Source organism: Blennius ocellaris (assembly GCF_963422515.1).
Source record: "Blennius ocellaris genome assembly, chromosome: 7".
Classification (NCBI taxonomy): Eukaryota; Metazoa; Chordata; class Actinopteri; order Blenniiformes; family Blenniidae; genus Blennius; species Blennius ocellaris.
This window is the reverse complement of record NC_137656.1, coordinates 27,712,735-27,856,913: the sequence shown is the minus strand read 5'-3', so window position 1 is coordinate 27,856,913 and position 144,179 is coordinate 27,712,735. Positions and strand designations below refer to the sequence as shown.

General features: G+C 45.4%; 1 protein-coding gene across 4 annotated transcripts; it reads left to right on the top strand.

The window, feature by feature from the left end:
* Positions 1 to 31,532: 31,532 nt before the first annotated feature.
* On the top strand, positions 31,533 to 136,403 carry ddr2l (discoidin domain receptor family, member 2, like). Of its 4 annotated transcripts, none has more exons than XM_080499062.1 (20): positions 31,533 to 31,728; positions 87,209 to 87,307; positions 87,387 to 87,489; positions 89,790 to 89,865; positions 94,043 to 94,195; positions 97,989 to 98,136; positions 100,624 to 100,705; positions 100,825 to 101,014; positions 105,068 to 105,314; positions 106,505 to 106,594; positions 108,821 to 108,963; positions 115,103 to 115,214; positions 116,266 to 116,382; positions 119,172 to 119,246; positions 126,021 to 126,265; positions 126,357 to 126,484; positions 127,621 to 127,818; positions 127,942 to 128,176; positions 129,179 to 129,328; positions 133,056 to 136,403. In XM_080499062.1, the coding sequence occupies exons 2-20, from the start codon at positions 87,247 to 87,249 to the stop codon at positions 133,188 to 133,190; spliced, it is 2,688 nt and encodes an 895-aa protein (XP_080355188.1). In that variant the 5' UTR covers positions 31,533 to 31,728; positions 87,209 to 87,246; the 3' UTR covers positions 133,191 to 136,403. The 4 variants fall into 4 exon arrangements, with proteins under 4 accessions (XP_080355188.1, XP_080355187.1, XP_080355186.1 ...); XM_080499061.1 differs by having other exon boundaries at positions 100,624 to 100,729; positions 108,824 to 108,963; XM_080499060.1 differs by having other exon boundaries at positions 100,624 to 100,729.
* The last annotated feature ends 7,776 nt before the right edge of the window (positions 136,404 to 144,179 follow it).

Genomic DNA, 144,179 nt, shown 5'->3' with positions numbered 1-144,179 from the left:
GGCTGGTGTCAAATTCCGATGAGTTCAGAAGCTGGCTACTCAGTGACTGTGAGTTTTCAGGCCAATGAAAAGGAAGGGAGTCTCAAAAGAGGCAGAATCCACCTCATGAGGAAGCAGGAAATGATCAAGAAGGATTAAGCTTTGAAAACCTTTGAAAACCTGAAGAAGTTCACAGAACTCAAAACCTGCTGTGATTACCCAACAATAGCGAAGTGATGTTGTTTTAAGTTGATATAAATTCAATTATGTAAATATTATTTTTAAACATTTCACAACATCACTTACTTATTCTTGTGTGATCAAATCTGTTACACCGAAAGTTTGGAGTTCTGTGAGCTTGTTGGGGTTTGCAGTGTAAAAATGAAAAGCAACGAGGGTGACTCAGCACGGCTTCTGAATGAGTGCCAAACGACACGCTGAATAAAATGCATTCATGAAGAAAACCAGATTCTTAATCTGAAAAAGTGGCCAAAATCAAGAAAAAGGGGAGACCGATCAAATAAACCTGGCAGAATAAGGTTGTTGGGTCATACCAGATTGATCAGTTTGTCCTCTCAAGCAAAAACAAAGTGGAGGAATAAAAGTGATTGTCTGGCTCTGCTGCTTGGAACTGGAAAAACCTGCCCAGTTTCAACCTCACATTACTTCACAATCCTGTCCCAACATGATCGTGATGAGTGTCGCCTGCAAGCACAGAACTTCGTTTTTTTTTTCTATTATTGAAAATGTTTTCTCGATACAAATACCTGAGGCAATCCTTGACAAGTCCTACCTTCCACCCTGCATACCACAATTATCACAGCTTTGCACGAATGTTTCTCTTTTCTAATCACTAATCTGAAACACCTCCTGAACTATTTTAGCTTCTCGTTGTTCTATAGAATAGAATATGGGAAATGGAGTCACTTCTGTAGCACCTTTTCTCATCACATTCACCCATTCACACACACATTCACACAGGCGGTGGCCGTGTAAGGCGCTGTCACTCCAATGGGAGCATGTTGGAGTTTCGTGTCTTGCCCAAGGACTCTTGGGCATGAAGGCAGGCAGAGATGGGAAACAAACCTGCAATCTTTCCAATTAGGAGACGACCACTCTACCAACCGAGCTATACCGCCGGAATACATTTCAATAGAACAATTCAATACAATACAATACAATACAATACAATACAATACAAAAGAAATACTTTATTAATCGCTGCGGGAACTTTAGACTGTTTTAAATCTCGTCTTAAAACCCACTTTTATTCTCAGGCCCTGTGTCTTGTACTTATTGTTTTATTTATTGTTCTCATTTATTTTATTGCTTTTTAAGCATCTTTATTCTTCTATTTATTCTTTTGAATTGTTTTATTCTTATTTGTAGTTTCTTAATGTGTGTAGTTTTTCATCTGTTTTTATTTTTATTTTATGGTTTTATACTTATTTAGTGTTGGACTGTTTAGTTTTATGTGCAGTATGTGAAGCACTTTGTAAACGCTTCGTTTTTAAAATGTGCTATATAAATAACGTGGATTGGATTGGATTGGGAAATTCTACTTTTTTGGTTGGAGGGGGGTTTGGGGGTTGTTTGTTTAGAATAGAAATATCATAATACTGATGAATAATGAATTGTAATCAAGTCATGGTTCTCTCCATTTGAGCTCACAAAGATATTGGCCCAATACACCACAAAGTATTCATACTGGATAATTAAGAATATTAGCATGTTAATGTTTGGAGTTGAATCAAGGATTTAACGATGAGTGTGGTGATTTAGAGAAGCCAAAGAACAGACACCTACGATTCAACTTGTACATCAGGAGGATGTAATCAAACGCTCTCTATATAACTCCAACTAGTTCAGCAAGTTAGCTCTGAATGCTTTTTAACAACAGTAACTTTACTAAGTGTTTGCCCATCTCTCCTCTTGAACACAGTGCTTGTATTCATGGCTGAAAGTGTCTGTGTACGTTGGAAGATGGTCTGCCAACAGTGACACTGGCCAGTCCCAGAGAAGTCAACATCTCCAGGCTTTACCTCCATAAACGGTGTGGAATATGGTGGAGCTTCCCCAAGCACAAAAGTATCATCCTACTGTCACTATTACCATTAGGGGAGGCAGAGACTGCTTTAAGATTCAAGCACCAGTACAGTAGTAATAATTATGACGACGACGACGACGACGACGGCGATGGCAACGACGACGTCGACGGCGATGGCAACGACGATGGCAACGGCAACAGCAACGACGATAGCAACATAAAAGGGTTGGAGACTCCAGGCTGCAGGTTTCTCTTCCAGATCTAGCATTGGGTAAAGAGTACACCATTGGATAAAGAGTACATCATTGGGTAAAGAGTACACTATTGGATAAAGAGTACATCATTGGGTAAAGAGTACACTATTGGATAAAGAGTACATCATTGGGTAAAGAGTATATCATTGGGTAAGGAGTACACCACTGGGTAAAGAGTACACTATTGGGTAAAGAGTACATCATTGGGTAAAGAGTACACTATTGGGTAAAGAGTACATCATTGGGTAAAGAGTATATCATTGGGTAAGGAGTACACCACTGGGTAAAGAGTACACCATTGACTGGTGTTCAGTCCATCACGGGGTAAAGCACCATACCAACTAACTCCATACATTCACTGGACAACTAAGTGCATTGTTTGGGACTATTGGGGGCACATTTGTCTGCTGTTTATGTTTCAAGAGCCTCATTTCCACCGCACAAAAGTGCAGGGACGGAACAGAGCGTTACGGAGCGGTACGGCAAAGCGTAACCGGAGCCAAATCCGGCACCCGTTTCCACTGCAGAAAGGAGCTTAAAAAGTAGGCGGGGCTTAAGAGCTCCCCAGATATGTGACGTTATAACAGTCGTCTCAGCCTGGTGGCAGATCTGGATCTTATGAATCCTCTGTTGTTGTTTACATCCTCCACTTTCCACTTGTTGTTTAGTTAACTCTTATTTTTTATGCCACAATGTCACATCCCCCCAAAAATTCTAAATCTCCTGGTGCCCAGCGACCTCTGATGTCCACGCCAGTGATATCCACAGGGGCTACACAATTGAAACTACCAGCTGAATCTAGTACAAAGCATCTTTTCTTTAAGATTCATATATTTTGTACATGGTCCCCGAGAAATAAGGAAATAGACAAAACTATTTAGACAATATACAATATGAGACAAAAATTAATATATGGTGGACATGTGCTAAGTGCATATTTATGGACATCCAGCATTTAGCTTGCGCTTTTGAACACATTCATAAACCTAAAGTAGATAATACTGCTTCCAGCATTGTGTATTTATCTCAGATACAAACTGGTTATATTGTGAAAGATTCACTTTCTAATAGTTTACCACCATTAATAATCGTCCCCATACCCGGAATGATGCCCAGAAGTGAAGAAAGTCTGTCCTCTCGCTCCGTGGCTTATTTCAGGTTTTAAAAAGTGTGTTGCTCCAACGATTGAATCAGAAATCAAACCCTATTGATTTTATTCCTTACCAAAACTGGGGTGCCGCCATATGGCATCACTTTGTGTTGTAACTTGTGGTGGGTGGGGCTACTGTAGTGTTGTGTCGTTGCGCATGAACGGGGTTGAAAATCTGTCTCTGAATCAAGAGTTTTAAAATTTGCTCATGTGGACTGATGCTCCGTGGCTGCAGCTATCTGTGTGTGTCATTACTTGCTCCGTGCAGAAGAAGTGGACCAGCGTCGTACTACGATAAGAGAGAATCCAGGGTCGTAGTACGATAAGAGAGAACCAGCGTCGTACTACGATAAGAGAGAATCCAGGGTCGTAGTACGATAAGAGAGAACCAGCGTCGTAGTACGATAAGAGAGAATCCAGGGTCGTAGTACGATAAGAGAGAACCAGCATCGTACTACGATAAGAGAGAATCCAGGGTCGTAGTACGATAAGAGAGAACCAGCGTCGTAGTACGATAAGAGAGAATCCAGGGTTGTAGTACGGGCCCCTGGTCGTCTTTCAATCCTGTCACAGATGTGTAGGTATGGCTGCCAAAGATTCTATCACCTGATCAAAGCAAACTTATATTTATAGTCATTCTGTGTGGAACCATGTGAAAGAACTTCCCCCAGGGATTAATGAAGTGATTCTGATTCTGATATGTATGAAACTGTGTTGACAGTTCTGTTTTCACTTTGGGGTTTCTACTTTAACCAAAACTGCACCTGCTATAACTTTCTCTGTCAAAACACTGGCTGTTTAATGATTTTGAAGTTTTCGTTTCAGTTGAAGAAATATTTCCCAACTGTTGAACAGTTGACTTGTAGGAAGTATTGACTCAATGAATAACAAAGAGTACTCTGGAAATGACACGGAAATCATTCCTAGGAATTCTTTAAAGTTTCAGTACTGACGCATGGCTTTGAAGTGAGTGTGTGTTTGAAATTCCAAGAACATACCTGCGTGTCCTTTGTTCCACCATGACCTGCAGTTGGAGGAATTGGAAGCATGTTAAACATTTTTCCACTGCAGGACGAGGACATCATGCATGTTGAGTTGTAAACATACAGGTTTTGGACTGTGGAGTTCGACTGAGGTCCCAATGACAGTGGTGCTTGGATTCACTGAAAACAGAACGTCTGCCCTACACGGATCCAAACAACAAATAAAGACAATTTAAAGGAGCTTGAATGTTTACACCTTACACCTTACTGTTCTCTGTGTGCATGTGTGCAGCAATCACTGTCAATCAAAACATTACTTTTTTTTTTTTTATTAAAAGAGAGACATTTTTAAGTACATTACAGTCTTTCCAATTTCCTTTTACAGAGAGAATAGAAAAGCCCAACATATCCACATGAGCAAGCAGGTGTGTTTGCGACTGTGGAAATAAAAACTCCTCCAACAGGAGAAACTTTGTAGAAACCAGAGTCAGAGGTGGAGGAATTCTGCGAACCGGTTGGGGTGAAAGGATAGAGGAGAGGAGAGGAGAGGAGAGGAGAGGAGAGGAGAGGAGAGGAGAGACAGAGAAAGACTTGGTGGAGAAAAAAAAAAGTAAAAAATACATACAATACCATTGTTAGTGCTACATACAGTTTTTTTCTTTCTTTTTAATAATACAGCAACCACAGTGATCTAAATATTTCCCAACTGCCATGAGATTAAGACCAGCCTGAGCAACAACAGAGCAAAAACCTAAATAATGACAACAATTATAACAAAAGCAAAAATAAAAGGACATAAAACAAAAATAAATAAATAAATAAATAAAACAAACAAACAAACACAACAACAACAAAAGCAAACAACAACTTGATTTTGACAATTAACAGAACAATCTCGTCAATGAGGAGTGGAAGTGTGTGTGTGTGCGTGTGTGTGTGTGTGTGTGTGTGTGTGTGTGTGTGTGTGTGTGTGTGTGTGTGTGTGTGTGTTTGTGGTTTGTCCTCTGGATGTGAATGGAACTGTTGTGGGGGGGCCGCAGCACCCCCCCGGGGCCCAAGGCCACCAGGGCCGGACGTCGCCACTCCGGCACCCAGCGACCCACCGGATCCAGGGAGGCCCCGACAAACCCCCCCGGAGAGCCACGCCCCAACAAACCCCCCCGGAGAGCCACGCCCCAACCCGGAAGGCACCAGACGCAGAGAGGACCCCCCCCCCAGGCCAGAGGAGCCCACAGGAGAAGGATAAAGAGTGCAGAGAGGACCCCCCCCCAGGCCAGAGGGGCCCACAAGAGAAGGATAAAGGGCGCAGAGCCCCGGGCCCCGACCCGAGCCGCCAAGCCGGGACCGGCCAGTGCAGCGCCCCCAGGCCACGCGGGCAGGGAGCCCCCCCGGCCCCGACAGCGGAGCCTGCCGCACCCCCGGGGGCCATCCCCCCACCACCCCCCCAACCCCGAGTGGTCAGAGAAGGCCCCAGCCGCCGAGCCCCAGACCAGCCCCCCCCCCCCCCAGACCAGGAAGAGCGAAGGCCCAGCCAGGCCCGGCCGGAGGACAGCCACCCCCCCCCCCCCCCCCCCCCACCCCATCACCTAATCCCAGCCCCCCCACACACTCACACCCAAGCATACGCATACACACACACAGACATACATACACACCCACACAGACACACACACCAAGCATACACATACACACCCACACAGATACACACACCAAGCATACACATACACACACAGACATACATATCTACATATATACAGACATACGTACATACATTTATTTGGTTGGGAGGGGGGTGCCCCCCACTCCCCAGGCCGCCAGCCAGGCCCCCACCAGGCCACTACGGGATCTCGTCCTCCACCAGTCCAACTGTGAATAGGGAGGGAGAACCACTACCAAGCCCCCCCGGAGGTGCCACGCCTGAGCTAGCGTGCCCCCCCGCACTCCAGCCGCACCTGCCCCGGAACACGGCGGGACCACAGCGGGAGGTGCTGGGGGGAGCCCCCACCCCCCCTCCACCCTGTGGGGTGTTGGGTGCATGTGGATGTGTGTATTTGTGTTTTGAAGAGGTGGTGCAATGTGTGTGTCTAGGGTGTGGTTTAAAATTGAGGGGTAGCGGGGGGGGGGGGGGGGGGGGGGGGGGCGGGCGTTCTACCGCTGCCCAGCGGCAGAACCCCGAAAGCCAGCTGATCCCCTCAAGACCCTGCGTGACTAAGTGTAGTTAAAACTGTGGGCGGCGCAAAGTCAGGGGAGGGGCAGACCACAGTTAAGTGGCCTGGACCCCCCACCCTAGGCCCCGTCCACTGGCCCCTATTGTTGAATGAGTTATGGTATGGTAAGGTAGGAGGGGCTGAGAGGGAGAAGGTCCCCCCGTTGCTAGGACTTAGCCCAGCTGGACCCCCCGCGCCATCCCACCCCACCCCCAAGTGGCCGGCCTGGAACACGCGGACCAACACCCACCCCAACAAGGCACCACAAGAGGACCCGGGCAGGAAGCCCCCCCACCCCACCCGACGGCCGAAGAGCAGAGTCTAAGACCCACATGGCCCAGCACGAGCCCGGCTGGAGGCCAGCGGCTAGGGAGCGTAGACCCCCCCCCCCCCCCCCCCCCCCCCCCCACACCCTCACATACTCACATACACATACACACACCCATACTTATATATATATTACACACCCCCACACGCACATACACCTACGCTCACATTCACCGTCCCCCCACACACACACAAACACACGTAGACACTTACACACACCTACCCATACAGACCAATCCACACTCGTACCCCCCCCCCCCCCCCCCCCCCACACACACACACACACACACACACACATCCCCGGCCCCTGTCCCATAACCCCCCCGGGGGTCATCAATCAAAACATTACTGAGTAAACACACAAAAAAAAAAGATGGACCCCGGGAGTCGTGACGTAATATCGGTAGATGCCTGATCCTGTGCTGGAGAGTGAACCAGCGTCGCCGCCATATTGGATGGGGCATCTCGCTTCCAGGAAGCACCAGCGTCAACCGGAGTCAACGCAGAACCAGCAACTTTGTCCGTGTTTTGTTTTCAAAGACTTGAAGGAAGCTGAAGAGAGCCGAAGAGCCTCTGCCTGAAAATGAACCTCGATCTGATGATGTGAGTATTAATTGTCATGCAAACAGAGTCAACGCAAAAAGCACACTTCATGTTCACATGTGATGTGACTCACGGCTTTGCTCCTCGTTGTTTAGTCTCAAAGTGGATTAAACTGAAAGTACAATCAATTGTGCATTTAAATTTGACACTGTGTGTACTAAGGTGATACGTACATCAAAACATTTCCCAGTGTCTGCGTTTGCTCCGTGGCGACTGGTCCATCAGGGTTTTATAAAACTGGATAATAAACGATATCCATGGAAAATGCTTTGGGTCATTTATCATAAACACCAGTAAAAAGATCAATTTGGTCACTTGCACCAATACTGATGAACTGATACTGATACCAGCAGTGTTGCCATGGTTCCCTTTAAAAAGTAATTCCTGATTACTAGTTACTTCTTTAAAAAGTAACTTAATTACTCCACTGATTTCTTGTTTTTAAAAGTAACCAAGTTGGATTACAAGTAACTTTTTAGTACTTTCAGCTGCTCCCCCCAATCTCAACAAAAAAATGACAACTGGTTTTGCTAAAAACTCTGAGCTGATCGCTGCCTGGCCTCCTGCTGGTACATATTTAACCTTTGACCTTCATTCTTTCTATTATTTATATCTGACTCGTGGTTTTATTATCAGGTATTTATTTACCCAGAGATGTAGTTGTAGTCTGTTGTTGCACTATTTATTTATTTATTTGCACTGCCTGCTGTATACGACCTAACAGGTCAGATGACTGCATGCACTGTCTGTGTCCGTTGGGAGGAGAATGGAGGAGCGGTCGGTTCTATTTAATAATAAAGTGGATTTGCAGACAAGGAACTCCTTCTGCAGGACACTACAACTACGCACAGTGACTGGGAGATGTAACTTTAATCTGATTACTGGTTTGGAAATAGTAATGAGCTAGATTACTGGTTACTGAGAAAAGTGGTCATATGAGAATAAAGCCTGACTAATTTAACACGTTACTGGCATCACTGTGTTGGGATTTCACAAGACCACAGAAAGTTTGTTCATTTCTAAGGAAAGACAGTTTTCATATGACATGATACAGTCATGACATATGAATTCTGACCCAGGAATGTGATTGACCATCACACCCAGTGGGGGGACCTTTTACCACAGCATCCTCCCCCGCTTTCTGCTCAAAAGACACTTCCCCCCATGTACTCAGCCAGTCACTGATTGGTTGAAGCTCTCAGGATTTGACACCTTCAAAATCACAAACTTTCAACAAAAAGCCTGCAAAAGCAGTCTTGCTCCGCGTCTTCTCCTGTGAACACCCAGGAATAGCTGCTTCCCAGCAGCTCAGCTCACTCAGCGTTAGCATACAGCTAACACCAAAGGCCTTCAACCAGGGGCCTTCACTCCTCAACTCCTCTGATGACCTGACCACGAGGGTCAGACCTTCCCCAGACCAAGAGACCAGCACCCAGAGTCTGATCTCCCATCAACCAGGAAAACCAACCAGTTCCTCCAGGACGGACCAGGGAAACGACGCCTCACAGAACTTCTTTGTGTTTTCCTCAACCAGCAGGAAAACCATCACAGACCTGAGTGACCAGCTCCTCAGTCTGGACAAAAGGAACAACCAGGAGCTGTAAGAAGGACTCCTGAAACATCAACTCCACCTTCTTCTCTTCAGCCTGCAGAACCAGCAACCACAGTTAGCAGGAGGTGCTAACTACAGGAGAAGACACCAGCTTCCCTCCAGCAGGACAACAACTGAACTCCTTCAAGGAAGTGGGAACAACTGGGCTTTACCTGAGATTAGTTAAACCTGATGCTATGATAGAACTGTTTAACTTTACATATTAAGCATATGTATGGCCCGCAGACCATACATATGCATCTCCAACAACTGATCCAGAGACACTAAAGGAATCAGGTGTCACGTGTCTGCACACAGAACACTCCTATGCATGTTCGACAGCGCCACCCACAGTGTCTGTGCTGACCACGGATCCAGAGACACTAAAGGAATCGGGTGTCGCGTGTTTGCACGCCGAACACTCCTATGCATGTCCAACACTGCACACAGCATCTGTGCTGACCACTGACTTGCTCAAACAAGCATCTATAGAATCGTATCTGTCACTCTCAGCTACAACCAAGGACTATCTCAAATCGTTTTGCTCCACAACTAAGGAAAAATTCAGTAATTTCACACAGAAAGCAAAAACTGTGAAACAACAAAAAAAGTTGCGCATAAAATGTCCTTACTGCCCCATTAACATTTACAAAAAGAATATGAAGTGGCATATTCAGAGAAAACATGGGGGACCGAAAGACATCACAGCAGCACACCACCCCAAAAGCATACTGATTGATAAAGAACATGGTTTGTATGCTCTAAAAAATAACTTTTGCATGTCTTCAGTCTCCCTGTCCATGTGCAAAGGAAAACACTGGGCCTGCAACAAGTAACCAAATGTGAAGTGGAGGACTGTCGGCAGTATCACTTGCTTGCTTTACAAAGTGGCCGTTCTGACAGTACGTGCGACCACACACATTCCATTGATTACTGCTCCAATACTGCAACTGAGGAACCACTTCAACCCGAGGTCCTTGATGAAATGCCGAAAAACAGGCTTTTTAGTGAGCCCAAGGCAGCATTGTGCCATAGTTTGAAATTCAACCTCCGAGCAGAGAGCGCCAGGGATTTTACAGACCTCCTGCTGTCATGGAAGCATTTACCAAATGTCTGCGTGTGCGACTTTGCACGAGGCTTGGTGGCTCATGCTAACCTGTGAGTTCCGGACAACCCTCCATTTCAGCCTTTTGAGGGAAGGCTGGCTGAGTCGACAAAGGACAATATTGAGGCTGGGGCCAAAGGCTCCTTCAAAGTTTCTCTCCCTTGGCTACTTAAGAAACTTGAACACGCAGAGCCAAATGGCCACCCCATGACCGGATCCAGCCAACACTATGTCCTTTATGACAAGTTTCATCAGGGAAACACAAAGGACCCTCAAGATGTTCTGCGAAGGATCGAACTTGTTCCGGAGCTGGATCCGATGCTAAACAGCCAGGCTGCAGAGCAGCTTTTTGCATTTTTCAGGAACAACAATTATTTTCTGAACAACATGGGGCCATCTGCACATATTTTCCTAATGCGCAACATGATAGAGCACAGGAACAACTATCAAAATAAAGTACTGCTTAGTCGCCACTTCAAGGGGTGCATCGGTTGGACAATGTTGCTCGGTCAGGCTTGGGCCACGCCTTCATAGGTAAAACAAAGTATTGTTAAATTTAACAGCAACATTGATTATCCTCTTACTACTACTACTGCATACTATGATCAAAATGTATGCATATATATTGTGTCCCACTATACTAAAGGTGACAGGAACTGGACTGACGACAGTTGCAGTGACCGGAGCTTTTCTGACTGCAGTGCCAGCAACTCCGCACATTCATCTCCACCCCAGCACACACAGACCGATTTGGACTTCCCTGTATGTCTATATCTTAGTCTGGACTAAGCTATATAAAATGAAGTAAAGGTTGTTTTATTTCAGTTTCCTTTCTCCTTATCTTTAGAAGCCACATCTAAACAAGAGCGACCGAAATGCTCGAGTGAAGGAATCGGCTGTGGGTTTCACTGTGCGAGCAGCACAAACCTGGATTCTGTGGAAGCTCAACGCTCTTCCTGGTCGTTTTCCTTGCATGCTGGTCAAGAACAAGTGGTGAAATTTTGTTCTAATTTTAGTTTTTTACACGTGTGTGAGGAGGGTCATGAATGTAAACCTTTTAATGGGTTTTAATCATTGTTATTTTAGTTTATTTTCCCAGCTCAAGTATGTTTTGGACACAAACCAACCAGGCAATGAGTTGATTGTGAAGACATCAAAAACTCGCCTGACACGATCCAACTTCCTGACCCTGGGCCTTTTGCAAGATATGGAGGCCACTGTGAGTTTATTAAACAACATGTTTAAATTATGACAGCATGCTGTTGTTTTCCAACTATTCACAACTCTGTTTGTTTTTTTTAGATTGGAAATGCTTGCATGGAGTTAATAGAGAAGATTGCTCTTTCTAGGGTACTGTGTCCAGTTATTGAGTTAATTGTAAATCTGTATGCATTTTAAGAGATAACACTTTATTCATCCCACATGGAGAAATAGTGTAATAGCGTTTTCTTGTTACTCTCTGTTGTGATGCATTTTCTCTGCATATATATATATATAAATATATATCGACAGCAGCTCGACCCTAATATATATATAAAATAATAATAATAATAATTATTATTATTATTATTTTTTTTTTTTTCTTATGAGGGCTCAGGGCAAGAATATCTACATAGTGGATTTGTATATCCCTCCCACCTGGCTACCACCCTGTAATAATGATCCCATGTCAACTCTACCCGTAAGTATACTTGGTGCATTTTCAATGTTATACTTCACATTCACACATTAATCTGAAATATGTCACTGTTGTCCTTTGACAGAATGACACTCATCAGAAAGACACCATTTTTATCCCTCTGTCGATACCTGGTCATTTCCAGCCGTGTGTAAGTCACTGTTTCCATGTTTGGGTATGAGTGCCATGTTTGCTATGTTGTTTGTTCTAACTAAAGTAAATATTTTGTCGGGCAAAAGGCAAAATGTAATTTCTGTTGTGTTTGTTCATTTTTGCTTTCTCAAATATTCACTTTTCCATTAAAGCTCAACTTGCGTTTTGGGGCACTTTCTCCTCAAATGCACTGTGAATCACTGTATCATTATGCTGATGTTCCTTGGCTATAGGTCATCAGGCCAGCTCAGAAAGAGCTCTTCTTTCCGGACTCTCTTTACTCCCAAAGCGAGACAGAGTTTACAGGCCAGCAGTACAAACTGCTCTTGAGGTCACCCATCCACAATGAAAAGAGAGCATTCAGATGACCTTTGCATGTGATTTGGTCAAGTTCTGATGACCTTTGCATGTGATTTGGTCACATTCTGGCGACATTTGTATGTGATTTGGTCACATTCTGGTGACATTTGCATTGATTGATTGATTGATTGATTGATTGATTGATTGATTGATTGATTGTTACTTTATTGTCATTGTACAGGTACAGGTACAGGTACAACGAAATTGCATTCACATAGAAAGTTTTGGGGAAAGAAGGACACATGAGGTGAGGAGAGGAGGGAAAAAGGCAGATTAAAGACTGTGTTCTGAGGAGCACAGTCTGTAATTGGGAAAAAAACCCACCTCGGGCACGTTTAGCATCAACACAGACAGGTTACAACATTTCTCGAGACAGCATTTGGGATACATGAAGGGAAGTTCTGCAGCCCGCCACTAGGAGAAGGTTTTTTCAGGCGCGACGCCTTCACCAGGCACGCAGCCGCCCTCTCCAGTGGCCTCTGCTGGTGGTTTGGGGGTAGGGGCACAGCGAAAGCGGTGAATGTCCTGGCTTCCAGAGGCAAGAATGTCCGGGGAGGGAGGGTGGGAGGAGGGGTAGTAAGGGGTGAGGGGGTGGGGGCAGAGCCTTGATTCACACGCGCATCCAGGAGATATGAAGACAAAACACAGCTTTGGCAGCTGTGTGTCTGGGAGCCAAATCTTGATTATCTTTGTTTTCGTTCAGGCGCGTCAGCTTTATCTGTCGACCTTGAGTGTCTCTGGTCTCACACTGCTGCTCCAATTGTGGCAGAATAATGATGATTAGCTTCCCTCCGAGCTCGAATATCCTCCAAGATCGATCCAATTTCACGTAAACGTTCAAGAATCGTGGCTTGCACGCGCTTGAGTTCGTTTAACATCTGAGTCTGAGAGTTCAAAGCTCGGCCCAGTCCTTCATTGACGATAGGCAGCACTCCCAATGCAGCGGCCCGCGTCTTCTCAACTTTTCGATAGATCAGAAAGCTGCCAGCTCCAATCAGCAGCATACCTGCTATCATGAATCCCAATATGTAGAGGTCCTCCACATCCTCGATGGAAAGGATGGCCAAACACAGGGACCTCCAGGAACCCCAGGAACCTCCAGGAACCCCAGGAATCCAGCATGTATCCGGCTGCAAACGTCCCATCAGGACATGCGCGCTCTCCTTTGCCCGGTCGTCGTGTCGTAAAAATTTGGTCGATCGCATTGAGAGACCAGCTGATCAATTCCATGGTTCCGGTTAGGTTCGGATGCGGGTCTGAAGAGATTCTCTTGATAGATCAGACACAACTAGCACAACACATGTTGTTTGATTGTGTTCAGGTGACGTTTGCATGTTGTTTGATTGTGTTCAGGTGACGTTTGCATGTTGTTTGGTCGCGTTCAGGTGACGTTTGCATGTGTGTGGCGCACATTCCTGCGACATTTTTATGGACTGTTGGATTATTGACTCATTTGTGTTTTTATGTTGTCATCACAATCTACAGGAATATTGCTGCAAAGATCGTGTCAGGCACCTGGACTGTGAAAATGGGCAAGGATTTGAAGGTACTCGTATTTAACTTGGAAAGTTAAATACGCAATTATTGTATGTGGAAAAGGAATGGTTTTCATTTTTGCTTTTCTCTATTCAGGATTACCCGAGGCAAACCTTTGGACGGGACTGTGGTGTGTTCATGCTGATGGTAGGTCACAAGTTTGTTGTTTCACAAAATGTTTCTTTAAATGAATGCAAAAGTATTGAATTTCCTTGTTTTTGTTACAGTCCACTTTATGCATCTCCTTGGATACACCGTTTGACTATACAGCTGTAAGTATATTTCTCCACGTAATTTGCATATTAAAGCTTGCATTTTGTGTTGTACACTAAGGTTGATTGCTACTTATGATTTCAGTATGACATGCCAATTTTATGGAAGTGGTGGCGCCTGCTGCTCCTAGAGAACTGGGCATTAAACAGGTATGCTTCTACATGCATGCTTTGAGGGGTCTTGCCCTATCAGAATCCAATTGAATGATTAAAAACAGTTTCTGAAAATTTTCAAGGGGCTTTAGGTTCTCACACTCTTTTTTTTACTCTTTATTGAATAAGTCAGTTTAGGACACCATGCAATTTTGGACTTTACTCAGGTGTCTGTCACTGTAAAATAGGATATTAAAATGAAAACCTTGGAAATGAGTAAATAAATGTACTTTGCAATGTCTTTATTTTGTTTTTTCATGTAACATCTTTTCAGTTATGGGAATGTTGGGATCTCACAGGACCACAGAAAGTTGGTTCATTTCTGGGGAAAGACAATTTTCATATGTCATGATACACAGTCATGACATATGAATTGTGACCCAGGAATGTGATTGTCTTTCACACCCAGTGGGGTGGGGGGGCTTCTGCAGGACCTTCCTCCCCCCCTTTCTGCCCACAAGACTCTTCCCCCATGCACTCAGCCAGTCACTGATTGGTTGAAGCTCTCAGGTTTTGACACCTCCGAATCCATACGTGGAACAAAAGGCAGCCTCCCCACTCTCTTGCAACGAAGACTCCGAGGAGGTGAGTTGCTGAAGGTAGCTCACCCAGCGTTAGCATACAGCTAACACCAGGGGCCTGCAACCAGGGGCCTTCACTCCTCAACTCCTCTGCTGACCCGACCACGAGGGTCAGACCTTCCCAGGACCGGAGACCAGCACCCAGAGTCTGATCTCCAAGGAAAACCAACCGGTTTCTCCAGGACGGACCAGGGAAACGACATCTCACAATACTTCTTTGTGTTTCCTCAACCAGCAGGAGAACCATCACAGACCTGAGCGACCAGCTCCTCAGTCTGGACAAAAGGAACAACCAGGAGCTGCAAAGAAGGACTCCTGAAACATCAACTTCATCTTCTTCTCCTCAGCCTGCAGAACCAGCAACCACAGTTAGCAGGAGGTGCTAACTACAGGAGAAGACACCAGCTTCCCTCCAGCAGGACAACAACTGAACTCCTTCAAGGAAGTGGTAACAACTGGGCTTTACCTGAGATTAGTTAAACCTGATGCTATGATAGAACTGTTTAACTTTTATGAAGATGTGTTGATTCTGTTACAGTGATTGAGTTCTATAGATAATGATATTAGGAGCAGTTATCAACCTGTAAACCAACGTTAGCTCTGCCACAGACACAGGGTCTGCATGCTAATCTTTGCTTTACTAACTAGTTAACTCACAATCCTACACATATCACATCAAAGACAACATCACACAGTAACTGAACACCATCTGACGACTCCTGACGTTTTACAAAACAAGTCTCATTCACATCAACTCATTCTAGAAATGGTCCGTTAGCAGAGACACACAGGAAGCAGACGCTAAAGACTAGCTTCCATGTTCCATTGTTCTCCAGCACATGGTGGAGACCCAGGACAGACTTCCTGCTCTCTGATAACCTCCATTTGAATGTAGCTTCTTGTGATCCGCCATCTTGTTTTGTAGTTCCATCACACGTCTCACACACACACACTCCCTCCACCTCTCTCTCCCCACACACACACACACACACACACACACACACACACACACACACACACACACACACACACACACACACACACACACACACACACACACATCAAGCTGTATATAGGTAGTTAAAATCTGTGTTTTATTTGTTTTCATTGTAAATAAATATAATGTTTGGAATCATACTTGCTGTGTTATTAATGAGCACAAAGGAGAATGAAATGTCGACTCTTCTGTGTCAAGAACTCCAAAAGCCTTCAATCTTTACTGTTAATTCTGGTAATTGTAATTAATTTAACTATTAATTCAAATCCCTGATGAACTCTTTAATATATCTTTTGAGACTGATGTAACTGAATTGAATCATTTCCTGTTAAGACAGGTGGAGCTCTGAGGTTCTGATACAGATCAGATTCAATTTCAATAACATAATTAATAACTATCTTCAATAATTATTAATCATTATCGATAGCCAACCACAACATAACTGGTGATCCTTATGACGTAAGAAATCCTTACAACTGGATACCAGTATCGGGTATTGGTTCCGATACTGCACTGTACTCAACAACATCACATACTTGTACCTGTAAAAACTTCTCAATACAACCTGGCTAGTATTACATGAAGTCATCTGTCAGCAACCTCAGCAGCAGGTAGACAAGAGGGCATGAACTATGTTGGCAGTTTGGAGACTATTAATGACAATAACAAAAGTAAGACGGACTGTAAATTATGTTCTGTCCAAATATCAAGAGGAGGAGAAAGGTAGTTCATACAACACCAGCAAGTGAAACAGTGACATGTGGCCCAACAGTATTAGCCGGAGGTCGCTCGGTCGTTGAACTGCTCAGCACGAAATACCAAGCCATGCTACTTGCTAAAGAGTTTGTGGGCAAAGACACCAGCGAGGCTACGTGCTAAACATGCTACGCATCGTCCTATGTGTACTCTGGATGCAGCTCGTATACTGGAGCCTTCAAGGCAGTTGGATGTGTGTGTAGTGTCAACATCCTCTGAAAAAGTGGTATCTGTGCATCCCTAGTAACGTGTAATGATTAGTATGTGCTCATTCAGAAATTCTACCACCAAAATAGGTTTACAGTAGAACCTGTAAACCGCTAAAACGATTTAACTGCTAAACAGTGACGTGGACCTCACTGCTAACTTTGACGGCGATGTTAGCTAACGGGATGATTAGCAATGGTTTATACAACGCACATTTAAAGGTCAGATAGGTAACGGCGGGTTGAGGATTTCACCGGTGGTCAGGGCTTAACCAGTGGTTAAAATATCCCAGTTTTGAACAACCGGGCCCTGGTACCACCAAGCAAGGAGTTTATATAGGATTTATACAAGTTTTTGTTTTGACATTTCATTGTATTTTGCACAAGATATCTATATACACATCATATATATATATGTACATATATTGTATAAATCTTTGTATTGATTAAGTTATGTGCTTTTAAATAATCATAACATATTTGGTGGTTGGTTGGTTCAATATCAACTTGTCCTACAATTTGTCCTCGTAACCCGTCCCTCCGAAGAGAGGACACCTGTCTTCAGGGCACACTTTCCCATGGATTTTCCCTTCATCAGAGGTTTTACTGTACGAATAAAATGTCAATATCATTATGTCAAGCACAAACAATGCTACAACTCATTCACAATTAGGATGTCTTTAAAAAAAACTGATTAATGATTATTATTGGTTCCATCATCATATGAGACGGAGAAAATCCAAGAGGACAAAAATAGAAAGGATGAAGAGTCCAGATTTCTTTCTAAATGGTCTCATCCTTCCAGTCACCTTATTGAGTCAAGGGTTTTTCCACTCTGACCGTAACCTCATATTGTTTTCGCGTCACTAACCCTTTTTTTCCTGCACGCTTCAGAGCCTGAAGCAAAATAAACTCTCTGTGGCCACTGCTACTCAAACATTCCACTCATTGTGATGCAGAACTGTTTTTTTCTCCACTTTTACTGCAAAACATGACCACAACAAATACAGTTTTCTTTTCAAAGTAATTAAATTTGAGCTGATTCACTTGTGTAATGTAGGCTACATGTTTCTATTATTGAATGTGTTTCTTTTCAAAAAATCCATGGACACCTTCACACCACATGCGCTTGTTGGGCTGCCCATGTGATGTGGGTCATTGTGTAGGATTTCCGATCAAAGACTTTTGACAGGCTGTGCTTGCTCATTATTGGCTGGCGGCCGTATGAACTGGCCTACGTGCAGGTCGGGGCAGCGTCCAGCAGCTGAGGGAGGAGTCAGGAGAGATGAATGGCCACAGAACCAGGATCTAACCAATGAAAGACCCTTCACACTTTACCGAGACTAAAGGCCTCAAATGATTCCTCCAGTCATTTGAAATCAATTGACACAAAAATTATTTGGAACATGAACAACAACAACAAAAAGAAATAAATAGACAGACAGACAGACAGACAGACAGACAGACAGACAGACAGACAGATAAATAAAGATAACAGAGCAGAGCAGAGAAAATAAGGAGATAAATAAATAATGACCCAACATTGGGGTGTGTTTAAAGGAGGATGGAATTGTTGTTACTATTTGTATTTACTATTCAGGTTCGGTGTATTACTTTCCCATTTACAGAATTTGCATTAGCACTGTGCATAATTAGTTCATGTTTATTTCTAACAGTCAATTTAGGGATCCAGGTGTTGACATGTCTTGAGAAAGGAAGGACTTGGAGAAAGGAAGGTTGGTGTCATGAAGAGTGGCAGAAGAGGTCTGTGTTCTCGAAGAAGAGGTCAGGGTTTGGAGGGTTTGTGTCTGGGGGGTTGTGCCCTCACCCTAAACCTTTGGGAGTCTTTATATAATGAGCTTGTTTTTTAGTTTTTTTTTTGTATTTCTTGTGCTCCTGTTGTTTTTGCTCAATCCACTTTTCAAAGTTTGACTCATCACAGCATGGCTGACATGACTGGTGGGGCGACCGGTGGTGGGCGAACAGTGAGGATCATTTCGTTAAACACAGGTGGCTATGAAGAGAACAAAGATCTTCTCACATATTAAGAGTCTCAATGCAGATGTAACGTTTATTCAAGAAATGCATTTACATCAATCGGATAAGAAACAATTGAATAGACCATGGATTGGGGCAGGTTCTCCATTGTAATTTAATATACTATACTAATCATGAAAAATGTTCATTTGACACTGGATAAGGTTCTTGCTGATTTAAATGGTCGATATGTAGATGTCAGTGGTGTTCTTTACTAAAAAACAGTGGTCTCGGTCTTGGTTTACGCTCTCAACTGGGATGATCATGGCTTCATGATCATGTTGCTCTCCTCTATCTCAAACTTAGGCTCACATTCCCTGACATTTGGAGGAGACATGAACTTTGTCCTGGACCCTGCACTTGAAAGATGAAGTCCAAGAGTGATCACACCATCAAGGTCTTCTCAGGTCCTTGATGGATCAATATGATTATGTAGAGCCATGGAGACTCCTAAGCCCACTTAGAAGGACATACTCCTTTTTCTCGCATGTGCACTGCTCATTCTATCACACCCTATCTCACTTCTCTCTGTATATGTTAAGATCCTTGATAAGGCTTTTGCCCGTCGATTGAAATCTGTCGTAGGGACGCCTTACAATCCAAGGGCAAGTGTCCTCTGGAGACAAGTTGTCCTCTCTTCAGAGGGTCATGAGGACAAATTGTAGGACCAGTTGATATTGAAAAAACCAAACATCAAATATGTTATGATTACTTAAAAGTACATAACTGAATCAATACAAAGATGAATACAATATAAACACTGTACATATATACACATGTATATAAGATGTCATGACTGGCTCAAGGAAGTGACAGGTAGGCAGGGTGCAATGACGGTGGTTTTATTTACAATATATGCAGTGTTTAAGGAAAACAAAAGGCTTTGGTGGTGTGGAGCCATAACGCAGCGAGGCAATCAGCTCTCAGTGGTTCTCTGGCCTTCATCAACTCCACACAGCTGAATCCACTTGGCCTTTAATCAGCCAGCCTGAGAGAGGCAGGGGGCGGAGCCAAACCATGGGCTGACCTGCACACAAGAGAAGAGCGTGGAGCAACTGGAGGGACACACAAACCCCACCTTCCCAGCCAGGCACATGGGCTTGGAGAGCCAGGGCCGTGACAAAGATGTATACATTATAAATACATATACATGTATATAAGATGTATACAAGATAATGATTAAATAAGATTTCATGTACTTCAGGAACCACATACAGTCCAGTTTCATCCTGAGTGGACCAGACTGGTAAAATATTGCTATAATAACCTTTAAATTTACACTTAGAAGTTTTTCTTTGTTGTGGTCACAGTGTATGGAATGAAATTGTCTATATTTTTACAGGCTCAAACAGTTAGTACTGAAAGTGATTACAATTTCAATGTAAAATCGATTTTAATGAAACATTCTGCAGCAAAATACAATGAAATGTCACAAACAAAACTCAACTAGTATAAATCCTCTATAAGCTCCTTGGTGGGACCAGATTGGAGCCTCTTGGGGGGTTTTGGCCCACGGGCCTTATGTTCTCTGCTGTTAAGGAAACATCAAACTTTCCTGCACCAGAGTACGTGAAGTCAAAATCATCTTCCACACTGTGCGCGAGTCGTCGACCCTCTGCGGGGATTTTCAGGATTGTTACGTTATGTTATAGAACGTTATGGATTACATAATGGCACATTAAGGAAGTGAACCAGAGTGTTGTATGGATGCAATCATGTTTCACCCGCGGCCTGAATATTTCAATAATCCGGTCCAGTTCAAGTATTTCGGTTGTTTCAGTGTCGCTCAGCTTGAAACTTGCCAGGAAAATGTGCCCGTTGTCCTTGTCAGGCAGGTTGTCCTCATTGAGGCGTTTTAACATTTAAAAATGTGTCGGTGCTCAGTGACGTGTTGCCCAGTACAGGGTGTCGCTCTTACCGGGTCCCCTCCTCACAGGTTCTATTGTAATGTACTCCCTATGCATCTGTACATACAAACACCTAGCGCTCAGAATTTTTCCCTATTTTCTGTGGTACACGTCAAGGCTTCCCTTTATCACCCTTTTTTGTTTGCAATGACCATCGAACCATATAGCACTAAAGACGAGTAGAGGGTTTAAGGGAATCCAGAGGTGGGGCACAGAACACAAAATCTCCTTGTCTGCAGATGATTTGCTGCTATATATGTGTGATCCCAGGTCTAGTATTGAACATGTTCTCTTGCTTTTGGACTCCTTTGGTTGTCTCTCTGGTTCTAGATTAAACATCCAGAAAAGTGAGTGCTTCCCTGTGAACCAGCTGGCTTGTGACTTACCAACATCCTCAATTTGTTTCAAATTTTCTAGTGCATGATTTAATATGTGGACATCAATATTACCAAATCTATGAAGTCACTATGGGAGCAAAATCTTATGGCACTGACATCATCTGTAAAATCTTACCTACAAAGATGGAACAATCTACCATTTTCACTAGCTGGAAGAGTGCAAACTGTCCAAATGAATATTCTGCTGAGATGCCTGTATATTTTTCAGAGTTTCCCACTCTTCCTTCCCAGATCTGTTTTTAATAACATTGACAGTATAACATCATCATATATTTGAGCTGGGAAACATGCGAGAATTGGTCAATCCCTGGTTCAGAGAAACAGATCATGTGCTGGGCTTGGCCTACCTAGCCTTCTGTCTGACGACTGGGCCACCAACGCGCACAAAATGATGCTCTGATGCACCGTAGCTCAGGGCAAATGGTACCAAAGTGAAACAGATTCATGTTCCTCCTCCTCACTGCAAGCTCTGGCATGTAGCCTTCTATTGTTGCCTCTGTCCCATTTTTCATCAAATTTTTCACTTCTACTTTAAAAATGTGGGCCCAGACTGGATGCCACTGTGGGTGGAACTCTTCTATTTGCAATAAGCACCTATTTTTACCTGCTTGAATCAACCCCAAATTAAAGTTCTGAAAGAAAAAGGGCTTCAGCACCTACGAAACCTATTTTTGGATAACCAGTCTGCTAGCTTTGATCACCTGTGCCAAATCCAGATGCTGACCAGGCCTAACTTTCTTAGATCCTTTCAACTATGTGATTTTGTCAGAAGTCACTTCATCCAGTGGTGGAAACTAGGGCTGCAACGATTCGTCGACGTTGTCGACAAAAATCGATAATAGAAATTGTCGACAATGAATTCCATTGTCGACAATCGTCGTTAGACGGGTTTTTCCAACAGAGTGAGGCATCTCACTTCATTACAATCTCTGCCGAGTCGCACATGCGCAATAGCGTCTCTGACGCGCGGTAACGTACACAGAAATAATGGCGGCGTCCAACACAGCAGCTGCGCGCACGAGAACTTCAAAAGTTTGGGAGCATTTTAGCTTGGATACGGCGAACAAAAAGATTACTTGCAAGGTTTGCAAAGCAGACCTTGCGTATCATGGCAGCACCTCGGTGATGTATGAACATTTAAAGAGAAAGCACGTCGGGCAGTTGAACTTTTTCAGCTGTGTATCTACAAATGTCAGTTGTTAAAACCGTTAGATTTCAGACTGTTGAGAATTGTAAAGTTCTTTTACAACTGAATGCACTTCACAAAATACACTTTATATTTTTTTAGTTTTATGTTTTACTGCTACTAATGTGCCCTTGGTTTACAGGAAAGAAATGTTTACTTGATTTTAATTTATTTTGTTATAAAACACATTTACCTGTCCTTGGACAGAGGTTTATTTATTTTTGGATTTATGGCCTATCAGCAGCAAAGTTGAATAAAAGATGCATTTTGAATAAAAGATGCATTTTTCATTGAAGTACCCACCGTTCTTGTGTTTATTATCATTTGCCACATAATTAAAGCAACCTCATGCTAAATTTAAGAAAAAATTTATAATTATCCGATTAGTCGACTAATCGTTTCAATAGTCGGTGACTAGTCGACTATTAAAATAGTCGTTAGTTGCAGCCCTAGTGGAAACCTACTGCTGGAGGCAAGTGTCCTGCCTCCGGGCCATATTTCGGAGGCCTCTCCATCTGGATCAGATTGTGGTTTACACAACATTTCTATGAGCCATGGCGCTACATCCACCGTTGTGGAGGTCAGAAAGACAAGACACATACAGGAGTCCATTCTATCTTTCATTTATTTCCAAATAGTTTCACCAAACAATGCATCACCTGAGCCGTGGTATAGAATAAAGTCACATGTTATAATGTAATTCTGCCCTTCTACCCCAGCACTTCCTACTTGGGAGGCTGCCCCCCACCAGCATCTGACCTTGCCACAGCCCCGTCACTAGTCTGGGCCTACTCTGTGACCCACACCACCTCCTTCGCTCAAGGCAAGGGTCTTCCGGCAAACCGCCTTAGGGGACTGGCCACTGGACTGCTGTCTCCATTTTGCATTCTGCGTTCAGCAGACACTTTTTGGCCTCAAAAGTGGAAGTGAGCACCCTGTGTATGTATCATGCGCTTAGTAATTACTGAAATATATAAACTCTTAAGGCATTTTAGTAATCAAATTACTCAAATTACTTGGTTGAGCCAACTTGGTTCTCCCCAGTACCGGAGCCAGAGCCGACCGCTTTCTTCCAGGTGTGAACTGGAGAGCCGACTGAAGGCCGGCACACACTATGGGATGATCTGGCCAATTTTAGTCCTGATCTCCCCCCGAGCATCGGGAGCACAGGCAGACTGTTGGATGTCTGCAAAAAAAGTTTTGTCAGATTTTTTTCAGTAGCGTGCAGTGGTGTTTCAGTCAAGGCCAGCAGTAACAAACTACAACATGAAACCAAAGAAAGCATTCACAGCTGAGGAAGGAGATATCTATGGTCAAACTGCAGCAGAAAGCCATTCTAGATTTGGTGGCGGAGTTAAAGGCTCTGCAGAACCAGAATGCCGAGAAGGACCGGCGTCTTGGAGCAATACACCAGGATCATTGACGTGATTGTGCCCAGTCACACACTCCGGCTGTGATTCAGCAGAGCCCAGCAGAGCCCAGCAACCAAGAGATCACCTCCACACAACAGCGGCAATCCAAGGGGATTGATGTGGATTGGAATAACATCGAGGCATGTCATCCTCTTTCGTACCCTGGCCATCAATTGTGACCTTTGTGAAAAGAAAATACAAGATTGCACTGTTAAAACAGGGAAGGTGAAGGGTTCAAACATCTATGAATCAACATCCAACTGTCTTTTGACTGTGATCAGATTTAGACAGTCAAGGAATGTCTGAACTTGCACACCCCACTTTCTGTTTCCAGCGGGTGGCACTATGGCTGATGGCCGTAATTGTTGTATGGCTGTGACAAGGGTCAGACTCTGAAGCAGTGTGTCAAGTTTGAAGTCAATCTGATCACGTTCAATCTATTTACATTGCACTTGTATGATACGTTGCATTATAGCCCAGCCTTCATCACATTCATGCAGCTTTAATACCGCATTGTCTTTCTTGCACTCCTCAGGAGAAACCATTCTCCTGCTGTCAAAAAAGTATTATAGGCCTATATGTCATAACCATAATCACTGAGCATACTTTGTCTTATGCATGGTGTGTTTAATGTAGCTTCAATGAGCTGGTTCCTCTAAAGTTTCATGAGAAAAATCTTTCTATGCTTGTGGTTCAAGTGATAGTTTGGGAAGAGGTTACGAACTCCTAAAACCTCGCTGCTTTGCTGGGAGCAGGAGGGGTTCACACAGAGCTGCCAGATCCTCCAGAGAGGCGTTGCTTTTCTCTGTTAATCCTCACCTCGGCAGACTAAAGACGCGATTTCCCGGGTGTGTGTAACTTTCCCCTGCTGGTCGATGTCAGTCTGCCCCATGTGAGCCCTCTGTGTTCATGCGTCACTTCATGTTCCCGTCACAGCTTCTCTTCCTGTAATTGTTGAGCTCAACCACAAGCCGGAAAATTGATGAGGTCTCTGAGTTTGAGGAAATTGGACTGCCTTAAAAATGTAATTCATTCCTAAAATTAAAAAAAATTATGTCGGTCCTATAATCAACACACTATTCAGACAATGATGACAGTTTGAAAGAAAGGTACTGTTCTGAACCAATTCCAGATACGTGTTGAGACAGAAAATACTTAATAAGAATAAAGGTTACTTAATCTGTCTTCTAATTTTAATATATTCAATTTTATTTTGAACAGAAACAAAAATCTATCAAACAACAAAATGTTAACGAAAAACACATATTCGTATAGGCTTCTCACAAGTGAGAAATTGCGGTGTTGGCAGCAGCAGCAACATAGCGGATAGTCACACAGAACAAGTCCAATAATTTCAGGGGAGCAGCATAAACAAGGTAAAAAAAAAAAAAGATCTCCATCTTCGGGAACCCACCATCTTTAGTTTGTCCCACCTTGTTCTGGAGGTGGTTTGACTGGCACCAGTCCACAAAGTCCTGCCTGAGTTCTCTGTAGTCGGTCAAAGTGAGGCTGGCAATCACAGAGTAGTCAGAGAACCTGCAGATGACAGGTGGGCGATGGCCACTTCAGGTACAGGGGTGCTTGGTGAAAACAAACCCATGTGGGCTGTTTGCTTGGGGCTGTTGCTGTGCACAGTGAGAGAGCAGACAAAGACTAAACATGCCAAAGTTGTGCGTGGCCTTCAGCTGTTCCAACCACAATATGAACAACAGCAACAACATTTCTTTCCATGTGTTCCCAAGGACCAGGGTTGGGTAGTAACAGTTTACTTTTAACGGTGTTACGTAACTAGGATACAACATTTTTTTCTTTACTGTAATCCGTTACAGTACCTAAACATTTTTTAAATCTCTTTACAGGTATACTCGATAAAAACTAGGATCACTGAGCAGGGTTACAATACAAAAACAGATGGAATAAACGAGAAATATAGAAACACGCACACACCCACATCCAACCAGACGCACATACACGTGCCCACCCACACACACATACACACACACCCAACTGCCTGTAACAGAATATAAAAACTGATATGAGAATGATTTAAGAATGGAGGGAAAACACCACCATAGGGGGTCGTCCACACTGAGAGGAGCCACAGCCTACAGCTATGGGGGCCCCGCCGGTCAGGAGCCCCCACCACGGTCAGTGAACCACAGTGCAGAGCTCCACTTCCAAGGCCAGAACCATCCCCAGGACGACGCCCCCCACAGGAAGACCAGACTCAACTCCCAATGAAGAGCGCCCCCGTGAGGAGACACTGGAGTAAAAATAAATAGGAGCTAATAAAATGGATCAATGAATGAAAATAAAAGATAAGAAAAATAAAAAGTGAAAATAATAAACCAATAAAAATAAGTAAATAAGAGCTTATGAAATGAATTCATAGATGAGATAAAGGATTAAGCTAAAACATTAACTACAATTAGAAAAAAGTGAAATAGTCAACTAATTAAATGCTGAAATAAAAAAGTGCCTTTGGGCCTGCTTTTACAAACACCAACAGTCTCTGCGGCCCTTTGGCCCTTCGGCAGGCTGGTCCACAAACGTGGGCCATAGTGACAGAACCTGGCCCCACCATAGGTCCTGTTCCTCACACTAGGAACTGTGTTGGGATTTATGGTTGGTTATTAGCATTAAAATTACTGTCAGTAATAGATTACTGCAAGTAATAAATCACTGGAAGTAATTTATGAAAAATGTAAATGATTAATGGGAGTAAACGGTCATTCACTCATTAACAACTCCTAGAGTAATTGAGCAATTACTTAAAAATAATTTATTAATGGAAAATTATTCATTTGAATGAATTTGTTATTTATCAAATAATAATGAAATTGGGGCACCACCTACTAAACTGGAAATAGCTCAAAATAAAATATCAGTCTTGTTTGTAAAACGGGTTATTTAAGTTTGTTATATATACACAGAAATATTAACACATTTAAATAAACCATCCAAGATGGCAGGTCTGGTGTCATTTACAAGGAACCAAAATGGCGGCTCAGTTTCCCTCGGGTTACTGAGACGACCGCAGCTGCTCTCTGAGGTCATGGGTTAGTGAAGTGAGAGAAAAGCGGCTAGAGGAGCAAAAGCTCTGACGAGGTTTCGGTCCAAAACTCGGTTCTCCACAAAGGTATCGAAGTTATCTTCGGGACGCTAAACCAAACCTCTGGTGTCTGAGGGGGAAGCCGGGGCTTCGGACGGGAGTGTGCACGAATGTCGCGTTCACGCGTGTACGCAAATAGATGCAGCTTCATCAGAAAACGGGCGGTGGGGTTGCTGTGTGTATGGCCTCAGTAACTTGTCCGCGTTGTCGGACCGGACTTAAGTGTTCTGAAGCCCAGAGGCTTTGCTTCTCAGCTGCAGAAGTAAGCCTCAGGTTGGCATTCTTGGTGAGCTGCGCGGTGAGAGAGTGAAGAAGTTGGGTTGCAGTTTGAAGCATCTGGACCGATGCGGTCCGTTGAAGAGGAAAAAAAGAAAAGGAAAGAAAAACTCCATGGACTTTCTGCTCATCCAGCGAGGTTAGAAAGGTCCAGTCGGGTTTGCCTGCACTACCGCGCGGCTCTCTGCGTCCCCCATACACAGCTCTGCGTCTGGCCTGAGGCAAAACTGTCTTGAAGAGAGTTTGTTCTTTTGCGTTGTGGCTTTTTTAACCTGTGCGTCATGTTCCTACACACTGCTGTGCTCGGGATGGCCTGAGCCAGTCGGAGTGGGGGTCGCTTCAGAGCTTCCAGGGCGGGTGCTCTGGTTGGTGTTGGAGGCCTTGGAGCCCCCTGGTGCTGGGGAGCAGTGCTGCAGCTTGAGGACCAGCTTCTGATCATTTCAGCCAGTGGCTCCATTGCTAAAACGAAAAGTAGAGGAGACTTTACTGATCATAACTGGATCTAACGTCACTCCATTTATACAAACGGAGGCTTCTGGAGTAGAGTATAAGAAGTTCACCCAATCCCAAAAAACTTAAATTCCTTTAAAGTTTGAAATAAACAAGGCCATTCAACGTTATCAAAAGCTTTCTCAGCATCTAACGTTACAATCAAAGCATTAGTTTTTTTTTTTATTCGATAAACTGTAATATATTTAGGAGTCTTCTGATATTTGAATATGAGTTTCTATTAGCCACAAATCCTGTTTGATCATGATTCACAACTTTTGGTACAATATTTTTTATTCGGGTTGCAAACACTTCTGCTAAAGTTTTACCATCTGTATTTTGAATTCTTGTGGGCCTATAAGAGGCAGGATTATCTCGGTCCTTATTTTCCTTTAATATTACTTTAATTAAAGCCTGTTGAGTAGAAGTGGGTAGTTTTTTTTGACAGAGAATGCATGTTTATACATATTTGTTAGCAGCAGTGCAAAAATGTGAGATGATGTACCTGCAACACAAAATGTAGCATTTGAAAAAAATGTGTTTTCAGCAAACCGCACCACGATCCTGCCCTATCCTGTCCATTCCTACATGACCCCAGGTTCCTCCAGGTCAATCTTCTAGTGGACTCACTGCAGCTTTTTATTCATCATCACACTAAAATCACACCAAATTGAAATATTGCTGTCAAGGCAGGTTTTTAAAAATGCCATAAAAAAAAAATCTAATTGTGTTCAGTAAACTGCACCACATTCTTGTTCTGCATGCCCCCACCAGGTTCCTCTGTGAAAAAAAGCTGCAGTGAATCCATTTAACAATTGACACAATTATACACTTAAATTACAACCAATATACATAATGCTGTACAGACTGATAAAAAAAAGAAAAAAGAAAACCCCCCACAGGGACAATACAAGTGTGTCGTGACGTCTAGTCATCTCTCACTTTCTCTGTCTTATTCTTTCCTTTAATTTTTTTTGGGTGGAATTATTAAAAATGGGCTAATATTTAAATAAATATGCAATTACTTACAACATATACTTACATTTTTTTTTATTTTTTTATCTCACACTAATATAAGTGTGCATAATGTGGATCCACATTCTGCGCAAGGTGCCTTTATTTTACACTGAGCACCGGCTGTACAAAATGTCTGTACACCACTGAATATTGTGTTTTTGTCCATATTTGTATGAGAGACTGATGGCAGGTCGCCAAGGGGAGGACCAACACTTTTTTTCTTCCACTTAAAGCACTGGATACAATCACCAAGTAAGACATTACATAAAAGGTGACATTTAAATGTAAAAGTGAAATGATAAATCCTTGTAAAATTCACATTATCTGAGGCAGTAAATAAATGTACCTGTCCTCATTCATAATTAGCTGGGATTGGCTCCAGCAACCCTGAACAGGATTTAGCAGTATCGAAAATGGATGGCATGTCTAAAGTCAAGCTAGCCTGTATTTACCCAGATACCACCCCTACATGTGAAAAATGCAAAAACAGTGATGCTACACTTATTCACATGTACTGGCTGTGCCTCCACCTCCAGGAATTCTGGGAAGATGTTTGGTTTAATGTCTTATGAAAACACTGGGATCTGGACCCTCGGATGGCATTGCCTGGCATCACTGATAGAGACGGCCCCCACCTTATAATGGCACAACATTGCATGGTCACACTTACCTTTTGAATAATTGTAGGTCTTATATTTAATGTATATTTTGCCCATTTTGGCATTATTTCCACAATTTGGAGAGTTATGGAAACTGTAAGTTCATTTATAGTGTTCGAGCTCCCACTAGTGGATTTTGTTGGTACTCATGTCATCAATCGTACACCTGTATGTAACCACAGTCTGCCTACTTGTTTATTAATATACATTTTATTGTGTTTCCCTTCCAGATAACCACACCCACACACATACACACCAACACATTCACCGATTTCTACGCACCTTTGTTTTACCATCTCCTGTAAACCATCCCCATCTCCATGTACCTGCCCTCCTCAATAAATCCTCTCAACTACAACATTAGAGCAACCTATTCCTTCTGACCGAGGATGACTCAGTTGATGAGCAATCCAAAATCAGCATTGGATGCATACGGTCTCTTACAGTTGGAAACTGTTAATGAAAGGATTTTGAAAGAAAAGAAAAAGAAAATAGATGGATGTTGAATCTGGTCTTAACTGCAAATCACTGAACAGTTAATCGACTGAATATTAGGTTGTACTTTTAAAGTGACAGAAAGAAGGACCAGAACAGCAAGTATTAGCCATGCAAGCATTTAGATTTGTTGATATTACATGTCAATTCAGGATAAAAATTATTCTATTCACCTCTATAAGTTTGTCTTTTTAATTGTATGTATGTATGTATGTATGTATGTATGTATGTATGTATGTATGTATGTATGTATGTATGTATGTATGTATGTATGTATGTATGTATGTATGTATGTATCAGTGGCGGCTACTGGTCTTTCAAGGAGGGGAAGCTCATTTTCGGCCTACATCAGGAAATGCATCAGTTTATTTATATGTAAAAATGTATTTATTTAAAAAAATAAACGGTAAAACAAAACTAAAAGTATGTGCACAATTATTTTTAGATTATCTCTCTCTCACACACACACACACACACACACACACACACACACACACACACACACACACACACACACACACACACACACACACACACACACACACACACACACACACACACACACACACACACACACACACACACACACTTCTTTATTTATATATATAAGAGTCTCCAAACACAAACAGCTACAGTTTCCACAAACACCAAAAATAGACATTGATTACCTGGAGGCTTTATCACCTCCACCTTGCCCTAGCTCCACCTACTGGGCAAATATAAACTCTAAACACAAATGGCCAGTCAACAGGATGGCACATACAAACAGAAGTAAACAATAAAACCAGATGAAACATACAATGGCTCCTCCAAGTAACACAATTTTCTAGGTTAAACCAGCCTCAGCAGCTCTATTGCGACAGTAACATGACTTTCAAGCAGGAGCATAAATTAGCAAGTAAGCAATAAAACAAAATGAAAACAAAACAACAATAACAACAAAAGCAAACAAAACAAAACAAAGACATGATTTTGATCATTTAAAGAATAATAGCAGAAAACAAGAAAAATAACCCCGACCAGGAAGAGCGAAGGTCCAGCTGGGTCCGGCTGGAGGAGCTCAGCCCCCCTGCCTTAATGACCAGTTGCCCCTGCAAATTACCTATCATATATCACAAATCTGAGTATTGTATTATTATTCTATGATTCTATTAGTTTAACCCACTAGGAACATTACAATTCTCCAAACCATGTGTCCAGTATCATACCTATATTTATGACATGAAATAAAACCAGATGAAGATCATTTTGGTATTCAGTGAGTTATGACTGATTAAATCACTCTAGTATCAACAAGCAATGATTGATTAAATCAGTCAGTATTCAGTGAGTTATGATTGATTAAAGTCGCTGACACTTCATTTCTCCTGCCAAACAGATCACACAGACCGGAGCGAGCGACCGGACAAAGATGGCGGCGCCACCGTTCGGCCGCATCAACAGGTGGCGCTCGTTGCGGCGTCTACGGGTTTGACGACCGGACCAAGATGGCTGCTGTAATTCCTAACCCCCCCTCCCTCCTCCTCCTCCTCCTCTTCGGAAACGGGATGTGATGTAAATACACAAAAACTTTTTGTCCCAGTGGAAAGCTCGGCTCATTCGTAGTGTGACTCGGTAACTTTCACACTCGGTACCGTTCAGCGGCCTGCAAGAAGCGGAAAACAAGGACCTTCGCTGTTTTGTTTCGCCACGATCCTCTGGAACTCGTCCGTCCCGCTTCAAACCGCACACACACAGAGACAGAGACAGAGACAGAGACAGAGAGAAGACCACTGGTGGATCAGGAGGAGACCTGCAGACAGGTAAAGCTTCACTCACCTGATACTGGGAAAGTATATCACGAGACGGGATCAGGGGCCGAGCGGGGAGCACCGCAGCGCGAGGCCTGCTGCTTCTCAACATCTGTATGAAGGCTGCAGAGACGGCTGGACGATCCGTTACTCGAGGCAGTTTGTCGCAGGAACGCGGGTCCTCCGGGCTGCGGCTCCTGCTCTCATGTTCGAGGACAAAGAGCCGTGGAGGTGAAACTTTTTAAAAGAAGTGTTTTGAAAGCTCCGCTGGACGATCAGCTCACTGGTCATAGAGGGAATCTTGTCTACCATATTGCACAATAATACAACTTTGCAGAGAATAGCCGCAGACCTTTTGCCACGTTCTTAACTTCCTAATGAACTTCTGGCTCATGTTTTGTTCATATTCAACTCAATAATACAAACAAAACTAGGGAAGAACTGATCCATGTTTTTTAATTTCAAATCCAATCTCAATACCCAAATTTGAATATCTGCCGATACTGATATTATTCCGATACCATAGCTGTGTTTGCTTTAATATTATTATTATTATTAACAATATAGTTGATTTTATATGAGGCAGTAATAAACTCCTATGTACAGTAAAGTAATAAATGTAGGAATGTTTGCATTTATTCTCTCTACAGACAACTTGAGGTTAGTATGAGGTGAGAAAAGGAAGCAGTACAAAGTATTTTAGTTCCATGTGGACAATGTGGGGGTCTGCGTGATGTCATTGTCTCATAATAAGCTAGTTCTAGCTTTAAAACCTCGAATCACTGTATTAATTCCTAGAGAATATCTTTCGCAAAGCAGCACAAACTGCAGTGTTTCCAACTCCAATGCAACACAAATGATTGGGACTATTTTCAGTAAGTTTAGCGCAGAGTATGACGCAGCTTCGGCTGCTACAGCGTGGAGGAGCTGCTGATTTGATGCTGCGATCATCAAAACGTTTTTGCAAACATCCACGTTGATGTTTGCTTTACGGTGTTTTGAGCGTAAAATACGTTAAAACAACGGACATGTCATGAAAAGTTGGTTAGCTGCAATGCTAACTTCCCTAGCAGAGCAGCCGGCAGGTAACAGTAAAGCAGACGAGGCTTGATGGACCTGAAATCTCCACAAGTTGGATTGGAAATGTCTAATTTTGCACAAGTCTCATGGACTGGCCATCGGAAATGTGTACTTGTCCGTAGAAATATGTATTGGTCTCGGACTGGCGATGAGATCGACCCCTGCATTGGTCAGCCTGGAGTGCAGCCATGGAGATCAGAGTTACGTGATGCACCTAAATGCATCATCCGTTGGCAGGAATCTCTTCTACCATAAAAAAAAAGCCATAAATTAGCGTCATTTTTTTAAGCCGCTGGGTTTAAAGTGTGTGAAACAAGTAGCAGCTGACAGTTCAGACATTATAATTTTAAAACGTCTGGCTGCGGAGCGTCCACCTCGCTGTACAACGACTTTACAAACATTCACGTCGATACTTTGCAGTGTTTTGAGCGTAAAATCCATCCAGCGACATTTAGTCATGAAAAGTCAGATAGTACGGATAGCGCTACTTCCCTAGCATGCTAAGCTGGCTGCAAACTGTGGAAAGGATTTCCGGACTCATTACTCCGTGTCTCATTGAGACCCGCCTCCCTTCAGGAAATCCAGTCCACATTTTGAAGTGAGCAGAGCAAAGCAGCGGAACAGAGACACACGTGGAATAATTTCAGCAACAATAAAGCAGATGAAGCTTCGTGGATCAGAAACCTCCACAGGTTGGATCGGAAATTTCAGATCCGTGAATTACGTTCATATCGGAACCCGATACCAGTACTGGATCAAATCAACCCCATCCCTAAACAAAACATTTGCTCATTTCATTCTATGTTTTCATGCACACGGAAATGTTTTTCTATCAGGAGGTAAAGAAGCTAATTTCATTCTATGTTTTGAGATCAAGGTTCACACGCCAAAGGTTTGAGACTCCTGCATTATCTACCGCAGATCACAAGTACCTTTAAAAAGTATTCTAGAACAGCCTTTCTTTGTCTCGTTGGGTGTTTCTCTTCAGTTAGTGGGAGGGATGTGGTCCAGCCTGGGCCAGGACCTTTCTCGTGTGAAGCTCTACCTGGATGTTTCTGGCCAGTTTTAATCTCATTATTGGACAAACAGCAACAATGATGGAGAGATCGTTGACACCACAGCGTAGCATTAGCATCTGAATCAAATGTGAACTGTCTGTGAATATGCATGCTGAAGAACCACGGTAGTTTGTACCGACTTCATCTTGAAGAGCAACGCACTGACAGACAGTATTTCACTGATTTTTCCCTGATTTTCCCCACAAAAAACCACAAAGGGAAAATCTTTTATTGTGTTTGATTTTATTATTTTATATTTTGAATCTCAAGGAATCTGTAAAGAGAGCATCGTTTTGAAATGGCTTCATGTTTTTCACGTCAGTAAAAAATGTGTAATGAGACATTGAAGGACACAGGTGGAGCAGTCAGTATTGATGACTAGCTTTGCTGTTCTGACGCTATCAGAAGTTGCAGAATAGAGGAGAGGCTCACGGAGACGACATGGCACAGGCCTGGCCTAGGTCCAGCTCATGGAGCTCAAACTTCTAGCACAACCACAGCTGCAGGAATCCACTCTACCTGCTTCACCTGAGCTGCTCCGATCAGCCGCATTGATCACTGTCTGAACAAGTTTTAATCAGCTGAAAAGTAAACACTCCAGTTGAGGAAGTGCATGTTTAATTGTGTTGGCGTTGTGACGAGGTTTGGACAGTTCTGGATGTTGAGGAGTGTTCAGGTCAGTTCCGGTTAACATTGGAAACATGAACACGGGCTCCGACTCTCCCTTGAAGTGACGGAGACTCTGGAGAGTGTGAGGGAGGCGCTGACCTACTGACTCTTTGCTCTGAGGTGCATTAAGGATTATGTCCAGGTTATTTTCAGGCTCAGCTCAGATTACAAGGACAAATTCAGCTGACTGCAAAGATTCAAACCTTTAAAGTCTCCTTCGAGTCAGACCTTCTCAGTATTTTTTTATTAGGGCCTGACCAATAGGGATTCTTTGGGGGTCGATGCCGACCCCAATTAGATTTTTACATTTATTAATTAACAAAATATACAAAGACAAAATACCTGGCTTGAATATTATTCCAAACACTTGTTAGAAAGGTAGAAATTGAAGGGAGAACATTTACTATTTTCAAATATTTAAATCCTAAATTGTGAAGAACAGCATATAAACAATTTAAACATACACTAAAACTATGATGCGGAACAATGAAGTAAACCTGGGAAATAAAATAATGCAAAATCTATATGTATTAAGACATTTTAATGTACGTTGATTTGGGATGGGAATTGATAAGATTTTATGAATATCAATGCCATTGTCGATTCTGTTTTTCAATCCAATTCCTTATCAATTCTCCTAATGATTCCTGACTATTTTTTTGAGGAGGAAAAAAGTAGTTTTACACAGTATTCTGCACCAAAAGGAACAATTTTAGGTTTTCCAAACATGAAACATATTCAACTTGAACATACTGAATAGGTTGAAACAACACCGCCTCAATAAAATAGACTGATACAATAAATATGGAGGCACACGCACAGTCAGGAATTGGAACATGCTAAATTAATACTTAACTCTCCTTTTCTTAAAATGATATACAATTAAATAAAATGGTGCAAATACACAAGTCCTCTTTAGAAAAACAGGCATGATAGGTGACATTTTGAAAATACTGTGTATTTCAGTCACAAAATGAACATCATATGAGCATATGTGCATTTTCAGGGAGGATTCTTGAACCCTCCACACTGATGGTATCTCCAGCTGTGGAGAATAATATTTGTGCTAAATCCTGTCAAAGTGACAAAGTGTCAACCACAGAACTGGGTCTGATGAGATGGGAATGACAGGCAGGCTTCTGTACGTTCAGATTTCTATGTTTAGACGCTCCCCAGTGTTGTGGGTCTGTTGAGGGGCTAGCTGCTTGTTCCTCCTCTGCAAGCAGCTCTTCTCAGGCTGTCTTAGGGTGCGTTACGGGTGCAGTCTGAAATGAAAAGGATCATAAATGTAAGTTTTAGGTATGTGGTTTGAATTGATAGAAGCTTATCAACATATACCACATGGTCATTATAATGAACTGGGCTTTCATAGATTTTCTCCTCCTCGCCTTCCTCTTCCTCCATGCCCTCATCGCTCTGTGTGTCTTCTGGCACTGGTAGCTTGAGTAGAAACATACTGTGTGAATCCCATGCATGGAAGCATCACATTCACAATGAAAATGAGACACAGACCGTGATAGGATCGCTCCTGCTGCACTCGTCAGCCTGTCCCAGACGCCGTCATCGTTGTCCATCTTCAGTTTGAACCATGGGTCCTTCACTGGTGCCTCCTCCAGGAAATTCTAGATCTCTTTATCCTTCATTTTGGAAACAAAGAAACATGCATCTTCAAAAACCTGGGAAAAATGTGACCACTTCTGCAAGTGTATGACATGTGATGTTGACGAAGTATGAATTAATATCAGTCCTGGATGGTACCTCGTGACCAGCGGAGAGATCAGCACAGATCTTCTCCTTTACATTTCTTGCAATTGTAGAGTCCTCTGTGTTGGTGGAATAGTGACACTCCAACTTTTTTAAAGTGAGTAAGATTTGACCAGTGGTTGGATTTTTCTCACTAGAAACATGGAGAGTCGATGTGTAAAGCATACACATCAGCTGTACAAACTCCTCTTGTAGTCATCAGACTGAAACTTCTCCATTAGTCTAAAATAGCCAATAGCACACAAGTCCTATCACAGTCTTATAATCTAATGAGCTTTTTAATAATAGCTGCAAAATGTATCCCTTACTTTTCCCTTTCAACCTGCTTCTTTATCCTTGTGTCCATCATTGCTGCGGAGCTTCTGACACTAACAGAGTGATGTCACTAGTTGTGCACACGCCCAAGTTGTGTTTACATTATGGCGGATCAGAGTTTTGATGACGAAGAGGCTGAATTTAACGATATTTCATCATCATCGGGCATTTCAAATCCAGTGATTGATGAAGAAGACACAGAATGGGTCGTTCTGCCATCGGTGACCCCGTCTGGAACACGTTTGAGGAAGCAGAAGACGCTTCGTCCTCCATTCGTCCTCGTCTCCTCGCCTCAGCAGCCGGCGGTTTTCACTGCGGCTTTGAGACTTCCTGACTTTTGGCAGAACGACCCGGCTTCGTGGATCATGTAACCCATGGAATCACCGAAGATGAGTCCAGGTATTACTTGATCGTCTACTAGCCGCCCGAGCTAGCGGCTCCCGCTAACCGCTAGCCGCCCGAGCTAGCGGTTGCCGCTAGCCACTCCCGCCGCCCGTGCTCCTTTTCTCCTCTCTCGGGTCTCTTCCATGCTCAATCTTTCGTCAAGGCTCATAAAACGCCGACTATAACTTCAGAACACTGTTAAAACTTGGATATTTAAGAGGGAAACAATGCAAGCCAATGTAAACACAACAGATTGAGATCTGCACAACTCTTGACGCCACGCCCACGAAGAAGGATTCCCCCGACTTCTTTGGCTGGAGATTCAAAATTCAAATAACTTTGTTATGCGACAACAGTGGTGGGGCAGAGTCGGAGAAACCTTACAAGTAGTACCACAACTATCGTTTTTTGCAAAGTAGTGTTTTACATTTCACTGGGACTTTAAGTGAGCTGTAATGAACAATCTAAAACATCATACCACATACGTACATAAAATGAGCAGATTGAGCTGACTTACCACTGACTTACAGTGGCTTGCAAAAGTATTCATAGCCCTTGAACTTTTCCACATTTTGTCACAATACACGCCACAAACATAAATATATTTTATTGGAATTTTATGTGAAAGACCAACACAAAGTGTCACACAGTTGTGAAGTACAAAGAAAATTATACATGACTTTACATTTTGTTCACTAATAAAACACTGAAAAGTGCAGCGTGCAAAAGTATTCAGCTCCTTTTCTCTGAGTTCAACCAACTGCCTTCAGTAGTTGCCTGATGACTGCTGAATGATTGAATCTTGACCTGATGACTAAATAGAGTCCAGCTGTGTGTAATCTAATCTCAGTACACATACAGCTGTTCTGTTAAGAGAATATTGGGGAGCAAACAGGACCATGAAGTCCAAGGAATACGCCAGACAGGTCAGAGATAAAGTTGTGGAGACGTTTAAAGCAAGGTTAGGCTATAAAAAGATTTCCCAAGCTTTGAACATCTCACGGAGCACTGTTCAATCCATTATCTGGAAATGGAAAGAGTATGGCACAACTGCAAACCTACCAAGACACGGCCGTCCAGCTAAACTTCCAGGCTGAACAAGGAGAGCAGTGACAAGAGATGCAGCCAAGAGGCCCATGGTGACTCTGGACCAGGGGTCGGCAACCCGCGGCTCCGGAGCCGCATCCAGCTCTTTGGTCCCTCCACTGCGGCTCCTTGAGCCTCGGTCCCACTGCAGTTCATCCTGCAGGGACGTAAGGAGGCAAAGCGCACCCAGAGCGCAGTCCCTACAAAGAGTGGTGTAAAATGTAGGCGGGTTGTGAACGACGCAGCGATGTAACGTCATTACGCAACAATAATGGCATAAAGAACGTAGAGTTGCGGCTGCAGGTCATGACAGCGGCTCAACTGGTATCTGAAGCCTGGAGCTTCCTGTACCTTTCAGAGTAAAACTGCTGCGCAGTGGAGCGCCGACAATTCCGGAAGGTTCATTGCGGACTTGTTGAGAGTGACGGCAAATTATAGTGGATTTCACAACAACTACAGGACATTAAAGCCACACCATCACACTCATGGTTCTAACAATCCACATCTCCCACATTTATCTTCCATTTTAATAATGTGTAGCAACCCACATGGAAAGAACCTATATGAGGATATATGCACATATATGAAACCTATATGCAGCATATGTGCACATATACGCTGCATATATGCACATATACGCTGCATATATGCACATATACGCTGCATATATGCACATATATGACAATATATATGCTGCATATATGCTGCATCTATGCCTATATTAAAACATATATGTTTATATAGGTTCTTTCCATGTGGGAATAAAGGAGCTGATAGCTGCAATGCATTATGGGAGTTTCTGTTTGTGGTGTTTTAAATGTAATTATTGGGGGTTATGTTAGGTTTGTAGTGTCGGTAATAATTGTGTTGTGTTGTGTTTTTGTTGCTTAGTTCATGTAGTTTAGTTTATTAGTTGTAAGTTGTCAACCAGCAGTGAAGAAGGTTTTGTGTGTAGTGTCCTCCTGGCAAGGTCTGCTGGTGGGACTGTCAAAATAAAATGCGTGCGGCTCTCTGGGTGTTGTGTTCAGTGGAAAACGGGACCAAATGGCTCTTTGAGCATTAAAGGTTGCCAACTCCTGCTCTGGACCAACTGCAGAGATCCACAGCTCAGGTGGGGGAATCTGTCCACAGGACAACTATTGGGCTGCACTCCACAAATCTGGCCTTTATGGAAGAGTGCCAAGAAGAAAGCCATTGTTCAAAGAAAGCCATAAGAAGTCCTGTTTGCAGTTTGCCAGAAACCATGTGGGGACACAGCAAACATGTGGGAGAAGGTGCTCTGGTCACATGACACCAAAATGGAACTTTTTGGCCTCAATGCAAAACGTTCTGTGTGGCGGAAACCGAACACTGCACATCACCCTGAACTGCAGTCTGCATGCAGTAGTGTAGCACCGGCACCTTGCAGACAGTGTGCAGACACACAATGTGGAAAGCATGGAGGAGCTGATGGAGAGGAGCTGATGGAGAGGAGCTGATGGAGAGGAGCTGATGGAGAGGAGCTTCACAGAGCAGAACGGTGCTGCAGGGAAGCGACGAATATTCACATCTCAAAACTAATCTGACACCACAATGTTTGAATAACCTAATAATCGGGTCCACTGCACCAGCATCTGGTCTCACAATGGGTCTGAGGATCTCATCCCGGTACCTCATGGCAGTCAGGGTTCCTCTGGCTAGAACATGGAGGTTGTGGGCCATACAAAGACATGCTTCCCCCACTCCATTACTGACCCAGCGCCAATACTGGAGGATGTTGCTACAGCAGAACGTTCTCCATGGCTCATGATGGAGGATGTTGCTACAGCAGAACGTTCTCCATGGCTCATGATGGAGGATGTTGCTACAGCAGAACGTTCTCCATGGTGCTGGAGGATGTTGCTGCAGCAGAACGTTCTCCATGGCTCATGATGGAGGATGTTGCTACAGCAGAACGTTCTCCATGGCTCATGATGGAGGATGTTGCTACAGCAGAACGTTCTCCACGGCTCATGGGGAGATGTTGCTGCAGCAGAACGTTCTCCATGGCTCATGATGGAGGATGTTGCTACAGCAGAACGTTCTCCATGGCTCATGATGGAGGATGTTGCTACAGCAGAACGTTCTCCACGGCTCATGGGGAGATGTTGCTGCAGCAGAACGTTCTCCACGGCTCATGATGGAGGATGTTGCTACAGCAGAACGTTCTCCATGGCTCATGATGGAGGATGTTGCTACAGCAGAACGTTTTCCATGGCTCATGATGGAGGATGTTGCTACAGCAGAACGTTCTCCATGGCTCATGATGGAGGATGTTGCTGCAGCAGAACGTTCTCCATGGCTCATGATGGAGGATGTTGCTACAGCAGAACGTTCTCCATGGCTCATGATGGAGGATGTTGCTACAGCAGAACGTTCTCCATGGCTCATGATGGAGGATGTTGCTACAGCAGAACGTTCTCCACGGCTCATGCTGGAGGACGCTGCTGCAGTAGAACGTTCTCCACGGCTCATGGGGAGATGTTGCTGCAGCAGAACGTTCTCCATGGCTCATGATGGAGGATGTTGCTGCAGCAGAACGTTCTCCATGGCTCATGATGGAGGATGTTGCTGCAGCAGAACGTTCTCCATGGCTCATGCTGGAGGACGCTGCTGCAGTAGAACGTTCTCCACGGCTCATGGGGAGATGTTGCTGCAGCAGAACGTTCTCCATGGCTCATGCTAGAGGATGTTGCTGCAGCAGAACGTTCTCCATGGCTCATGATGGAGGATGTTGCTGCAGCAGAACGTTCTCCATGGCTCATGCTAGAGGATGTTGCTGCAGCAGAACGTTCTCCACGGCTCATGCTGGAGGACGCTGCTGCAGTAGAACGTTCTCCACGGCTCATGGGGGGATGTTGCTGCAGCAGAATGTTCTCCACGGCTCATGGGGGGATGTTGCTGCAGCAGAACGTTCTCCATGGTGCTGGAGGATGTTGCTGCAGCAGAACGTTCTCCACGGCTCATGGGGGGATGTTGCTGCAGCAGAACGTTCTCCACATCGTCTCCAGACTTGGTCACGTCTGTCACATGTGCTCAGTGAGAACCTTCTCATCAGTGAAGAACTCAAGGCTCCAATGGCCAATTTGACAATATTGCTGTTCTCTGGCCAATGCCAATTCCCCTACAGGATGTTGGACAGTAAGAACAGCTCCCCCTTGTGGACGAGGTTCCTCATAGCACCCTGGTGAAGTGTGTTTCTGACAGTTTTGGCAGAAACATCACAGTAGTGTCCTGCTGGAGGTCATTCTGCAGCTCTGGCAGCTCCTCCTGGTCCTTCTTGCACAGCAGCAATCCTGCTGCTGGCTTGTTGCCCTCCTACCCCCGTCCATGTCTCCTGGTGTCCTGGCCTGTCCCCTGGTATGTCCCCCATGCTCTGGACACGGTGCTGGGAGATGCAGCAAACCTTTTTACCACAGATCATTGATGTGCCATCTTGGATGAGCTGCACAACCCTGTGTTGGTTGTAGACTAGTAGGCTGTAGATTTCACACCAAGGTGATGTACTTGGAGTTACACTATGTTGTTTAGGGGTTCTCTTTAGTTTTTTGAGCAGCGTGTGTAAAAATATAAGTTGTTTACATTCACCTGGAATATATTTATAGAAGGCTCAGCAATTGCCTCACTAATTATAAAAAGTGCACAATTATTGATATGTACTCACAGCATGTCGGGATTCCATTGTTGTTTGCATCCCATTCCCAATGTCGCATACGCTCAATGAGCCTGCCCTAGGGCATAGCGCCACCTGGTGCCTGGCAGTTACTACTGAGGTGCAGAACAGAATGAAGGAGCCTATGAGCCTGAGCTCAGGGCAGCAAAAGCCAGGCTTTACAGCTTTCAATCCTTCAGACTGCAGAAGTGTAACAAAAGTCACGTGTAAAAAAAACCCGCCAATTGTGAAACTGCGGGACTCGTAACTGGTGAGTTGTCTGTGTTTTCAGCACTTGTATTCAAATGCGTAGCCTTTTAAGATTCAGGTTCACATTGACAAGTCATTTTACACATTGACAGACAGACAGACAGATTGAAGTATAGACAGACAACTCTCCATATGCATAGACAAATAGTTTTGCGACAATAATAACCCCATATCGGAAGATCATGGCCCGTCCACACCAAGAACCTGGTTCACCTAAACCAGATGTTTCTGACCTGTCATCCACACCAGGAACCTGGTTCACCTAAACCAGGTGTTTCTGACCTGTCGTCCACACCAGGAACCTGGTTCACCTAAACCAGGTGTTTCTGGCCTGTCGTCCACACCAGGAACCTGGTTCACCTAAACCAGGTGTTTCTGACCTGTCGTCCACACCAGGAACCTGGTTCACCTAAACCAGGTGTTTCTGACCTGTCGTCCACACCAAGAACCTGGTTCACCTAAACCAGATGTTTCTGACCTGTCGTCCACACCAAGAACCTGGTTCACCTAAACCAGGTGTTTCTGACCTGTCGTCCACACCAAGAACCTGGTTCACCTAAACCAGGTGTTTCTGGCCTGTCGTCCACACCAGGAACCTGGTTCACCTAAACCAGGTGTTTCTGGCCTGTCGTCCACACCAGGAACCTGGTTCACCTAAACCAGGTGTTTCTGGCCTGTCGTCCACACCAAGAACCTGGTTCACCTAAACCAGGTGTTTCTGGCCTGTCGTCCACACCAGGAACCTGGTTCACCTAAACCAGGTGTTTCTGACCTGTCGTCCACACCAGGAACCTGGTTCACCTAAACCAGGTGTTTCTGACCTGTCATTCACACCAGGAACCTGGTTCACCTAAACCAGGTGTTTCTGGCCTGTCGTCCACACCAGGAACCTGGTTCACCTAAACCAGATGTTTCTGACCTGTCGTCCACACCAAGAACCTGGTTCACCTAAACCAGGTGTTTCTGGCCTGTCGTCCACACCAGGAACCTGGTTCACCTAAACCAGGTGTTTCTGGCCTGTCGTCCACACCAAGAACCTGGTTCACCTAAACCAGGTGTTTCTGACCTGTCGTCCACACCAAGAACCTGGTTCACCTAAACCAGGTGTTTCTGACCTGTCGTCCACACCAAGAACCTGGTTCACCTAAACCAGGTGTTTCTGACCTGTCATTCACACCAGGAACCTGGTTCACCTAAACCAGGTGTTTCTGACCTGTCATTCACACCAGGAACCTGGTTCACCTAAACCAGATGTTTCTGACCTGTCGTCCACACCAAGAACCTGGTTCACCTAAACCAGGTGTTTCTGGCCTGTCGTCCACACCAGGAACCTGGTTCACCTAAACCAGGTGTTTCTGGCCTGTCGTCCACACCAAGAACCTGGTTCACCTAAACCAGGTGTTTCTGACCTGTCGTCCACACCAAGAACCTGGTTCACCTAAACCAGGTGTTTCTGACCTGTCGTCCACACCAAGAACCTGGTTCACCTAAACCAGATGTTTCTGGCCTGTCGTCCACACCAAGAACCTGGTTCACCTAAACCAGATGTTTCTGGCCTGTCGTCCACACCAAGAACCTGGTTCACCTAAACCAGATGTTTCTGGCCTGTCGTCCACACCAGGAACCTGGTTCACCTAAACCAGGTGTTTCTGGCCTGTCGTCCACACCAGGAACCTGGTTCACCTAAACCAGGTGTTTCTGGCCTGTCGTCCACACCAGGAACCTGGTTCACCTAAACCAGATGTTTCTGACCTGTCGTCCACATCAGGAACCTGGTTCACCTAAACCAGGTGTTTCTGGCCTGTCGTCCACACCAGGAACCTGGTTCACCTAAACCAGGTGTTTCTGGCCTGTCGTCCACACCAGGAACCTGGTTCACCTAAACCAGATGTTTCTGGCCTGTCGTCCACATGAGGCGGTTTTAGAAGACTGAAAACAGGTTTTTTTGAACATGGGTCCCAGAGTGGGGAAATTCTTTAACCCCAGCTCATGCCGTCCATAACAATCAGGGACGACAAGCTCCGGTGGAGCTGCAGAAGCTACTGACGCTAGCAGCAGGAGGAGCAGGGCCATAGACCTATAGAACTAGAATTATATCCAGGTTTATGCACACTAAAGTTCTATGTGCTCTGTCTTCTGCGTTTTTGGTGTGTTGCTTTGTGAGTCACAGCGCTCCTAAAGGCCTGGCAAGTGTACTACATGCCCTGAAGTTGAGCCGTGTTCATAGTGACGTGTGGACGGAGGTTTTTTGGCAAAGGCTAGGAACAAAAAGATCTTTTTTTTTCCGTCTACCTTAAAGTACTGTAAAACTACACTGTCTGAAAATAAATGAAGAAAATACAAATGATTTACTTTTAGCTAGGATGTATTGAAGAGCTGATAAGCACAGATTACTTGAAATGAGAAGGATTGAGAGCAGATTATACTGTGACTTCGTCTGTATTGCTCCTGAAAACAGAGGATTTCTCCACAGTGATATGAAAAAAGACCTATTTAACCTTATTCTCCTGAAAGATCTTACATATTTTGCGTGTAAATGGACTTTTCACATCCGGCCTGATGGACGGCACGTTGCTACAAGGTGCTCTGCCCCCGATGGCGGCGCAGATTACTGCAGCTCGCATCACTCTGCCCGCTGATTCTGAATACGGACGATTTGCTTCGATGGCTTCTAAAGCTGTTATCTGCTTCATAATGTTTATTGTCTGAAGTACTCAGTCCGTAAATAAAACATCATTTCCTGAAATGCCTGCCATTTTTTTTTTTTTTTTTCAATTGGCCATGGTGCCATGTGATTCAGCGAGGGAGGGGGGATCACAGATGTATTGAGGAGAGATCGACGTACGATTCTAGAATGCATTGAAACTGATTCATCATAATGCGTGCATAAATAATTTTTTTAAAAAAGGTTATCAACGGCTCCAGCTGCTCACCGAGCGCGGCTGACAACATCACGTTTAGGTTTCATCATAAATCGGGTTCTACTTGGTCTGTCGACACGATTCAAGGACTGGCGTGAAGCATCAAGTCTGCCCTCACTAAATATGGTGAAATAGGGTCTCAGGGCTCATGCGCCTTCACTCTACGTCATCGTAAACGAGGCATGTGAAACATTCACAGCGTATGGAATGTCACAAACACAAAGTATTAAAAATACAATCTCTTATGAACAAATTCTAAATATCACAATTAAATGGCCACATTCAAGTTGTCAAGTAATCAGGTTCTCTATAATGAGAGCAAAAAGTCGCATCCCTTGTAAAACTAAAAAAGATTTCATATTTGTACAAGTAAGCAATGACTTGTGCCATCATGTGCAAAGGCCGATATCTCTGCATAGCCTTGGAGGTAGTGTTGCTTATAAGTAAATATTAAAGGCTAAACAATGGCGCTATTTAACGTATTTGATTGATAGAGTTTAAAGTTGCCAATTGTCACCTGTAGTGCTTGGTGTTTATTTGCAATTGTTTTTTCAGTGTTCAATTGACTTTTTTTTTCATGACATTGATTATTTACAAGTGACACTACCTCCAAAGCCTTTACACAAAAGGCTTTTGCACATGGCTTGTACTAAAGTGTCAATAGAACGCTGATAAAGAATGGGAGGGGCTTGAACAGGCACCCTCAAAAAGGAGCAGCAGAAGTGGTATCCTGACCTGTTTACTCAGACTAATGTTGTTGATGTGAATCTGACTCATGGCTGCTGTTGCACTAGTGTTTACTCCAGGTTCTTGCTTAGAAACACTAGCATGTTTACCATTTGGGCTTTCAGGCAGGATCTGAGGCATGTAACAATATTTCCTCCAGAACTGGGTATTCAGTTCTGGTGGGGAGCTAGTTGCTGGTAGGCAGAGGTACTTCTTTGCCACTTTACTTAGAGCGGGAAAGTGTACCTGATGAGGCAGCACAGTGGGTGCAGTTGAAGAGGTAGCCTCACTTCCTTTGAAAAAGCTTCCCAGTGATCTATTTGGCTTCTTTACTTCTGATGATGTAGAAGGCTGAGACTCGGTGCTCTCTGCAGTACTTCCTGTGTGGACTGCAGATGCTAATTTCATCTCTTTTTTCACTTTTTCCTGAATGGCGGTGACATGGTCTGCAGTTTGTATGCTGCTTTGACTCTTGGGTCAACACAACTGGCTGTGTCCAAAAGCTCTACAGTAGTGGGATGTGAGAACTTGTCATCAAGGTACGCAAGGATGTGAGACTTGATGGCTTTAGTCAGTGCCATATCATCTTCTTCCTCTGCCAGCACCCGTGAATAGAGGATGTGTAGGACAGGCTTCACAGATGACATGGTAACATAGTCTTCATCCGACAAGGTGTCGTGAACTCCACCAATGCTTTGTTCACCGCCTCCAAGTCTGACCATTTTAGAACAAGATGCCTTGATGCCCTGTCATCAGCGAGGACCTGTAATAATAATAATAATAACAATAATAATTATTATTTATTTATTTATATTTTGCTTTTCATCTTAAATGGCAGATCAGAACAAATACAATAAAGTCTAAAATCATTACATGAGCCCAGCCACTAAATAAGACACACATTAAAATCCAAGAATCATAGCCTACTCGTGTGATGGCATTCTTCTACTCCAGGTAGAAGAATACTACCTGGAGTAGTAGGGGATCCACCTGCAAGGATCCCCATCTGGTTGGACATGCTGTTTTGAGCTTGTATCTGCCAACTAACGGCTAAAATAATCCACACGTTGACATATTCTCACATGGTGAGCTTTGACCAAGGGCTATAATTCAAGACAAAATAAAGCAATCCGACCAAAATTAAATAGGTCTGTTCACAACATAACGTGATAGAAACAATTCCAAACAGAGCAAGTCTACATCCATAGTCAAATGTATTACGCTTCCTCATGTTGTATTCTTTCATGGCAGTTATGCGTTCGTTGCACAGTAAACACACCAGTTTACTCGTCACGGCAGCGCTCGGGAGCTGGTGATTTTCTGAATCAGTGTGCGACATATTACAAATGGGCATTATATATGTGGCCCCAGATCTTGCCAATGCATGAAAAAAAATTACATTTTCGGGCCTTTACGAGAAGGAAAAATAGCTGGAGCCATTTCACTATAATTCTATAGCTAACATGTTGCTGCACTAACTCTATTATGTGGCGAAAAGACAATTTAATATTTTAATATGGCCTACATTATACAATTGAACACACAGAAACATAACAGCAGGTCACCATCCAAAGATATCCCCATTAAGATCTGCACACTTACCGATTGCCAGGTGCAGCCGGGGCCCAAAACATTGCACACGCGTCCATTCATTGAGCCGAACAGCTTTCACAATGTTGGCGCCATTGCCAGTGGTTATGGCGACGAGGTCCTCTTCCCTGAGGTCCCATGCAGACAGCTTCGCTCGAAAGCCCTGTCTGACCATCTCTCCTCTGTGATCTGATGGAAAATATGCCATCTCAAGCACTGTGGTGTGCAATTTCCATTTGTCGTCGATGTAATGCACTATCAGACTGATATATGGGTCCATGGTGCGACTGCACCAGATGTGGCTGCAAAGTGCTTAACGTATCTCAACTCAGCAGCGGCCTTTCCTCTGTCTGTTCTGTACGTGGTGGGAATCACTGTTTTTGAGAAATATTTTCACAATGGCAGTCTGTGTCTCTTGTCGACAGTTTTCACGAGGTGTATAAACCCCTTGTGCTCCACTGTGGCCATGGGAGCCATGTCTTTTGCTATATGGTAGCCTATAGCACTGGTGATTTGAGTTCATCTTCTTGACGTTCGCTCATATTGTTGAGTACAAGCAAATGTTTTGGTTATTGACTGCTGTCTGGTGGCGGAAGCACTTGTTGCTGGTCCTGATTGCTTTGAGCTTTTTTAATTTCCTCGTATTGAGTCACGTGGTTGTACTGCAGGTGGTGGAAGAGGTTAAATGTGTTACCTTGACTTGTCGCAAGCATATTTTGGCACAGATTACATTTCACTTCCTTTTGGTTAACATCATTCTTGCTGAACCCAAAATTCTACTCGGAGTAGAGCCGCTGCTCCTCCACATCGAGAGGAGCCAGCTGAGGTGGCTCAGGCACCTGTTTCAGATGGACGCCTCAACCAGGGAGGTGTTCAGGGCATGTCCCTCCGGTAGGAGGCCTCGGGGCAGACCCAGGACACGCTGGAGGGACTATGTCTCTCTATGGCCTGGGAACGCCTTGGGGTGCCACCGGAAGACCTGGAGGAAGTGTCTGGGCAACCCTGCTTGGACGGCTGTCTCCGTGACCCGGTCCCGGATAAGTGGAAGATAAGGGATGGATGGATGGATGCCCAGGCCTATATCAAAATCAACAGTGTACAATGATGAACCAAATGTATTTAACCAATCAAACAGTGACTTAAAGGTATAGTAGAGGATTTTCTTCTTCCGGGTGGATCATCAAAATAACTGGTCCTCCCAATTGTCAATCATTCTGGTGATATATGACGTAAGCCCGTCGTACGTGCTCGTCCCTGCGCGCAGCTCACTCCACACGGTTCTCATCATGCCGGTGGCCGACCCCACGCATTATTCTCGGACATTTTTACACAGTTTCACCCCCTCTGGTGCAAATCTTCTTGTAAAGTGAGCTTATGTGAGCGATGCCGACTTGTGACTTGTAAACAGAGCGTGCACGAGGAGAACTGGGCTCGTCACGTCTCTCGCACGCGTTTTAGTAGGAGTTACGTCTCGGGAGCAGGTACAGCGTTGCGCATGCGCACTTTTTTCAAACGGTGGAGAGGGAGGTTCTTTCCTAAAATTCCTGAAAATCCTCCTGTATACCTTTAAGAACAGTAAGATAGAATCATTTTGCATGTCCAAAAAGGAGTGAGAAGAAGTATAGTATTAAAGCCCACCCCTTCTCCATAAATACATGTTAGCACTATTATATTAAGGCTAATTATCTATTGAAAAGGTATTAATAATTTATATATATTTTTAGATATAATTATATATCATATAGACTATACATAATGTACAATCATGATTATAGAATTATACTATTGTAAATATGACACATAAAGGCAGATACATGTGTTCTCTTACATTCTAGTTATGTATATACATATCCAGTCCCATATGTAGAAACAGTCACATCTGCTACACAACTGAACTTCATCTGAGGTTTTCTCTGTAAGTGCAGCGATTTAAACTCCAATGTTGAGAACCTGATTATTAAAAATCCAACAGCGTTGGAACGTTTTGCTGCTCAGACTGAAAAGTAAGGAGTTCTGACAGATTACGTCTGAACGCTGTTTGTTCACTCAGCCATGGGGAAATCACAGACAATTCACGGTTGTTGTTGTTTTGTCATCCAAAAAAACAGTCAAATTGTTTCCACACGATGGAGGTGGAGTTTCTTTTCAGGACCAACTCCCCATTTCTCCTTCAGCTGCGCCTCCTCGCAACACAACCTAAACAGACACGCTGGCAATTCACTGTGACTGGTTGGTCAGGAGCACGTAAAACTTCTGGGCGATCAGCGTAGAACTGCAATATTAGAATGTGTTCTATTGTGGCTGTTCTGTGCTGCAGTGCTGCCGCACAGCATAGAACTGCAACATGTAGAAATTGTTCTACAGACAAGTCTAGGATCTCTCTGCTTTGTCAGATTGTCAAAACGTTTACATCCTTCACCATCTAATGTCACCATATCAATCACCCCTAAAGTGAAGCTGAGGTGTTTGGATTTGATTCATGTCAGAGTCCAAATGACTGTAACCTACAGCGGGACAGTGGTTAAAGACTCTACTGAGCACTGGAGGATATCATGCTCTGTAGTTTCTGAGCGAGACGTTTAATAAACTTCAGAAGCTTTGAAAAGCTGATGAAAAAATGATAGAAAAGGGATTCAAGACCCAACAAAGTTGTGAAATGGTAAATGGTCTAGATTTATATAGCGCCTTCTAACCACACTAAGGTAGTCCCAAAGCGCTTTACATATCAGTCATTCACCCATTCACGCTCACATTCACACACCAATGGGACAGAGCTGCCATGCAAGGCGCTAATGAACCACTGGGAGCAATTTAGGGTTCAGTGTCTTGCCCAAGGACACTTCGACACATAGACCGGTGTAGACTGGGATCGAACCTCCGACCTCTCACTCCGAAAGACGACCACTCTACCACCTGAGCCACGGTCGCCCCATCAACAAAGCTGGTTCCACCCTTTGGGCTGTGTGAATTCTGTTTGACCTCTGATCAACTCAGCGTCTTTGTACCTCCAGGCTCATTTCTTGCAAGCACCACGTCTTTAGCGGGAACAATCGTCCCAGTGTCACGTTCTCAGGTGTGTTGGTATGTCAGTGTTCGTCTCGGCTCCAGTGAGTCACTTCAATGTTGTTCATGTTAAACCAAGTGCCCCTCACATTCTTTACATACCAGCGATTCCTTTTTTGTTTTGCTTTTGTTTGTTTTTTTGCTTGCCTCCACTTTGTGCTCCAGAGTTTCTTTAGCATGTTTGACGTTCTGCTGATGCACATGGGCAGTTTTAATCTAGCTGCCTCATTGTAAACACGATTCAGAAAACTCACTTCTTCTCACTTCACACGCTCAGAAACTACAGATAGTTCAGCTTTGGGATCAACAAATGTTTGTGACAACAAATATTGAGATAGACCATCTTCACAGCTGCCCCTTTTCACATTTTTGAAAGCTTGATTATTGGCAACCATGTAAAGTCAACATTCAGCTTCACAACTTCATCCAGGTTAGAATCACCTTGTTTCCTTTTCCAGTTTTCTTTCAGTTTGTTGACAGTTCCACCAAACAAATCTTGAACAATTATTTTCAAAAACAAACTCAGTTTTCAACCTTTATGAACTGGAATTGACCTTTGATTGTTGAAACTGAGTGTATTCCCAAAAAGCAAGTTTTTAACATAGCTAAATCCAGCTCATGTCTTATCTAATCATGCCATTTTTAGCAACTGCTGTTTTAAGATTATCGATTTAAAAGGAAACAAAAGCGCTTGAAGCACAATAATGTAAACTCCTCCTCAAAGAAGAGAGTTCCACGGTGGTTCTCGGCTTCTGCGTCTCGGCTCGTCCGGCCCGGTGTGGAACTCCGGGCCCGGTCAGCGGGCACACGTGGCACTTCGTCTCCGTGCGAAACGGATGCGTCCGTCTTTACGCAGGTTTCAACATTGGAGAGAAAGAAATCACCCCCGCGGGGTTTTTTTATACCTTTTGTTTTGGTGTCGTGTTTCCGGTCGGCTCTGGGTCATGTGGACCAATCCTGAAGGAGGGCCCGCCCTGGACCTTCCAGCTGGTGAGGGGGAGCTTTCATGCGCCCCCTGCCGTTGGCCTCCAGTATTGCACCTTAAAGGGGGGGGGGGGGGGGGGGGGGGGTGTCCCGGGGGGATCACATGACCAATGGGACTTTTTCAGTTGTAGGCATGTGGTCCTTTGTTCTCAAAGCGTGGTCCCCCCTCCCCCCTTCCATGAGGTTGAGTGGACCCAACATCCCCCCTTTGGTCCGAAGAGTGGGATGCGGATCTCAGGCTTTGGAGCGAACCTGGGCCGAAACGTCTATGAGTCTGTGAATGTCCCAATGTCCTGTGGAACACAAGGTCATTTCTGTCCAACAGTTCATACATGAGGTTATTGTCCGAGCAGGGCAAGGCTAGTCTGGGCAGGGTAAGGCTAGTCTGGGCAAACCTACTATTCCTGTTCTAACTATCTAAGCACCCATACATTTCATTTCTTACAAGTGCATCACCAGTGAAAATGAAAGAGGTAGGAAAGGGGCAGGAAAGTTGAAGAACAGGAAGGAGATGGGTTAGTAGGCAGCTCGAGGACAAGTTTACAAAAGCGGAGGTACCGGATACAAGGAGTAGAGTCTGATCTGTAAACTGTGGATGTGGTTGCACCAGTGAGCAAGTGTCCAAAAGCCACCAGCCGTCTGGGGGTTTTGGTGCACCTGCTCCGGTGAGGAGTGAGAGTGAAGTGTGTTGTGTGGAGGTGCACGTGTGTGTTCCCTTCCAAAACCCAACTTTCACTACAGAGACTTCAAACTGTAAACATTATTTCTGTTAATAATGGCTAAGTTTTGAAGAAATCACAACTCTTGGCTCTGTGGTTTCACAGAGGTTGAAATAGCACTGCCGAGACTGTCAGATGTATCTGTGAAGGTTGTATAACCGTGGTGGTGTTAGTCTTGAGAAATTGCTCAACCCGGGTTAGTGGAGCTAAGTAAGGTGGTTCTACCTGTACTGAAGCTGCTAACGGAGGAGCTAATCTCCCTTCGATCTCGTGTGAGATCTCTGACTACACACAGGGGTTATTTCTCCTAAACAATACTTGACTGGTCTAAGGCATGCTAAGTGGTGTTAACAGAGCTGGATATGAGTTTACAGTGACTATATTTCCCTGAATGGTTCAACTCGAGCTTTGTAACTGCTCACGTTGTCTGAGGAGGCAGAGTTAGATTTCTGATGGTGGCAGGGGTTAGTACATGTACCTGATGGGAGTTGAGCATGCTGGCACTAAACCCTACTGATTAAAATCTGTTCTGCTCCTGGAATGGAGGTTCTCCCCCCTCGCTAGGGGAGGAGTTGACCTTACTCCGAGGGAGTAAATTGATTGAGTGGCTCTGCAGTGCAGGCCGTGACAACACTGACCTCTTCTGGCTGGTCCAGAAGGTGCAGTGTAAGGTCATTTCTCTACCAGTCATTCTTTGGAGGGAGTGGCACCTGTGGAGTGGTGTATGGTGGACCGATTGGTCACCAACACCCGTTGGAGGCTCACATCTCCATTTGTACCACCGCTGTTGCCATACCGGAGTATGTGGGTGGTGCTGTGGTTGACTCTGTCAACCTGGGAAAATGACTGGGAGTGGTATGGTGAATGGAGGTTGGCCTCCATTACCAAAATGTCGTACAGGGCAACCATGACACTGGGTGTGGCATGTGTGCCTGTCTGAGTCGACCAAAGATGGGAAGCTCCAGTGGCTGAACGCTTGGTTCAGAAGGAGGGCAGCAGCCGGAATGGCTGTGTCAAGAGGGAGGCTCCCAAGTTATGACACGTTAGTCGGGCTCTGAGGTTTTGACTGGCATGAACTCTCCCTGCTGGGGGTTCAGTCCCATCAGCGCCACCTATGAGCCCAATGAATTCAACTTTGGTGCGGCACCCCACTATGCTGAGAGCAAGTTTGGTTCACGCTACCAGAAGTTGATAAAGGACGTGTCGTGTCTCGGCTAAATGTTCCTCACAGGTGCAGTGACACATGAGGAAGTCCTCCACATAGATGAGGGTTGCCGTGAGCAGCAATGTTGCTCATCATGGTGTGGAGAAGGATGGTAGACACCGATGGTGGGTCTAAGTAGCCGAAGTGGCACCGGTTCCAGGCGGACTGGCGGTTGCCAAAGGAAGAAACTAGCTGCTACTGGTTAGCGGGGACTACCTTTGTGGTCCAGCACTGCTTTACCGCGTATACAGCTAGAAAGAGCATGTACTGGTGTACAGAAGATTGTGGTGCCTCGAGGTCAGTGGAGACGCATGCCAGGTGGAGGTCTGTGACCCCCCTTTCGTGCGAGACCCGCGCGAAGATCGTGTGATAATCGCGGAAGACCTCAATGACTGCATCTCCCCGTTTCTGCTGTGTAAAGCGCTAGCTTTAGCAGGGTGTGGTTCGGTCTTTGACTCGAAACCTGAATAAGGTTCTTCTGGTACAGACGCGGTCTGTTTACCTGAAGTGTCTGTATTCTCTGGTTGAGTCATCGGAGCCTGCACAACCAGGTCACCTTCAGTGCTCGGTTTTGTGCCATAGAGAACCTGTTTGAGGTTAACATGGTGAGCGCTGGTGATGGTTTTGGTTGTGGGAATGAGGAGAGCGGTGTCATGCGTGTCGTCACTGGTGGGGGACGACCGCAGCTTGTCAGTGAGAGGCACCATCAGTTCAAGATTGTGAAATGAACTGTCAGTTGACATCTCTAAAGGTGGAAATGCGGTCACTTTAATCTGACTGTGTGTCAGATTGTGGACCTGCAGGTTGGCTGGACGATTGTTCAGCTCCAGAAGAGATGTCACAGATCACCGGGTCGGGATCTGGACGGTGAGTCGAGGAGGCACATGAACCAGGGACCTTGGTTAAGGTCTGAAGTGACCATGCTGAAAGTGAGCGGTGGCTCGGAACTTTGAGCAGGCCGGCGTCGGTGGCCAATCTCTCGGACCAGCGCGCCAAAGGTGCCTCCGGAACCGAGGTTCCATCCATGTGTGCACCCCCCACGGTGTGGTGGGCGTGCAAAGAAGTACTCATGTACAAAGAAGAACTCACGTCCTTCAGTGACAAGAGTAAAGAGTGGTGTGCTTGGACTGGGTCTCGGCTCGTCACCTGCAGCGGATGCTGACTGTCAGGGAGCCTTGAAGTGGATTGGCTGGGGTCAAACTCTGGGAGAGACCCAAGTATTGGTAGGGGACCTCGGGACTGGATGGCATCGACTCTGCTGTTGAAAGCTTGGTGGCCTGGTTCAGGGCCAAGGGGAGTCGGGCTGGTGACTTGGGACCAAAGGCGCCATTGGTTGCAGTCAATCAGCACAGCCAGTCGGTTTAAGAGGTCCTGACCAATAAGAAGTTCCTCTGTGTTCAGGTCAGTGACATAGATGGGATGTGTCACCGACATGTCCTGGAAAGTTATGTCGACCCAGACACGTTTAGTGATGGGAGACGAGTCCTGAGTGAAGCTTCTGATGTTTATGCTACACTCTTCCACCTGAAGTGGCTTTCCTAGGGCACGCATGGTTCTAGCAACCTGCGTGAAGGTGGCTGAACACATGAGGGTGATTCCTGACCCAGTATCAAGCAGGGCGAGGGTGTCTACACCCCCTACCATCACTGAAGTGTATACGCGGTTGGCATTGCCATTGCGTACAAGATCACCCAAGAATGTCAAAGGGGGCTCCTCTGTTGGTTCTGAGGGTCTCTTTGACCTCCTGGGTCTCCTCCTCCTCCTCCTGACAAAGCAAACTTTGTGTGCGGAGGGGAGAGGCGACCGGCATAGTCATGCGGTCAGGGGCCGGGAGTCCGGTTCCTCAGGGGAGCCGGGTTCCTTCAGACCAGGCGGGTTCAGGTCCTGCATCACCTCCTTGAGGCAGGTTTTAATCCACTGTGGGACGTCTGCGTCCCAGTGGTTTTGGGTCTGACCTCGGCCTTGGTTGTGAGACTTACCTCTCCGCTGGGAGTGGTGAGGTCTCGGTCTGCCTGATCTCTTACCTCTGGGCCGTTGTCCACCTCGTGGTCGAGGTTGTGGACATCTAACGGGTCCCCCATCCACAGCGAGTGCGGGGGAGGGGACCTCGTGACCTACAGGTGCCAGGTTCTTGTTTCCAGTAGCCTGCGTTCTCAGGACGCCTGCGTCACCATCATGGTTTTCACCTGAACTGTGACGCAGCTCCCACACCATCTGCGTGTGTTTGCGGAGGTCTTTCATGGTGGGGTTTTTGGTCCTGCAGAACAGAGCGACATCGAACCGCACACTGTTGTGGAGGTTGTTCATGAAGAGCGACTTTAAAGTCTGGTCTTCATCCAACCCCGGTGCACTGCGGCCTTGGAAGTAGGCGGCCCTAAGGCGCCTATAGTACTCTCTGGGAGGCTCCGCCTCCTTCTGAGTAATGGCAAGTGCACCAAAGGTTGCAAAGGCAGGATCATTGTACAGAGAATACTCTTCCCTAAGTGCATGACAGAGGGATGAGTAATGATCTCTGATGGCAGGTGGGAGGGATTCCATGTAAACATGGACGCTCCTGGACGTCGTCTTCCAGAGAAGCTTCAGCTTCTCACGTGACGAAGGATGAGGCAGGTCGAGGAGGCAGCGTTCAACCTCCCGGAGGTAGTCCTCTATACTAACCTCCGGGTTGTTTGGGTTGAACTGCTCTATGTCCTCTGCAAGGGACTCAAGTTGGCGGGTCCGAAGACCATGTTCCCTTGGGGGACCGGAATGGTCCGAGTCATCTGAGCTAGACCCCCCTGGTTCTCTCCGGTGGAGAGAGTGAGGGTCATGATGACCAAGAGGGTCTCCAGTGAGTGGAGGACCAAAGCTGACAGCACGGTGAGGTGCTGGAGAATAACTCCTTTCATTCTCCTGGAAAGGAGTGAAAGATCTGTGAGAGCGCATTGTGGTGCGGCTCAGCACCGATGGATGTGTGTCATAGCACACCGGGACCCTGCGGTCCTTAAAGTGAAAAGCTGGGGGGACTGGGTGTCGGTTCAGTGGGATGCAGTCAACTCCCACAACACTGGGCAGGTGTCTTGTGCCACGCCCCCCTGGCTGTGTGTCAAGCCCCCCCCTCGCCATGGCTGCGGGGGAGCTTGATGCAGTCTGTCCCCCTGACGGGACAGCTCCAAGTCTACACTCACCTGTGGTGGGCGGTCCACCTGACTGGACCACCTCAGGATTGTAGAGACCTGGATGAGGCTGTCCACCTGACTGGACAGCTTCAAGAATGCGCATAACTGGGGTAATTTGTCCATCTGACTGGACATTTTCCAGACTGCGGAGATGTGCTGCGTCTCTGCTGAGAGCTGCACCAGGTTTTACCCCAGTGTGGTTTGGCTCATTGTGCTGAGAGCCATAACCTGACTCATCTTCTGATGAATCATCAGATGATGTGTCTGTTTTAACTTCTTCCGCAGAAGTTTGGGTTAGTAACCCAATAGGTTCCGCATAAGGAGCCTGATCGTCCCTGGCCTGGATCTCCTGTCGCAGGCGGGAGTTCTCCAGCTTCAGCTGGGCATGGTTAATCCTCAGCTGCCAACTGTAAAGTTGCAGCTGGGAGAGCTGCTCTTGAGCTTCTAGAGCTTGCAGCTCAGCCTTGCGCTGGTAGAGCAGTGCAATGTGGCCTAACACGTCCGGAATGGTGAGCTCTACCTGACCAACCGGGTTCCTCACATAGCTTAACAGCTGCCTGATCTCTGCTTCACAGGTCTCTAAGCTGTAGCTGTTGAGGTTTCTTCTCTCCTGTGTGGAGAGGCATAGGAGACCAGCGACCACAGTCTGCAGGGCTGGGTCATGTGACTCTCGAGGAGTCTCTGCTCCGAGCACGCAGTGTCTCTGACTCCTCATGGTAGGAGTCACGTGAAAGCTGTGTTTTGAAAAGTGCCAAAATGTTGTTAATGCACAGGTGATGGTTACACCTGTGGCTTACAACTCTAAAGGTTGCTAATTGCTCGAACTGTAACCTCTCTCAAGTTAACGGGGTGGTGTTAGCACCTTGGGTGAGCAATAGCGGGTTAGTGTACATTTATCTCTATGCCAGAAATAAAAGAATGCATGAAAATGCAAGAAAAAGAAGGCTTTACCACTTCACAAACACAATTGACTTTGCTTAGCAGTGCTGTAACGTGTTCTTCGAAAAAATAAGTTCTGAGAGAAACAAAGTTATCGGTTGTAAAACTAAACAGACAATTCTGGATAAATTATGCAGATATTGTGACAATACTGGTTTTAAAACAGCCTCACACGGGGAACCATTATGTTGGGATTTATGGTTGGTAATTAGCATAAATAATTACTGTAAGTAATGGATTACTGAAAGTAATAGATTACTGAAAGTAATTTAGGAAAAATTGGAATTACTAATGAAGTAAACGGTTAGTTACTCATCAGCAACTCCCAGAGTAATTGAGTAATTACTCAAAAGTTAATAAATTATCAAAAATAATTTATTAATGAAAAATTATTAATTTGCATAAATTGGTTATTTATCAAATAATAATTAAGTCGGGGCACCACCAGCTAAGCTGGAAATAACTAATACCAAATTTCATTCTCGTTTGTCAAAAAGGGTTATTTAAGTAAAGTTAATATTTCTGTGTAAATATAACAATATTAAATAACAAGGAAGGTGTGAGCTTCGAGCACAGACTGTTACAAACCAGTGAATTGTCAACAATAAATACACAATAATTACCAAGAATCGATCAATTCAGTTAAAATGCGTTTATTAACAAAAAGTATTTATTCAAAAATAATTCATAAATCATTTATTAAAACACAATTAAGTAATAAACAATCAAACACGAAGATCTAATCTATTAAACAGCAAACACTATGTACACAGAAAGAGGGTGTGTGTGTGTGTGTATGTGTGTGAGAGTGTGTGTGTGGAAGCCTGAGTGTGGGTGTAATGACCACGAACGTCCACCAGGTGGCGGCAGGCGTTGGAGGGTCAGTGTGTGTGGGTGTAATGACCTCGAACGGACACTAGATGGCGGCAGGCGTCTAGTTCGAGGTAGTAACCGGAACGACCACTAGGGGCGCGGCGGCGCACGGAGGGAGAATGCAATGACTCGACTTGTCCACCGAGTGGCGGTCTTTCAAGAGATTGCAATCACCAACGCGGCCACCAGAGGCGCTCGGCGCACTCCTTCTGGACGGCGTGACGTCACTGTGCTCGTGCACGGCTCGTGAGCCTGCTCGGAGCGCGCCTGGGGGCTCGTGGCCGAGTTTTCCCAGGGACAGTGAACTACACACGGTCACAGAGCGCATGGGGAACAGCTGTGGCTGCTTTTACGACATTGTTTAGTGGAGAGGAGAGGAGAAAAGAAAAGGAGGGAGGGAGAAGGGCAGTGGACAGGATTTGTCCAGCTCTACACACTGTCTAGCGTTGTGCACTCCGAGTCCAAATTTGAGAATGTGGCAATATTGGACTCCAGGCACAGAGGGGCAGACAGAGGGGGAGAGCTGCACAGTGCGGAGGTTCGCGTGGATGTGAATCCAACGCGCAGACACAGATTGGTTGGAAACACGGGATCGGCGTCCCTGACTTCAACACAATAATAAAACACACAGCAATATTACAGTCACGTTATTCTCATTGCCTGCCCAGACTCTAAGCCTTACTCAGTTTGACGAGGGTGAACGTGCTGCCGGCGGCCGGGAAAGTGCGTTGATTTCCCGGCTGGAGCTTGTTTCTCTGGCGTCCCAGGTAAAACAAGCTAAAACTGGTCTGTGGACAGGGAAAAGTCCACAGGATGATCCGAGGATTATCAAGCGCTTCTTTTGAGGAGGAGAGAAGAAGCGGCTTCAGGTCTGCATGCGGGAGGAGGGTGCGCTGCCAGCTGCACACTCGGACTCCGGTGAAGAAGGAAAAAAAGGAAAAAGGGAAAAGTAGAAGTAGTTCCACGGTGGTTGTCGGCTCGTCCGGCCGGGTGTGGAACTCCGGGCCCGGTCAGCGGGCACACGTGGCACTTCGTCTCCGTGCGAAATGGATGCGTCCGTCTTTACGCAGGTTTCACATTGGAGAGAAAGAAATCACCCCCGCGGGGGTGTTTTATACCTTTTGTTTTGGTGTCGTGTTTCCGGTGGGCTCTGGGTCATGTGGACCAATCCTGAAGGAGGGCCCGCCCTGGACATTCCAGCTGGTGAGGGGGAGCTCTCGTGCGCCCCCTGCCGTTGGCCTCCAGTATTGCACCTTAAAGGGGGGGGGGGGTGTCCCGGGGGGATCACATGACCAATGGGACTTTTTCAGTTGTAGGCATGTGGTCCTTTGTTCTCAAAGCGTGGTCCCCCCTCCCCCCTTCCATGAGGTTGAGTGGCCCCAACATTGGGTACCGTGATGTTCTTGATTTTTCGCCCTTGTTCACCACCTTTCTTGGCATATGCCTTCAGCAGTTTTGCAGAGTGAGCATCCAGCTCAGAGAAGAACTTTGACAGCAGATGCATTGTTGTTATTCTCTTGAATTCGGAAGTCACCTACAATGACAATTAAAAAAATATATATGGTAAACAAGACTCAACTGCCTATTTTGATATCAGTGTCACATTTGATATGGCAGTGCAGGCCATAGAAGACACGATTACCATATATGTATTTATGTCTTTTATGGCACATACAAGTGTCATCAGTGAACATTAGTTGAAAAAAGTTTCAGAGAAAGACAGACATCTCACTCTTAAGGAGTTTGGCATTTCTCTAATGCAGCACTTAAATTAACATCAGTTTGTTCCATCACACATTCATTCTTACCTCACACACATGGAAGAGAGCCGGCCAACTTGTTTTGAAATGTGCTATCATGGGTGCCTCTTGGACTACCTCTTCCCTTCTGAGTGCGAAGGTCTTCTCCATCATCCTTGCCACCTTGTCGTCATTATTTCTTTTTTGTACTTCTGACAGGCGGGCCCCTCTTATCACTTCTAGCGTCTCTGTTTCATCAGTTGGATAGGCTGGACAATAATTCACTTCTGCTTTTTTTGGCCTTTTAACACAAGAGGCAGGACCTGGCTCTTTCAAACATGGACGCTTTGATATAACAGCTTCTACCACGTCGTCGAACTCTGTGTCAGAAAGGTACACTTTGTACTGGACGATCGTTTCAGCTAAGCCATTAAGAATGGCTGATTTTAGTTTCACATCAGGATTTAACAAAGTTCTGGTTGTTTTGAAAGCAGCATTGGCCCTGTCAAGCTGTAGCTCAGTATCACGGGAGAACTTGGGAATCTGGAAGACCACGGGCCATGCAGTTGCTCTTGAGGAGGTGGACTCGGGAGAAGAAAGTATATCTGTATCATAAGAGCTACCAGATGAAAGGGATGAGGATTCATTTGGAGAGCAGGACGATGCCAATGCTGAGGAGGGAGGGGGTGTGGAGCCAATGGCCTGGGCCTCTGAAATATAGATTAGCTTAAGGATACCTTTGTCCTGGACATCTGATATTGACAGCATGTTGTTGCATTCATTTCCAAATTCTGCATCCATGAATTGAAGCCTGAAATCCCCCTCTATTTCACACTGTGTCTTTATTTGCTGTTTGAGTTCATTAACAGACTCTGGAATCCCATTTGGAAGAATCAGTCTCTGGGAATTCTTTTCTCCTAGTAGGATTCTTAGTTTCACCGGGGCGGCCATTACACAACAGACTGTAGAAAGAGAAACATTTATGTTTTAGCAAGAGTATAGCTGAATTTGAACAGACCAGTAAGGACAAAAGACTCTCACCTGATATCCATTCAGTCATCTGTTTCTTACTCTTCTCATCTGTTTTGTCATCCATTCTACATTTTGTCTCACCTGCTGTCCCTCATCTGTTCTCTCCTCTCATCTTTTGTCTTCTATGTTCTCATCCGCCCTCTCTCTCTCTCTCTCTCTCTCTGAAGGTTTCCCCAACGTATAAATGTATGTGTCTTTTTAATGTAACCATTCTGAGATGTCCAACAAGGTAGTCAGCAAGAGGCTAGTAATCAGCCATTTCACCAAGCTCAATCGAAGCCGTTTCTCCGGCAGGACATGCACTGAGCTCAAAGGCTCTGAAATGTTCCCTGTACCACCCAGGAAGTCTCCCATGTACAATGCAAATCTGAATAATCTCTCCAAAGTCAGGCAGTCCACTTGTTGACCCATGAGCAACTATCATCTGATTTCTGAAATCTACACCTTTCCTTGACAGTAAGGTGAACTTCAGTTGTGCCAGGGAAGTTCTGTTCAATACCCAGAGCTATTTTCTCTTTCAAAACATCCACAGGAACTGTTGAAACATTTGTAATCTGTAGGGCTGTTTTCTCAAAACTGCATGATCTCAAATAATATGAAATCATTAGCTGATGCTTAGTAGCTAACGAGAGGGGCACATTTTTAAAGCAATTGGTGTGTAGCGCAACCTGCTTAAAAAAGCTGTGCTTGGCCTCAAATCGCATGGTCCAGAGTCCCACAAGAAGACCAGACATCCTGATCAGTTGGGGAGAGTGTTCTACATAATGGTGTTTTGGTAGCAGTTTCACATCAGGGAAGAGTTTTTGGTACTTTTGTCTGTGCTCTGACATTTTTCCCTCAAGATAAGCAGTTGAGAAAATGAGAAACTGTCGCACAACAAACAATGTTAACCGCAGTCTAGAGCCATGTCAGACGGTCGAATGTTTTTTGTATCTTTTTTTTAGCTATCATCCTGACCAAATCTCGCTGAAAATGATGGACTACTGCTATTTCTTCTTGGATTTCGTTTGCGTTCAGATGGATGACGAAGGGTTTTTACTCACCATGTCCATGTGCAGGGAAAACTTCTTCCTCGTTCCTTGTGAAGTATCGCGAGAGCGGTGTCTTCTCGTGCAATGTTCGCTTTGCTTTCCCCGCCCATCGCAGGAACGTGATTGCCTCACTTTATGGCAACATGAATGAATCTAATGAACATTTAGTTGTCCTGAACACTATTTAATCATGTTCATCTTGGAAATATGAAATGATAGCTTACACAATATATGTTACACTTTATTTAATGTAACAACCTACCAGTTTCCTTTTTTTGAGTGTGTGAGGATCCACACCTCGCTCCAGCACCGGATCCTCCCTCACTGACACTCCTGCAGGTAATAAACTACCGTATTTTCCGCCCTATAAGGCACCTAAATACCTCAAATTTTCTCAAAAGCTGCCAGTGCGCCTTATAGCCCGATGCGCCTTATATATGGACGATTGTTCTACTCAAGACTGCTATTTGACAGCTGAACAACCAGAAGCTTTTATTTTGACAACTCTAACTTCGCAACTGGATCTTCAGAGTGGACGACACTCCACACAACACCTTCATCACTCATGGTTGCACACCAACATTCTAACAAACCAAAATAAACTAGATGAAATAATTACTCCCTAAACTGGGGAACAAAACCACATAAACACAATCAACACAACACCAAGCCCAACAACAACCCACAATAACCTCCAACAACACAAAACATGAATTTGTCGCTGCAAGGCATGATGGGACATCATGCCTTGCAGCGACAAATTCAACCTGAGCTCCTCAGTGCAGCCGATAGAAACTCCCATAATTCATTGCAGCTGTTTGTGGTGTTTTAAATGCAATTATTGGGGGTTCTATTTGGTTTGTGGTGTCGGTAATAATTGTGTTGTGTTGTGTTTTTGTTGCTTAGTTCATGTAGTTTAGTTTATTAGCGGTAGTTGTAAGTTGTCAACCAGCAGTGAAGAAGGTTTTGTGTGTAGTGTCCTCCTGGCATAGGCTGCAGGTAGGACTATCAAAATAAAGTGTGTGCACCTCTCTGGGTGTTAGAATCAGTGGAAAATGTAACCTAATGGCTTTGAGCTATAAAGGTTATGACCACTGGTCTATTCCATGCGCCTTATAGGGCGGTGCGCCTTATATATGAATGAAGTTGTAAATTATGTCAATCAATGTAGGTGCGCCTTATAACCCAGTGCGCCTTATAGGGCAGAAAATACGGTAATTGATTGCTCTTAAGCCCTGCAGTGAGGCGGTCCGGTGCCAGAAGATTGTGTCTCTCGTGTGAGTAACCTGCTTGCGAATGCACTCCACGGCTTGCCGCTTCAAGCGTCCTCGGCCAGCTCTCCCTGCTGCGCTCCTCGTGCGCACTCTGCATCCCAGAGTCTCCGTTCCCTCGTCTCCCAGGTCCTGGTACTCAATAAAATCATTGCACATTGCACCTGCTCCGCCTCCTGGTCTGCTTCTGGGTTTCAGGACTCTCCAGTTAGAACCCGTCTCTGCTAAAAAAAAAACACATTCTGAATATTTGCAGGGAGTTGATTATTACTTTATACATCATTTGTGCAGTTTTAAATTGTACCAAGTCAGGGGATTTTAGTATATTTGATTTGAAGAATGGATTTGTGTGATCTCTAGACCCAGTTTTCTGAATTATTCTTATCCCTCTTTTTTTTGTACAATTGATAGCAGCTGTAGTGAACATTTATTAGCGTTTCTCCAGAACTCAGTACAGTCATGTAGATGTGGTAATGCCAGTGAACGGTACAATATGTGGAGTGATTTGTGGTCCAGGATGTGTTTTACATTTCTTGAGTACTGAGATGCTTCTGATGTTTTGTTTTGAATGTTTTATGTGAGGTTTCCAATTTATCTTATAAATTATAACACCAAGAAACTTACTTTCATGAAGCCTCCACATCTGCTTCTAACTGTGCAAATGTTTCCCTTTTACCATTGCCAAGTACCATGATTTAGTTTTCTTAAAGTTCAATGGTAATTTATTTATCTACAACCATTTAAGTTTGCACATTTCACTACTGATTGTTCTCAGTGGCGTCTGTAAATCGCCATCTGAACAGGAAATATGTGTGTCATCTGCAAAAAGAGAAAATTTGATTACATTTGATATTTTAGGAATGTCATTTGTAGATGGCAGAAATAGTTTTGGACCCAATACTGTCCCCTGGGGGACACCACAAGCAATTTCCAAGCACAATGACGAGCACTGTCCGAGTTTCACAAACTGTTTCCTGTCCATGAAGTAACTTTTCACCCAGTGCAGTACCTTCCCCTGATCCTATGCTGCTCTAGCTTAGTGGTTAATATGTCATATGGTTTATTGTGTCAAAAGCTTTTTTGAGGTCGATGAATACCCCTACTACAAACTGTTTTTGATCTAGAACATTCCTAATTTCCTCTATTGATTCTGTTAATGGTAGTGATGGGGAACCGTTCAATTGAAATCTATATTGATACTGAGCATTTTAATGTTTGTCTAAGAATTGATCTAATCTGTGTATGAATAATATTTCTAAAATGTTGGAGAGCTGTGGAAGCAGAGAAACCGGCCTGAATTTGGTGGCGTGGAGTTTATCCCCAGTCTTATACACCTGTACTACTTTAGCTATTTTCATTTTATTATTATCCCCCGCCGTAGCCGATAGGCCCCGAAGGGGGATCTTGAAACAGTCTCCGTACGTCCGTACGTCCGTCCGTTCGAACGTTTCTACCTATATCTCAGCAACCCCTGGGCCCACAGTGACCAAACTTCACATGTGGATACATCTCAGAGGGGGAAGGGATACTATGGTGACCTTGACCTAATTTGCATATTAAGTAGGTCACAGGGTCACGAAGTGCTTAAAAACACATTTTGGGCTCTGGAGGCCTAGGTTTTTGAGCTAGGGCTCTGAAATGTTATACACACATGATACACACTCCAGGGATAACCTCCAGTACACCAAGTGACCTGACCTTGACCTTGAAGATTGGTAGGGTCTGAAGTTTGCTCGTCATGGTTGCACAATACATGTATTTTCATATAAACATTTCTCCTCATTTCTCAGCAGTTCCTGGGCCCACAGTCACCAAACTTCACACATGGACACTCCACCTGGGGAGAAGGGGCACCATGGTGACCAGGACCTAATTTGCATATCAGGTCACAGGGTCACTAAGTGCATAAAAAACACCTTTTGGGCTCTGGAGACGTATTTTGACATAGCTTATGAAGAAGACCTTTCAGATTCTACGTAATTATCTACTAGGACCCATGGAACACCCTCTAGTGTACCAAGTGTGTTGCCTTAGAGCTGCTTTGTGAGAAAATATAAAGCCCTCCGGCGGGGGATTAGCCCAGCAACGGCCTTCTTGTTTGGAAACTTATCGGCTTCAAATGATGAATTACAGATGTATGTCAGAGGCTCTGAAATCCCCTCAATGACCATTTTAACACTTTTCATGTCTATTCCATTATAATCAGTAGATGTTCTGTATTCCGTTTTATTTACAACATCTATTGTTTCTTTCTCCTCCACTGCTGTGATGAGCATGGAGCTGGAGTTCCTGTCTAGAATATGAAAGGGTTAGAGTGGAGAGTGTTTCACTGGCGTGAGGGAAGCTGTCAGATTACCAAAAAAAAAAAGAAATGTCTTTATCTCGTCGCCACGGCCACATTTCTTCGTCTTTCTCAACATATTGTACATCAAACTGTATTCTCATTCTCATAGTCTGTGCCAGCTGCAGCCGTCTATCACTCAGGATCCGTCTCCATGCCAACACGGTCCGTGTACCTTCCGGCCATTTGATTTTCGTTTTGATGTCGGAGAGCGAAAAACCGGAAACCATACAGTTTTTGTTTTTTGATTCGATGTTTTTTGATTTTTTCCTTTTTAAATTAAAAATCGAAAAATGGAGATCGGATGGTTTCTGGTTTCCCGATAGGCTTTTCTGAAACAAAAATCGGGAAATAATATCCGACCGTAATTCTTCATTTCAAGTTTGAGTTGCCGGAAAACCGGAAGTCGAGTCTCTTCTTCGCTTGATGGGAGAGTAAACAAAGGCGCATTGCGTTGCTGCCCCCTACAGTCTGCCTGTGAGCAGAACCACACACCCCCACCCATCCACTGACCATCGACACCCCCCCCCCCTGCCCAGTCCGCTGCCCCGGGAGTTGGAACGTGGTCCGAGCTCTTTACAGGATGGAGTCATTCGTTTTGTTTCGTGGTGGGAAAAGAGTTAGCCTGCGGGAGGAAGACGTGTCTGTGGAGAAGAGTTGCTGAATTTTTCAGGTGTGTAAATATAATGTACTATCATAGCAAAAGTTGGGATTCTCATGTTTGTGTGTGTGAGGGACGTTACTGAATGATCTTTAGCTAGCATTAGTAGTTAGCTAACATAAACTGTTCTTTTTGCCATCAGTAATGGAAATAAAACACTATTAAATCCATAATTGTCATTTTAAAATTTTCATTTGTCCTCAGTGAGAGCAATATACCGAACAGAACTGAATTTTTTTAGGGTTATCTTTGATTAAAAAAATCACATAATTCGTAAGTAATGAATTACTAAAATGGTAGCCTATACATTTTTAGTGGCTACTTGGGGCAGCAGTATTGTGTACAGTGTTGTTTTGATGACTGAATCAATGAGAGTTTAATGTTGTACAGTTCATTTTCAATGTCCTTTTTTTTTACATTCTATGCAGTTTTCCAGGTTAGTGTTGTCACTGTACATCACAGATGATGGCAACGCAGCCATTTTTGCTGAGGACTCTGGGAGTTTCCCCACCATGAGCCTCACTGACCGAGGGCATTACGAGGTGATCAGGGGCCAAGAAGGACCCCTGTGAGTAGGGCACCTGTCCCCTTCTCTTTCCCCTCACCCTCTGTGTCCTGTCCGGGTTCTGGAAGACCCCCACCTTTTGGTACTCCCCGACCAATTGGTTTTTCCAGACCACTGCAAAGGTAAAGGTTACTATTTGATCATGCATTTGACATTTCCAGCTGAAATGCCATTCAAAAATATATGAATGAAAATCCACAACCTCCCTCCAATCAGAACAGATCTGATTATTATGACTTATTTATTATCTGGAATGGTTAAATAATGGATTGTGAACTGCTGAATGATTTCATCTTCTTTCATGAATAAGTTTCTATCCGTTTCATTCCCCAGATCAGTCCACATTGCTGAGGTTGTCGGTGACAAGCTGACAACCTCAAGAACGGTGGTGGCGCGCTTCTCAGAAGCCGAGGCGACTGTGGAGGGCGTCGCCACCAAAGTGAGGGAGGCTTTGGGGGCTGAGGAGGACATTACCCTGGCTGACAGTCAGGGTAATGAAATCCTGGACTCAGAGGGCACAAGAAGTAAGTTGCTAATTCTGAGGCAGGTTATCTCATCACTTTGCTACATTTCTCACATCAGAATTGAAAATCTCAACAATGTTTGTTCATTCTCTCACTAGTTTATTTACATTATATTAGACAGTTGTCACTCTGTTGAGCTTGTAAATACAAACGTGAAGTACATTTTCTCTGACTGCTTAGGCGCGCAATACTGGAAGCAGAACTCCAGAAAGATTTTTGCTTTGCAGCAAAGAGTTTCTGGAGTTCCAGTGTGGGCGGCGAGCAAAAACGAGGTAATGCAACATTTGATCTCAAGCAAAATCTGATTTAGGCTATGAATTATATTGTGTGCTTTCATATGCACTTACAGAGAAATCTTGAATTGTGGCCTATATTATCCTTTATTCTCTTCAGTTGCTTCTTTTTGTTCTCACATGTAAGTCGAAGAGCTGAAGACGGCCATCTGCAGGACGTCATGCAAAAAGTAGAGGACCTGAAGCAGGTTGCTGAGAGCCTCAAGACATCTCAGACAGCATTAATCAGCTGTCTGAGATGGCCAGGCAGAAGGTGACGGAGGCAGATGTTCAGCCAACTAAAGAGGCTTTCACCTGCCTGGTGTGTAAAAGTATGTAGAAGATATGAATAAGTTTAAGATAGAACCTTCAGTGAACTTGGTTTGCAGAACCTATAATGAACTGTTTAAATGGGATTTTTCTGAATGAGGATTTTTTTTATTTCAATCCTGGCAGCTATCATGGTGGAGCCCACGTTCACCAAGTGCTGCAGCTCACTGGTGGGGTGTGGAGGCTGCGTGAGGCAGTGGCTCCTCACTGCAGAACACTGCTTGAAGTGCAGAAGCCCCGACTTCAACAGCAGCATCCATACCGTGAAGGGTCTGGAGGCCGCCTTGGATTTCATTAAATTAATTTGATTGTGTATTTCTAAAAGGAGCACTTTATTAACCTTACTGTTGTAGTTGATTTTGATGTTTTGTGTACGTAGTTTTTTTCCTGCTGTTGCAGTCAATTTTGATGTGTTATGTATATAGTTTTTTCCTGCTGTTGCACTACATTGTTCCACATTTGGCTTACCTTTACCATGCGCTTTGAGCCCGCTGTTACACTTTACTGTTTCATTAAATTGACAATAAATGAATGTTTTTTGAAATAGTATGGAATAAATTCATATTTATTTCAAATCCCAGGCATTGATTAAATATGTTGATTTTGATTTCTTTCTAAATTCATGAATAAAATGTGTCTTAATATTGTGCTGCAAAAAAGAAACAAGATTTAAAGACGAAATAGAAACCCAACATTTTTTGAACTACCTTTATTGGTAGAACACGTTCTCACAGAGAATGGATATTTTGTTGGACTCAGATGTTGCCCTTTTCCCTTTGCTTTTTTTATTCACTGCTGACACTAATAAGGTGTTGTAGAGCATCCAGAAAAGGCATCGGGTTGTCTTTGTTTCTGCTGCTCCAGATGCACAAGGCAGCAGGTTCTCTGGATCTTGACTGGACCGCCACCTGAGGCCAGAACATTTGGGATCCCTCTTCCTGCAACACGTTATAATGCAGACACAAATAGCATGTTAGCAACTGAAACAACTGATTTGCAGGACGTCGTGGTCGGGATTCCTAGTGGCTGATCGCTAGTTTTTGCCTTAAACCATCATGAATAAATATGGATAAACCAATCCAAGAAGCATAAAAATGAAACTACCTGGCACTCTGTGGGCATTCCAGGAGTCGACAAACCGGCAGATGCCAACACTGGCAACCTGGAACGCCAGGGCCGAAACACAGAACCTGACATACCAGGGCTGAAACACATAACCTGACATACCAGGGCCGAAACACAGAACCTGACATACCAGGGCTGAAACACATAACCTGACATACCAGGGCCGAAACACAGAACCTGACATACCAGGGCCGAAACACAGAACCTGACATACCAGGGCTGAAACACAGAACCTGACATACCAGGGCCGAAACACAGAACCTGACATACCAGGGCTGAAACACATAACCTGACATACCAGGGCCGAAACACAGAACCTGACATACCAGGGCTGAAACACATAACCTGACATACCAGGGCCGAAACACAGAACCTGACATACCAGGGCCGAAACACAGAACCTGACATACCAGGGCTGAAACACAGAACCTGACATACCAGGGCCGAAACACAGAACCTGACATACCAGGGCCGAAACACAGAACCTGACATACCAGGGCTGAAACACAGAACCTGACATACCAGGGCCGAAACACAGAACCTGACATACCAGGGCCGAAACACAGAACCTGACATACCAGGGCTGAAACACAGAACCTGACAAACCAGGGCCGAAACACAGAACCTGACATGCCAGGGCTGAAACACAGAACCTGACATACCAGGGCTGAAACACAGAAGCTGACATACCAGGGCTGAAACACAGAACCTGACATACCAGGGCTGAAACACAGAACCTGACATACCAGGGCCGAAACACAGAACCTGACATACCAGGGCCGAAACACAGAACCTGACATACCAGGGCCGAAACACAGAACCTGACATACCAGGGCTGAAACACAGAACCTGACATACCAGGGCCGAAACACAGAACCTGACATACCAGGGCCGAAACACAGAACCTGACATACCCATCTTGCAGACTGATGACCTCTTGATCCTGCAGATGTGTCAGGCAGGCTTTTATTTTATAGTTGACTCTGTTGTTTACCTATAAAGCCAAGCATTCATGACAATAGCATTCATACATTTTTTATTTAATATAAATCTAATTTCAGTTCAACAACTTTAATAGGTCACAGTAAGAAAAATATACAAACCTTGACCCAAATCCTCTCAATGCGGTGGTTCTGAAAGTAAAGACAAAAAAACCTGAACATTTGAGTATCATGAATAACATGAATGCATGTAAACAACAATGCAGTCAATTTCTCCCTGTACCGTTCGGAAAAAGAAGAGCAATAAAGATGACCTACCAATGATGATGGCGTCTGCAGAAAGACTGGCCTTTCTGTATTGAATCTGTAGCAGATAGTTTCTCCTGCATGAACATATCAGGTAAAACTCTGTCCCACAGTCTGCTCCAAGCTGATCCCACAACCCGGACTTCAACACTGCCTCCCTTTAACAACGACACAACACAATATGAGATGTGAATATGATTATATGTTTGTGTTTCTGGACATCATGCTGACTTTTCACAACATGTTGACAAATCTCAATATAAAATCCTGTCTCCGTTGGAACAAAACCAATTTGGAATTACTTGCAATATGTATTACCATACCTGTACACCTCCTCATATACTGTGAGGTTGTTTTTAACTGCCATGGTGGAATGGGCTGCCAGTTTCCCACTGTATCCATCAATGGCATCAATTTGTCATTCTGGTCAATGTGGAGTTTTTGACCAAAGCAGTCAGTCCTGTACGGGACAGGATTGAGATTCCGGGCTCCCTTAAAGAAAGAAAAATAATAAAAGCTTTAGAAATCTGACCATTTCAATAGTGATTATTTTGAAAAAAAGGCTTGCATGTTGACGAGCGTCATGCTGTTGAGGGTTAAACACTTGTAAGGCGGCTCCACTCTCCTTTCACTGGCATGTCTGCCGTTAGAAGAGAGGAACCCTCTCATCCTTTTCCTCCAATATGTTGGCCCAACCTATCAATTCAAGTAACACATGAAGTAGAAAGATGATGAAAATGACACACAACTGCATGAAGAGCTGTATCAGGTTGTTACTAGTAATACTATCCAGGAGAACACTAATATTACATTTGTGTATTATATTATGAACCATTAACCAATATACAATGTGGTATCATTAGTTGTTTTGCTTTTTTTAGAATGTGTAAATATCTTATTGGAACTACAAATTAACCCTGCCCTTTGTTTGAATGTGTATTTTTGTCTCGTGAAAAGTGCTTCAGGACAATCTGCAACTGTGCTATTTCTGACAGCAGGGGGCGCTGTGAGACTGCAGTTTGATCAACGAAAAGCCGAGAGTTTAATCATTTATATCGTAAATGAATCTTGTCCAACTCTACTCACCTCAGCAGTAGCTGAAGCAACTTCAGCTTGGAGTTGGACGTCCGTCATGAAGTTGGAGATCCTCGTTTGGAGAGCCATCGTCGCACATTTCTCTCAGAAAAACCTCTGATAGGGCTAAACTGACTGCACAGGTGTGCAGAGATTTTACCCGGTCGTGCCGTTGGCGTGCATTTCCACCATGAGGTTGGCGCAACCGTCCAAAGACATTTTAAGAAGTTTTAACAATTAAATTTATACGAGAGTATCAGAAAGATGGTGGGTGAAAGTCAGGCAGACTGAAAGGGGCAGCAACGCAATGTGCCTTTGTTTACTCTCCCATCAAGCGAAGAAGAGACTCCACTTCCGGTTTTCCGGCAACTCAAACTTAAATTAAAGAATTACGGTCAGATTTTATTTCCCGATCTAGTTTGCGATCATGGCAAACTAGCTAATTAGCCGCCCAGCTAAGCTAGTTAGCTTAGCATGTCAGAATGTGATATAACACCAGATTCCAGGTCAGCAACACCTGGGAGGTATCCTCTGCGATTTTCAGGCAAATCGCAGGTGTTAGCATTGCATGCTAACAAGTTTGTTCAAATGAGCTGAAATTTGGAGGGTGGCCTAATGGGGGCGCTGCAATCAAGAATCACCAGCTAATCAGATTGTTTTTTTTTCTTTTAACCCCACCACGGGCTCACGAGTACACTAGGGGGCCTTACTCGGCAGCAGGTGGCAGGCAGAATGACATTTCCTGCTTTTGTTATCTATGGTTGATCTGTGTGTCTGGGTTTTCTGCTATTTTGTTTAATTGGACATTTTTTGTTATATAAAGATATGAATATTTCTAAGGTATTATATGCGTTGTTCATATATTTTTCTTTGTACACAGTTTCCCACTTTAGTGTCATCCAGTCATTTTTAATGTTTTAGTAGTTTCTTCTGTCGTCACTGGGCTGTGACTGTTTTACTATGATGTTTCCTGTTATTGCTGTGGTACACTGTAAACACCAGCAGATGATCACTAATATCACTTTATTGTTTTCTATGTCATTGGTAAAGATGTTGTCTTTTAATGTGGCACTGTGGGATGTTTTTCTGCTGGGTCTGGTAATCTCTGTATATAAGCCCATGCTGTACACAGTGTTGATAAATCCCTCCGTTGCTTTGTGTTTATTTGGGTTCAGCAGATCAATGTTGAAATCACCACAGATAAACAGAACTTTTAGATTGAGTTTAGAGAACATATCTTCCACCCAGTCCTTGAGTGCTTCCATATTGGATCCTGGTGCTCTATATATGCAGCTAATCAGCACATTCTTCTTTTTTCTTTACAGATTTCTAGTGTTGTGTGTTCTAACATGTTATGAATAGCAGTTGTCATATTTTTTGCTATCCTATAATTGAAGACATTTTCCACATATATAGCTACTCCTCCTCCACCCTTGTTCTTTCTATTTATATAATTAAATTCTAATTTCCTTTCACATCATCAATCCATGTTCCTGCTATTGCAATTATTTTGAAATGTTTTATGAATTTGTCTAAGTATCCTTTAATGTTGGTGTATTTTGCCTAAAGGCTCCTACTATTGAAGTGGACCATTGACGATCTACCGTCTGTGTTTACTTCCTGGTTGCATTGTTCATCTGTGTAGTGAGAGCAGGTGTCCTTGATGTTGAAAAAATGATTATTGTCCGAGTCAATGTCACTTTCCATGTCCGGTAGGTTGTGATCCGTGTGATGAAATGTTCTCAGTTGCAGTTGATCATGATATGTGATTCCTTTGACGATATGATCTCTGGATGCAGATGAGACGTCTCCTTAATCCTGAGCCAGGAGTGTGTGAGCGTTGTTCTTGAGACTTTACAGTCCAGTTGGAGATTACTACGGATATTTGTCCAGTTCCTCGATGCTCCTGATGATCAAAGCGTTTGCTTGTTCTGGTGCTCCGTTCCGTTTAATGAAAACGTTGCAGTTCGTAGTCCACCTGTTGTTAATTTGTCCTTGTTTTTTCAAAAACCCCGCTTTTCTGGCGATGTCGTTATTTAGTTTAGCCAGATTGTGTCATTAAAATAGATGTTTGACCCTTTCAGCTTTCTTCCCTGTTTCAAAAGTGAAGTTTTGTTGTTTTCGGTTGACGGACCTTAGAATGACGCCGGGGTATTGTCGTCCTTCCTCCAGGGCTTCAAAAAATAGACGGGTTCAGTGGGGATCTGTTTAGCTCTCTTATTAAAAATGTCTGTTTTATATTACAAGGAGGACAGCTGACACTCATCATGTGGCTGTGAACATGCCTGCAAAGCTGTAGAACTGTCTGAACGGGAACCACTACAGACTATGGCTGTACAATGACTCCATAGCGAGCGAATGTCCAGCCCTCTAAAAGTAGGTGATTTGTTCCTGTTGTTGCTGCTCCCTTGTTTCAGAACTTCTGGGAACTATCTGACTTGCAGATGCTACTACGGGAATGCGAGTGGGTGTTAGAGTGTATCCTGCTTTTGTTGCTTTGTTGCATAATCAGGCTGATTTGCCACAACAGGAAGGCTTCACAGCACTGGGGAAACACAGATTAAACTGAGACAGTATAAACACACTGGCCTTTTCATCCACATTACTATTAGAAATCTGGATCCCCTTCCAGCTTCAGGTCTTACTTCATTTCTGGTGTCAGACATTTTGTAAACATTCCACAGTCATTTTGGTCTTTTTTGACCTGATAATGTAATACAGTTGCCGCATATCTATGATGTGAATATTTTTCCTTCATCTCCCAAAAAAAATCTGTTGGATTGAGGTCTGATGATGGTGGAGATCTTTGGAGTCCCTTTGGAGTTACCTTGGCCAAATCCACATGAGCCAAAACAATCTTTTTTCTCCCCAGCCTTCTCCAAAAAAAAACCCCTGTCCACACGTCACTATGAACTCGGCTCAACACCTGTTTTCACTTCTAAAACCGCCTCATGTGGATGACAGGCCAGAAACATCTGGTTTAGGTAAACTGGTTTACTGGTGAGGACAACAGGCCAGAAACATCTGGTTTAGGTGAACCAGGTTCCTGGTGTGAATGACAGCCCAGAAACATCTGGTTTAGGTGAACCAGGTTCCTGGTGTGGATGACAGCCCAGAAACATCTGGTTTAGGTGAACCAGGTTCCTGGTGTGAATGACAGCCCAGAAACATCTGGTTTAGGTGAACCAGGTTCCTGGTGTGAATGACAGGTCAGAAACATCTGGTTTAGGTGAACCAGGTTCCTGTTGTGGATGACAGCCCAGAAACATCTGGTTTAGGTGAACCAGGTTCCTGGTGTGAATGACAGGTCAGAAACATCTGGTTTAGGTGAACCAGGCTCCTGGTGTGGACGACAGGCCAGAAACACCTGGTTTAGGTGAACCAGGTTCCTGGTGTGAATGACAGCCCAGAAACATCTGGTTTAGGTGAACCAGGTTCCTGGTGTGGATGACAGGTCAGAAACATCTGGTTTAGGTGAACCAGGTTCCTGGTGTGGATGACAGCCCAGAAACATCTGGTTTAGGTGAACCAGGTTCCTGGTGTGGATGACAGCCCAGAAACATCTGGTTTAGGTGAACCAGGTTCCTGGTGTGGATGACAGGTCAGAAACATCTGGTTTAGGTGAACCAGGTTCCTGGTGTGAATGACAGCCCAGAAACATCTGGTTTAGGTGAACCAGGTTCCTGGTGTGAATGACAGCCCAGAAACATCTGGTTTAGGTGAACCAGGTTCCTGTTGTGGATGACAGCCCAGAAACATCTGGTTTAGGTGAACCAGGTTCCTGGTGTGGATGACAGCCCAGAAACATCTGGTTTAGGTGAACCAGGTTCCTGGTGTGGATGACAGGTCAGAAACATCTGGTTTAGGTGAACCAGGTTCCTGGTGTGGATGACAGCCCAGAAACATCTGGTTTAGGTGAACCAGGTTCCTGTTGTGGATGACAGCCCAGAAACATCTGGTTTAGGTGAACCAGGTTCCTGGTGTGGATGACAGCCCAGAAACATCTGGTTTAGGTGAACCAGGTTCCTGGTGTGGATGACAGGTCAGAAACATCTGGTTTAGGTGAACCAGGTTCCTGGTGTGAATGACAGGTCAGAAACATCTGGTTTAGGTGAACCAGGTTCCTGTTGTGGATGACAGCCCAGAAACATCTGGTTTAGGTGAACCAGGTTCCTGGTGTGAATGACAGGTCAGAAACATCTGGTTTAGGTGAACCAGGCTCCTGGTGTGGACGACAGGCCAGAAACACCTGGTTTAGGTGAACCAGGTTCCTGGTGTGAATGACAGCCCAGAAACATCTGGTTTAGGTGAACCAGGTTCCTGGTGTGAATGACAGCCCAGAAACATCTGGTTTAGGTGAACCAGGTTCCTGGTGTGGATGACAGCCCAGAAACATCTGGTTTAGGTGAACCAGGTTCCTGGTGTGAATGACAGCCCAGAAACATCTGGTTTAGGTGAACCAGGTTCCTGGTGTGAATGACAGGTCAGAAACATCTGGTTTAGGTGAACCAGGTTCCTGTTGTGGATGACAGCCCAGAAACATCTGGTTTAGGTGAACCAGGTTCCTGGTGTGAATGACAGGTCAGAAACATCTGGTTTAGGTGAACCAGGCTCCTGGTGTGGACGACAGGCCAGAAACACCTGGTTTAGGTGAACCAGGTTCCTGGTGTGAATGACAGCCCAGAAACATCTGGTTTAGGTGAACCAGGTTCCTGGTGTGGATGACAGGTCAGAAACATCTGGTTTAGGTGAACCAGGTTCCTGGTGTGGATGACAGCCCAGAAACATCTGGTTTAGGTGAACCAGGTTCCTGGTGTGGATGACAGCCCAGAAACATCTGGTTTAGGTGAACCAGGTTCCTGGTGTGGATGACAGCCCAGAAACATCTGGTTTAGGTGAACCAGGTTCCTGGTGTGGACGACAGGTCAGAAACATCTGGTTTAGGTGAACCAGGTTCCTGGTGTGAATGACAGCCCAGAAACATCTGGTTTAGGTGAACCAGGTTCCTGGTGTGAATGACAGCCCAGAAACATCTGGTTTAGGTGAACCAGGTTCCTGTTGTGGATGACAGCCCAGAAACATCTGGTTTAGGTGAACCAGGTTCCTGGTGTGGATGACAGCCCAGAAACATCTGGTTTAGGTGAACCAGGTTCCTGGTGTGGATGACAGGTCAGAAACATCTGGTTTAGGTGAACCAGGTTCCTGGTGTGGATGACAGCCCAGAAACATCTGGTTTAGGTGAACCAGGTTCCTGGTGTGGATGACAGCCCAGAAACATCTGGTTTAGGTGAACCAGGTTCCTGGTGTGAATGACAGCCCAGAAACATCTGGTTTAGGTGAACCAGGTTCCTGTTCTGGATGACAGCCCAAAAACATCTGGTTTAGGTGAACCAGGTTCCTGGTGTGAATGACAGCCCAGAAACATCTGGTTTAGGTGAACCAGGTTCCTGTTCTGGATGACAGCCCAAAAACATCTGGATTAGGTGAACCAGGTTCCTGGTGTGGATGACAGCCCAGAAACATCTGGTTTAGGTGAACCCGGTTCCTGGTGTGAATGACAGCCCAGAAACATCTGGTTTAGGTGAACCAGGTTCCTGTTGTGGATGACAGCCCAGAAACATCTGGTTTAGGTGAACCTGGTTCCTGGTGTGGATGACAGCCCAGAAACATCTGGTTTAGGTGAACCTGGTTCCTGTTGTGGATGACAGCCCAGAAACATCTGGTTTAGGTGAACCTGGTTCCTGGTGTGGATGACAGCCCAGAAACATCTGGTTTAGGTGAACCAGGTTCCTGGTGTGAATGACAGCCCAGAAACATCTGGTTTAGGTGAACCAGGTTCCTGGTGTGAATGACAGCCCAGAAACATCTGGTTTAGGTGAACCTGGTTCCTGGTGTGAATGACAGGCCAGAAACATTGCGCTACTTTGTTTTGAGCTGCTTGTAACTTATTAAGTAAATTATATAATTATATTATTATTGTAAATTATTTTCACTTGTATTTGACTAAACAACTGAAGCATAATGGAAGTAAGAGAGTTTGAGTAATTGGGCTCATAGTTTGTTCAACCACTGAGGAATGTACCTTCTACATGTTTAATAGTACCATACTCCTCCCCATGTTCTGCAGTAAATCATTAATCTGACTGCTCCATGATCATTGAGAATCTATTATTACTCCTGACAGTTTCTTCTTCAATCATGGTATTTAGTGAAATCAGATGTAACATGGGTGCAGTTTTTGATCGGTGTTTTGAACCAACTAACATGCACTTAGTTTTTTCAACCTCAGCAACTAATTAGTTTGCTTTAATCCAGTGCGCTACCGCGGCCGATTCTTCATTTAGAATATTATGAAGTTGGCATTGTGTTTGTGCAAATGTAAATAATGTGTTGTCATCAGCACATATCGCCATGGTCACATGTTTTAACACAGATCATTTGTAAAAATAGAAAACAAAAGGGGTCCCAAACAACTTCCCTGGGGAACTCCACAATCCATCTGTCCAACATCAGTATAATTTCCATTAAAATGAACTTTATAATCCCAATTACTAAGATAACTTTCTATCCAAGGCAGTTGATTGAAATCCATAACATTTTAACTTAAGTAACTTACTTAAAAAGATATCCTCTAACCAATGATCAGTAATCTGTGTAAGTACAGAAGTTGTGGTGACCCATTTTATATGCATGCTGATAGATTGTATTTAATCCATGAGCAGTAAAATAATCCAGTATCCAGTGTTTTTCCCAAGGACACTTCGGTATGGAAGCAGGCAGAGATGGGAATTGAGCCTGCAATTTTCTGATTGGGAGACGACCGCTCTTTGCTTATTGGTCTCCTGTATTGACCAGACAGTGGTTCTTTGTTATTTTTAATTAAAGGGATAATCCCACTTGAACTGCTACCTTACCGTGGTGGGGGAGTTTGAGCACCCAAATGATCCTAGGAGCTATGTTATCGGGGGGCTTTATGCCCCCCAGTAGGGTCTCCCAAGGCAAACAGGTCCTAGGTGACGGGTCAGACCAAAAGCAGTTCAACACACCCCTATGAACACGCATCAGAGGAGAGCAGTGACGTCGCCCGTTTTGGCGCAGCCGGGGCCTCACCCCGGAGCCCCACCCTGGAGCCAGGCCCGGGGTGGAGGCTCGCATGCGAGCGCCTGGTGGAGGGTTCTTGCCCGCGGGACTCGGCCGGGCTCAGCCCGAAGGGACGATGCGGGCCCCTCCTCCTCATCCTCCTGTGGACCCACCACCTACAGAGGCTGCCGTAGGGGTCGGGTGCAGTGTGGATTGGGGGCAGTCGACGGCAGGGACCTCGACGACCCGATCCCCGGACACGGAATCTGGCTTTTGGGACATGGAATGTGACCTCGCTGGGGGGGAAGGAGCCCGAGCTTGTGAGGGAGGCTGAGAGATACCGTCTAGATATAGTCGGGCTCACCTCCACTCACAGCTTGGACTCTGGAACCCAGCTCCTCCACAGGGGCTGGATACTCCACTTCTCTGGAGTTGCCCGCGGTGTAAGGCGGCGGGCTGGCGTGGGCTTGCTTATTGCCCCACAGATCAGCCGCCATGTGTTGGAGTTCACCCCGGTGAACGAGAGGGTTGCGTCCCTACGTCTTCGCGTAGGGGACAGGTCTCTGACTGTTGTCTCGGCCTATGCACCGAACAGCAGCTCAGAGTACCCAACCTCCTTGGAGTCCCTGGGAGGGGTGCTAGATAGTGCTCCAACTGGGGACTCCATTGTTCTCCTGGGGGACTTCAACGCCCATGTGGGCAATGACAGCGCGACTTGGAAGGGGGTGATTGGGAGGAACGGCCTCCCCGATCTGAACCCGAGCGGTGTTCTGTTATTGGACTTCTGTGCCAGTCACAGTTTGTCCATAACGAACACCATGTTGGAGCACGGGGGTGTCCATAAGTGCACGTGGCACCAGGACACCCTAGGCCGGAGGTCAATGATAGACTTTGTGGTCGTGTCATCTGATCTATGGTCATGTGTCCTTGGACACTCGGGTAAAGAGAGGGGCAGAGCTGTCAACTGATCACCACCTGGTGGTGAGTTGATGCGCTGGACCGGGAGGAGGCCGGATAGACTCGGCAGGCCCAAACGTGTTATGAGGGTCTGCTGGGAACATCTGGCCGAGCCCTCCGTCCGCGCAGTTTTCAACTCCCACCTCCGGGAGAGCTTCGCACAGATCCCGAGGGAGGCTGGAGACATTGAGTCTGAGTGGACCATGTTCTCCACTTCCATTGTCGAAGCCGCTGCTCGGAGCTGTGGCCCGCAGGGTCTCTGGTACCTGTCGTGGTGGCAACCCCCGAACCCGGTGGTGGCAACCGGAAGTAAGGGATGCCGTCAAGCTGAAGAAGGAGTCCTATCGGGCACTGTTAGCTCATAGGTCTCCCGAGGCAGTCGACAGGTACCGGCAGACCAAGCGAGCCGCAGCCCAAGCTGTGATGGAGGCAAAAACTCGGGTCTGGCAGGAGTTCGGAGAGGCCATGGAGGAGGACCATCGGTCGGCCCCGAGGAAATTCTGGCAAACCGTCCGGCGCCTCAGGCGGGGGAAGCAGTTCTCCACCAACACTGTTTACAGTGGAAGTGGGGAGCTGTTGACCTCAACTGGGGATGTCGTCGGGCGGTGGAAGGAATACTTCGAGGACCTCCTCAATTCCACCACCACGTCTTCCATTGAGGAAACAGAGGCTGGGTTCTCAGAGGTGGACTCGTCCATTACCCAAGCTGAAGTCACGAGGTTGTTGTGAAGCTCCTCGGTGGCAAGGCACCGGGAGTGGATGAGATTCGCCCAGAGTTCCTTAAGTCTCTGGATGTGCAGGGACTGTCGTGGCTGACTCGTCTCTGCAACATCGCGTGGCGGGTGGGGACAGTACCTCTGGACTGGCAGACTGGGGTGGTGGTCCCTCTCTTCAAGAAGGGGGATCGGAGGGTGTGTTCCAACTACAGAGGGATCACACTCCTCAGCCTCCCCGGGAAAGTCTATTCCAGGGTACTGGAGAGGAGGGTCCGGCCGTTAGTCGAACCTCGGATCCAAGAGGAACAATGCGGTTTTCGTCCTGGTCGTGGAACACTGGACCAGCTCTATACCCTCCACCAGGTGCTTGAGGGTTCATGGGAGTTCACCCAACCAGTCCACATGTGTTTTGTGGATCTGGAGAAGGCGTTCGACCGCGTCCCTCGAGACGTCCTGTGGGGGGTGCTCCGGGAGTATGGAGTCCAGGGGCCCTTTGTTAAGGGCTATTCGGTCCTTGTATTCCCGGAGCAGGAGTTTGGTTCGCATTGCCGGCAGTAAGTCAGACCTGTTCCCAGTGCACGTTGGCCTCCGGCAGGGGTGTCCTTTATCACCGGTTCTGTTCCTTATAATTATGGACAGAATTTCTAGGCACAGCCGGTGGCCAGAGGGGGTCCAGTTTGGGGACCACAGGATCTCATCTCTGCTATTTGCAGATGATGTGGTTCTGTTGGCCCCATCAAGCCTGGACCTTCAGCGTGCACTGACGTGGTTCACAGCCGAGTGTGAAGCAGCTGGGATGAAGATCAGCACCTCTAAATCCGAGGCCATGGTTCTCGACCGGAAAGGTGGCTTGCCCCCTCCAGGTCGGTGGAGGGCCCTTGTCACAGGTGGAGGAGTTCAAGTATCTTGGGGTCTTGTTCACGAGTGGGGGAAAGATGGAGCGTGAGATCGACAGGCGGATCGGTGCAGCGTCTGCAGTTATGCGGACATTGTATCGGTCCGTCGTGGTGAAGGAGGAACTGAGCCAAAAAGCGAAGCTCTCGATTTACCGGTCGATCTTCATTGCTACCCTCACCTATGGTCATGAACTATGGGTCATGACCGAAAGAACCAGATCCCGGATACAAGCGGCTGAAATGAGCTTCCTCTGTAGGGTGGCTGGGCGTCACCCTTAGAGATAGGGTGAGGAGCTCAGTCACTCTTAGAGACAGGGTGAGGAGCTCAGTCACCAGGGAGGAGCTCGGAGTAGAGCCACTGCTCCTCCACATCGAGAGGAGCCAGCTGAGGTGGCTCGGGCACCTGTTTCGGATGCCCCCCGGACGCCTCCCTAGTCCGGGCATATCCCTCCGGTAGGAGGCCTCGGGGCAGACCCAGGACACACTGGAGGGACTATGTCTCTCGGCTGGCCTGGGAACGCCTTGGGGTGCCACCGGAGGAGCTGGAGGAAGAGTCTGGGGCGAGGGAAGTCTGGGCAGCTCTGCTCAGACTGCTGCCTCTGTGACCCGGCCCCGGATAAGCGGCAGAAAATGGATGGATGGATGGATGGATGGATGGATGGATGGATGGATGGATGGATGGGATAATGTTAGATATCTTCCATTGTGATGGAAATAAGCTTTTCCTTAAACTTCTATTGATTATATAAGAAACAGGAAATGAAAAGTACAATTTTTGTTCCGCATCATATAATTTCTTCTTAATTCATATGAAATATTTTCTTCTTGTCTTAACTCCATGGCATTTTCAATGTCTGATTTTTTCTTAGAGGCCATTTAGTATGTTAATGTTATTTGCAAATGTGCTCTAATTGACACAAATTATGTTATTTAAGATATGTTCATAAAGGTTCTTTGGTTCTACATTGTCTCTTCTTTTTTCAGTTGGGGCAGTTTTAAATAGGGAAATGGTTCGGTTGCCCTGTTCAGAAAGTTATAAATTAATCTAAAAATTAATGTAAAATAGAACCGTGATAAAATCATGATCATGATTTTATTACAAAACATTTGTGATAGGATATCTTTGCCATATCTCCCACCCCATGGTGAATGTATTATGGAGATTACTGGAACATTAATAATAAGCAAATATTACTAGTTGACATGACTGTGAAATTTTGCCTTTCACTCGTTTGATTCTCATCATTCATTCAATACAATGCACAATTTAAAAGTTTAAATTGCATCTGAATGTATTGTGTTGTGTCTCTATGACTTGCTTTCCCTGTGCCAATATGGTAGCTAAAGGCTGTGATATAAGGTTAAATGACAATGTCTTTCAGGAACAGTGTTTAAAACATGGATCTATGGACTGTGATAAAGTATTATTAACATTTGCCCGATTTTAGACTGATCGACTCAAAACTTTCATTGATGATGAATTACTTGCCAGAAAACTCCTGAATCAGAATATTTATGGTGCTGTGTGTTCGTCTGTGGTTTGGAGTTGAAAGACTTGATGACAGCTGTTGCAGGTTGATTTGATCCTGGAGATTTTGGCTTGTTCAATTTTGTTCTCAGCAAACTCAGACAGACAGATGGACAGAGGGAGGGAGACAGACAGACAGACAGACAGATAGACAGACAGACAGACAGACAGACAGACAGGCAGATAGAGGGAGGGGGAGGGAGACAGACAGAGAGAGGGAGAGAGACAAGGACTTGGAGCAAGACATTTGGATTCCTGTGTTTATGAGTGAGAGACATGGCAGCAGAGAGTGAGGCACAGGGATTGAGAGAGGGAGAGGTGGAGGGAATGAGAGAGGGAGAGGCGATGGGATTGAAAGAAGGAGAGGTGGAGGGATTGAGAGAGGGAGAGGTGGAGGGATTGAGAGAGGGAGCGAGGCGGAGGGAATGAGAGAGGGAGAGGCGGAGGGAATGAGAGAGGGAGCGAAGTGGAGGGAATGAGAGCAGGAGCAAGGTGAGGGAACGAGAGAGAGCAGTGGAGGGAATGAGAGAGGGAGCGAGGTGGAGGGAACGAGAGAGAGCGGTGGAGGGATTGAGAGAGGGAGCCAGGTGGAGGGAATGAGAGAGGGAGTGAGGTGGAGTGGACGAGAGAGGGGGAGGCGGAGGGAATGAGAGAGGGAGCGAGGTGGAGGGAACGAGAGAGGGAGAGGTGGAGGGAGTGAGAGAGGGAGCCAGGCGGAGGGAATGAGAGAGGGAGCGAGGTGGAGTGGACGAGAGAGGGGGAGGCGGAGGGAATGAGAGAGGGAGAGGTGGAGGGATTGCGAGAAGGAGCCAGGCGGAGGGAATGAGAGAGGGAGAGGCAGAGGGAATGAGAGAGGGAGAGGCAGAGGGAATGAGAGAGGGAGAGGCAGAGGGAATGAGAGAGGGAGAGGCAGAGGGAATGAGAGAGGGAGAGGCAGAGGGAATGAGAGAGGGAGAGGCAGAGGGAATGAGAGAGGGAGAGGTGGAGGGAATGAGAGAGGGAGAGGCAGAGGGAATGAGAGAGGGAGAGGCAGAGGGAATGAGAGAGGGAGCGAGGTCTGGGTTGCGTTGAATGTTTGGAATGTTGAGGTTTTTGGCTTCAGTTTGTTCTGATTGAGGAAGGAGGAGAGGAGAAGAAGGGGGAGGGGGAGGGGAGAGGAAGGAGAAGGGAAGGGGAGGGAGGAGAGAGGAGGGACAGAGTGAGAAGAAAGGAAAACAGAGGGAGGAGGAGGGCCTGAGAAGGACAAAGTAACAGCATGACGGCTTGTTCTAACTTCAATAGCTGCACTTTAGTATCTCAGGAATATGAGCTGTGACTTGTGTTTCCAAACCGAGGACCTTCTCTGGCCTCCTCTGACTGAAGCCACACCACAACAACTTAGTTTGACTTTTCTTTAATGAGGATTTATTTTGGTTCAAACCCTTTTTCAGCTTGAACATTCCACAACTCATAATTCCCATTATCTTCTGTCAATCTCTCCAGAGCACAAACACACACATATATATATATATGCTCAAAAAAATAAAGGGAAGACTAAAATAACACATCCTCGATCTGAATGAATGAAATATTCCTATTAAATACTTTGTTCTTTACATAGTTGATTGTACTGACAACGAAATCACAAAAAAATTATCAACGGAAATCCAATGTATTAACCCATGGAGGTTTGGATTTGGAGTCACACTCAAAATTAAAGTGGAAAAAAACACTCCAGGCTGATCCAACTTTGATGTAATGTCCTTAAAACAAGTCAAAATGAGGCTCAGTAGTGGGCGTGGCCTCCACGTGCCTGTAGGACCTCCCTACAACGCCTGGGTATGCTCCTGATGAGGTGGACCATGGTCTCCTGAGGGATCTCCTCCCAGACCTGGACTAAAGCATCTGCCAACTCCTGGACAGTCTGTGGTGCAACGTGGCGTTGGTGGATGGAGCGAGTCATGATGGCCCAGATGTGCTCAGTTGGATTCAGGTCTGGGGACCGGGGGGGGCCGGTCCAGAGCATCAATGCCTTCATCTTGCAGGAACTGCTGACACTCCAGCCTCATGAGGTCTAGCATTGTCTTGCATTAGGAGGAACCCAGGGCCTCTCAATGCCCTGGGTTCCCCAGAGATTGGGGCTCGGCGGCTGGGGCCTTCTCTGTCCCGCCGGTGTTGGGGTGTGGGGGGGGGGGGGGGGGTGGCTCCGCTGCCGGGATCGGGGGGGCTCCCTGCCCACGTGGCCTGGGGGCCCTGCGCCGGCCGGTCCAGGCTTGGCGGCTCGGGTCGGGGCCTGGGGCTTTGTGCCCTTTATCCTTCTCTTGTGGGCTCCTCTGGCCTGGGGGGGGAGGGGGGGGGGTCCTCTCTTCCCTCTCCGTCTGGTGCCTTCCGGGTTGGGACGTGGCTCTCCGGGTGATCTGTTGGGGCCTCCCCGGGACCGGGGGGCTGCCGAGTCCTGCCCTGGTGGCCCCGGGGTGGTACTGTGGGCCCCCCCACAACAGTTCCACTCACATCCAGTGGACAAACCACACACACACACACACACACACACACACACACACACACACACACACACACACACACACACACACACACACACACACACACACACACACTTCCACTCCTCATTGATGAGATTTGCTGCTGATTTTTCTAGTTTTCTGCTATTGTTCTTTCAATTATCAAAATCATGGGGGTTTTTTTTGTTCTTTGTTTTGTGTGATTTTATTTTTGCTTTTGTTATCATTGTTCTTGTTGTTTTGGACATTTGGAACAGTGTGATTATTGTATAAAAAAAGAAATATGTAGCACTAACAACGGTATTGTATGTATCTCCCCACCAAGTCTTTCTCTGTCTCTCCTCTCCTCTCCTCTCCTCTCCTCTCCTCTCCTCTCCTCTCCTCTCCTCTCCTCTCCTCTCCTCTCCTCTCCTCTCCTCTCCTCTCCTCTCCTCTCCTCTCCTCTCCTCTCCTCTCCTCTATCCTTTCACCCCAACCAGTCAGCAGAATTCCTCCACCTCTGAGTCTGGTTTCTACAAAGTTTCTCCTTGTTAGAGGGAGTTTTTCCTTTCCAGTCGCAAACACACCGGCTGCTCATGTGGATATGTTGGGCTTTTCTATTCTCTCTGCAAAAGCACATAGGAATGACTGTACTGTATTTAAAAATGTTTTTTAATAAAAAAATGAAAAAAGATGGAGCAACCCAGGGCCAACCGCACCAGCATCTGGTCTCACAAGGGGTCTGAAGATCTCATCTCGGTACCTAATGGTAGTCAGGCTACCTCTGGCGAGCACATGGAGTGCTGTGCGGCCCCCCCCAGAGACATGCCACCCCACGCTATTACTGACCCACTGCCAAACGGGTCATGCTGGAAGATGTTGCAGGCAGCAGAGCGTTCTCCACGTTCTCCAGACTCTGTCACGTCTGTCACATGGTCTCAGTGTGAACCTGCTTTTATCTGTGAACATCACAGGGCGCCAGTGGCGAGTTTGCCAATCTTGGTATTCTCTGGCAAATGCCAAACGTCCTGCACGGTGTTGGCCTGTAAGCACAACCCCCACCTGTGGACGTGGGACCCTCACACCACCCTCATGGAGTCTGTTTCTGACCGTTTGAGCAGACACATGCACATTAGTGGCCTGCTGGAGGTCATTTTGCAGCTCTGGCAGTGCTCCTCCTGTTCCTCCTTGCACAAAGGTGGAGGTAGCGGTCCTGCTGCAGGGTTGTTGCCCTCCTGAGGCCTCCTCCACGTCTCCTGATGTACTGGTAGCGCCTCCATGTTCTGGACACTACGCTGACAGACACAGCAAACCTTCTTGCCACAGCTCGCATTGATGTGCCATCCTTGATGAGCTGCACCACCTGAGCCACTTGTGTGGGGTGTAGACTCCGTCTCATGCTGCCACTAGAGTGAAGCACCGCCAGCATCCACAAGTGACCAAAACATCATCCAGAGAGCAGAGGAACTGAGAAGTGGTCTGTGGAACCACCTGCAGAACCACTCCTTTATTGGGGGTGTTTTGCTAATTGCCTATAATTTCCACCTGTTGTCTATTCTATTTGTTTCCCTTTATTTTTTTTGAGCAGTGTATATATATATATATATATATATATATTTATTTATTTATTTATTTATTTATGTTAATTAGAGAGCAAAGAAGAGAAGCTTCTTCACCTTGACATCAAGTCTGTGCTACAGTGGGAATATAAAACAAAATCATTTCCCGATGATTTCCTTTCAGGCCTAAAGAATTGTCAAAATATCCCTGTTTAGAATTCCTTTATTTATAAATCAATCCTTGGTCACTAGTCTGTCTTAAAATGTACTTCAGAATTTTAGTATTTATTACATTTCATGTGATAAAATTGTGTTTTCTGTATCTCTTCTAACATGAAAAGATAAAACAAAACCAAAAACTCTGCTTTTTCTAGCTCTGTGAGGAGCTTTGGTATAGTTTCACTCTTTGCTTTGCTGGTCATTAAATAGTGAACCTCGCTCACTGTACAAGAGCTGCGTCATACGTTCCTTCACGTCTTTGGCCACAAGGCTACATTTCTGCATCTATCTGAAAAGGAATGAAAGAGAAGCGTTAAAGTGGAGAGAACAGGCCAGTCTAAGAAAACTGTGGAACTTTTTGTTATTGTTTTTCAGAGATGTAGCGTGTGTGTTGCTGTGACTGGTGGGACATCATGCACCTCTTCCTGCTGCTGGTCCTTCAAGCTGCTGTAGCTTCCGGACAGATTGACCCTGGTACACACACACACACACACACACACACACACACACACACACACACACACACACACTGACCACTGATTATACTCTTCAGCACACTGCCGTTATTCCCTGGGCATGGAGGATGGACGAATCAAAGATGATGACATCACAGCCTCCAGCCATTGGTATGAGACCACAGGTCCGCAGTACGCCAGGTGAGTCTAACTCCATCAGTGATCTGATTGATATGATCAATATGTTCCATGATATTTGGTCTGTGTGGAAACATTTCTGACTCCTCACATCAGCAATATGCTCAATTTGTCACTTTCATTTAGTTTTGTTTGTGAAATGGAGGCTATAAAAAGGCACTTTAATAACCAATGAAAAACTTTACTAAACTTTACTTGCTAAATTCTTGACATTTTTTGGGACATTTCTAGATTAAATGGTCCTTTTAAGAACCAGAATCACTTGCCCACTGTTGATTTTTGACAAGTTATGGCAAGTCTTATGTAGACCTGCTGGGTAAACATGAGATATGCAGTGATGTTGAATATGAAGCGTTCAAGTATGATGATGTTGATATACTGTGTTTGTGCTTTGGATTTTGCATCCCAAAATAAATGTTTCTCTTTTTGAATGGAATATTAACCAGACCAGATTGCTTGAGATTCATGACCTATTGCAGTAAAATACAATCAGTATCACTTTTCAAAACTATCTAGTGCAGAAGGGCTTAATCTGGTTTTCCAAACATGCTGACTTACATGAATACACAGTTCAAGTAAATCTACCAGTGGCAGGTCGTGCTTCTCAGACCCAGGTCTTCATGACTGCTCTGTCTGAACCAATTCACCCCTCAATTACTTTATACTGCATTTCTGCATAATGACATGTTTATTTTAGCAATACAAAGAGCAGATGGTGTTTGTGTTGCCATAATAAATACCTTTACTGAAAAAAAACCCCAGAATGCACAGCTCTCCTTCAACTGCAGCTCAGCTGCATAACAACACTATTAATAGTGACATAACCGCTATTAATTGACACTTTTTTTATGGTGCAGTTTTAACAGTTTGTGAAGGCTTCAGATTTCTTTGACCCTGGCAAAAGGTGGTGGCTGAAATGTGATTGGTTAAAAGCTTTAACTTGACATTACCAGGAAGCAACGCCACCAGGGCATAAGCTATGAGAGGAACCGTTTGGAATTATTGCATATGTTTTCATGGACAAAATGTAATTAACATCAGTCTGTAATTCAGATATCTTTCTTCGGCCTTGCAGGATCCGACACTGAAACCTAAAATAGCGCCGTTCACTCAGCAAGTTCAGTTGAGGCTGAGCTAAACAGAGGTAAACTACCTGCTGCAGAAAGCTGTCCGTGATGGAAGCTAATGTTTATTTAGACTCCTCATGCATGGCAACTACAGTGAAGGTAGGGTAATGCTGCATCGCCTCCAGGTGGATTAATTCATTAGACATTCCTCTTTCAATAATCAACAGTTTTATGAAATAGTAACAAAGCTGCTTCTTATCAGAAACAATGGCTTTTCATTATGTTAATGCTAAAGCTGACAATAGGCAGGCTAGGCTGGACTCAATGTGTTAAATAATGGGCCCAGTGGGAACGTCCGTTTCAGATTATATGATAGCGATTCATTTCTCGCGCCGAGAGTTTCTTAGTGTGAGAATAAACGGCCGTGTTCACTGCAAAAGTTCAACGTTTTGTGAAAGATTTGAGATTTTCTGACTAGTTGGATGAATTGTTGAAAGGAAACTTGCAAAAAACAAAATCACTGAAACTGAAGCTGCAAAATAATGTATAATTATTATGATATCAACATGCGTGATAAACGGATTATGTGTCTGTGCATTCTTGCTCTACAAAATAAAACTTGAGATTTGAACATTTCAACACAGAAAATTACAATTAGTCACGATCAGTTCATAAACATGTAGCATTTTACAAAAAAAATCATCAACTGATTGGCCGGGATTTGTCCATTATATAATCCTTGGTTGCAAAAATCAAATGAAACATTGCCTAAAACAACTTGAAGAACTGCAGAGAAATGCGACGCATATAAAGAAAAGAAATGCCAATAAAAAAAATACATGAGCCAGTTACAAATGGTGCAATTTAGTAGGAAAAGATGAATAAATAAATATTAAAATTCCATCAGAAAGGGAAGGGTTTGGATTAATTTTAAATCATACTGTATATTGCAACATTCAACATGTTTACCTGATTGATACCAGCCTGACAGAAAACCTTTGATCCTTCAGGTAAAAGCTTCATATTCGAGCATTTCACTATCAATACAAGCATTTTTTATATTTATCTTGGCATTTTCATTGTTGACCATTCCATTATAATCTGAAAGATTTAGTGTTTGTCATTAGTCAATTAGATACCAAGTTTAAATAACTGAAACAACTGTTTAGAGCCTCCGCCTTGGTTTCAGATCGTGTGTGTGTGTGCGTGCGTGTGTGTGTGTGTGTGTGTGCGCAGGTTGAACCGTGAGGAAGGAGACGGAGCCTGGTGTCCTAAAGGTCAGCTGGAGCCTTCAGACACTCAGTACCTCCAGGTTTGTGTCTCCATCTGCACTCATATCTGTTTGATGTTTACAAAGTTGCTTGCTTTGCTTGAGACCTCGAGCAGACAACCACGTCCAATAAACATTCTCAAGATCTACAGCCAGTTCCAGCTGGCTGACGAAGGGCCTAAATTAGGACATGTGAGTAGACGTGTCTCATCTGCAGGTGGAAGATGATGCTGCTTAGTCAGTGTAACAGGAGAAAGTGTGGGGAGTTGACGGTGCGCTGCTCAAAGGTCAGAGACTCGAGTTCCAAGACAAATCCAAGTACTTTGTCTCTGCTAAGCAGTGTATGACATATGAGTTCTTGTTCTATCAGGAACACACAAGAGTACCACATTTATTTTCATTGTTTTTGTAACAATAAAAACCTTTCTACTCATACTTTATTAATCCCCTTGTCAACATCCCTTGTCCCCCACATTGAGCCATCGGTGGGCAGCCACTGTTTGGGTGTTTGGGCCAAGGGACCCACAGTGGTGTCCTGTGCACTGTGAGGATTGAACCTGCAACCTCCTCATCCCAAGCTGGCCTCATGTCAGCTTCCACACCTCTCCATGCTGCATTTCTGAAGTGGAAGATCACCGCTTCATGCTCCTCCTAATTGTTCTGAATACAGTTGGAGCTGAAGAGGAGGAGGACTGAGGACTTGGTTTTGAAGACACTAGAAAGCATAGAGCAAGAGGAAGCTGTCCACATTGACGCTGAAAACTCAAGATTTGATTCATAGGGGCTGATTTGCTTCGATTTCAAAGTTTCATGTAGAAGATTAAACAGTGATTGGATGTCAAAGATCTCGTATCACTACTGGTACTTCATCCAGGGGCCGTGGTCTAGTGGTTGAGCTGGTATGTGAGGAGATCCTGGTTTGACTCCGGATGCAGGACATTGTTCTTTCAAGAATTAATTCAAATATGTTTTTTTTATTTGATGGGCTCCTTTCCAGTGGATGATCACCCTTTTCAGCACCACGGGATCGGCTCCAGTCATTTTGCTGACATGCTGGAAAACATCCAGAGCCAGAAGTGCTGGAGCTGATGTCTCATTTCTGATGGAAAATGCAGATACAGGGCATTTTTACTTTCTTCCCTTCATAGTTGATTTTCTTTGTCACCGTTTTTGACAAACTGAAACATGTCACTTGTTCAGGTCACTTCCAGTTGAAAATGCAGACCTGGTGTCCTGGAGATTGGTGTGTCCTGTTCCCCTCTGCTCTACACTTGCAGGATCACCTGCTAGTGTCAAGGAGAAGAGGAAGTCTACTTCTTCTACCCTAATTCAGTACTGCCGGGGACGTGCGTTTGCAATGCGTTGCCCCCTGCAGTTTAGGAGTGGCATGGAGTAGAAATGGCACAAATGTTCTCTCATCCTGATTCTGCCCATGTGGAAAGACTAATTCACTAATTCAGCCTTTACGAATCGCCACGCTTAACAATTAAGCAAGATGCTTATTTGTAAACTTCACCAATCCGGGCAATTCTTGACATTCGTGGAAGATGTTTGGGCAGCCAAACCAAATGCTCCACGAATTTCAAGAATGTCACACATCGACGCAACCCTATTCGGATGCGTTACGTGACATTATGAATGTTACGAATGTGCCATGGATGGTGGGAACATGATGTTCGTAACACATCGGGGGGGGGGGGGGGGGGGGGGATGTGTAAATGCAGCATTAATATTTCATCAAATTACACTTGTTTCTCTTGACTATAGTCTCTGTCCAATAAAGGAAACTTTTAATAGAAAGTGGTTAAAATTGTTCAAATTTAAGACAATATATATTCAAGTCTTTTAAATAAATACAGTCCATCCAGGCATCAGTTCGGTTGAAGAATATGTGCATGTTTAAGTGTCTGTGTAAATAGAGGCCAGGCCTGAGAGGGTCTTATGTCCCCTAAAAGTTCAACTTGGAGGATACTGAAATAAGAATGGTTTGTCAATGTTCTGGAAAGCACTATAACAAAACAAGGGAATCACACGGCGGGAAAGCATTTCAGGTATAGCTGTAATTTAAAGGGCCTACCTCCACCAGGTCGCATAACCATCCTTTAAGCAGATAAAACAGTAATTAAGTGAGTGATATCTTGTACCTGTATGAGTGGATTATTACTTTATGCAAAAATGCAGATGTCACTGCAGATCCAGTGGTGGAAGAGAAAGTAATCTTTATCCAAATTGTAGGTGAAAAATAGGTTATCTTACTCTGCAAAAATGTCCAAATATATTGAAAATTAAGCCACAATTGCTTTTGACTGGAAATTATATACTAGCAGAACTATCTCATAAGGCTGTAGAATTCAATTCAAAAGTCTAAAACAAATTAAAACAGAGAAGAATAATTTCACAATAAAGGATCTTAAGCAAAAATCCAGTCCAGAATTGTACAATGGACGATTTTTTTCGTCCATAAGTGCACGTGGCACCAGGAGACCTTAGGTCGGAGGTTGATGATAGACTTTGTGGTTTTGTCATCTTATCTCTGGCCACGTGTCTTGGACACTCGGGTGGAGCCCAGACAGATTCGGCAGGCCCAAGCCTGTTATGAGGGTCTGCTGGGAACGCCTGGCCGAGCCCTCTGTCCACGCAGTCTTCAACTACCACCTCCGGGAGAGCTTCTTACGGATCCCGGGGGAGGCTGGAGATATTGAGTCCTTGTGGACCATGTTCTCCACTTCCATTGTCGAAGCTGCTGTCATGGCAGCAACCCCCGAACCCGGTGGTAGAAACTGGAAGTAAGGGATTCTGTCAAGCTGATGGAGTCCTATCAGGCGTTGTTAGCTCACAGGACTCCCGAGGCTGCTGACAGGTACCGGCAGGCCAAGCAAAACGTAGCCTGGGCCGTGGTGGAGGCAAAATCTCGGGTCTGGGAGGAGTTTGAGGAGGCCGTGTTTTTTACCAACACTGTTTACAGTGGAGGTGGGGAGCCGTTGACCTCAACTGGAGATGTCGTCAGGTGGAAACAATACTTCACCTCCTCAATCCCAAGCCCCTCGTCTTTGACTGAGGAAGCAGAGGCTGGGTTCTCAGAGGTGGACTCGTCCATAACCCAAGCTGAAGTCACTGAGGTAGTTGCTAAGCTCCTCGGTGGCAAGGCACCGGGAGTGGATGAGCTTCGCCCAGAGTGCCTTAAGTCTCTGGATGTGCAGGGACTGTCGTGGCTGACACGTCTCTGTAACATCGCGTGGCGGACGAGGACAGTACCTCTGGACTGGGAGACCATGGTGGTGGTCCCTCTTTTTAAGAAGGGGGATCAGAGGGTGTGTTCCAACTCCAGGGGGATCACACTCCTCAGCCTCCCCAGGAAAGTCTATTCCAGGGTACTGGAGAGGAAGATCCAGTCGTTAGTCGAACCTTGGATCTAAGAGGAACAATGTGGTTTTCAGCCTGTCCGTGGAACACTAGACCAGCTCTATACTCTCCCTCAGGTGCTTGAAGGTTCATGGGAGTTCGCCCAACCAGTCCACATGTGTTTTTTGGATCTGGAGAAGACATTTGACCACATCCCTCGGGATGTCCTGTGTGGGGTGCTCCGGAAGTATGGAGTCCAGGGCCTGGGGCCCTTTGTTAAGGACTGTCCGGTCCCTGTATGCTCTGTACACCCTTAGCGATAGGGTGAGGTGCTCAGTCACCAGGCAGGAGCTCAGAGTAGAGCCGCTGCTCCTCCACATCCAGAGGAGCCAGCTGAGGTGGCTCGGGCATCTTTTTGGGATGGATGCTTCCCCAGGGAGGTGTTCCGGGAATGTCCTTCTGGTAGGGGGCCTCAGGGCAGACCTCAGACAAGTTGGAGGGACTATGTCTCTCGGCTGGCCTGGGAACACCTTGGGGTGCTACCGGAAGACCTGGAGGAAGAGTCTGGGGCGAGGGAAGTCTGGGCATCTCTGCTTAGCCTGCTGCCTCTGTGACCCGGAGATAATGGATAAGCAGAAGATAATGGATGGATGGATGATGGCTTATTTTTGTCATAACTACATTTACATGTCATTGAGTTTTCCAAAAAGTAGTGTTTAACTCTTAAAAAGTTTGAAACACTCGACTCTGGAAAAAAATGTCTCAACCCACAAAATGTGTTTGTGCGTTAGTCGATTAGCTGTGTAGGCTTATCAGAACGCAGTTTTCTCTTTGTCGGGAATAACTCAGCACGCTGCTGACTGGATGTGTGTTGCAGGTGGACCTGCGGAGGCTCACCTTCCTCACAGTGGTCGGGACTCAGGGGCGCTACGCCAGGAACTCTGGGAAAGAGTTTGCCCGAGCATACCGCCTCAACTACAGCAGAGACGGCCTGCTATGGAAGTCCTGGAGGAACCGGCTGGGAAAGATGGTGAGTGAGGGGCCCAGGCAGGAAGGAGCCAGTGGAGAGGTGGATAGAACCTGGGAGGGTAGAATGGAGGAGCATCTGGGAGGATAGAATGGAGGAACACATGGGAGGATAGAATGGAGGAGAACCTTGTCTGAAGCTGTTCTCAGAAGTGAATAGGAACTCTTATTCCTTGATGCTCATTAATGCCTTACAAAGTGACATGGATGTCGCCAATTATGCAAGGCACAATTAATACACAAGAGACAAAACAACTTTTCATAGTTCATACAGTACAGACCAAAAGGTTGGACACACCTTCTCATTCAAAGAGTTTTCATGATTATGAAAATTGTAGATTCACACTGAAGGCATCAAAACTATGAATTAACACATGTGGAATTGTTGAGATCTGCAGGACCACAGAAAGTTTGTTCATTTCTGGGGAGAGACAATATTCATTTGTCATGAGATGCAGTCATGACATGAATTCTGACCCAGGAATGTGATTGACCATCACACCCAGTAGGGGTGGAGGGCCTTCTGCAGGACCTTCCTCCCCCCCTTTCTGCTCACAAGACTCTCCCCCATGCAATCAGCCAGTCACTGATTGGTTGAAGCTCTCAGGCTTTGACACCTCTGAATCCACATGTGGAACAAAGAGCCTGCGAAGTCAGGCTTCTTTCTCTCTTGCAAAGCAAACTCCAAGGAGGTGGGTTGCTGCAGAGCAGCTCATCCAGTGTTAGCACACAGCTAACACCAGAGGCCTGCAAACCAGGGGCCTCCACTCCTCAACTCTTCTGCTGATCCGACCACGAGGGTCAGACCTTCCCCTGATCCAGAGACCAGCACCCAGAGTCTGCTCTCCAGGGAAACCACCCGGTTCCTCCAGGACGGGACCAGGGACCCTCACAGAACTTCTTTGTGTTTTTCCTCAACTAGCTGGAAAACCATCACAGACCTGAGTGACCAGCTCCTCAGTCTGGACAAAAGGAACAACCAGGAGCTGCAAAGAAGGACTCCTGAAACATCAACTTCATCTTCTTCTCCTCAGCCTGCAGAACCAGCAACCACAGTTAGCAGGAGGTGCTAACTACAGGAGAAGACACCAGCTTCCCTCCAGCAGGACAACAACTGAACTCCTTCAAGGAAGTGGGAACAACAACTGGGCTTTACCTGAGATTAGTTAAACCTGATGCTATGATAGAACTGTTTAACTTTATGAAGATGTGTTGATTCTGTTACAGTGATTGAGTTCTATAGATAATGATATTAGGAGCAGTTATTAACCTGTAAACCAACGTTAGCTCTGCCACAGACACAGGGTCTGCATGCTAATCTTTGCCTTACTAACTTGTTAACTCACAATCCTACACATATCACATCAAAGACAACATCACACAGTAACTGAACACCATCTGACGACTCCTGACGTTTTACAAAACAAGTCTCATTCACATCAAGTCATTCTAGAAATGGTCCTTTAGCAGAGACACACAGGAAGCAGATGCTAAGGCTAGCTTCTATTGTTCTTTTGCTATCAGCACATGGCCGAGCTGTAAAGGACAGACCTCCTGTTCTCTGACAACCTCCATTTGGAATGTAGTTTCTTGTGATCCGCCATCTTGTTTTGTAGTTCCATCACACGTCTCACACACACACTCCCTCCAACTCTCTCTCTCTCTTTCTCTCTCCACACACACACATGCACCTACACACACCCAGCTGTATATAGGTAGTTACAATCTGTGTTTTATTCGTTTTCATTGTAAATAAATATAATGTTTGGAATCATACTTGCTGTTTTATTAATGAGCACAAAGGTGAATGAAATGTCGACCTCTTCTGTGTCAAGAACTCCGAAATCCTTCAACCTTTACTGTTAATTCTGGTAATTGTAATTAATTAAACTATTAATTCAAATTCCTGATTAACTGTTTAGTATATCTTATGAGACTGATATAACTGATTTGGCTATCATTTCCTGTTAAGACAGGTGGAGCTCCGAGGTTCTGATACAGATCAGATTAAATTTCAACATTATTAATAACTATCTGTGATAATTATTAGTCATTATCGATAGCCAACCAAAACATAAATAGTGATCCATATGACGTAGTAAATCCCTACATAATGGCCCCAACATAATGGTGCCACGTGTCCGGGATACATAATGGTCCCAACAGAATGATATACTTAACAAAAAAGTGTGAGACAACTGAAAATGTCTTATATTTTAGGTTCTTCAAAGTAGCCACCTTTTGCTTTGATCACTGCTTCGCACACTCTTGGCATTCTCTTGATGAGCTTCAAGAGGTCGTCACCTGAAGTGGTCTTCCAACAGTCTTGAAGGAGTTCCCAGAGATGCTTAGCACTTGTTGGCCCTTTTGCCTTCACTCTGCGGTCCAGCTCACCCCAAACATCTGGATTGGGTTCAGGTCCGGTGACTGTGGAGGCCAGGTCATCTGGTGCAGCACCCCATCACTCTCCTTCTTGGTCAAATAGCCCTGACACAGCCTGGAGGTGTTTGAGGTCATTGTCCTGTTGAAAAATAAATGATGGTCCAACTAAACGCAAAGCGGATGGAATAGCATGCCGCTGCAAGATGCTGTGGCGCCATGCTGGTTCAGTAGGCCTTCAATTTTGAATAAATCCCCAACAGTGTGACCAGCAAAGCCCCCCCACACCATCACACCTCCCCCTCCCTGCTTCACGGTGGGAACCAGGCATGTAGAGTCCATCGTTCACCTTTTCTGCGTCGCACAAAGACACGGTGGTTGGAACCAAAGATCTCTAATTTGGACTCATCAGACCAAAGCACAGATTTCCACTGCTCTAATGTCCATTCCTTGTGTTCTTTAGCCCAAACAAGTCTCTTCTGCTTGTTGCCTGTCCTGAGCAGTGGTTTCCTAGCAGCTATTCTACCATGAAGGCCTGATTCACACAGTCTCCTCTTCACAGTTGTTCTAGAGACGTGTCTGCTGCTAGAACTCTGTGTGGCTTTGACCTGCTCTCTAATCTGAGCTGCTGTTAACCTGCCATTTCTGAGGCTGGTGACTGATGAACGTATCCTCCACAGCAGAGGTGACTCTTGGTCTTCTTTCCTGGGCCGGTCCTCATGTGAGCCACTTTCTTTGTAGCACTTGATGGTTTTTGCGACTGCACTTGGGGTCACTTTCACAGTTTTCCCAATTTTTCGTACTGACTGACCTTCATTTCTTAAAGTATTGATGGCCACTCGTTTTTCTTTACTTAGCTGCTTTTTTCTTGCCATAATACAAATTCTAACAGTCTATTCAGTGGGACTATCAGCTGTGTGTCCACCTGACTTCTGCACAACACAACTTATGGTCCCAACCCCATTTATAAGGCAAGAAATCCTACTTATTAAACCTGACAGGGCTCACCTGTGAAGTGAGGACGATTTCAGGTGACGACCTCTTGAAGCTCATCAAGAGAATGCAGAGTGTGTGCGAAGCAGTAATCAGAGCACAAGGTGGCTACTTTGAAGAAACTAGAATATAAGGCGTATTTTCAGTGGTTTTACACTTTTTTGTTAAGTACATATTTCCACATGTGTTAATTCATAGTTTTGATGCCTTCAGTGTGAATCTACAATGTCAATAGTCATGAAAAGAAAGGAAACTCATCGAATGAGAAGGTGTGTCCAAACTTTTGGTCTGTATTGTATGTTTTCTTGTTTGATTGCTTAAATTTTACACACAGCACCTTTAGAATATCTAATAGTAATGACTCATTACCATCATTACATAACAGCATTGTTTAGGACACCCTGATTCTATTTCGTTGCATTCAGGTGATGGAGGGCAACAAAAACGCATATGCATCGGTCATCAACGACCTTCACCCTCCAATCATCTTGCGCTACATCCGCCTGATCCCGGTCACCAAAGTGTCCACCACTGTCTGCATGAGGGTGGAGCTGTACGGCTGCCCGTGGGATGGTAAGATACACTGACACAGTGTCACTCTACATGTTTTATGTCTTTTCTGCTTAACTAATCTGGGCTGTGCCTACATCTTAGAAGAAACTTAGCATTTAAAAACCTCTTTATGTCAACATATCAAACCTTACAAAATCTGTTAAACCCAAGGTAACAACTTTTGTTGGCACTTTATACAGCTGGAATTCTTCTTCTTTTTTTAAATCAATTTAGAATTCCGTTTTGGTGAACTATCACACCTGCCGTGTTTGACCTTATTAGACAAAAAATGTCTGAGTTCAATGACTTTGCTTTTCTTGAAGTGACCCAAAATACACCAAAAATGTTAATGTTCACAATTAGTAATCACATTTCAGGGTAACATAATTACATTTAGGATATTTTTATTGCTTATAGCAATCATAATGGATTTATTTGGACAAACAGTATGTAAAGATAACATTTTGATTGCCTCAAACCTGTCTGCGCTCTCTTGCATTGCTTTGTTGTTGGTTTACATTATTCCATAATTTTCCAGTGCATTGCTTTACTCTTTACTCGACACTGTACGGCGCTGTGTACAGCGCTGTGTACGGCGCTGTGCACGGTGCTGCGTACAACACTGTGTATCACACTGTACGGCGCTGTGTACGACACTGTGTACGACACTGTGTATCACACTGTACGGTGCTGTGTACAACGCTGTGTATGGCGCTGTGTACGGCGCTGTGCACGGTGCTGCGTACAACACTGTGTATCACACTGTACGGCGCTGTGTACGACACTGTGTATCACACTGTACGGCGCTGTGTACAACACTGTGTATCACACTGTACGGCGCTGTGTACGACACTGTGTATCACACTGTACGGCGCTGTGTACGACACTGTGTATCACACTGTACGGCGCTGTGTACGACACTGTGTACGACACTGTGTATCACACTGTACGGTGCTGTGTACAACACTGTGTATGGCGCTGTGTACGGCGCTGTGCACGGTGCTGCGTACAACACTGTGTATCACACTGTACGGCGCTGTGTACGACACTGTGTATCACACTGTACGGTGCTGTGTACAGCGCTGTGTACGGCGCTGTGCACAGTGCTGCGTACAACACTGTGTACGACACTGTGTATGGCGCTTTGACCGGCGGGCACTGTGTACAGCGCTGCGTACAATGGTGTGTACAACACTGTGTATGGAGCTGTGTACGACACTGCACAGCGCTGTGTACAACACTATGTACAGCGCTGTGTACAACACTATGTACAGCGCTGTGTACAGTGCTATGTACAGTGCTATGTACGGTGCTGTGTACGACACTGTGTACAACACTGTGTACAACACTGTGCACAACACTGTACGACGCTTTGTACGACACTGTACGGTGCTGTGTACGATGTTATGTACAATGTTGTGTACAACACTGTATAGGGCGCTGTGTATCACACTGTATGGGGCTGTGTACAACACTGTACGGCACTGTGTATGATGATGTATGGCGCTGTGTACAACACTGTGTACGGTGCTGTGTATGACACTGTGTACAACACTGTACGGTGCTGTGTACAACACTCTGTATGGTGTTGTGTACAACACTGTGTATGACACTGTGTACGGCACTGTGTATGGCGCTTTGACCAGCGGGCACTGTGTACGGCACTGTGACACTACTGTGTACAGCGCTGTGTACGATACTGTACGGCGCTGTGTACAGCACTGTGTACGACAATGTACGGCGCTGTGTACGGTTCTGTGTAAGGTGTTGTGTACGGTGTTGTGTACAACACTGTGTACGGTGCTGTGTACGTCGCTGTGTATGACACTGTGCGGCGCTGTGTACAACACTGTACGGTGCTGTGTACGGTGCTGTGTACGACACTGTGTACGACACTGTGTATCACACTGTATGGTGCTGTGTACAACACTGTGTATGGCGCTGTGTACGACACTGTGTACGATGCTGTGTACGACACTGTGTATGGCGCTGTGTACGACACTGTGTACGATGCTGTGTACGACACTGTGTATGATGCTGTGTACGACACTGTGTATGGCGCTGTGTACGACACTGTGTACGATGCTGTGTACGACACTGTGTATGGCGCTGTGTTTGACACTGTGTACAACACTGTACGGTGCTGTCTACAATACTGTGTACGACACTGTGTACGGCACTGTGTATGGCGCTTTGACCAGCGGGCACTGCGTACGGCGCTGTGACAATACTGTGTACAGCACTGTGTACGACAATGCACGGCGCTGTGTACGGTGTTGTGCACAACACTGTGTACAATGCTGTGTATGACACTGTGTATGACACTGTGTACGACACTGTGTATGCTGCTTTGACCAGCGGGTGCTGCGTACGGCGCTGCACCACTTCCTGTCTTTTTTGCACACCTCTGTATTGGTGTTGGTTGTGGCCTCTTGTCTGTGTGCTGATTTGCACTTGCTGTGGTGATGTGCCTTGCCTGGCGTACTGTCTGTGCTCTCCTCCATGCAGATGGTCTGATCTCCTACAGCGCACCCGAGGGGCAGCTCATGATGCCGCCCGGCTACTCCATCACCAGCCTCAACGACTCCACGTACGACGGAGCGCACGAAAGGAGGCGAGCATCCCACGCACTCCTCACAGTTGAGACTTCACCCAGTATTCCCAACCTCTGACCCCTGACCCCTGACCTCGGACCTGTGACCCCTGCAGGAGGCTGCTGGGTGGGCTGGGTCAACTGACTGATGGGGTCATTGGCCTGGACGACTTCCTGATGACCCGGCAGTTCCACGTGTGGCTGGGCTACGACTACCTGGGCTGGAGGAACGACTCGCTGGGCACGCAAGGCCACGTAGAGATGGAGTTTGTGTTTGACCAGCAGAGGAACTTCACCTCCATGAAGGTTTGTCTTTCTTTATTTCATCACATGGTCCTCACCAGGTGCTTCACTGCTCATGGAGGATCATGGAGCCCGGTCATGGCTGGGAGGCTTTTCTATGTGCCTTTTGATCTTGAAACAGTCTCCGTACGTCCGTACGTCCGTATGTTCGAACGTTTCTACCTATATCTCAGCAACCCCTGGGCCCACAGTGACCAAACTTCACATGTGGATACATCTCAGAGGGGGAAGGGATACTATGGTGACCTTGCCCTAATTTGCATATTAAGTAGGTCACAGGGTCACGAAGTGCTTAAAAACACATTTTGGGCTCTGGAGGCCTAGGTTTTTGAGCTAGGGCTCTGAAATGTTATACACACATGATACACACTCCAGGGATAACCTCCACTACACCAAGTGACCTGACCTTGACCTTGAAGATTGGTAGGGTCTGAAGTTTGCTCGTCATGGTTGCACAATACATGTATTTTCATATAAACATTTCTCAGCAGTTCCTGGGCCCACAGTCACCAAACTTCACACATGGACACTCCACCTGGGGAGAAGGGGCACCATGGTGACCAGGACCTAATTTGCATATCAGGTCACAGGGTCACTAAGTGCATAAAAACACCTTTTGGGCTCTGGAGACGTATTTTGACATAGCTTATGAAGAAGACCTTTCAGATTCTACATAATTATCTACTAGGACCCATGGAACACCCTCTAGTGTACCAAGTGTGCTGCCTTAGAGCTGGCTTTGTGAGAAAATATAAAGCCTTCTGGCGGGGGATTAGCCCAGCAACGGCCTTCTTGTTTCTTCTTCACCTGTAACATTTGTGTCGTATTCAGCATTTCATGACATAATTCTTTCTTTTGCCATTTTTTTCGGGTCCAAGCACTGTTGCAAACAGGAAGTGGGGAGTAAATCTGGATAAATGCAGAACTACTCCTGTGTCAACAAAGGCACATTACTCGTGCTGTCAAAAATAATGCATTCATTTAGTTAATGGATTTGAAATGTTCAATTTATTGAAATATTTTAACTTAATTAACGTAGTTTTGTTTACTCCGGGGTTTATGTTTCTCACTTACCGGAGCAGCCTCATATACACTGTCTCTGGATGCAGCACCGTGGCTGCAGAGCAGCAGAATATCAGCAGAATAATAAAAAGGCAGTTTGAGTTTCAGTTTAAAAGTTCCCTGACATCTGATTGAGAAAGTGAAAGTCAATAGCTTTACTTTGAAAAGCCAAATTTTTTCGACTGCAGTAGTAATTCTGCAGTAAAACAGCAGGTTGCCATGTTGGCTGACAAGGAGCCAACAAACTGCTAAAGCTGGAGCAAATCCTTGCAAGTAAAATATTAATTTTGTCCTCTTTCTCTCTTTCCCTGCCTCTCCTCTATACTGTGTGTGTGTGTGTGTGTGTGTGTGTGTGTGTGTGTGTGTGTGTGTGTGCGTGCACGCACTTTGTTCATGTTTTGTTTGTTTCTAGAAATATTCAAATCCTCAGAGTGGTGGACCTGCACTAACAATACACAAACTTATGTTACCGTATTTTCTGCCCTATAAGGCGCACCGGGTTATAAGGCGCACCTACATTGATTGACATAATTTACAACTTCATTCATATATAAGGCGCACCGCCCTATAAGGCGCATGGAATAGACCAGTGGTCAGCAACCTTTATAGCTCAAAGCCATTAGGTTACATTTTCCATTGCTTCTAACACCCAGAGAGGTGCACACGCTTTATTTTAATAGTCCTACCTGCAGCCTATGCCAGGAGGACACTACACACAAAACCTTCTTCACTACTGGTTGACAACTTACAACTACCGGTAATAATAATAATAATAATAAACTAAACTACATGAACTAAGCAACAAAAACACAACACAACACAATTATTACCGACACCACAAACCAAATATAACCCCCAATAATTGCATTTAAAACACCACAAACAGCTGCAATGAATTATGGGAGTTTCTATCGGCTGCACTGAGGAGCTCAGGTTGAATTTGTCGCTGCAAGGCATGATGTCCCATCATGCCTTGCAGCGACAAATGTTTTGTGTTGTTGGAGGTAATTGTGGGTTGTTGTTGGGCTTGGTGTTGTGTTGATTGTGTTTATGTGGTTTTGTTCCCCAGTTTAGGGAGTAATTATTTCATCTAGTTTATTTTGGTTTGTTAGAATGTTGGTGTGCAACCATGAGTGATGAAGGTGTTGTGTGGAGTGTCGTCCGCTCTGAAGATCCGGTTGCAAAGTTAGAGTTGTCAAAATAAAAGCTTCTGGTTGTTCAGCTGTCAAATAGCAGTCTAGAGTAGAACAATCGTCCATATATAAGGCGCACCGGGCTATAAGGCGCACTGGCAGCTTTTGAGAAAATTTGAGGTATTTAGGTGCCTTATAGGGCGGAAAATACGGTAGATGTTTATTATTTAATTTATTTACTTGTTTTTATTATTTTTCTGAACTTGGAGAGAAACAGTTTCATAGTTAGCTAAAAGCACGTTATAAAAATAGTCTTGAGTCTATAGGAGAAAATCAATGCAATTAATTGCAATTAATTACAGAAAATTGCACAATTAATAAGTTAATTTTTATAAATCGATTGACAGCACTGGTAATTACTATATTTTATAGAAGGTTTGAACCTGCGCTCACATGTTCCCAATAGATGAACCCCAAGGCTTGCACTCTCACACTGTGTGTTTATTAGGAACAATACGGTATTTATTTGAAGACACTCAGACTTTTAATCTCCCATGGGCCGCATAGAATAACGTGGCCACCACATTGGTTGGCCGTGAGTTCGACGTGTGTTGTACACTATTTACAAAAATGAACATAAGCTGCACCCACCATATCTAAAAAGAAAAAAAAAACACATTTGCACATATACAGTATTGGCAGAACTTGTCTATAAGTACATGTGTCCACGAATGAATTTCACTATGGGGTTGCATTTTCTTTTTTTTTTTTTGTAAAAACAAGTTTTAAACATGGCTTCCGTGGAGGAATAATGGATGGGAGGGAAAGAGAGAGGGAGGGAGAGAAGGAGTGAATTACAGCTAAAATACACGAACACGGAGGGTTTTATCTCTGTTCATTAAGTATTTGATTGTGATTCTGAGGAGAGGAGGTTTTCTTCTGAGGAGGATGAAGTTCAGCCGCGGAGGGCAGAGGTACGTGATGTTGCCATATATTGTCAGCAGGAAGCTAGTTTACCCGGAAAAATCCACAAATTAGTGTGTGAAAAAAAGTAGTGGCTTATTGTCTGGAAATTACAGAAAGTTGCGGTACGCTGAGGTGTGAGATTTTAAAGTGGCGGTGCTGCGTACATACCGGCCCACGGCCTCCACCTCTAGACTTTGCCGACTCGGCTGTTCTACAGATCCAGTACAGTGTGAAGACCCGGACTGGTCAGGGATCCGGGGCTCAGCCAGTCTCTGCTGGTTCCTCATCCTGGCTGTGAGCCGGTCCAGCTTGTTGTCCAGGGAATGGATGTTAACCAGCAGGTTGCTGGTGGTTGCTGGTGGTTGCTGGTGGTTGCTGGTGGTTGCTGGTGGTTGCTGGTGGTTGCTGTGCTCATTGCCTCAACCTGTTCCCGTTGCCGGCTCCTCTCCACCAAGGTCTGTTTGTTGTTGTTGTCGGGCCCACAAGACCTCGCTAGGTCAGGACACATCAGAGATAGAAGATGTGGGATACACTGATAAACCAATGCTCACCTGCTTCTCTGTCGTATTTCATTCCACCAGAACAACTACAATACTTTTAACTTGTTTGGTAAACTTTTTTGTTGTTTATTTTTGACATTTTGATTCAAATGAAACTATGCATTCGAAAGTTTCGACTTTTTCATATTTTGTCTGAAACTTTTCAAACTTATTTTTGAAATCTAAGTCTTTGTTTTCAACAAACGGTCCCTTTTTTCTCCACAGCTGTTATCTTCTTGTACAGTCATGTGTTCATTTGATGTGCTGGTCCTTCCCGGCAGTGTACTGCTGGGTCATGTTGACGCTTCTTGAGAGCCGGTAGGAGCTCATTCATCTCCGCTTCGCCCTCCCTGCAGGTGCACAGTAACAACATGTTCTCCCGCGGCGTCAAGATCTTCTCCTCTGTCACCTGTTGGTTTAAGCCCCGCCTCGTCTCTGGGTGGGAGACGGAGCCTGTGGCCTTTAAGACTGTGCTGGACGACAGAAACCCAAGCGCCCGCTACGTGACGGTGCCGCTGAACCGCCGTGCTGCCAAGTCCCTGCGATGCCACTTCTTCTTCGCAGACGTGTGGATGATGTTCAGCGAGATCTCCTTTCAGTCAGGTAACTAACCTTCTCAGCTACTGAAGTCTGACTTCAACACTTCTTTATTTAAGGTGGCTTTTATATGGAACATATATATATATATATATATATATATATATATATATATATATATATATATATAGATATATATATAGATATAGATATAGATATATATATATAGATATGTATAGTGCTGTCAATCAATTTAAAAAAAATTACTAATGCACAATTTTCTGTAATTGATTGCGATTAATCTCATTGATTTTCTCCTGAAGATTGAGACTTGTAATGATATTTATTGAAGGAAAACCACTGAATTAATGTCGACTCAACACACAGAGCCTATATTAAAATCAAAAGACTATTTTAGTAATGTCCTTTTAGCTTTGCATGAAACTTGTTTCTCTCCAAGATCAGCAAAATAATAAAAACATGAATTAATTAATTAATAAACATCTAACATCAGTCTGGGTTTAGTTAGAGTGCAGGTCCACCACTTTTAGGATTTCTAGAAACAAACACACACGCACGCGCACACACACACACACACACACACACACACACACACACACACACACACACACACAGTATAGAGGAGAGGCAGGGAAAGAGAGAATGAGTATAAATTAATATTTTACCAGTATTCCCTCCAGTAGTATGGACGCTCCTGGTCAGCCAACATGGCAACCTGCTGTTTTACTGCAGAATTGCTACTGCGGTCGTTAAATTAAGCTTTTCAAAGTAAAGCTAATGACTTTTACTTCCTCAATCAGCCGTCAGGAAACCTTTATAGTGAAACTTTCTGCTTTAATATTATTCCACTAGGTATTTTGCTCCTCTGTAGTCACGGTGCTGCATCAAGAGACGCTGTATATGAGGCTGCTCTGGTAAGGGACTAAAGAAAACAAATCCGGAAGTAAACAAAACTACACTAATTACATAAAATGTTATTAACGAATTAAACGTTTGAAATCAATTAATTAAATTAACGTGTTATTTTTGACAGCACATTATATATTGTATATTTGCCTGCGTTTGTATTTTTTGCACTTGAATTTGAGTGCATTTGTAGTTTTTAGATGTACAATTGCATTGATCAGATATTGTAAAACATCTGGGATACCTACAGGCCGATACAAAGTGTTTTACAATAAACTCTGTTAAAGATGAATGTTAGAAACTGGGATCCATTTGTTTTTGTGCATCAGAGGACACCATCCTTCCAACTCTGATGACCCTTTCAGTGACGGCGTCTCCAGCCAGTGAAGGCAGCACCGTCACCCCGACACCGCAGACAGGTTTGTCTTCATTCTGACATCAAGGCACCAGTGGATCACTTGCTAGAATTGGCCTTATTCTAATCTCAAAGAAGCTTTACCACGGCTTCAGGGTCCAAACAAATCGGATTTAGCATGACTTAAAAATGTCTGTTTGGATTATAAAGGCTGGATGCTCACCCTTGTGGTTGGACTTGCTAGTATCATGTACCTTGATAGAGCTGTAACCCAACCTGCCACTGAGTGATACCGTGGCAACCAACACATCTAGTCACTACCAAGCGATCAGCCCTGTGCGGTGACTTATCGCATGTGGTTGTCACAGAAAGAATGGTGAGGTCCGCTTCAGGTTGTGGACGTGAATTTTCTCCACGTGATGAGATTAATTGGTGGCACGGTGGCACCCTGGCCTCACAGGAAGAAGATCCTGGCTTCAAATTTGGCCTGGGGCTTTCCTGTGTGGCGTTTGCATGTTCTCCCCATGTGTGTGTGTGTGTGTGTGTGTGTGTGTGTGTGTGTGTGTGTGTGTGTGTGTGTGTGTGTGTGTGTGTGTGTGTGTGTGTGTGTGTGTGTGCTAGGGCGGGGAAATATGGCCTCAAATCAATATCAGGACATATTGATCAGTTCACCTCGATAAGGATAAATGGACGATAGCGACTCCTCTGCGCCCCCTGCACAAAAAATAGTTTGTCCACTAGATGTAGCAGTTATATTAACAGTATGACTCCCCTGGACCTATTTGTTGCCACTTTAAAGGACTGTAGGACTTCCTTCGATGGCTTCTACAGCCTTTCACTTCAGCCACCCAGCAGCCACTATCATTTCTGAACCTTCACCATCGCCTCTTCTCTCCATTTTTGTTACAGACTGTATGGGTGGAGTCACGTCTCTCACGCAGTACAGCATCTTAAAGGGACATGCTACCTGCACACACTCAAAACCAACCTTTCCCTTCTTATTTTTTAAACACTGAGTATACCGACATGGGCAAAATGACCTTGGTCATTTTCTGTAGATTCGGTATTGGTAAATTTTCGGTTTATTGCCCAGGCCTAGTTTCCTCCAGGTACTCCAGTTTCCTCCCACCTTCCAAAAACACAACAACCATGCACTGGGGGTCCCTGAGCAAGACCCTGGGCTCTTCCTGAGTGCTGCTCCATGTGGCTGCTACCAATGGGTCAGGGGATTAATACAGCACTATAAATACATTATCTCTATGTCTGACACACAAGAGACAGGCAGAAAGGATCAGGAAGTATTCTGTGGGTTTGAATAGTGCAAGACACTTTACCAGACCGAATCACTAAAACAGTTTGGATCAACATCCAGTCGGACAGAGTAGGTTTTGTCATCGTAGAGAGAGAAGCTTGGTCCTCCAGGAGAGAGCTGCAAAGGTGCAGCTCCTTTGCATTGAAAGGAACCAGTTAAGGTGGTTTGGGCATCTGATTGGCACTGTTGGTTTATGAAGAGCATCCAGCTGGTTTCAGGGACTGAAGGTGACCTGGGACCCACTGGAGGTAGATTGTGATTGTTCTCCTCTGGGTGCCACAGAGGGAGAAGAAGGTAGTTCCAAGGTACAGGGCTCTATGGGCCTCCTTACTCTTCTAATTGCCATCTCACAAGCCCCTCTGTTCATTTCTAAGGAAAGACGATTTTCATACGTCATGATACAGTCATGACGTATGAATTCTGACCCAAGAATGTGATTGACCATCACACCTAGTGGGGGGACCTTTTGCCACAGCAGAACCTCCCCGCTTTCTGCTGAAAAGACTCTTCCCCCCATGCACTCAGCCAGTCACTGATTGGTTGAAGCTCTCAGGATTTCACACCTTCGAATCCACAAACTTGCAACAAAAGCCTGCAACACCAGTCTTGGATAGAGTCTGGCAGTGAGTCTTCTCCTGTGAACACTGTGGGAAGAGCTGATCATGAATGTAAAGAAAGACCATGGAATAAGAAGCTGTGTCCAAACCTTTTACTGGTGGTGAAGATACCGAGAGTGGGAAAAAGGTAGTTTGTAAACTCTTGGAAGCAAACAATACCAACTGTATTTTTATTGTGTAAAGTCCACCATAAATATATAGATAGATTGTTCCATAGATAGATAGATTCCATAGATTGTTGATCCCAGAGACAACGAATTTGAGGCCCGGATTTTAATCCATAGATGTAAACAAATTGTTAGTTGTAAACATTTGGAGTTTAAAGACCTTTAGTCCCACTGAACCACAATGTTTCCTGCAGCAGCTAGTCCATCAGCCAGTGAACAGCCTGACGACGGAAACGCCCCCATCCTCATCGGCTGTCTCGTGACCATCATCCTTCTGCTGGTCATCGTCATCTTCCTCATCCTTTTCTGCCAGTATGTGTGCAAGGTGCTGGAGAAGGTGAGTACACAGACCACCACCACCTTGGCCTAGGTCTGCTTATTAAAGTGCTTTTATCATCATAAGGTCCAAGACTGTTCGTCTTGCTTTGTTAGACTGATTCATAGGTTTTTGCCATGAGCGTGGTGAGTCAGTCGCTCTTTGCAGTTTGATGTTAGTGAAGGGGATTTCTTCAGACCAAGTGTTGAATTCATTAACTCTATCACAAATACTGAACTGAAGACTTCGAAATCATTAAGTCTATTACATTATTATATCATGTATATTACAATACACATCTGAAATTCACTGTATGATTTGATATATTTCTCTGACCAGGACCTACTGGGTCCCTGAGGTCCTCTGGCTCAGGCCTGTTAAGGGTTCCTAGTGTCAGGACCAGGACCTGCTGGGTCCCTGAGGTCCTCTGGCTCCGGCCTGTTAAGGGTTCCTAATGTCAGGACCAGGACCTGGTCCCTGAGGTCCTCTGGCTCCGGCCTGTTAAGGGTTCCTAATGTCAGGACCAGGACCTGGTCCCTGAGGTCCTCTGGCTCCAGCCTGTTAAGGGTTCCTAATGTCAGGACCAGGACCTGGTCCCTGAGGTCCTCTGGCTCCGGCCTGTTAAGGGTTCCTAATGTCAGGACCAGGACCTGGTCCCTGAGGTCCTCTGGCTCCGGCCTGTTAAGGGTTCCTAGTGTCAGGACCAGGACCTGCTGGGTCCCTGAGGTCCTCTGGCTCAGGCCTGTTAAGGGTTCCTAGTGTCAGGACCAGGACCTGCTGGGTCCCTGAGGTCCTCTGGCTCCGGCCTGTTAAGGGTTCCTAATGTCAGGACCAGGACCTGGTCCCTGAGGTCCTCTGGCTCCGGCCTGTTAAGGGTTCCTAATGTCAGGACCAGGACCTGGTCCCTGAGGTCCTCTGGCTCCGGCCTGTTAAGGGTTCCTAATGTCAGGACCAGGACCTGGTCCCTGAGGTCCTCTGGCTCCAGCCTGTTAAGGGTTCCTAGTGTCAGGACCAGGACCTGGTCCCTGAGGTCCTCTGGCTCCGGCCTGTTTAGAGCAGCGTCACAGAGCAATGTTTGTTCCGGACCAAAGTTCTCTTCAGGGACTTTCTTGGAAAGTCTGCTTCATTTGGGCTTCTTTGGATGTTCTCCTGGAATCTTTTCCAGAAGAGACGTGGGTCTCGGTTCTCATATCTGCGGACTTTCCAGCAGGCGGGGATGGAGGACGTGACGTAGAGCACAATGTGATATTAAAAATAAAACCTAAACTAACAGGGAACTCTGAACCGTGGCTCACTGGTCGCGGTGAATTGCAAATTCAATAAACTAGGTATATGAAGACCGCGGCCGCTATTTTCTTCCTTATTCCTGATCCGCATTCTTGTCAGTGACCTGGAAAACATGCGCTCTGATCGGATAGCGTCATGTAGTTCCTCGGGATTCCCTCGAATTATGTAGTCAGGGGAAACTCCTCATTGTACGCTATTTTGAATTTTTCGCTTCCATCAACATTCAGATCATCACCGGAACGTATTAAAAACTCACTCAAATTCAAGACATAGAAACATCTTAAATGGATGAATTATTAAATTACTTAAATTATTTTTGATTAGTTTTACTTTCTAATCCCGAAGTTTCATAACTTTTTATAGTTCAGAAATAAAAGTTGACTGAGCAGGAAGAGAAAGAGGAGGAGGAGGAGAATGAGAAGGAAGAGTAAGAGGGACAGGATTTGATATGTTATTGGCCGGCTTAAGAACCGCTAAACCGGCTGGAAGCTAACTAGTTAGCAACGTTAGCCTGTCGTCTTGTAAACACTGCCAACTCCGCGCTGCGGCACTATAATGACAGCATGTAGCACTGGACACACTCTGATTTAGACTGTAGTCTGTAATAAAGTCAGCTCTATATGGAATATTGTGTTTCCACACTGAAGAATCCTCCAGATCGTTGCTCTTTGCTCTCCTCAGTGAAGAGGAGCTCCGTACTGAGACACAGAAGGCAAACGGGCTCTAGAAACACCTCAAAGTCGTTTTCAAACTATCAACAGAAGCAATGCATCGTTTACTCGTTGGTGTACATGATCATAGCACATTTGACGCAAAATAACCTTCCTTATATGATATTTTAGATGCAAGTCTTCCCAGTAGTTCTCCGTAGAAATGAATGCGATTTCGCTGGAACAGGAAGTGCGTTTCAAACAGAAGTGTGGGACAGAAGTAAAAGTGGGCGGGGCAGAATAAGGTGGATATGTCCTGCATGTTCGATCGGAATGTAACTTACTGTGGGTCGGCCTCCGTAAACGTAATTCCCTACGTTTTCAGTCCTACACATCACTTCCTGTAGGTCGCTTATGTGAACGACACTTCCCGTGCGTCATTTTGCGTCATTTCCGGTCATGCTTACGCCTTGCACGATGTCAAGATGGCAGCGACCTGTAAATGAGCATGGCAGTGCCCGCAACACCGCCATCTGGGATTTCCCCACTGACATCTCTTGTCCAGCTTCCATCAGAGGGGAGCAATGAAGTTACTTGCTGGCCCCCCAGCAGAGGAGAGGAGCTGTGATGCATTTAGAGGACATAGGAGATTTGAGCTCCACAAAATATAACCAGTCGTCTTCTGGATAAAGTTGCTAAAGTCACTAATTGGTTCCGCGCACAGATTCCAGAATCACTTTTTAATTATTTAAAAAGAAAGAAAAATCACTGCACACCACTGATAGTATGTAGTAGTAGGGTGTGGTCGTAGGTAGTATGTAGTAGTGTGGTCGTAGGTAGTATGTAGTAGTGTGGTAGTAGGTAGTATGGAGTAGTATGGTTGTAGGGTGTGGTAGTAGGTCATATGTAGTAGTATGGTCGTAGGGTGTGGTAGTAGGTCATATGTAGTAGTATGGTCGTAGGGTGTGGCAGTAGGTAGTATGTAGTAGTATGGTTGTAGGGTGTGGCAGTAGGTAGTATGTAGTAGTATGGTTGTAGGGTGTGGCAGTAGGTAGTATGTAGTAGTATGGTTGTAGGGTGTGGTAGTAGGTCATATGTAGTAGTATGGTCGTAGGGTGTGGTAGTAGGTCATATGTAGTAGTATGGTCGTAGGGTGTGACAGTAGGTAGTATGTAGTAGTATGGTCATAGGGTGTGGCAGTAGGTAGTATGTAGTAGTATGGTTGTAGGGTGTGGTAGTAGGTCATATGTAGTAGTATGGTCATAGGGTGTGGTAGTAGGTCATATGTAGTAGTATGGTCATAGGGTGTGGCAGTAGGTAGTATGTAGTAGTATGGTTGTAGGGTGTGGTAGTAGGTCATATGTAGTAGTATGGTCGTAGGGTGTGGTAGTAGGTCATATGTAGTAGTATGGTCGTAGGGTGTGGTAGTAGGTCATATGTAGTAGTATGGTCGTAGGGTGTGGTAGTAGGTAGTATGTAGTAGTATGGTTGTAGGGTGTGGTAGTAGGTCATATGTAGTAGTATGGTTGTCGGGTGTGGTAGTAGGTAGTATGTAGTAGTATGGTCATAGGGTGTGGCAGTAGGTAGTATGTAGTAGTATGGTCATAGGGTGTGGCAGTAGGTAGTATGTAGTAGTATGGTCATAGGGTGTGGCAGTAGGTAGTATGTAGTAGTATGGTTGTAGGGTGTGGCAGTAGGTAGTATGTAGTAGTATGGTTGTAGGGTGTGGCAGTAGGTAGTATGTAGTAGTATGGTCATAGGGTGTGGCAGTAGATAGTATGTAGTAGTATGGTCATAGGGTGTGGCAGTAGGTAGTATGTAGTAGTATGGTCATAGGGTGTGGCAGTAGGTAGTATGTAGTAGTATGGTCATAGGGTGTGGCAGTAGGTAGTATGTAGTAGTATGGTCATAGGGTGTGGCAGTAGGTAGTATGTAGTAGTATGGTTGTAGGGTGTGGCAGTAGGTAGTATGTAGTAGTATGGTTGTCGGGTGTGGCAGTAGGTAGTATGTAGTAGTATGGTCGTAGGGTGTGGCAGTAGGTAGTATGTAGTAGTATGGTTGTCGGGTGTGGCAGTAGGTAGTATGTAGTAGTATGGTTGTAGGGTGTGGCAGTAGGTAGTATGTAGTAGTATGGTCGTAGGGTGTGGCAGTAGGTAGTATGTAGTAGTATGGTTGTCGGGTGTGGCAGTAGGTAGTATGTAGTAGTATGGTCGTAGGGTGTGGCAGTAGGTAGTATGTAGTAGTATGGTTGTCGGGTGTGGCAGTAGGTAGTATGTAGTAGTATGGTTGTAGGGTGTGGCAGTAGGTAGTATGTAGTAGTATGGTTGTCGGGTGTGGCAGTAGGTAGTATGTAGTAGTATGGTCGTAGGGTGTGGCAGTAGGTAGTATGTAGTAGTATGGTTGTCGGGTGTGGCAGTAGGTAGTATGTAGTAGTATGGTTGTAGGGTGTGGCAGTAGGTAGTATGTAGTAGTATGGTTGTCGGGTGTGGCAGTAGGTAGTATGTAGTAGTATGGTTGTAGGGTGTGGCAGTAGGTAGTATGTAGTAGTATGGTTGTAGGGTGTGGCAGTAGGTAGTATGTAGTAGTATGGTTGTAGGGTGTGGCAGTAGGTAGTATGTAGTAGTATGGTTGTAGGGTGTGGCAGTAGGTAGTATGTAGTAGTATGGTTGTCGGGTGTGGCAGTAGGTAGTATGTAGTAGTATGGTTGTCGGGTGTGGCAGTAGGTAGTATGTAGTAGTATGGTCATAGGGTGTGGCAGTAGGTAGTATGTAGTAGTATGGTTGTCGGGTGTGGCAGTAGGTAGTATGTAGTAGTATGGTTGTCGGGTGTGGCAGTAGGTAGTATGTAGTAGTATGGTTGTCGGGTGTGGCAGTAGGTAGTATGTAGTAGTATGGTTGTCGGGTGTGGCAGTAGGTAGTATGTAGTAGTATGGTCATAGGGTGTGGCAGTAGGTAGTATGTAGTAGTATGGTTGTCGGGTGTGGCAGTAGGTAGTATGTAGTAGTATGGTTGTCGGGTGTGGCAGTAGGTAGTATGTAGTAGTATGGTTGTCGGGTGTGGCAGTAGGTAGTATGTAGTAGTATGGTTGTCGGGTGTGGCAGTAGGTAGTATGTAGTAGTATGGTCATAGGGTGTGGCAGTAGGTAGTATGTAGTAGTATGGTTGTCGGGTGTGGCAGCTCCAATCTTAAAAGCATCAAATTTATTTCAGACCAAGAACAAAGTTAAAATATATATTAATATTCCTGCAGGTTGAATAGTATAAAGAGAGACACCTTCCCTGAACGTTTCATTGAGATATCTTGATTATTAAAGAAACTACAAGTGTTTTTATGTACAAAGTTTTTGGTCACAGATTTGTGTACTAATTACTAAACTTCTAATTGCCAAAAAACTGCTTATTTGTTAAGATATCCGAATGGTTTTGATGTCGTTTTATTTGTTTTGTCCTGCTCTTTCCACTGGTACCAGTTCATTCTACTTGTTGATTTTTCTCCACATGACTACTTCAAGCCTATAAAGTCTATTAACATCAGCACATCCTCCGGCCGCTGGACAACCAGTTGTAGTGGCCTCTCCACTGTTGGTGTCAAGGAGAAGAAGTCTACTTCTTCTACTCCAATTCAGTACTGCTGTTGACATGTGTTTACCGCCCCCTGCAGTTTGGGAGTGGGAGCTGCTTGGAGTGTTCTGTCCAGAGCATGTCATGTCATGCTGATTCCACTCGTCTCTCCAGCATATGGTGTCTCTTTACGGTGATGATGGTGTTTGATGACCGGGTTTCCTCGCCTTGTTCATTGGTGCCCGGCCATCGTTAGAAGTGTTTGTATGTTTTGGTGTAGGTGGGGACTCCTGTGTTTCTGTTTTTAATGTCTTTTAAAGCATGTAAAGACATTGTGCTACACAAGATGTGAAAAGTGCTCAACAAATAAAGTTGGATTTGATATTTGGTTGTATTTGACATTAATCATGCAATTGTTCACACTGTTCCCTATTTATTTATTATTTATATATGTGGGTGTGTATGTGTATATGCTATCTGTTACTTGCGACATTGCACTTCTGGTTAGATGCTAAACTGCATTTTGTTACATTTGCAATGACAATAAAGTTGAATCTAATCTAATCTAATCTAATCTATATTTAAGTACTGAGTAGTTAAATATTGGTAATGATGACCAGTTAATCTGGGCAATTAATAGGTTTCTTTTTTTGTCCTTTTCCAGGGACCACGTCGGATCCTTGACGAGGACGTGACGGTTCGGTTGTCGTCTTGCAGCAACACCATCATCCTGCAGACGCCCCCCGTGCCTCCTCGCTCTGGACACACACCGTCAGGTAGACACATTGACAGAAACAGAGCTAGTATTGCTCTGATCATCTCAAACCGTTACAACAGATATCTGAATTAGTGCTGCTTTTACATTTTGGGAACTTTATATTCTTTATATAACTGCTGATTTTTCCTAACAGCATGTGTGGCCTGATTAGTAAAAGGGATTATTACAGTGGTTTGTCTTTGCCATTTTTTATTTTCCTGCTTGTGTTTTTGGATTGTTCAGCTTTTTTTTTAAGTTGGGAAGAACTTTGGAAAGAAATCCTAAAACAGAGAAGGAGAATGTGGACATGGCGGTGGCTCGGCGAGAGCGAGCAGTTCGCCTTGTTTTCAGGTCACAGCTCCAATCTGATGGGAAGGCGAGTTGCTGTGAGCTACGATCCACAGAATCACTGCAGGTCATCAAAGGGAAGGGTCAGCTAGGAGGAGGGAGGTCACAGTGGTGCCACCTGGGAAATCTGTGCATGAAGGAGTAGAGGCGCACCACACACATCAAAGCGCTACCTGTTAGCATGGGAGTTTTCACCGGTTATTGTTCTAACTCTATATCATCTTCCTTCAGCCCGCAAACTCCTTCACACCAGTGTTCCAGCTACAGACACCCCACCCTCACTCCCTCATCCTCATTTGTATATATGCATACACATATATATATATATATATATATATAATTACATTGTCTATACTCTTGTGTGCAAGTATCTTGACTTTAAATATTTGTGCAATGTTGAACTGCTGTGATGTAAAAACTTTTCCCCCGATAATACCTCCATAGAACGAGCAACTATTCATTGAAACTTTCAAGAAATTTCACCACAACAAGCACCTAAAAATAACACTGCAACATTAATTACAATTTATTTTAAAAAGCTCTAACGGAAATCGGGGCTTTGGGGCTGAAACAAGAAGTAGAAAGTCCAGTGAAGTCCTGGGGGAGGGTAAACATGTCTCACCCATGTGATTCAGAAGCACCAGAACATCTTGCCGTGAGCTCCTGCAGGATGGTTTGGGTTTGGTTAAGAGGACTTATTGATTCATGCCGTCTGTCTTTAGGTCCCGCCAACACTGACCCCCACTATGAGAGGGTTTTCCTGCTGGATCCACAATATCAGAACCCGGCTGTGTTGAGGAACAAGCTCCCAGAGCTGTCGCAGAGTGCTGAGGCCTCTGGTAAGAACACTTCACGCCTCTGGAGTTCTGATGATCTGTCAAATGAAATGCCTCTTAGAGACTTTATTGTTGTTCATGCAGCTTCTGATTGATCCACTATATGACAGTTGATTGGCAATATGTTGCTTGTAAAACTGTTAACAGGATGATGATGGATGCTTTTTACACATTTGCATTTACATTTTCTTTGACTTCTGAGGCACCACCTGTTTAACAGGGAATTACAGCCAATTCGTTTTTATCAGTCTCATGAAATACACTCATTTCATAATTTGGAATTTGAAGTTAATAACAATTTCCAAAGTGAATAGTGAAGCATCAAGAATTTAGGAGTTTTTGATACAGAAGAACTGTGATAAATGTTGTGTTCAGGGTCCTGCTTTCATATTACCCTGATATTTTTCATTGTGTGATATTATAACTGTGTGGTGATGCAGGACTACCTGCACTGCAGCGCACGCTCTCTCTCTCTCTTTCTCTGGCTCTCTCTCTCTCTCTCTCTCTCTCTCTCTCTCTGTCTCTCTCTCTCTCTCTCTCTCTTTCTCTGGCTCTCTCTCTCTCTCTCTCTCTCTGTCTCTCTCTCTCTCTCTCTCTTTCTCTGGCTCTCTCTCTCTCTCTCTCTCTCTCTGTCTCTCTCTCTGTCTCTCTCTCTCTGTCTCTGTCTCTCTCTCTCTACTCTTGCAACTCTTAATGGGTTGCAGACACTGGACTCTCTCTCTCTAAAACTGAGTGACGCAGTGACAAACAACTTGGCATCATTAGCGAACTGATGGACTTCTGGTGGAATCCTAGACTCTGATGCAGGAGGTCAGGGTTCGACCTCCGGCTGAAACACTCTGTATTTTTATGTTTTGGTCAGCGGTTTCCCAGTTATTGGATCAAAGAGTTGCGGGACCCCCCCCCCCGCCACCACCACCACCACCCCCAGGCCCAAAGGAGATTTCCCTAAGTGCATTAATAAAAAAGTATGACTATTTCAGTTTCATAAGGAGTTTAGGAAGTATTTACACTTTGATATACTTTCTGTATAGAATAGAGAATCCCGACATTGAACCAGGGTTTGAACCCTGCCCCCTACATGAACCAGGGTTTGAACCCTGCCCCCTACATGAACCAGGGTTTGAACCCTGAATGGACCATTTCTAGAATGAGTTTATGTGAATGCGACTTGCTTTGTAAAACTTCTGGAGGATGGTGTCCAGTTACTGGGAGATGTTGCCTTACCCCTTGCCTGACCCTGACCCTAGCCCTGGTTCTGCAGGATGAGGAGAAGAAGTTGATGATTCAGGAGAGTCTTTCCTTGCAGCCTCCTGGTTGTTCCTTTTGTCCAGACTGAGGAGCTGGTCATTCAGGTCTGTGATGGTTTTCCTGGTTGATGGGAGGTCATATTCTGGGTCTTGGTACCTGGACCAGGGGAAGATCTGACCCTCGTGGTCGGGTCAGCAGAGGAGTAGGGGAGTGGAAGTCTTTGGTCGCAGGCCTCTGGTGTTAGCTGTTAGCAGGCTGGGCTACAGCTGAGCTGCAGCTCCTTCTTTCCCAGTGCTTCCAGGGCAAGAAGACCGTTTCTCTCCCAAGGCTTCAGATGAAGGGGGAATTCAAAAGTGTCGAACCCTGGGAGCCTCAACCAATTGGTGACTGGCTGAGAGCATTGGGGGAAGTCAGAGTCCTTTGAGCAGAAAGGGGTTGGGTGGGGGGGGGGGATTTCCATGGAACTGCAGTGTCTGCATGGCCCCCTGCTGGATTTGAAGGTCAGGCAGACTCCTGAGATTCAGACGTCATATGTCATGACTGTATCATGACAAATAAAAATGGTCTTTCCTTAGAAATGAACCAACTTTCTCTGGTTTTGTGAGATCCCAACATCAGTGTGCAAACTGACTGAAATCAGTCAATTTGCAAACCATGCATTGCCCCTGGTGATGTAGCTAGGAAGGTAGGGTCCACGCCCAGATCAAACCAGTGCCACACCCCATTGTATACGACAGGCTTTAAGACCCAGTGACGTCCCGGTGGTTTTCAAGGTGCAGATTGTGGCGCTTGGAGATTCTGGATGCTGTGGCTCTGGGTCCTGCTCTTCCTCCGTCTCCACACAGACAGTCCTTGCCCACTGCCTCAGAGCCTTGCTCAACTTGCTTCCCCCTTATGCAGCTCACTTTGGCCTGGTGGAGCCACACGCCTCTCAGGTTCTCACAGGTTTTGCCACAAAAACAGGTTGCTCTCATCCTCGGTGGTCCATTCAGAGAGGTCTGTCCATCTGGGGTGTGCACATCAGAGGGACAGAAAATGAAAAACAGCTGCATCTGTTTAAGACACAAACCAAAAAGAGAAAGAGGATTGCTACTTGCAAGTACATAACACACAGGCGTCAGTGTCCCATTCCTAAGTGTTTGTTTATTCATCTCAATCTTGACCACAATAAGACATGTTGCGTTTTTGACAAAGACAAAGCCCTCTCACTGTGCAACAGAAGAAACAAACATTTTGGATGTGGAACAGCCACAGTCGTAGTGTTGCTGCTTCATATCATCCATGTTAGCATGTTTACACCCAGATGGTTGTTCTGAAAGAAAACTCACTGAATCATAAGAAACTGCTTCATTCTGCCCTCTGCTGTTCCTTTGAGCGTCTGTAACAGAATGCAGTATCGTTAATCATATCACACACTTGTTTGTTTTCCTCTTCGTTCTCCTTTCTACTGTGTCTTTGTGGTCTCCAATGCATGCTGCCGAACTGATGAGTGTTTCTCTCCTTTGGCTTTCAGCCTCTCTTCATGTCTGCTCTTCCTCCAGCTCTGCTCCTCAGCAACCCTCTCTATGACCTCCTCCTGTTAACCTCCTGTCACATCAAGTCAGGCTGGCTGCGTGGTAAGACTGCCAAGGTGCTGTGTGACATTTTTAGATTACCAGAACTCAGCATGAAAAGACAGAGGTGCATATTAAAAGAATACATTTAAAGATCAACTACATCTCTTATGGAGGGCTGATTGTGCCAAAATTAAATAATTAAATACACCATTAAATAATGAATTCAATGTGTCAATAATTTGTTGAAATTGGATATATAGATGAATTAAAATATATAATTAATTTTATGTAAAAACATATATAGTTGATTATATTATGGTCCGGTGTTGTGCTCCTTCATGAATACATTTTTTCCTGTCCAACTCAGCCATCAAACTCAGTGGGCGGGGCTAACGCTGATTGAGTCAAACCATCGCTTTGGTTCGAAGAGTTTCTGAACATGACAATCCTTTCTGCATGAACTTTAGGTCTTTTCCTGAGAGGAGCTCCCACAACAACGGCCTGTGACCAAGATTCAAACGTCACCAAGTGAACCACTAGAGTTTGAAAACACGGCAGTTATGTTCACAGACGCTGCATCCATCTTAGTCCGGTCGCCGCGCCGCTCAGTGTGATGGTTTGACAGGAGCGATGAAGTGTCAACAACTTCAATCAATCAGAACTCACCGAATACTAAACTGATCTCTACCTGCTTTTCTTTCCTGCAAACGTCATACATGTAGTTCTGATACTGGACACAAAAATAAAGTCAGCCTTTAACTCTGTCATGTTCCTCAAACCTGTCATTGAACCACTAAGAGTGGCTGACTGATATATTTAAAGGTAAAAATCTTCTTTCACATTTAAGATTAAAAAGGTAACTTTTAGTACTTATATGACCCACCAGGCCTGAGTTCTCCAGATAAACCCCGGAAGCCACTTTAGTTGTTTTAACTTTAAGCTGTTATAGTCAGTTTAGCTGTTTTAGCTAAATACATGTGTTTATTTAAAATTCACCTACAAAGACACGTTGACACATGTGACTCTCAAGACACAAGTTGCAAATCCTCATTCCAGTATATCAGATAGATTGATATACTGATTGATGTATGGTGCAGTTGATATGAAGGTCAATCCATCTCCTCGTGTTCCTCAAATAATCCCACAATTCTATCTTATTGGTGATGACTGGAATTATTTGGGTTTTGTTTTTTGTAAATGACTGCTCTCATATAATTATGTGGGTGAAATGGTGGTTCTATTTCATCCTTCCAGTACGCCAGAGGCGGCAATTTAAGCACTGGATGTTCCGTCTCGCGCAGGTCGAGTAGCAATACCAACCAAGTCACCCGTGACCCCTGGATGACACAGAGAGTCTCTCTCTACCGGTGTCATCAGGTGATCTGTTGCTTCTGTCTTCTGGTGATTACAGATGCGATATCAGGTCGGTGTTTTGCGATTCATAGCTTGTCACTTGTAGCTTCGTAACCGTAAGTTTAGCGCCTCGAGTATTCTCATCCGCGAGAAGGTGCGACTTGCTGTTTCCCTTTTGAAGTGTGGCTGGGATACCACAGTCCGCAGTAGGTGGACCAGTTCATCAGGGGGCTGCCGGAAGTGGTGAGTACTGTACAGGTATTATCATCGGCGGAGATCACCTTCTGATTGGGTGCTAACTTAGCCTGGGCAGCTACGTGGCCACACCGCTGTCTCTCCACTGTGTTAAGAAGCTATGGCTACTCTGCTGTGTTGCTTGGGTTTCTGTTGGCACCGTTGTGGTTACCTTGACCACTGGATTCGCTGGTGTGTGAGTGTGTAGGGTGACACAGGCCTCCGGCACGCCGCGGCGGGCCAGGGGTTTGGTGCAGCTTATATGCTGAGCGGGTGTGCTATAGCTTTAAAAAAACAACAACTGCGTTTGCCTCTGGGCTTCTCTCTCTCTCTCTCTCTCTCTCTCTCTCTCTCTCTCTCTCTCTCTCTCTCTCTCTCTCTCTCTCTCTCTCTCTCTCTCTCTCTCTCTCTCTCACACACACTCACTCTCACGCTCACGCTCACGCTCACACTCACACTCACACTCTCACTCTCACTCTCACTCTCACTCTCACTCTCACACTCACACTCACACTCACACTCACACTCACACTCACACTCACTCTCACTCTCACTCTCACTCTCACTCTCACACTCCCACTCACACTCACACTCACACTCACACTCACACTCACACTCACACACAGAGCAGTGTGTATGCTGTGGTTTTGTCAGAGGTGGCTCCAGTCAGATTCACTGGGCATATAGTTGATCACTCCTGGTCGGTGCACTCGCTGCCCTGAGTCAAGCCCTGAGTCATCCATCGAAGCCTCTGTGGCTGCAATTTATTGAAAAAAAAAAACAGCGTGTGCAGTTTGCACATGCATGACATGCGCAGCACTGACACCTTTCAGTCCACCCACAACCGTACCCGACACAGGCGGACCCGGACGTAACTGGGAGGAGGAGGGTGGTTGGAGGACTGAATCAGAATCGTCTTTATTGTCATTGTAACAAGTACAACAAAATTGCATAGAAAGTCGGGTGAAAGAAGGACAACAAGAGGTGAGGAGAGTAGGGAAAAAAAGATGGATTGGGAAACAAAGGCACATTTAAGCGTTAACGCAGACAGATTACAACATATTCTGGAGACAGCACTTAGAACATGGCAAGGGTAGTTTTACAGCCCGCCACTAGGAGGTGTCTCAGTGCACAGCCATATCTTCCCCCACAAATTTTTTTTTTTTTAGTTTTCGAGCCGAGTTTTTAAACTTCTCCAAGATGGTTCCAATTTCGCGCAAACGTTCAAGAGTCGTGACTTGCGTACTCTTGAGTTTGTTTATCACATGAGCCTGAGCTTTCAAAGCTCGACACAGTCCCTCAGTGACGATAGGCCGCCTTCCCAATGCAGCTGCCCACGTCTTCTCAACTTTGCGATAGATCAGAAAGCCGCCAGCCCCAATCAGCAGCATGCCTGCTATCATGAATCCCAATATGTAGAGGTCCTCCACATCCTCCATGGAAAGAATGGCCAAACACAGGGACCTCCAGGAACCTCAGGAATCCAGCATGTATCTGGCCGCTAATGTCCCATTGGGACATCTGGGCTCTCCTTTGCCCAATCGTCATGTCGAAAAAATTTGGTCGATCAAATTGAGATACGTCTTTGTGCTGCTGGCGTCATGCGTGCACCTTGGCTTGCCTCGGGGTGGGGTGGGGTGGCGTTCATTTAACGTGTTTAATTCATAGCAAAGGAAGAAAAAGTATCTCCAACACGAAATGACGAAATGAAACGAAATTGCAAATGACCCGCTCTTTGCAAATGACCCAATGAAGTAGGCGAAGTGATGATGTCACTGCGCTCGACCAATCAGAGCATTTGCCGGACACATAGCCAAAGTCCCTTCAGTTCCTTGACTGGACAAATATACACTTCGTTCTTAATATAATACTTTTTTAGATCATTGTTAATATAATAATTATTAATAATGTTATTAATATAGTTAGTATTTATTAATTATTAATAATAATCATTTGCAGAAGGATGGACTGCATGTGTGTATCTCCTGCATGGCCCCCTTTCAGGCAGAGGACGATCACGGTGTCTTGGCATTGTCCACCTCAAAGAGGGGGCATCTGATAATCCGTGCATCAACTGCAGTTGTATGCCTTGTGCACTGCGACTCTCCAGGTTGGCTGAGGCAGAGAGCATGATAGACCTGCCTTCTTCAGGTGGAGCTGCTGGCGGTCCTAAGCGCGCTGCTGTGGTCCTCAGCGTGCCACCAGGTGATCCTCCGCAGAAGGCGAGGAAGGTCAACGCTCTGGCTAACAAGGTCGATGCTCTCACCACCGAGTTTGCGCAGATTAAGGCCATCTTGCTTGGCCTGCAGAAAGAACCCATGGTGCCAGAATTCGTGGATAACCCCATCTCGGACTCGAGGGTTCTCTCCCATTACACAAGCAATGGCAGGGCTCTGGCAGCCATGCATGATGGTGGCAGCTATGGCTTGGAACAGCTCGCTCCAGTTGAGCCTGTCATTGCAGCACTGATAGTTTCACCAGATGAGGCGGTGAGACCAGGGGCATGCTGCCCTCAGCCTCAGTGCAGATTGACAGACGATTTGTTGACCCACAATTATAACATTGCCGCCCATATGGGACGTCTGGGCAATTCGCTGTCACACCAGGTAATGGCTCTGTCACGTACCTTGCAGGACTCCAGGGCAGAACCAGTGGCCCAGTCCCTCAGCAATGTCTGACTGCAGACATTCACATTTATGACCAGAGAGTTGGGCAGGCTGATGTGAAAGATAACTTTAACACATCTCCCGAAATGTCTGTCACAGTCCACTCTATCCGAGTCATGCCGCAGAACACTACGTCTTCTCCCGGTTGTGCCGGTCCAGACATTTGGCCCAGCAGCATTGCGGGCCTTGGACCGTAGTGTGCAGGTTGACCAGGTGAGGCAGCTGTTTGCCAGTCTGCGCCAGGAACCCGCTGCCCCTCGTAGGCAGGCACATTTGGCAGCAGTAGGGGAATGTCCCCCACGGCTGACCGTTTTCCCTTTCTGTGCAGTTCAGGGGCCTGCATGTCAGGGTGCCAGGTAATCGGCAACGCTGTACAGCAGTGCGTCCATATGCTCAGGGGCCGTGGGGTTCTTCCTGAGCCTCCGGGCAATGCATGTTCCTGGTCTCAGAAAAACTTCTGCGGATCTCCTCTCCTGTCAGAAGCCTCCGTCCAGGGAGTGGAGACTTCATCCAGGGGTGGTGACTATGATATGGGCCATGTTTGGCAGTGCAGCAGTGGACCTCTTTGCCTCAGAAGAGCGGGAGGTTATGGTACAGCAAAGCGCACCCAGGACCAACTCTGTTGTGTGGTCCCACAACAGAAAGTATAATAAAAATGTACGCGGAGTTGTGAAAGAGTCGGGGACATCCAGCAAAGATCACGGAAGTGGCCGGCAGCCGTCAGTTGTTCTCTTTGACTCAGGTTAAACTTTCTCATTGTGAACAGCAGCGTCCAGCTCCTGTTGAAGCTCCGCCTCCTGTTCCTGAGAGGAGCGACATAACATCACGGTCTTTTAACGACCTTGTTAAAAGACCGGGTGTTGTGTCGCGTGCCGATGATTCAATAAATCCAGTTAACAAATCAACCAGTGAGCACAAAGTGGCGCATGTAAACAACAACGGAGGGTTTATGGCTGATGAAATAATTAAATATTGCGGGCAAGTCGAGAGTGACGATCGTCACGACCAATCAGCAGACAGTTGCATCATCACTCCTCCTCACAGACCCATTCTACCGTGCTGGGTACATCGGCGGATGAATAGCCGAAAGTTGTACCCAGCGGTCACGGATTCTTTCTGTACCATCCACAACTTTGGAGTTGGACCGCGTGAAAACCTGTCCCGCGACGCTCCACGGCAAAAAGTGTGGTGGAACTGCGCCTAGAGGCAATGACCTCTCTGGTTCTCTCTGATGGAAGAGACCAGCCCCCTAGGGCAGGATGCCTTGGAGCATACCTGGCCAGACAGCCTACTTTATGCATTCCCTCCACTCCCCCTCATACCAGCAACGCTTCACAGGGTCCAGCAGGGTGGTCACTGCCTGCTTCTGGTGCCTCATGCTGGCCAGGAAGGCCATGGGTCCTGCTGTTGCTCAAACTCCTGCAGGGAACACCGTGGTGTCTTCCAGAGAGGAGGGACCTCCTGTCTCAGGTTATCAGATGAATATGGCACCCGAGTCCGGGTCACCTGAAGGTGTTCTTGTGGTATAGTTATGGACCCAATTGTTGCGTCCTGTGATTGGCAGGTCTGCGCTGGAAGGTGAGTTTTTTGGGGTGAGTCTCAGGCCAAATCCTTCATTTTTGCCCGAGCGGTTTCCCCCTCATCATGTTGTGCCCCATGCAGACGCTGAAGGCATATGTGGAAGTGACGGCTAGCCTGAGAACAACAGACAGCCTTCTCGTCTGCCATGGAGGCTGTAGAAGAGGGACCTGCTTTCTCAACAGAGTCTTTCTCACTGGGTAGTGTAGGTCATCCAGTATGTCTATTATGCACTGAGCATCCTGGTGCCTCAGGGCATAAAGTGCCATTCTATTAGAGGCATGGCTGCATCATGGGCCGCCTTCAGGGGCATTCCAATGCAGGAAGTCTGTGCTGCAGTCCTCATCCTGCACCTTTGGATGTTTCTGTAGGGTGAATGTGACAGGTGCCCAGCCTGTGGCAATGTCTCGACTGTCCACAACTTCAGGCATTGAGTAGGTGAGGATTCTTTCGGATCTTTCTAGTACAAGTCATCCAGTGCTTAAAGCTATCGCCTCTGGCGGTCTGGAAGGATGAAATAGAACAAAAGTTACATAGGTAACTACGGTTCTATGAATCCTGGATGACTGCCAGCGCATCCTGTCACTCAGGATCCTCGTGTCTTAGTGAGAATATTTTGATTGGAACAGATCACCTCATGACGCCGGTAGATATAGACTCTCCGGGTCATCCAGGAGTCACAGGTGACTTCATGTAATTACTCAACGTGTGCATGCGTGAAATGGAAAATCCAGTGTTTAAAGCAATGCCTCTGGCGCTCATCCAGGATTCATAGAGCCATAGTTGCATATGTAACTTTTATTGTGACATTGCATGTTCTGGTCTTTTGAATTGAACAGACAAGTTGACGACATTCATATCGAAGTGACTTTTCACCATGTACAGTATGCCTCAGAAGCTGCTGTTCAGTACTGTATACAGCAATTCAGACTTGTAATTACTAGTAATTCTTTCTCCTAATGTAAATATGAATGAAAACACTGATCTCTGTTCTCCCCTCCAGCATGTGGAGGAGGCTATGCTGAGCCAGACGTCACCCAGTGCACCCCGCACCAGTGCTTTCACAGCAATGCGCCACACTACGCCGAGACAGACATTGTGCGCTTACAAGGCGTCACTGGCAGCAACATGTATGCCGTCCCCGCCCTGACCGTGGACTCTCTAACCAGGAAGGACATTTCAGCCGCAGAGTTCCCTCGGCAGCAGCTGATATTCAGGGAGAAGTTGGGAGAGGGGCAGTTTGGAGAGGTGAGCAAGGAGGTGTTGGGATCAGTGAATCAATGTTGCACTCAGCAAAACCTTTGGGAAAGAAATTCTACTTATTATTTTTCTTTGGCAGGTTCATTTATGTGAAGCTGAGGGTCTTCCAGAATTCCTGGGAGAAGGCTCCCCCCTCCCTGACAGAGACGGCTCCTCAGTTCTTGTGGCTGTTAAACAGCTGAGGCCTGATGCTACCAGCCAAGCCAGGTACAATCTGCATCTGTTTTGCATTTAAACAGCAGCATTTTGAAAACAATGTCCATTTACACGAAAATTGCTGAAACAATGTCATTTTCATGTTGACCGCTATTGTGTGCTCTTCAAACGTAATAAACCTAACTACAGTATGTATGCACACAGAGAACAGTAAAGCTCCTTTAAACTGTCTTTCAACATCATTTTGGTCCACTCAGTATCTGTAAGTAACAAATAAAGCGTTTCTCCTTGTATGCGGATGATGGTGTAGTAAATGTACTCTTGTTAGAGAAGTGCTGTTTATTTCTTGGAATAAAATCGGAATATTGGGAGTAATTTGACATTAAGTTTAACACCACAAAGGAACACCGCAACATAGGGTTTCCTGTTTTCTACAATTTGGAAGTGTGCTTAATATTGTGGATACAGTGAATTCCTTGCTCATATAATCAGGAATGAGCTTTGTGATGATGAGGACGTCTAAAAACAATATTGCAAGTCATATGCTAACATGGTGGCACGTAACTTTAGCATATGTATGGAATGGCAACGGTTTTAATCAGACTAAAGCAAAGCAGGTACACATCTGGACTTTGGAGGCACACGAGGGAGTATTTACATGGGTTTCAATATTCTATTTTATTGTTGTCTGCATTTGCTGTTATTTAGTGTACACTGTTCGCTGTTTTTTATGTGTTTTATGTGTATTTTATATGGACCTAAGATATTGATTGATTTGTTGATTGATTGGTTGATTGATTGATTGATTGAATGAATTCAAGAATGAACAGCATACGCTGCATTCATTGTTTAGAGTGACTCGGTCTCGAGTCTGGGCAGAACGATATACTACGATAGTAGCAGCATTTCAGGAAGGTTGCGTCTTCAGTGGCTCTGAACACTGTTGTCATGTAAACGGACCCCAGCAATGCAACAGAAGTTTCCAGTTTTCACTTGAAAATGTTGTGGTGTGGATGAGACCCAAGCTTAAAAGCTAAACCCAAACATAGCATCAAGTGCGGTCTCTCAGTGGCACGAGGCAATAAGGTCTTATGTTAATTAACAGAATCTGGTGTTGCTCTCAGACACTCTTGAACCTTTCTTGTACAGGAATTTAACCTGATTCCTACAATCTCTCCATCAAACAGGAATGACTTTCTGAAAGAGATAAAGATTATGTCGCGTCTGAACGATCCCAACATCATCCGTCTGCTGTGTGTGTGCGTGACCTCTGACCCCTTGTGCATGGTGACCGAGTACATGGAGAATGGAGACCTCAACATGTTCCTGTCCCAGCGGGAGATGGAGAGCACGCTGACACACGCCAACAACATCCCTTCAGTTAGGTCAGTCCACATAGTTCATGTTCAATTTGATGGAAATGAGGGGACCATCCTTTCCTCTCAGGAATATGAGGAAACTGACTCATCTTCTGTACCCTCCTCCTCCTTCTCCTCCTCCTCTTCCAGTTTGTCCGATCTCCTCCACATGTCGGTGCAGATCTCATCAGGGATGAGGTACCTGGCGTCCCTTAACTTTGTGCACCGTGACCTGGCTACCAGGAACTGCCTGCTGGACCGACGCCTCACCATCAAGATCGCTGACTTTGGCATGAGCCGGAACCTGTACAGCAGCGACTATTATCGTATCCAAGGCCGGGCGGTGCTCCCGATACGCTGGATGGCCTGGGAGAGCATTTTACTGGTGAGGTGGTGGATAACAGACCTGTGCAAAGACCGGTCACCTGGTGACTTCATTATCCGCTACCAGGTGACCGGATCTGTGCTGTGCATCACGTGATAACCGTTCAGGTGGTTAGACGTTGTCCTGGATTTTAGTTGAGAGGTGTTGTAGTGCAGTGCTCTCCAACATGTTTTGCACCACGGACCAGTTTTAAGCAACTTAATTTTCCCATGGACGGCGTATGCCTTAACCAAGGCTTAACGATGCATTAAACAAAACCAAGCACAGGAAAGAAGTGCTGACGGAAGTGAAGCGTTTTTCAAAATAACACTGAATGCAGACTAACATAAATTTAAATGTACATTTTTCACATAAAACTTAATTTCAGGCTGGTACCAAATGATTCATGGACCAGTGCCGGTCCATGGCCTGGTGGTTGGGGACCTCATATATATTAGCTATACATATAAGGAATGCTTTATTGTTACCCCTGCATAAACTAAGTTTCAATAATACACTGTTGAACATGCTAAACATGTAGTATTTACACACAAGTTTGATTTACAACACACTGTGTTGCCATTATTGTTATCAGACATGACAAAGTGTGTCTGCCCAACACTTGTCAGGATTATCGCGGTAGCACTGTACTCTTCATACTTTGGTTACTATTCTTTTGTCACACAAAAGTGATTTAGTTGCCTTCATTTGTCAAATGTTATATGATTTGCTGAAAATGTAAAAGGTGCAAACAAATTCCCGGGGGCTGGAAACCACAGGTGTAGTGGTACATCTGACTCTTCAGCTCCTTGCAGTTGCTCCCAGAATTTTCGTTGTTAAATAGAAGACTGTCGTTTTAAACTGTTTGAGGTGATAAATGTGACACTGAAGTGGGTAAACAGACCTTTTGTGGCTGTGAAGATTGCAGACCTCTTGCACTCATCTCCAGGGTTTGACGGTAACATCCCACGAATGCCAAACTAACCTAGTTATGGCGATATAACCTTGACTTTTCATTCGCAGGGTAAGTTCACCACAGCAAGTGATGTATGGGCTTTTGGAGTCACCCTGTGGGAAGTCTTCACTCTGTGCAAGGAGCAGCCCTACAGCCTGCTGTCTGATGAGCAAGTCATAGAGAACACTGGCGAGTTCTTCAGGAACCAGGGCAGACAGGTGGGATAGGCCAAACACATGACATTGTTGGGGTTTATGGTTGGTTATTAGCATTAAATTACTGTAAGTAATAGATTACTGAAAGTAATACATCACTGGAAGTAATTTATGAAACATTTAAATCGTTAATGGAAGTAAACTGCAATTTACTCATTAACAACTCCTAAAGTAATTGAGTAATTACTTAAAAGTTAATTAATTATTGAAAATAATTTGTTATTTATTCATTAATAATAAAATGGGGCACCACCAGATAAACTGGAAATAGCTAATACCAAAATATCAGTCTTGTTTGGAAAAGGTTGACCAGGAATCGATCAATTCAGCTAACGGATGTTTATTAACAAAAATGTATTAATCCATAAATAATAAAAAAATCATTTTATAAATCAACATATTTAAGTATTAAACATCATCTAATACAGAGATCTAATCTACTAAACAATAACTATGTACAAACAATGGATGGCAGACCTTGGAGGATCAGTGTGAGTGGATGGAGTGACCTCAAACAGACGCCAGAGCGAGGCAGGTTCAGTGTGGTGACCGTGACGACCACTGGGGGTGTCTGACTCGGTCTTTCTGGGGATGCCAGTTGCTTAACGACCAGATAAGCAAGACGTCCGTTGACTTGCGTGCGTAGGGGACACTCAGAGCAAGCGGTCTTACTGAAGCAGAATTATTTCTGTAACGCCGGAGTTAAACTGGATGTTGGAACATGCAGTCAAACTCTGGTGAGGTATTCCGGCGGCACAAGTTAGCGGTTCGGTTGCTAAATGTGGCTAATTGTGTGTGATCTTATCTGATCAGATAACGCGAGTGACGATGTTAGTGAAAGAGTGGGAGAAGAAAGAGAGAGAGGGAGGGACCATCCTGGTGAGGTTCGGTTCCGAAATCCGGTTCTCCACACCGAGATTGAAGTTAGCTTCAGGAAGCTAAACCGGATCTCTGGTGTCTGAGGTGGAGAGATGGGAGTTTTGCACTCGCGATGGTACGCATACACAAAAAGATGCTGCAGCTCCATGCAGGGCTGTGACCTTGTCAGTAGCACATTAAAACACATTGTTAGCTTTAGACTAATCTAACAATGCTGGCCAGACAAAGCGCTCACGTGGCGTAGCATGGTTCAGAACCATTTGTGGGGCGGTGCAGTTTGGGAACCTGCGGTAACTTGTCCGTTGTTACTGGTCTGGATCAGCATCCTGAACCAGACCTCAGCTGGAGGAGAGGAGATGCGTCTGCAGCAATGCTGGTCCCGTTGGGGAAAAAAAGGAAAGGAAAAAGAAAAGTCATCTTTGGCTTTTTCACTCGTCCAGCTAGTTACAAATGTTCCAAAACCCAGTCGACTCTTTGTATCCCCCATACGAAGTCCTGCGTCTTTCTCGACATGAGTCTGTCTTGGAGAGGGTGTGTTCCTTCCTGGGCTGGACTTTTATACCTGCATGTCGTGTTCCTGGCATCCTGCGGTGTTCACGCCAGCCTGAGCCAATCAGAGCGGGGTTCACCTCAGAGCTTACAAGGCGGGTGCCATGGGGTGCCAGGCCCAACAACAGTCCTATTCATCCATCCATCTATCTATCATCCATCCATCCATCTATCATCTATCCATCCATGGATCGTCAGCATTGGGCAATTAAGAATCCAAGCTCAATCAGTGTCACGAACCAGGACACCCACTCCCTCCTGACAAACAGTGAGGGGAACCACGTTTTCTTTGAGAACAAAGAAACATCTGGTGACCGCATGGTTAGAATCACCATTGGTCACGTGACCCCCTACCAGGGGCCCCCGCAGCCCCTCCCATAAGCTGCACCACTGCACTCCACCAGCCGGGGGATCCACCAAGTCTGTCCACCACAAGGAGCTGGACGCCGGGACACATCGGAGCCTCCTCCAAAGGGATTTGTCTCGACACTGGCCAAAGCAGCAGGACACCGGAACACAACGTCCCCCCAAGACGGATCTACGTCGATGAAGAGGTATTACCTTGTAAGGAGGCACAAGGAGCCACATGTTAACCCACCAGGACCGAGCCCGAAACTTGCCGGCCAAGTGGAAAAGCCGTGGAAACGTACTTTTTTTTTCTTTGTCTTTCTCCAACTGGATCCACGGAGCTGCAGCAATCCAGCCTCACCTGCCAAACTGAACCTCGCTTCTTCACTGCCCACAAGAACCTCCGGATCCCTCAGGATTGTTTGTGGACCTCTCCGTGTTGCACGCCAAAAAACATAACTCAGGTGGTCTTTCTCTGGGACGCCAGAGACATGCCCATGGCTGCAAATCGAGGGATCGTCCTGGCCACGGAAGCACTTTTCACCCCGGTCCACCCAAATAAGAGGCTGAGTATCAGGGCAGGAAAGGTACAATAACGTGTTTTATTTTGTGCTTGTGAGACTCCGGTACACCGATCCCCTCTTCTGTTTCCAAGCAATTTGCGTCAGAGCGTCGGTCCGTCCACATGAATCACGAGCCTCCTGGAGTTTTCCCTCAGGTTCCAATAATCCAAGGTTATTACACCCATACACACGCATACTGTTCGGAGTGTTTGCTGTTTAGTAGATTAGGGCCCAATCTCAATTCTCTTTTGTACCCCTCCGCCTACCCCTTAGCCCTCCGCCTCCGCCTCTGCCTTCACCTCCAAAACGAGGGCAAAGGCAAAGAGATAAGTTTCAGCCCTTAGATTTGGGACACCCGTCTCCCTCTGCTCCCCCCCCCCCTCCCCCCCCCACCCTTCTCACTCCGTCTCACAGTTATGACATCATAATACGGCGCCGTTATATCAGCAGAGCTGAGCCACGGATGTTTGTTGATTTTCCAGCAGGAGCATCGTCCTGCCGTCCCAAATTCAACGTGTTGCAGCAGCTTGGCTGCTTTGTTTTGTTTTCTGCCTTTCCACGTCAAGGTGAAGAAATAGGCGGAGACATGGATTACTTCAGTTTTTGCGCTGTATTTGGACTTCAGAAATATTTCCTCATTCACTATGCGAAAGCGGAGGAGCTTCCTTGTTTGCTCGGGGGTCCCTGTTTTCAAAACACCATATTAGAAGACTTTGGAACTATACAGTGTAATAATAAAATGTTATAAACAGCGTCTCCACGAAACAAGGGGTAAGATGAAGGGCTAAGGGGGAGAAAGGAGACGCAGCCTTGATCTCCATGTTAGATAAAATTTGATCCTTAGATGTGTTGATTTATGAGAGGATTTCTGAATTATTGAAATGTATGAATGTATGAATCAATACATTTTTGTTAATAAACGCTTGTTAGCTGAATTGATCTATTCCTGGTGATTATTGTGCATTTATTGTTGACAATTCACTGGCTTGTAACAGTCTGTGCTCGGATCTCACACATTCCCTTTTATTTAAAAGTATTATATTTTACACTGAAATATTAACTAACTTAAATAAACCTTTACAAACAAGACTGATATGTTGGTATTAGCTATTTCCTGATTCTCTGGTGGTGCCCCATTTTATTATTAATGAATCAATTTGTTCAAATTAATAATTTTTCATTAATAAATTATTTTTGATAATTTATTCACTTTATGTAATTACTCAATTACTTTAGGAGTTGTTAATGAGTAAATGACAGTTCACTCTCATTAATAATAAAACATTTTACTTGCAGTAATTTAACACTTATAACCGATCTTAAATCCCAACAACTGCAACTGCCTGAAGGTTTCTGAAGATTCTAACAGAAGTCTAAATTGTCCCGTCCAGATCTTCCTGTATGCACCCCCACTCTGTCCACCGTCTCTCTTCGAGCTGATGATGTGTTGCTGGAGTCGCGACATCCCTGACCGGCCCAGCTTCGAGGGACTTTACCAAGCCCTGCGACCCCACGTCACCCAGTGAGCAGCGGGGATCGAGGCCATGTAGCAGCGGGGATCCTGGTCAATGGCGGGACTCCAGGAAGGTGGCAGACTGACGCCGTGGACTGGAATTCCGGCGAGCGGCTGTTGGGTGGAATGGGGAGGCTGGTGAAGCTGTGGTACAATCAAGGTTGCACTCTGAGAGACTGTGTAGGGATGCAGGGAGAAAAAGCCACTCAGACGAGACATTTTTCTACCAAATCACGTTTCATTCAGTCATTGATGGAAATGTCCAAACTTTTGAAAGATAACTGGTCCCAGCCGTCTCTTCATTGACCAAAATGTCTTTTTGGACCATCTTTGTGCCCAATGTTGCCTTAAATGTAATTATTTGATTCATGTTGGCTTTTTGTGTTGTCAAAAACTTGGTCTTTCATTTCTCTTGTCCCTATGGATTTTTCATTCTGGTTATAAAGCACTGTGTCCCTGTTTCCCAGTTCCTCCTCTTCATATATTAACCCACACTGGAGCTCGGCCTAGGGTCAAATTATAGTCTAGGAGTTTCGTCGTAGCTTTTTATATTGTTTTCCTGTTTTATGTGATTTTGCTTTTGCGTGTGTGTTTTGGCTCTGAGTGTGTGATAGTTTGTCTGAGGTAAACGTTACAGTCTACAGACTCTACAGACTGAGGGTCGGCCGTTCAGTAGCAGCAGAGGAATTAGAAAAAAGAACTTGAATCTGATAGAAACCAAAACATCAAAGACTTCAAAGTGCTTTTTCTGTGGAGTTTTCATGTTCTCCCAGTGTGGAGACAGTCCCAAAAACATGCACTGTGGGTCCCTGAGCAGGACCCTGAGCCCCCAGCAGCTCCCCCAGCAGAAGCGCCGCCAGCCCCCCCCCCCCAGCAGAAGCACCCCCCCTACCCCCCCAGAAGCAGCTCCCTCAGCAGATGCCCCTCCCCCAGCAGCAGCTCCCCCAATAGAAGCACCCCCAACCACCACCACCAGTCTGTAGAATCAAGTGTCAGTATACATTTTAATATTTTAGATTCATTAGGTGCCTCGATTTTGCAGATTGACTGAAGTGTGACGAATAAATAAAAGAAAATTTTTTTGTCCGTTTGTCACCTGACTGCTGTCAAAATGGCAAACATGACAACGATGCTCGGAGCCACTGAGAATGCAAGTTTTGAAAATGGTTCCCAAGGTGGAACTTTACAAAAAATACTTGAATTCTATCTCCATGGCAATGGGGGGAAACAACTTTTCTGAACGCTGCTACAGGACAGTCTACTGGTAGTAGTGGTAGTGATTGGTAGTTCTGCACATGCTCAGAAGAGCCGGTCAGAACAAAGCTTCCTCCGTAGTGTCATGAATTCCAGTCTGTAGTCTCCTGTTCTTGGTACTTTTATTTTGACAGTCACCATAATAACAATCCAGCTTGGTGGTTTTATTTTGACAGTCACCATGACAACAATCCAGCTTGGTGGTCTGTCCACTAGAATGTTCTCCCAGTGTTTAGCGCTCATGGATCTCTGCTGGATGTGTGTGTTGTTTCATTACAAAACCAACCAACCAACAGCACCAACTGGTGGCCTGGCATCATCATCATCATCAGTGTTTCCGCCATTTGGAAACGGATGTCGTTTTCAAAGCTTTACCGTGTAAACGTGAAACTGTTACTGCAGCTTGACCTGAAAGCTTTTCTTGTGAAAGGAGTGTTGATGTGTAATAATGGTTGCTTGGCAGTCTGCTCAGTCATCACAGCCTGGTGTGGTTTTATTGCTCATTTTCTTAAACAGTGGTCAGTCACACATCCACACACGTTTTTTTAATGTGAAGTCTTCCTGAACTCCAGAGTAAAGTTTGCCCAGCGCAATTTTTAAGATGCTGGTCAAACGTTTGCTTGAGCAAATTTTTCTCTTTCCTGAAATGTTTGCGAATTTGAGTAGTGAGGAAGCCAGAGGATAATCACTTGATCAGGTGTTTCAGCTGGTTCCTGCAGCTGGAATATATCCTTACATCTAAGCACCTTTGTTGCATCTCCTCTTATTCTGCGACAATGATGAAGCACTCCTGCACCATTGGGAATTGTTGTTATTGATCTAGAGTTTGGCATGTTTAACCCCAGGGGGTACTGGCACTGTGTGGTCTGACATCACAGGTTTTAACAGAGCGACCAAAGATGTCGATCGAGGTTTTCACTTCTCGTCCTGTTATTTGCACTGTCTTCGACTTGTGCCGGTTTCAGAGTCAGTGGATGTCTCAGAGTGTGTCCCAGGGTGGACGAGTCTTTTCAACATTCCTTTCAGCTCTTTGGGACTAAAGGGGTGAAATTAGGACAATAAAAGAAGGACAGATGGAAACCACTAAACTCAATCTCCCACAGTCCTTTGCTGCAGTGAGCCTGTATATCTAGTGTGTTGGTTCTCTTCTCCTTGGATAGTGTACAGTATCTATATAATATCTCAGTGTGTGAATGCAGATTAGGAGTGATAATTATGAATAATTGATTATCAGACATTGTGTTAGCTGTTTGTGAATATTTCTACTGGTAGGAAATAGGGCTGCACCATATACTTATGGCCTTATTCCTTGCATTTTGTTACAAAAAAATGGTCTTAATCTACAATAAATAGTGTTTGGATGCATTCAAAATTACATTTTTAAATATGAAAGATTATTACTGATAAGGTCACAAAAATTGTGAAATAGAAAAGTCAACAACAGAACTCCCAATGTGCCGAGACATTTACACAATATACAGTACACGTAGTAAAATACTTTCACTTCAAACAAAACGAGCCCGTCAGACGCACTGCGTCTTACTGCACTTCAGTGTTTCAACCTGGTGACGGCCACTCGCGAGTCAGAAGTGCAAAATCTGGAGGAAACAAACATCAAGCAAACTGTCCAGGAAGAGAGAACACTGTAATTATCAAGCACAAATCCTACAGCATGAAAAACGTCACTATCATTGATGAAGTGTTGGTTTGTGGTGAGAATGGTGGCAGTAGTCCTGCGTGTTGAGCAGGTGTCATGCAGCCCTGATGGGAAGCTGTGGGCTTGTTTTTCTCCTCTCTTTATTTCAAACAGGCTTCCAGACGTCTGGATGTATTCCCTCTCCTGTACTGCTTCACACTTTAGTAGCTGTTATATTAATATATTGGGAGCTGAGGACTGTCATCCCAGCACACCTTCACTCTGTACTCTCATGTCTCTGTGTTTTTCTTCAAATAAACTGTCAAAGTTATACAACGTCAGGGTTTCTGGAGTTTTTCTTCATGTTCCAGTCGGCTGCTGATTCTTTTTCTGTTTCGTCTTAGGGATTGAAACACATTGCGGTCTTCTTGTATTGTTGTGGATGCTGTAATTGCAAATACCACACAAACCTGAAATATGTTTGTATGAATGTTTTGGCTCTGCAGTATGATCTGGTCCAGACCTGACAAGTCTGGCTGTAATGGTTTTCAACCAGGACCTGGTCCAAAGTGGTCCAGATATGAAAAAACAATCTGTGATATACTCCCCTTAAGCATTTTCACCAAAGTAATAAGAGTTATATGCATTAAATGTGTTGGGCAATGTCACTGTGTTACTTAAAATGTCTAAAATATTTTTACTCCAATATATAGCACAGAATATAGACAGTCACTCCACGTCTTGTTATTTTACCTTTAACTTTCCCCTTAACTGCAGAATCAGAATTTCATTCAGCCTCATTTTAATCTTGTAACGTGTAACTTTTGCCCAGAAACTTGAATAAATCCAGCTATTTATAGGAGGAATTCTCTCCACGACTGCCTGTGAGTCACACAAGTGAAGGGGCGAGGCTGTCGATCATACGTGCCAGCGCATTACATGTAACGGCGTTACGTAATGCCAATACAAAAAAAGGTAACTGTAATCCGCTACAGTACATAACAAATGTGTAATCTCGTCACAGGTATATTGGATAACAACTGGAATTACTGAGCAGGATTACAATAGAGTGGGGTGGCTGGGTGCACCCTTAGAGATAGGGTGAGGAGCTCAGTCACCCTTAGAGATAGGGTGAGGAGCTCAGTCACCCTTAGAGATAGGGTGAGGAGCTCAGTCACCCTTAGAGACAGGGTGAGGAGTTCAGTCACCCTTAGAGATAGGGTGAGGAGTTCAGTCACCCTTAGAGACAGGGTGAGGAGCTCAGCCACCCTTAGAGATAGGGTGAGGAGCTCAGTCACTCTTCGAGATAGGGTGAGGAGCTCAGTCACTCTTAGAGATAGGGTGAGGAGCTCAGTCACCCTGAGAGATAGGGTGAGGAGCTCAGTCACTCTTAGAGATAGCGGGAGGAGCTCAGTCACCCTTAGAGATAGGGTGAGGAGCTCAGTCACCCTGAGAGATAGGGTGAGGAGCTCAGTCACCCTTAGAGATAGGGGGAGGAGCTCAGTCACCCTGAGAGATAGGGTGAGGAGCTCAGTCACTCTTAGAGATAGGTGAGGAGCTCAGTCACTCTTAGAGATAGGGTGAGGAGCTCAGTCACCCTTAGAGACAGGGTGAGGAGCTCAGTCACCCTTAGAGATAGGGTGAGGAGCTCAGTCACCCTTAGAGATAGGGTGAGGAGCTCAGTCACCCTTAGAGATAGGGTGAGGAGCTCAGTCACTCTTAGAGACAGGGTGAGGAGCTCAGTCACCCTTAGAGATAGGGTGAGGAGCTCAGTCACCCTGAGAGATAGGGTGAGGAGCTCAGTCACTCTTAGAGATAGGGTGAGGAGCTCAGTCACCCTTAGAGATAGGGGGAGGAGCTCAGTCACCTTTAGAGATAGGGTGAGGAGCTCAGTCACTCTTAGAGATGGGGTGAGGAGCTCAGTCACCCTTAGAGATAGGGGAGGAGCTCAGTCACCCTTAGAGACAGGGTGAGGAGCTCAGTCACCCTTAGAGATAGGGTGAGGAGCTCAGTCACCCTTAGAGACAGGGTGAGGAGCTCAGTCACCCTTAGAGACAGGGTGAGGAGCTCAGTCACCCTGAGAGATAGGGTGAGGAGCTCAGTCACCCTTAGAGATAGGGGGAGGAGCTCAGTCACTCTTAGAGATAGGGTGAGGAGCTCAGTCACCCTTAGAGACAGGGTGAGGAGCTCAGTCACCCTTAGAGATAGGGTGAGGAGCTCAGTCACCCTGAGAGATAGGGTGAGGAGCTCAGTCACCTTTAGAGATAGGGTGAGGAGCTCAGTCACCCTTATAGATAGGGTGAGGAGCTCAGTCACCCTTAGAGATAGGGTGAGGAGCTCAGTCACCTTTAGAGATAGGGTGAGGAGCTCAGTCACCTTTAGAGATAGGGGGAGGAGCTCAGTCACTCTTAGATAGGGTGAGGAGCTCAGTCACTCTTAGAGATAGGGGAGGAGCTCAGTCACCCTTAGAGATAGGGGGAGGAGCTCAGTCACCTTTAGAGATAGGATGAGGAGCTCAGTCACCTTTAGAGATAGGGTGAGGAGCTCAGTCACCTTTAGAGATAGGGGGAGGAGCTCAGTCACCTTTAGAGATAGGGGGAGGAGCTCAGTCACTCTTAGAGATAGGGTGAGGAGCTCAGTCACTCTTAGAGATAGGGTGAGGAGCTCAGTCACCCTTAGAGATAGGGTGAGGAGCTCAGCCACCCTTAGAGATTGGGTGAGGAGCTCAGTCACTCTTAGAGATAGGGGGAGGAGCTCAGTCACCCTGAGAGATAGGGTGAGGAGCTCAGTCACCCTTAGAGACAGGGTGAGGAGCTCAGTCACCCTGAGAGATAGGGTGAGGAGCTCAGTCACCCTGAGAGACAGGGTGAGGAGCTCAGTCACCCTGAGAGACAGGGTGAGGAGCTCAGTCACTCTTAGAGATAGGGTGAGGAGCTCAGTCACCCTGAGAGATAGGGTGAGGAGCTCAGTCACCCTTAGAGACAGGGTGAGGAGCTCAGTCACCCTGAGAGATAGGGTGAGGAGCTCAGTCACCTTTAGAGATAGGGTGAGGAGCTCAGTCACCCTGAGAGATAGGGTGAGGAGCTCAGTCACCCTTAGAGATAGGGTGAGGAGCTCAGTCACCCTTATAGATAGGGTGAGGAGCTCAGTCACTCTTAGAGATAGGGTGAGGAGCTCAGTCACCCTTAGAGATAGGGTGAGGAGCTCAGTCACCCTTAGAGACAGGGTGAGGAGCTCAGTCACCCTTAGAGACAGGGTGAGGAGCTCAGTCACCCTGAGAGATAGGGGGAGGAGCTCAGTCACCTTTAGAGACAGGGTGAGGAGCTCAGTCACCCTTAGAGATAGGGTGAGGAGCTCAGTCACCCTTAGAGACAGGGTGAGGAGCTCAGTCACCCTTAGAGACAGGGTGAGGAGCTCAGTCACCCTGAGAGATAGGGGGAGGAGCTCAGTCACCTTTAGAGATAGGGTGAGGAGCTCAGTCACCCTTAGAGATAGGGTGAGGAGCTCAGTCACCTTTAGAGATAGGGTGAGGAGCTCAGTCACCCTTAGAGATAGCGTGAGGAGCTCAGTCACCCTTAGAGATAGGGGGAGGAGCTCAGTCACTCTTAGAGATAGGGTGAGGAGCTCAGTCACTCTTAGAGACAGGGTGAGGAGCTCAGTCACCCTTAGAGATAGGGTGAGGAGCTCAGTCACCCTGAGAGATAGGGTGAGGAGCTCAGTCACCTTTAGAGATAGGGTGAGGAGCTCAGTCACCCTTATAGATAGGGTGAGGAGCTCAGTCACCCTTAGAGATAGGGTGAGGAGCTCAGTCACCTTTAGAGATAGGGTGAGGAGCTCAGTCACCTTTAGAGATAGGGGGAGGAGCTCAGTCACTCTTAGAGATAGGGTGAGGAGCTCAGTCACTCTTAGAGATAGGGGAGGAGCTCAGTCACCCTTAGAGATAGGGGGAGGAGCTCAGTCACCTTTAGAGATAGGGTGAGGAGCTCAGTCACCTTTAGAGATAGGGGGAGGAGCTCAGTCACCTTTAGAGATAGGGGGAGGAGCTCAGTCACCTTTAGAGATAGGGTGAGGAGCTCAGTCACCCTTAGAGATAGGGTGAGGAGCTCAGCCACCCTTAGAGATTGGGTGAGGAGCTCAGTCACTCTTAGAGATAGGGGGAGGAGCTCAGTCACCCTGAGAGATAGGGTGAGGAGCTCAGTCACCCTTAGAGACAGGGTGAGGAGCTCAGTCACCCTGAGAGATAGGGTGAGGAGCTCAGTCACCCTTAGAGACAGGGTGAGGAGCTCAGTCACCCTGAGAGATAGGGGGAGGAGCTCAGTCACCTTTAGAGATAGGGTGAGGAGCTCAGTCACCCTTAGAGATAGGGTGAGGAGCTCAGTCACCCTTAGAGACAGGGTGAGGAGCTCAGTCACCCTGAGAGATAGGGGGAGGAGCTCAGTCACCTTTAGAGATAGGGTGAGGAGCTCAGTCACCCTTAGAGATAGGGTGAGGAGCTCAGTCACCTTTAGAGATAGGGTGAGGAGCTCAGTCACCCTTAGAGATAGCGTGAGGAGCTCAGTCACCCTTAGAGATAGGGGGAGGAGCTCAGTCACTCTTAGAGATAGGGTGAGGAGCTCAGTCACTCTTAGAGACAGGGTGAGGAGCTCAGTCACCCTTAGAGATAGGGTGAGGAGCTCAGTCACCCTGAGAGATAGGGTGAGGAGCTCAGTCACCTTTAGAGATAGGGTGAGGAGCTCAGTCACCCTTATAGATAGGGTGAGGAGCTCAGTCACCCTTAGAGATAGGGTGAGGAGCTCAGTCACCTTTAGAGATAGGGTGAGGAGCTCAGTCACCTTTAGAGATAGGGGGAGGAGCTCAGTCACTCTTAGAGATAGGGTGAGGAGCTCAGTCACTCTTAGAGATAGGGGAGGAGCTCAGTCACCCTTAGAGATAGGGGGAGGAGCTCAGTCACCTTTAGAGATAGGGGGAGGAGCTCAGTCACCTTTAGAGATAGGGTGAGGAGCTCAGTCACCTTTAGAGATAGGGGGAGGAGCTCAGTCACCTTTAGAGATAGGGGGAGGAGCTCAGTCACTCTTAGAGATAGGGTGAGGAGCTCAGTCACTCTTAGAGATAGGGTGAGGAGCTCAGTCACCCTTAGAGATAGGGTGAGGAGCTCAGCCACCCTTAGAGATTGGGTGAGGAGCTCAGTCACTCTTAGAGATAGGGGGAGGAGCTCAGTCACCCTGAGAGATAGGGTGAGGAGCTCAGTCACCCTTAGAGACAGGGTGAGGAGCTCAGTCACCCTGAGAGATAGGGTGAGGAGCTCAGTCACCCTGAGAGACAGGGTGAGGAGCTCAGTCACCCTGAGAGACAGGGTGAGGAGCTCAGTCACTCTTAGAGATAGGGTGAGGAGCTCAGTCACCCTGAGAGATAGGGTGAGGAGCTCAGTCACCCTTAGAGACAGGGTGAGGAGCTCAGTCACCCTGAGAGATAGGGTGAGGAGCTCAGTCACCTTTAGAGATAGGGTGAGGAGCTCAGTCACCCTGAGAGATAGGGTGAGGAGCTCAGTCACCCTTAGAGATAGGGTGAGGAGCTCAGTCACCCTTATAGATAGGGTGAGGAGCTCAGTCACTCTTAGAGATAGGGTGAGGAGCTCAGTCACCCTTAGAGATAGGGTGAGGAGCTCAGTCACCCTTAGAGATAGGGTGAGGAGCTCAGTCACCCTTAGAGATAGGGTGAGGAGCTCAGTCACCCTTAGAGATAGGGTGAGGAGCTCAGTCACTCTTAGAGATAGGGTGAGGAGCTCAGTCACTCTTAGAGATAGGGTGAGGAGCTCAGTCACCCTTAGAGATAGGGTGAGGAGCTCAGTCACTCTTAGAGATAGGGTGAGGAGCTCAGTCACTCTTAGAGATAGGGTGAGGAGCTCAGTCACCTTTAGAGATAGGGTGAGGAGCTCAGTCACCCTTAGAGATAGGGTGAGGAGCTCAGTCACTCTTAGAGATAGGGTGAGGAGCTCAGTCACCAGGGAGGAGCTCGGAGTAGAGCCGCTGCTCCTCCACATCCAGAGGAGCCAGCTGAGGTGGCTCGGGCACCTGTTTCGGATGGACGCCTCCCCAGGGAGGTGTTCCGGGCATGTCCCTCTGGTAGGAGGCCTCGGGACAGATCCAGGACACGCTGGAGGGACTATGTCTCTCTATGGCCTGGGAACGCCTTGGGGTGCCACTGGAAGACCTGGAGGAAGTGTCTGGGGTGAGGGAAGTCTGGGCAACTCTGCTCAGACTGCTGCCTCGGCGACCTGGCCTGGATAAGAGGCAGAAAATGGATGGATGGATGGATGGATGGATGGATGGATGGATGGATTACAATAGAAAATCAGATGGAATAAAAAGAAATGCAGCTGTCACAGGCACTGGCATTGCGACACTTCCTGACACTTTCGGGCTGGCCAGCACAGACATGTTGCCATGGATACTGCAGCCAGCTGCTCTCATCACTGTTTTAAAGTGGGAGAAGTCTCTCTGTACAATGCTAATGACGCCTCCCTGCAGTGAAAGTGATGTGAACATCCAGGAACTCGACGTCTCACCTGAAGAAACATCTGGTAGGATAAAACCTCACTTTCACTGAAACACAGCTGGACTCTGTCAACTAGTTTTATGAGCTCATAACCTGCTAGTAACCTGCCAATACCAGTACTGGTGCTGATGGTAGGAAGACATTCTCAATACGTTTAGAGGATCTACTGTTTTAGGGATTAATTGGGGTCACACGCGCCATAACTTTTTTTTTTTTCTAAGTCTGCTAGTTGACTGAGTAGCGGGTTGTTCAGTTATTAGAAATCAGTGATTCATGCTGCCAGATACAGCCTCTCATCAAACATTCATATTTAGTCTGGGGAAAAATAAGATTAAAACCAATGAGGAAATGGGACGAGAGAGAGAGAGAGAGAATTTTTGAAAAGAAGGGCACAGTTTCTTGAATAGAAATGAAAAGCTTTATTTGTATTGTGGTTTTGATTATTAAATTTTTTTTTTTTTAAATCAGTGTTCGACACCTGATTGGTTACTGAGTTGTGATTTAGTTCAAAACTGGTTCAGGGTACTTTAAGTGTATAAGATGTGTCAATACACTGAACAGACGACACATTCTATTCTTTCTTTCATTTTTTTGCTGGTGAAGTAATCCAAAAGTAACTAAAAGTACTAAAAGGTACGTTGCTTTTTTATTTTAGTACTTAGAGTAAGTTACTGGTTACATTTTTGAAAAGTAACTTGTAATTCTAACAGATTACAGTTTTATAGTGACCTTCCCAACCCTGGTGGGCAACAGTCCCCTGCAGCACTGCTCCCTCAGTCACAATACATGATTGCAGAGTGAGTGTACGCAAACACATGATTAATATAAGTGTGTATTGCTATACAATTAATTAATTAATTAATTTATGCTTTATTTGAACATTTTAAGGTAATAGAATAATAATTGAACAGTTAAAAGAGCAAAAAGTAATGTTTAAGTCATATTCTTTTTTGTGTGTTGCACAAAAGATGACATACAAAACTTTTCTCTTGTAATAATTATATGTGTAAGTGTTTGCCATATACTGATTAACCATTTAATTATTCAGATTGTTCTATATTGTTAATAGTGTGGCGAGCTACAGAATTAGAAGCTTTTAATGTCGTTGTACAATAAAATTGCACAACGAAATTGCGGGCACGGAGCTACGAGCCGCTGCGTCTGCACGCGCCGCCATCTTGGAATCCATTTCCTTTATTTAGCTTTATTCTTTAAAATATAAAACAATCACAAAGACTGAAAGCGATTACTTCTATGGAAAGTTACAACAGGTTCTTCAAGCTGTATAACCTGTTGTGTGTGCCTGGATCCAGCAGAGGGCAGTGGTGCTCCACTCACAGCCGTTTACTTCTCTCTCTCTCTCTCTCTCTCTGTCACACACACACACACACACACACACACACACACACACACACACACACACACACACACACACACACACACACACACACACACACACACACACACACACACACACACACACACACACACACACACACAGCCTGTTCTAACATAATCAGCCGACTGTTAAGAAATAAACATGCATTATTGTTGTTG

Excerpts from the sequence above, each read along its gene's own strand:
- ddr2l (XM_080499060.1), top strand. The coding sequence starts at position 87,247 with ATGCACCTCTTCCTGCTGCTGGTCCTTCAAGCTGCTGTAGCTTCCGGA. Across the intron at positions 116,383-119,171 it reads GCAGAGTGCTGAGGCCTCTG|CTCTGCTCCTCAGCAACCCT; the intron begins GTAAGAACACTT and ends CTCTTCCTCCAG. Across the intron at positions 119,247-126,020 it reads CAAGTCAGGCTGGCTGCGTG|CATGTGGAGGAGGCTATGCT; the intron begins GTAAGACTGCCA and ends TCTCCCCTCCAG.